General features: G+C 42.4%; 1 protein-coding gene across 1 annotated transcript; it reads right to left on the bottom strand.

Moving 5' to 3' along the window:
- Window positions 1-28,466: 28,466 nt before the first annotated feature.
- GYPA (glycophorin A (MNS blood group)) lies at window positions 28,467-78,572 on the bottom strand. Its single transcript, XM_061384098.1, has 8 exons — window positions 77,515-78,572; window positions 73,679-73,744; window positions 71,023-71,088; window positions 50,324-50,389; window positions 35,039-35,077; window positions 33,948-34,033; window positions 32,467-32,521; window positions 28,467-28,697 (listed from the first exon to the last, which is right to left on the bottom strand). Exons 1-8 carry the CDS (start codon window positions 77,549-77,551, stop codon window positions 28,681-28,683), a joined length of 432 nt encoding a protein of 143 aa, XP_061240082.1. The 5' UTR covers window positions 77,552-78,572; the 3' UTR covers window positions 28,467-28,680.
- Between the last annotated feature and the right edge of the window lie 65,607 nt (window positions 78,573-144,179).

The raw sequence follows: 144,179 nt of genomic DNA, 5'->3' as shown, positions 1-144,179 counted from the left end.
ATGTTCTCATTAGTTATCTATTCTATGCATAGTGGTGTGTTTATGTCAATCCCAAACTCCCAATTTATTCCCACTTCATTGCCTTTCCCTGTTGATGTCCACATGTTTGCTCTCTATGTCTCTCTCTATTTCTGCTTTGCAAATAGGTTCATCTATATTATTTTTCTAGATTTCACATATATGCATTAATGTATGATACTTGTTTGTTTCTTTCTGACTTGTGACCATTACTATACAAAAAAAAAAATTTACAAAAAAAATGCCATGATATCACGCCCACTTTAGGGCTGAAGACACTGAAGTTCAGACATATCTACAATGTTCCCCATTAGAGACACAAAGAGAACCCCAAGTTGTCTGAAATAAATAAAGCATTTAACTCGGCGGGGGGGAGGGAGTGGGAATTCAGACCACTAGAACTCTATCATCTACCTATATTCTAAACAGAAATTACAAAATATGTTATGATGGGGATTAAAAAATAGAAAAATGAGGGTTAAGTTTATTAAAGAATAGTGATTGACTAGATCCTGTTCTTACATCTTTCATACCCTTTAGAACTTTTAGTACTTTTGTGAGTGGGAACATGAAAATAGGAACAAGTTCTTTACATACAGAGATTCAACAGAGCACACATCCCTAATAAAGGCAACAAGTTGGTGTCCAAGTGGCTGCAGTTAAAAACGATAGTTACTCACACTTTTTATTCTTGTGGGTCTCCTACTCTCTCATCCTCCCACACACCCCCATCCATAAAAGTGTAGTTCATCAAAAGGTATTATGTGTATATGGGATACTTTTCCTCTTTTAATTTCATGTTGTCTTCTAAATAAAAGGTATAAAGATTGATCTAGAATTGTATGTGAAAAATAGAATATGGAGTTTGTAAAACTCTATGGGAAGCTTCAGTAACAGAAGAACAAAACTTTGCTGTAGCAATAGATAAGCAAGTTCTGATATATCATTGATCAGGTGAGAAAATATCTTAGGTGATCACTATGTCTGTGCTCCCTATCCCAGAGAAATATCAATAAAACAGATTTGGTTCCTCATAAGGTCATAAAACTAACTGCAAAAAAAAAAAAAAAAAACTAACTGCAGAAGTCCATCTTCCCCTTTTGCTGTTCACAGAAAAGATGTCCTCATCTGCAAGACATTTCTAGTGCCAGGATCTGGAACTTGCCAGCCCTAATATTTTCACATTAAGATATGTCATTCTGCAGGCACTCAGTGTGTTTCATTGTTTGTTTCAATTAGAAAGTAGAGTTTGGACTTCCCTGGTGGCCCAGTGGTTAAGACTCTACCTGCCAATGCAAGGGACCCAGGTTCAATCCGTGGTCCAGGAAGACTGTACGTCTCAGAGCAACTAAGTCCGTGCACCACAACTACTGAAGCCCCTGCCGTAGAGCCTGGGCTCCACAACAAGAGAGGCCATTGCAGTGAGAAGGCCATGCACCGCAACACAGAGTAGCCCCTGCTGGCCACACTAGAGAAAGCCCACGAGCAACAACCAAGACCCAGCACTAACTAAAATAAATAAATAAATTAAAATTTTAAAGCAGTTTTTAAAAAAGTAGAGTTCTCTAGAGATAGCAATGAATGTGTGCTTCCCAGCTAACTCAGAGATCACCTCCAGTTGTTGTTAACAGGATACACAAGAATGAGAAAAACATTTCCCCATACCTTACTATTGTTTAGGATAACATTGATATATTAGATTAATTCCTTTTCTTTTTTTTTTCAAGAGTGGAAAAAGAGCTGCATTCATATTTCTTACCTAAGTGCTAGTTTAAGATTAAATGAAGAATCAATACACCAGAGATTTCTTTACAGCTAATGGTCAGGAGGGATTTGTAGAAATTGGAGAATGTGTAATCACATTTTGACACAACCTTATAAATCCAGAATCAATATATTTAAATAGAGCCAGACCATTAGTTTCATTTAAAAACTTGGGCTTAGCTACATGACTTAAATGAAATTCAATGTTATATTTTGGCTCTGAAGTTGCATAATATAAACAACAGTTTCATTAAAGGAGCAAAATATCAAATCATATAATTTTACTAAGCAAGTCTTTTTGCATTAGCCTCAACATTTCCTGCATTACCACAGAAAAGCTGAAATGGGCAATGGCATCAAATTATTCAGTATTACTTGAAATCAAGCCCCCTGTTTTGAGTGCTTGAACATTCAACATGTGGTTATTGTGGAAAATGAGATCCTTTGATGTTGGTGTTTTTGTTTCATGGACCGCATAATGGTCTGTGCTTACTGATTCAATATATGGCTCTTTATCAATGTACTTTATCTACATTTTCCCTTGGCCAAAACTTCACACATATATGTAATAACTCCTGTTTGCTCAACTGGCTTTGGGGCTGACTCATCTCATCATCAGTTTGGTAGGCAACTGGCCCTTATCGCCTTCCTTGAGATTCCTTTATGCTTTCCTCAATAAGAGGTGAAACAACATGTGTTTCCTGGGAACTAGAAAATAAGAAAGTATTAGAATTGTTTCTCTAGCAAGAAAATGTTTACTCACCTACACTGATTTTTCCCAATTCATAAGACCATCTCCTCTGAGCCAGAATCCTGTCCCATTTCCACCTCTCCCTCTCAGAATTCCAGAGAATATTGGAGGTGCTGGACAGTGAAAATGACCCATTTCACTCAGATCCATATCAGGGCTCTGGTCAAGCCAGTCATCCAAGATTTCTCCAAATTACATTCTTTTAGAATAGTTCTGACTGGATTAAATATATTTTTAATGTTTTTTTAAAAAGTAATGACCTTTTTTTTGAGTGCCACCTGTTTCTGACTTAATCACTGATGATAATTTTATCACTCAGTATCAGTTCAGTTCAGTTCAGTCGCTCAGTTGTGTCCGACTCTTTGCGACCCCATGAATCGCTGCAGGCCAGGCCTCCCTGTCCATCTCCAACTCCCGGAGTTCACTCAGACTCACGTACGCGAGTCAGTGATGCCATCCAGCCATCTCATCCTCTGTCGACCACTTCTCCTCCTGCCCCCAATCCCTCCCAGCATCAGAGTCTTTTCCAATGAGTAAACTCTTTGAATGAGGTGGCCAAAGAACTGGAGTTTCAGCTTTAGCATCAATTATTCCAAAGAAATCCCACGGCTGATCTCCTTCAGAATGGACTGGTTGGATCTCCTTGCAGTCCAAGGGACTCTCAAGAGTCTTCTCCAACACAACAGTTCAAAAGCATCAATTCTTCAGCGCTCAGCTTTCTTCACAGTCCAACTCTCACATCCATACATGACCACTGAAAAACCATAGCCTTGACTAGACGAACCTTTGTTGGCAAAGTAACGTCTCTGCTTTTGAATATGCTATCTAGGTTGGTCATAACTTTCCTTCCAAGGAGTAAACGTCTTTTAATTTCATGGCTGCAATCACCATCTGCAGTGATTTTGGAGCCCAGAAAAATAAAGTCTGACACTGTTTCCACTGTTTCCCCATCTATTTCCCATGAAGTGATGGGACTGGATGCCATGATCTTCGTTTTCTGAATGTTGAGCTTTAAGCCAACTTTTTCACTCTCCACTTTCACTTTCCTCAAGAGGCTTTTTAGTTCCTCTTCACTTTCTGCCATAAGGGTGGTGTCATCTGCATATCTGAGGTTATTGATATTTCTCCCGGCAATCTTGATTTCAGCTTGTGCTTCTTCCAGCCCAGCATTTCTCATGATGTACTCTGCATATAAGTTAAATAAGCAGGGTGACAATATACAGCCTTAATGTGCTCTCTTTCCTATTTGGAACCAGTCTGTTGTTCCATGTCCAGTTCTAACTGTTGCTTCCTGACCTGCATACAGATTTCTCAAGAGGCAGGTCAGGTGCTCTGGTATTCCCATCTCTTTCAGAATTTTCCACAGTTTATTGTGATCCACACAGTCAAAGGCTTTGGCATAGTCCATAAAGCAGAAATAGATGTTTTTCTGGAACTCTCTTGCTTTTTCCATGATCCAGCAGATGTTGGCAATTTGGTCTCTGGTTCCTCTGCCTTTTCTAAAACCAACTTGAACATCTGGAAGTTCACAGTTCACGTATAACTGAAGCCTGGCTTGGAGAATTTTGAGCATTACTTTACTAGCATGTGAGATGAGTGCAATTGTGCAGTAGTTTGAGCATTCTTTGGCATTGCCTTTCTTTGGGATTGGAATGAAAACTGACCTTTTCCAGTCCTGTGACCACTGCTGAGTTTTCTAAATTTGCTGGCATATTGAGTGCAGCAGTTTCACAGCATCATCTTTCAGGATTTTAAATAGCTGAACTGGAATTCACTGAGTATAACTAATTATAATTCTTAAGGATAGGAAAGCTGAGCGATATATGGCAGAAGCTCTAGATTAGGAAATTTGGGATCTCCCACCACTCTTACAAGTTAGGTGCTGAGTTTCTGTAGTTAATTATCTTAACTTCTCTGTGCCTCATACTCTCATTGGTAAATGGAGAATGATGATAACTACTCCAATTGCTACATACAATTCCTCTGAGGATTAAATGAGATAAGAGGCTACAGAGTTATTGGAAAACTACAAGACATTGTGTAAAAATAACAAATTACTTTCATTAACCTCAGAGACATAACCTACCAAAAGTTTTAAGCCAATGGTAACTAAAGAAAAAACATGCTATTGAGAAGCAGCTATGTATTTCTCATTTACTACATTATAGTTTATAATTCTGGAGAAGGAAATGGCAACCCAATCCAGCATTCTTGCCTGGAAAATCCCATGGACAGAGGAGCCAGGCAGCCTATAGACCATGTGGTCACAGAGTTAAACATAACTGAGTAACTGAGCACACAATTTATGGTTTAAATATGTTTTTCTATGTGGGTTGGATATGCAAAAGAAAAAATTGCTTCTTCATCAACCATGTCTTTCCTTGGGTTAAAAGCATCATGAACTATTCAAATGACGTCCAACTTAACTTCAGCCTCCTCTTTGTCCCACACCCTCCATATCTGGCCAATCAAGTCATCGGGTCCTCTTGACTCTGTTCCTAGGAGGTCTTTACCTCCTTGCCTCACACCCACTGAAACTCTCCATGTCGTCAGGCCTGTTTTCGCTGCAAGTGGCTTGAGGAAGAAATGGAAGAACTGATTTATATAGCCAAAAATTTCAGAAGGAAAACCAGCTTCTATATTTGAATTCAGGAGATCAACTGATATTGTTCCGACCCTATTGCCTCCACCAGAGGGCTCCATCTACTACACTGTCACTCACACGCCCTACACTTACAGGGGCAAGAAGGCCACCAGGAACTCGGGTTTATTCCCCCAGATGAAACAGTACCTCTCCCAGTCATTTTTCTTTTTTGCCACACTGCATGGCTTGTGGAATCTCACTTTCCCAACCAGGGACTGAACCCAGATTGTGGCTGTAAAAACCCAGAATCCTAACCACTAGACCACCAGGGAACTTCTCCCATGAACTTTCATACAAGTCCAGCCTGAACTTGTATCAAAGTTGGCCAATCTGGATCACATGCCTGCCACACCCACCCACATCCAAATATCAGGCCCAGGGACTATGTCAGCTCTACTTTCAATCACATGGACTGGCCGTGTACAAGAAGTGGCTTTCCATATAATCAGAATGATGAAATAATCAGAGAAGAAGGAGCGCAGAGGCTGGTCAAACAAAACATATGCCCATTATACTCCCTAGGGGCTTCCCAGGTGGCACTAGTGGTAGAGAACCCAGCTGCCAATGCAAGAGACATAAGAGACATGGGTTCAATCCCTGGGTCAGGAAGATCCCTTGGAGTAGGAAATGGCAACCCACTTCTGTATTCTTGCCCAGAGAATCCTGTGGAAAGAGGAGCCTGGCGGGCTACAGTCCATGGGGTTGCAAAGAGCCAGACACGACTGAAGCAACTTAGCACGCAACCTAGGGCTTCATAATCTACTATCCACAACCAGATTTAATAAAACTGACCTAAGGCTACTCTTTGATAATACCAATTTTAAAAGTTTTTTCAAATATTAAATTATGTTAATTTTTTAATCAAAGGAATTAAAAGAAGCCACATACATGTATTATCCCAAAAGTTATCTAACCAGGCTGTGTCCATGTATATATTACTACAAAACCACAGTCCTGGTTGCATTGCTTCCTTGTGCTTCCTCTTCTCAGGTTCCCAATCAATTTCTCCTTCAGTGTTGTAAAACCCTAATGCAAATTCTTTTTTTCTTTTCAAGTGTGTACACATCATTTTTTCCTTCTGTGGTCAAGACTATGCAAAAATCCAGACAATTACTTTCCTTTAAAACTGATCAGACACTATACACTACTATAGACACTATATACTACTATTTGGTTTAAGCTAACCCATCTGTTTGTTTTGTTTTTACTGTTTTAATGCCTCAGGCTCTTTCTTTTTGATGCAAGATTGTATTTTCTCATATTTATGAGTTTATCTGTTCTAAAGTATTAAATGAATTTGAACAAATGCACCCATGTTATGTTAAAATTCCCTCATTTTTCTTTGCTTCCTATGGTGAGAATCTTTTATACCCTGTCTTACAACCTCTAGGCTTACCATTTTCCTTCAGTGATTGTTACACTAACTTTTCTCTCACTTTCTTCCCTGGCGTTTCTGCTCTTCCTCAGTGTAGGGGGTGACTGCAGGAACATTTCAGCCATTCTGACTTATATGAAAATATGAAACAGTGAGAATTTAATCCCCTTTGGCTCAATACTTCATTCATGAAGAAAGAGCCAGTGGACAAATATTCCCCTCTTGCACACTGTGGACAAGCCATCTTGAAACATTTTACATGGTTCCCCATAGAGACCCCAGTGGAACTGAACCCCTGTTGCCTATACCAGTAACCCAATTTAGCTCATTCCCTTGAATTTTCTTTCCTCTCCCTATTTAACTCTTTGCAGTGTTCCCCCACCAATTTCCCAGTATCCTCGTCTCCCCATAATCTACCTGTATCCACCTAAACAGTGCTCTTAATCTGGGGGCTATGGGAGTATCCAACTAAGATAATCCATGATTACAGTTCTTATCCCTCCTAACAAATATGAACCTTTTGATGCCAGAAATTATATTTTCTTCATCCTTAAAACTCTGACACTTAATACATTATTTGGAATAGAGCAAATATTTAATAAATATTTGTTTCAACAGTTGAATGACTATGACCACTCTTAAATTGGAAATCAGGAACTTTCACTTTTACCTTTAATGAAAGTTGCTTGTTGCACACTATCCCTCATGCCAAGAACAATAAGAAAGCCAACTAAAAAAAATTTTTTTAAGCAATTTGTTTAAAGGCTGGAACACTGCTGAGGCAACCAACACTTAACGGGTCAAGATCCCAGTGAATAGAGAGGTGCAGAAAGGTAAGATGAATTCTGAATGTTGCTTGCCTCTCAGGGCCTCTGCCAATTATAAATTTCAAAAGATAGGTTTAGAATCTTTAGCCATCTCTAAAAATGTAGATGGGCTTCCCAGGTAGCACGGTGGTAAAGAATCTGCCTGCCAAGGCAGGAGACTTAAGAGACACAGGATCCATCCCTGGGTCAGGAAGCTTTCCTGGAGGAGGAAATGGCAACCCACTTCAGTATTCTTGCCTGGAAAATTCCTTGGACAGAGAAGCCTGGCAGGCTACCATCCAAGGGGTTGCAGAAGAGTCAGGTACCACTCAGTACACACACACACACACACACACACACACACACACACAAGTAGATAACCTAAGCAAGAATTTTTGTAATCTCACAAGGCTCAGTAAATAAAAATCAAGTTTGGTGCTGACAAGGCAGCCAAGATTTGAGAGTATAGACTGAAGGGAAGAGAGGTGTAAAAGGTGAGCATGACAGTTGGTTTTCCTTGTCAAGACATTTTCTGAACTGAGCTAATTAGGGCAAGAAGCTAAGAGGCTAAACATAAAGCCACTGCAAATCAATTCAGATTTTTACAAAATCTTTTAGTGTTGAGAAGACAAAACTGGAGACCATGATCCATCAAGGGAGAGGCACTATAGTGACCACTTAACACACTCTTTCAAAACCACCAGTGCTGCTGCTGCTGCTAAGTCGCTTCAGTCGTGTCTGACTCTGTGTGACCCCATAGACAGCAGCCCGCTAGGCTTCCCTGACCCTGGGATTCTCCAGGCAAGAACACTGGAGTGGGTTGCCATTTCCTTCTCCAATGCATGAAAGTGAAAAGTGAAAGTGAAGTCACTCAGTCGTGTCCGACCCTCAGTGACCCCATGGACTTCAGCCTACCAGGCTCGTCCGTCCATGGGATTTTCCAGGCAAGAGTACTGGAGTGGGGTGCCATTGCCTTCTCCTCAAAACCACCAGGAAGGTGGTTAAATCTTAAGGAAACTGAAACCCAGATTTTGGTTCACTTGATTAGGTTGATTTGCCTCCACTAGACATACTGAGCAGAGGATACAGTAAACTCTCTGGAAAGAGATAACACAATCCAGATCACCTCCAATTTTCATATGCAATGCCTGGTAGTTAATAAAAGTATGCTGAGTAAGCAAAACAAAACAACAATGCAGTAACAAAGAGGAACTGAGAGAAACAATAGACAATAGGAAAAGAATCTGAGATGATCCAGATAAATTTTCTTCCCTCTGGGGTTTGCAAATATCCCAAATGGTGACCTAGAGTCAGACCCAGGTAGAAATTGGGAGTTCATACCTTGTATCATACCACCATTGCAACCTCTTGAAAACAAGCCAAGAATGTATTGGCAGATGGCCATTGTCATATTGTTAGTTGCAGGCTTTATGTTTTTTCAAGCTATTGTAAATCAGTGTCTAATAGCTGACAAGCCAACAACACAAGAGCAAACTGCCCAGGAAATATAATTTAAGAAAGGACATTGAAATAGTTATCATTGTTGTTTTGTCAGTAAGTCATATCCAACTCTTTTGTGACCCTATGGACTGTAGCCTGCCAGGACAGAGTCCATGGGATTTCCCAGACAAGAATACTGGAGTGTGCTGGGGTCCAGCCCCGGTGGATCCAGGGCATTCGAAGCGGGGACAGCGTCGGCCAGGATCAGGAAACAATTGCTTAATTAAACGTTAATTAAGGATATAAAGAGTAATAGAATAAGGATAGCTCAGTGAGAAAATTTAGTGGAGAAAAGAGGCTGAATAATTCAGCCAGAAGGTGAGAGAAAGAACGACATGGGGAGATCAAGCTTCGGTGAACAAGGCCCACACTTTATTTTCCAAAGTAATTTTTATACCTTAAGTTATGCATAGAGGATAATGGGGGAAGGGGTAGAGTCATGTAGTAAGCCAGGCTTTCTTCCTGCAAACTTATCATATGCAAAAGTTTAGGTGATTTGCATCATCTTCTGGCCCAGAGGCCTGTTAACATTTTAAGACCCTTTCTTCAGAAAACTTATTTTTCTCTAAAGGTACCCTCAGGCGCCACCCTCCAAAGCATTAGGTAAAGTTGCATTCCTGCAGGGCAAAGATGTGGTGGGCTATAACAAGAAAAAGAATTAACTCAAGGGTCCAAGGTTACAAACAGTAAAGCTACTACTTACACCAATTATATTAATCAATACACTGCCAGGGACACAGCAGGTAAGGGATATGGAAACTTAGCAGCAAATATTGGCCCAACAAGTGAAAAACCCTTCACCAATACAATTTCTAATCAATCTTTTAACTGCTCAAAGGAATCTGTATTTAGACAGTTTAAAACATCTCATGCCTCTCACAGTTGGGAGGCTCTGAACAATCACATGTGGCCAGAAAAACCTATTCAGGCAGGCTAGAGGACTTCCAAAAGAGTTTGTAGGTTGAAACACTATCACATCCAGGAACTTTATTAACTGGAGCTGTAAGTTAACTCTTTTTTCAGAGAGAGGTAGTGGGGGGCAGCCCCCCATAAAGTCAGAGGTGTAGGTGAGAGCACAAAGCAGAAAATAGGCAGACTCTGGTTTTGGGGGTAGATGCTCGAGAATTTCCAGGGGGACTCCTGAGGCTCGATCCCGCCTTCGAGTATGCCGAGCCTCCTTCCTCATGACCTTTGCCATGGGCGGAGTTCCTCACGCTGGCTCCCGGCAGGAGTGGGTTGCCATTTCCTCCTCCAAGGGATCTTCCCAGCCCAGGGATCAAACCCATATCTCCTTCATTGGCAGGCAGATTCTTTACCACTGAGTCACCAGGGAAGTCAGTTAAGACGTTCCAGATTCAAATGGCGGACAGCTGTTGAAAGAGAGCCCTGAGGCAAGGCACTTTTAAAATATATATCTTGGAAGACAGAAAGATGGACTCTGAAAAGTTTAATTTGTTGATCACTCCTGACCTGAAACGTTGTCTCTCATGCATGAAAACAGCTCCAAGCCCTGCCGTTGATGCTCCACACACCATATTCTTCTTTTTTTCTTTTTTTTTTTAGTAATCAAATATCTTCATTTACCAAGTATAACACCTGGCTTACAATTACTGGCAACACTACAGCTCAGAAAGACAGACTGCTCTTCTGAACTTAGCTTGAAAACCTCACTTTGATCTCTATAGCCAGAGGCAATAGTTAATAAGTTTCAAACACTTCAGACTCCAGAGACTCTAGTTTTCCTCTTTCTTATTGAGAAAAGCAAGTATAGATAAATATAAAAATCCTACCATGGAAATAGTTACATTTCTGGCTCATAATACTTAAAAACACTTAATAATGATAATAATGCTTGGGCTTCTCTGGTGGCTGAGTGGTAAAGAATCTCCCTGCTAGTGTAGGAGACATAGGTTTAATCTCTGAGCCGGGAAGATCCCACATGCCTCAGAGCAACTAAGCCCGTGGACCACAACTACCGAGCCTCTGCTCTAGCCCTGGAGCCGCAACTACTGAACCCACACGCCACAACTACTGAAGCCCGCTTGCCCTAGCGCCTGTGTTCCAAAACAAGAGAAGTCACTGCAGTGAGAAATCCACACACGGCAACGAAAGTAGCCCCTGATCACTGCAACTAAAGAAAAGCCCACCCAGCGATGAAGACCCAGCACAACCAAAATAAAATAAATAAATTAAATTATTAAAAAAATAATAATGCTTAAAGAAACGCAGGAGCTGTCCAAGGAGTGGGCGCAGGAGGGCCTAGAGGAGCTAGCCCACGTTGCAGGTCAGGAAGGGTGGTGGTGAGGAGATACCCCTCGTCCAAGGTAAGGAGCAATAGCTGTGCTTTGCTGGAGTAGCCGTGAAGAGATACCCCACGCCCAAGGTAAGAGAAACCCAAGTAAGACAGTAGGTGTTACAAGAGGGCATCAGAGGGCAAGCACACTGAAACCATACTCACAGAAAACTAGTCAATATAATCACATTAAGACCACAGCCTTGTCTAACTCAATGAAACTAAGCCATGCCCACAGGGCAACCCAAGATGGGCGGGTCATGGTGGAGAGATCTGACAGATGGTGGTCCACTGGAGAAGGGAATGGCAAACTACTTCAGTATTCTTGCCTTGAGAACCCCATAAACAGTATGAAAAGGCAAAATGATAGGATACTGAAAGAGGAACTCCCCAGGTCAGTAGGGGCCCAATATGCTATTGGAGATCAGTGGAGAAATAACTCCAGAAAGAATGAAGGGATGGAGCCAAAGCAAAAACAATACCCAGCTGTGGATGTGACTGGTGATAGAAGCAAGGTCCGATGCTGTAAAGAGCAATGTTGCATAGGAACCTGGAATGTCAGGTCCATGAATCAAGGCAAATTGGAAGTGGTCAAACAAGAGATGGCAAGGTTGAATGTCGACATTCTAGGAATCAGCAAACTGAAATGAACTGGAATGGGTGAATTTAACTCAGATGACCATTATATCTACTACTTTGGGCAGGAATCCCTCAGAAGAAATGGAGTAGCCATCATGGTCAACAAGAGAGTCCGAAATGCAGTACTTGGATACAATCTCAAAAATGACAGAATGATCTCTGTTCGTTTCCAAGGCAAACCATTCAATATCACAGTAATCCAAGTCTATGCCCCAACCACTAATGTTGAAGAAGCTGAAGTTGAACGGTTCTATGAAAACCTACAAGACCTTTTAGAACTAACACCCAAAAAAGATGTCCTTTTCATTATAGATGACTGGAATGCAAAAGTAGGAAGTCAAGAAACACCTGGAGTAACAGGCAAATTTGGCCTTGGAATACAAAATGAAGCAGGGCAAAGACTAATGACGTTTTTCCAAGAAAATGCACAAGTCATAACAAACACCCTCTTCCAACAACACAAGAGAAGACTCTATACATGGACATCACCAGATGGTCAACAACGAAATCAGATTGATTATATTCTTTGTAGCCAAAGATGGAGAAGCTCTATACAGTCAGCAAAAATAAGACCAGAAGCTGACTGTGGCTCAGACCATGAACTCCTTATTGCCAAATTCAGACTTAAATTGAAGAAAATAGGGAAAACCACCAGACCATTCAGGTATGACCTAAATCAAATCCCTTAAGATTATACAGTGGAAGTGAGAAATAGATTTAAGGGCTTAGATCTGACAGATAGAGTGCCTGATGAACTATGGACTGAGGTTCGTGACATTGTACAGGAGACAGAGATCAAGACCATTCCCATGGAAAAGAAATGCAAAATGGCTGTCTGGGGAGGCCTTACAAATAGCTGTGAAAAGAAGAGAAGTGAAAAGCAAAGGAGAAAAGAAAAGATATAAACATCTGAATGCAGAGTTCCAAAGAATAGCAAGGAGAGATAAGAAAGCCTTCTTTAGTGATCAATGCAAAGAAATAGAGGAAAACAACAGAATGGGAAAGACTAGAGATCTCTTCAAGAAAACCAAAGATACTAAAGGAACATTTCATGCAAAGATGGGCTTGATAAAGGACGGAAATGTTATGGACCTAACAGAAGCAGAAGATGTTAAGAAGAGATGGCAAGAATACACAGAAGAACTGTACAAAAAAGATCTTCACGACCCAGATAATCACGATGATGTGATCACTGACCTAGAGCCAGACATCCTGGAATGTGAAGTCAAGTGGGCCTTAGAAAGCATCACTACAAACAAAGCTAGTGGAGGTGATGGAATTCCAGTTGAGCTATTCCAAATCCTGAAAGATGATGCTGTGGAAGAGCTGCACTCAATATGCCAGCAAATTTAGAAAACTCAGCAGTGGCCACAGGACTGGAAAAGGTCAGTTTTCATTCCAATCCCAAAGAAAGGCAATGCCAAAGAATGCTCAAACTACCGCACAATTGCACTCATCTCACATGCTAGTAAAGTAATGCTCAAAATTCTCCAAGCCAGGCTTCAGCAATATGTGAACCATGAACTTCCTGATGTTCAAGCTGGTTTTAGAAAAGGCAGAGGAACCAGAGATCAAATTGCCAACATCCGCTGGATCATGGAAAAAGCAAGAGAGTTCCAGAAAAACATCTATTTCTGCTTTATTGACTACGCCAAAGTGTTTGACTGTGTGGATCACAATAAACTGTGGGAAATTCTTCAGGAGATGGGAATACCAGACCACCTGGCCTGCCTCTTGAGAAATCTGTATGCAGGTCAGAAAGCAACAGTTAGAACTAGACATGGAACAACAGACTGGTTCCAAATAGGAAAAGGAGTACGTCAAGGCTGTATATTGTCACCCCGTTTATTTAACTTATATGCAGAGTACATAGTGAGAAACGCTGGGCTGGAAGAAACACAAGCTGGAATCAAGATTGCTGGGAGAAATGTCAATAACCTCAGATATGCAGATGACACCACCCTTATGGCAGAAAGTGAAGAGGAACTCAAAAGCCTCTTGATGAAAGTAAAAGTGGAGAGTGAAAAAGTTAGCTTAAAGCTCAACATTCAGAAAACGAAGATCATGGCATCCAGTCCCATCACTTCATGGGAAATAGATGGGGAAACAGTGTCAGACTTTATTTTTCTGGGCTCCAAAATCACTGCAGATGTTGATTGCAGCCATGAAATTAAAAGACGCTTACTCCTTGGAAGGAAAGTTATGAGCAACCTAGATAGCATATTCAAAAGCAGAGACATTACTTTGCCAACAAAGGTTCGTCTAGTCAAGGCTATGGTTTTTCAGTGGTCATGTATGGATGTGAGAGTTGGACTGTGAAGAAGGCTGAGCGCCGAAGAATTGATGCTTTTGAACTGTGGTGTTGGAGAAGACTCTTGAGAGTCCCTTGGACTGCAAGGAGATGCAACCAGTCCATTCTGAAGGAGATCAGCCCTGGGATTTCTTTGGAAGGAATGATGCTAAAGCTGAAACTCCAGTACTTTGGCCACCTCATGCGAAGAGTTGACTCATGGGAAAAGATTCTGATGCTGGGAGGGATTGGGGGCAAGAGAAGGGGACGACAGAGGATGATATGGCTGAATGGCATCACTGACTCTATGGACGTGGGTATGAGCGAACTCCCGCAGTTGGTGATGGACAGGGAGGCCTGGCGTGCTGTGATTCATGGAGTTGCACAGTGTCAGACACGACTGAGCAACTGATCTGATCTGAAAGAAACACAGAGAGTCACAAAGACTGCTTTCTTGGCAATAATTCAGCCAGTGAAACAACATGGACTCATTATTTATTATAATCCTCCCAACTTCCTTTTCCTCTCAATAAGGTTCTCCTTTCCTTGCTCTTTGGGGACTTGCACATGACTTACTGTAGTTCAATTCAGTTCAGTTCAGTCACTCAGTCATGTCCAACTCTGTGCAACCCCATGAACTGCAGCATGCCAGGCTGCCCTGTCCATCACCAACTCCGGGAATCCATCCAAACCCATGTCCATTGAGTCAGTGATGCCATCCAGCCATCTCACTCTCTGGTGTCCCCTTCTCCTCCTGCCTTCAATCTTTCCCAGCATCAGGGTCTTTTCCAATGAGTCAACTCTCTGCATGAGGTGGCCAAAGTATTAGAGTTTCAGCTTTAGTGTCAGTCCTTCCAATGAACACCCAGGCCTGATCTTTAGGATGAACTGGTTGGATCTCCTTGCAGTCCAAGGGACTCTCAAGAGTCTTCTCCAACACCACAGTTCAAAAGCATCAATTCTTCGGTACTCAGCTTACCTCATAGTCCAACTCTCACATCCATACATGACCACTGGAAAACCATAGCCTTGACTAGATGGACCTTTGTTGACAAAGTAATGTCTCTGCTTTTCAATATGCTGTCTAAGTTGGTCATAACTTTCCTTCCAAGGAATAAGCGTCTTTTAATTTCATGGCTGCAATCACCATCTGCAGTGATTTTGGAGCCCCCCAAAATAAAGTCAGCCACTGTTTCCAGTTGTATATGTTGTTTATTAATTTGGAGCATTGATAATATTCAAAACATTTAATCACTTGGACCACATAGTACCAACTAATTAGAATGATTACTGGCTGACATAACAGTGCAGGCCAGCTAAATATCAGCCCTGATTTTAGGCAAACTTAGTAAAATTAGTGAAACAATAAGGGTTTATATGCTATCTTTCCCCCTAAACCTTTAACATAAATGCTTACAATGGTAAGGATGCGTATTCTTTAATTGGTCATATTGAGAAATGTTCTAATACCAATCCTGCAAACCAATGGGGCATTTCTGGTCTGAGGGCAAGGTGTCCATGGACTGCACACCGTGGTTTAATGTGAATTAATTGACAACATTTAGTAGTAAGGTGGCTCAGATGGTAAAACGTCTGCCTACAATGCGGGAGACCCGGGTTCAATCCCTGGGTCGGGAAGATCTCCTGGAGAAGGAAATGGCAACCCACTCCAGTATTCTTGCCTGGAAAATCTCATAGATGGAGGAGCCTGGTAGGCTACAGTCCGTGGGGTCACAAAGAGTTGGACACGACTAAGCGACTTCACTTTCACTTTCACTTTCAGACTTCACATAGGCTTCCCAGGTGGCGCCTGTGGTAAAGAACCGTCCTGCCAATGCTGGATAAGTAAAGAGAATGAGGGTTTGATCTTGCTTTGGGAAGATCCCCTGGAGGAGGGCATGACAACCTACACCAGTATTCTTGCCTGAAGAATCCCATGGACAGAGGAGCCTGGCAAGCTACAGACCATGGGGTCACACAGGGTTGAACATGACTGAAGCGACTTAGCACGCAGGCAGACTTCACATAAAAGATTTTGGTTTCCCTTGAAATATCAAAGATCTATGAGTAAACGACCCCACAATGCCTCATGACAACAATGACCAGCAGCTGCTGCCTTCAGAAAAGACACGTGGATGAAGTTGCCACCAGCCCTGTTTCACACTTTTAAAGACCCTGCTTTGCCTATGGACGCTTGAGCTTGGAAGCTGTTTAGAGTTCAGTTAGCCAAACGACAGAGAGCAGCCTCACGCTTCCTGTGAGTTTAAATTACCTAACTAGAGTTTCTCAAGCCTCTGTTATCATCCAAAAAGCAAATAAATGGTTGGCATAAGTAAGATCAGTTTTAAATATAAAAAAGTGACTTGGAAATGAATACAAATGGTATGAACACACTGTCCACAGAAAAAAAAGTAGAATAGAGAATATTTTACCACTTTAGGAAAGAATAGTGCTTCTTGTGTCATTTCCTTACGATTTACCGTAATGCCTCTTTACAAGGTATTATTATTCCAAACATCTTGCACTTAAATTGCAGCAAGAATTGGATTTCAGATGAACAATTTCATGTCTCCTAAAATTTCAATAAAAACCCAGGCTTGCTTTATCTTGCTAATAAAGACCTTGGTTTCGCTGTCGTTAACTGAAGTGTAAGAGACACAAAGCACCTCATGTGCTCTGTATCTTTTTGTGTCTCAGAAACACATTCATAAAATCATCAGACTATAATCCAAACTATTTCACTTGACAATAAGTATAAAATACTTCCAAATCTAGCTGCTTAATAACAGTCAATTAGTATTAATCAAGGAACCCACGGAAGAGGAATGTAAAGACCAGTCAAAACTTAGTTGGTTCAAATAAAACTCACTCCCTTTTCCCTGCTAGGTTGGTATGTTAGGAGAATGTGGCTATATGGTATATTTGTAAAAAAAAAAAGAAGGTTTGTTTTTCCTTTATATTCTCTTAGAATGATGAAGGAATATGAGCTAAATAAAATCAGAAGGATTTTTATCTTTTACCTAAACTCCAGGGATTTCTTTCTTTATTTTGTGGTGCTATCACTCACCACCAAACATCCAAGCTAAAAATCTAGACATCGTCCTGATTCCTTTCTTTCCTTCTTCACTCCATCCAATATTCTATTATTTCTAAAACACAGTCTCTTTTCCCCACCATTGCTGCTTCTCTGATGCAAATTCTCCCACTGTGGTAACTTGTTCTCACCTTCCAATCTCTTCTCTTTAAATGGATCCCTACAAGGCAACCAGATAACTTAAAATAAAAGTCACACCATGGCACTACTCCACGTAAAACTCATTGATGATTCCCCATCCAAAGCCCTCACTAATTTTAGATTGCATTAATGAAATCCAAGACCTAGAATATAGGCAGGGGATGCACCATTCTGTTCCTTATTAAAAGATCATCCCCAGATATGGGAAAACCAGAAAGAAGCCAGAATCACCAATAACCACATAGCGTTTTCATATAAAGTAGAGATGTTTTATGTGGAAGTAAAAAATCTATGGGTGAACTGAGCAATCTAGAAATAACTGTAAGATTGTAGATTTGTTCTACAAGGCTGAAGACATGGATCTAAGATCTATATATATATTAGAGAATCAAACTTTGCCTATTACAAGAAACAGCTTTTAATGCTCTAAATTGAACAGGATTAAGCAAAGAAAGTGGTACATTTCCCACCACTGAAAGTATTCAAACATAGATTTGACATTTACCTTGACTGATCATAGTATTATACAAGCTGTCGAAGCCTCCAATAATTCAAATTAGTCATTTAATGTGAACTTAAAAGTCCTTCAAATTCCAATATGCTATGATTATTTTTCCAAAATTATAAAGTATAAAACACTTTTCCATTAAAAGACTTAATGTTTAAAATACTGGCAACCACTGGCTTACCTATAATAAAACAATTTCTCTCTAATCCCTTTTGGCCAATCACACGCACCTTCCAATTACCTGCCTCAACATTTTTAACTCTCTTTTTTCCTTTTTATTTTTTTTTTGTTCAAGTATAGTTGACATACAATATTATATTAGTCTCAGGTATATGTCATAGTGATTTGACATTTATATACAGTCTAGTAACCATCTGTCACGATATAAACTTATCAAAATATTATTGACTATGTTCCCTAGGATGTATATTACATTCCATCTTTTATGGACATGTCTTTGAGCAAACTCTAGGAGATAGTGGTGGAGCAGGAAATGGAAACCAACTCCAGTATTCTTGCCTGGAAAATACCATGGACAGAGGAGTCTAGTGAACTACAGTCCATAGGGTCGCAAAGAATTGGGCACGACTTAGCGACTGAACAACAATAACAGCAATAGTCATTTTATAACTGGAAGTTTGTATCTCTTAATCACCTTCACATATTTTGCCTAATTCCCAAATCTCCTCTGTCTGACTTATCTCACTTAGCATAATACCCTCTAGGTGCATCCAGCTTGTTGCAAATGGCAAGATTTTATTCTTCTTTATGGCTTATATTCCATTATATATGCATATGTATGAGTAATTTTAAAGGGCTATTGAGTAAGTATCACCAAATAATATTCTGAAGTTGAATGTGTGGGATCTTCCTACCTCACTATCTTGATCCAAACTCCTCAGTTTTAACATTCTTAGCTAAAGTAAGTAAGATCTCCTTGATTTAGACAAAACTCTATGATATAACTAAAACCCACAAGTTTCTCACAGAAATCAGTGGGCAGCACCATCACCCAAGAAGTGCCAATCTCAGAGCATTACCCCTCCAAGTCCTTCAGAGGTATCTTTGCACACTAACAGATAATAAAAAATTTTTAATATTTTATTTTTTAACTCAATTTTAAAGCTTCTGATGAAATAAAAAATTCCTATGAATATTCCTCCCTCTACTACCCAGAGTTTATACACCCAGAGCCTGAAGGAGGGGGAAAAGCCATGTAGGAAAAAAAAAAATAAAACAAATTCTCCATAAATAATTCTGTAAAGTAGCTTATGTGGTATAATTTTAATTATTGTGGATGACAAGTTTTATTACTCTCATAGTAAGAAACAAGTTTCCAGAACTAAAACTCTCTTCTTGGAAGAAATTAGGTCTTAAGTTTCCCATATGTCTCCTTTCAAGGAAAATTGGGAAAAGCTAAATAAATGCAATATAATTATGGCAAGGGGAGATGATATCCTATCATTTTTCTCCTGCTATTCAAGCCTCTTCCTCTTGCCAAGTTCAGAGGTACTGAGCATATAAGATTTCTGGCCACTGCCTGGAAAAAACATGACCAAGGGCTATCCTGAAATCTTGAAATTCCCAACTGTGGATTCACAACTGTGAAGCTAGGAGTCAGAATTCTCCCTTGAGGATTCTCCAAGCATCTAAAAGAAGCAGGCCTGTGTCAAGTGAGGTTTCTGAAGGCCAGGGAAAGGTTACAAGATGGTGGCCAACCTATAAGCCAAGGATTCTGGCTCCTATTCTAATGTGGCAACGCTAATCAGAGGAAAACCCAGTGGAAATGCAGAAGGGACAGATTTGGGGACTGTAAGTCATTCAGTCATGTCTGACTCTGCAACCCCATGGACTATACAGTCCTTGGAATTCTCCCGGCCAGAATACTGGAGTGGGTAGCCTTTCCCTTCTCCAGGGGATCTTCCCACCCCAGGGATCGAACCCAGGTCTCCCACAGTAAAAGAGGTTTGGTAATAGTAACTCAGACTCTTCCACAGCTTGCCCTTTCCTGGCCACATGCCACGTGTCCAAAGTGGGAGAATCTGTGCCTATTCTCAGTCTGAACCTTGGCAGGCAAGGGGTGGAGGAAGGGAGGTTGATGAGTCTTCTGGAGCCTTCACTTCAGAAATTCGAATAGAGGAAAGTTTCTTCCCACTACACCTAAAGATGAAATATCAGTAAACCACCTTCAGTGTTTTTTCCAATTGGATTCTAATGGAATGTTAATATCAGGCAAAATCAGAAAGAAAATCTCACTGATCGTACAGACAGTCCCTTGAATCTTCCATGCAAAATAATTTGCACCCCTTCTGGAAATGACTAGGTATGTTTGGAACTGTATGTCTCATTTTGTGGTCATTCTAACAGCAATAACAATATTCTGTGGGATATTACAGTGTTCACCAAAATGGTATAATAATTATGCCAGTCAGTTATAAGTGAATTACCCTGGTAGGAACCCTGGGAATTGAAGACTTGTAATCACTGACCTAGAGCCAGACATCCTGGAATGTGAAGTCAAGTGGGCCTTAGAAAGCATCACTACGAACAAAGCTAGTGGAGGTGATGGAATTCCAGTTGAGCTATTTCAAATCCTGAAAGATGATGCTATGAAAGTGCTGCACTCAATATGCCAGCAAATTTGCAAAACTCAGCAGTGGCCACAGGACTGGAAAAGGTCAGTTTTCATTCCAATCCCAAAGAAAGGCAATGCCAAAGAATGCTCAAACTACCACACAATTGCACTCATCTCACATGCTAGTAAAGTAATGCTCAAAATTCTCCAAGCCAGGCTTCAGCAATATGTGAACCGTGAACTTCCTGATGTTCAAGCTGGTTTTAGAAAAGGCAGAGGAACCAGAGATCAAATTGCCAACATCCGCTGGATCATGGAAAAAGCAAGAGAGTTCCAGAAAAACATCTATTTCTGCTTTATTGACTATGCCAAAGCCTTTGACTGTGTGGATCACAATAAACTGTCCTACCCTGGTAGGACCCTGGGAATAGAAGACCACTAAACAATCTTTCGAGCCTCCCTGGTAACTCAGTCAGTAAAGAATCTACCTGCAATTCAGGAAACTGGTGTTCGAACCCTGGGTTGGGAAGATTCCCCTGGAGAAGGGAATGGCAACCCACTCCAGTATTCTTGCCTGGGAAGACCGTTGGACAGAGGAGCTTGGTGGGCTACAGTCCATGGGGTCACAAGAGTCAGACATGACTTAGTGACTAAACCACCACCAATCTTTCCTAGCTGCCCACACAAGAGCTCTTTCACTCAGAATGGAGGGTAAATCTGAGTACCTTTCTCAGGACCTTTGGAAGAAATTGTGCCTGGAAATCTGAAAATTAAAAAAAGCAAGCCAAAAAACCTTCTGATTGTATCATTTGTTTTTAAATACTGATAATCTGGGGAGTTAAAAAAATACCAGTCTCCAAGGCACATTTTCCCTGTAGTAGGTGATATTTATTGCCAAGCCTGGTTTTCTTCCTGCTAATAAGTCACTTAACCCTTCTTCCCATAGCTCACAGCTTGTAGCAGTCATGATTTTAAACCATTGATTTTTTCATTGTAGATGGACTTTTGTGATTATTTAAAATTAGGTGATATTATGATCTATTTTCTTTTTTTTAATTTAATTTAATTTTTAAAATTTTATTATTTAACTTTACAATATTTTATTGGTTTTGCCATATATCAACATGAATCTGCCACAGGTATACACGTGTTCCCCATCCTGAACCCACCTCCCTCCCCATACCATCCCTCTGGGTTGTCCCAGTGCACCAGCCCCAGGCATCCAGTATCGTGCATCGAACCTGGACTGGCGCTTCGTTTCATATATGATATTATACACGTTTCAGTGCTATTCTCCCAAATCATCCCACCCTCTCCCTCTCCCACAGAGTCCAAAAGACTGTTCTATGCATCAGTGTCTTTTTTGCTGTCTCGTATACAGGGTTATTGTTACCATCATTCTAAATTCCATATATATGCATTAGTATACTGTATTTATGTTTTTCTTTCTGGCTTACTTCACTCTGTATAACAGGCTCCAGTTTCATCCAGCTCATTAGAACTGATTCAAATGTATTCTTTTTAATGGCTGAGTAATACTCCCTTGTGTATATGTACCACAGCTTTCTTTATCCATTCATCTGCTGATGGACATCTAGGTTGCTTCCATGTCATGGCTATTATAAACAGTGTTGCGATGAACATTGGGGTACACGTGTCTCTTTCCCTTCTGGTTTCCTCAGTGTGTATGCCCAGCAGTGGGATTGCTGGGTCATGAGGCAGTTCTATCTCCAGTTTTTTAAGGAATCTCCACACTGTTCTCCATAGTGGCTGTACTAGTTTGCGTTCCCACCAACAGTGTAAGAGGGTTCCCTTTTCTCCACACCCTCTCCAGCATTTATTGCTTGTAGACTTTTGGATCACAGCCATTCTGACTGGCGTGAAATGGTACCTCATAGTGGTTTTGATTTGCATTTCTCTGATAATGAGTAATGTTGAGCATCTTTTCATGTGTTTGTTAGCCATCTGTATGTCTTCTTTGGAGAAATGTCTATTTAGTTCTTTGGCCCATTTTTTGATTGGGTCATTTATTTTTTCTGGAATTGAGCTGTAGGAGTTGCTTGTATATTTTTGAGATTAGTTGTTTGTCAGTTGTTTCATTTGCTATTATTTTCTCCCATTCTGAAGGCTGTCTTTTCACCTTGCTTATAGTTTCCTTTGTTGTGCAGAAGCTTTTAAGTTTAATTAGGTCCCATTTGTTTATTTTTGCTTTTATTTCCAATATTCTGGGAGGTGGGTCATAGAGGATCCTGCTGTGATGTATGTCGGAGAGTGTTTTGCCTATGTTCTCCTCTAGGAGTTTTATAGTTTCTGGTCTTACATGGAGATGTTTAATCCATTTTGAGTTTATTTTTGTGTATGGTGTTAGAAAGTGTTATAGTTTCATTCTTTTACAAGTGGTTGACCAGTTTTCCCAGCACCACTTGTTAAAGAGATTGTCTTTCATCCATTGTAAATTCTTGCCACCTTTGTCAAAGATAAGGTGTCCATAGGTACATGGGTTTACCTCTGGGCTCTCTCTTTTGTTCCATTGATCAATATTTCTGTCTTTGTGCCAGTACCATACTGTCTTGATGACTGTGGCTTTGTAGTAGAGCCTGAAGTCAGGCAGGTTGATTCCTCCAGTTCCATTTTACTTTCTCAAGATTGCTTTGGCTATTCAAGGTTTTTTGTATTTCCATACAAATTGTGAAATTATTTGTTCTAGCTCTGTGAAGAATACCATTGGTAGCTTGATAGGGATTGCATTGAATCTATAAATTGCTTTGGGTAGTATACTCATTTTCACTATATTGATTCTTCCAATCCATGAATAAGGCAATGGCACCGTACTCCAGTACTCTTGCCTGGAAAATCCCATGGATGGAGGAGTCTGGAAGGCTGCAGTCCATGGGGTTGCTGAAGGTCGGACACAACTGAGCGACTTTAATTTCACTTTTCACTTTCATGCATTGGAGAAGGAAATGGCAACCCACTCCAGTGTTATTGCCTGGAGAATCCCAGGGACAGGGGAGCCTGGTGGGCAGCCGTCTGTGGGGTCGCACAGAGTTGGACATGACTGAAGTGACTTAGCAGGGGGAAAGGGCAATATAGTGTTGACGGAGTGGGAGATACTAACTATTGGGTGCAAGCTAAGCTACAGGGACATATTGTACAACATGAGGAATAAAGCCAATATTTTATAACTGTAAATGGACTGTACAAAAACTAAGAAGTTTTGATTTTTAGTTGATTTTGATTACCACTGCAGTAATCAAACTTTCCATTCTGATTTTGAATTGATGTTTGTATTCCTTCCACCTTCCTAGCATTAGGAAAGAGATGGTCATCTTCCTCCTCCCATCCTACCCAGAGCTTTCACTCCTCTTCCTGCATCTTGACATGTGAAACTTCTGATCCCTCCCCCTTGCATTGGAACAGAGTAAGGGAAAAACAGGTAAGAGAATGGGAAATTTTTGACTACACCAATATCTTCACAGTGGCCCCGCATTCTACTCTTGGCAGAGATTTTTCATTTGAATCTTTCTCTTGTAGGTGCTTTTGCAGGATATGCAACTTTCCCATCACTGGGGACCTCTCACTTCCCATTCTCTAGGCATTTCTAAATCCATCTCTACCAATTGATTGCTTCCATCTTGTTCAGCCCTTAGTTGTCTGGCTGCACTTCTATTTTCTATTAAAACCTGTTCCTTCCTCTATGAAGCCATCTCTGCTATAACCAACACCACCCCTCCCCCAACCTATCCCATATAAAGCCCACAGGAAAGCCTTCTTCTCATTGCACCTCCCCTGCCAACTTGAGAAATGCTTTCACACCTGCATCACTACCATTCCTGGCTGCACCATCAGGCAGCAATAGAGCATCTGCTGTTTAGATTTCTCAAGTGAGAATCGACTTCTATAATGTTCAGAAGACACAAGCACCCCCTTGGTGCTGGCCACACTATAGACTTCATTTTGAGTAAATCTCAAGACATTTTGCAAGGTAACTATTCTCATCCTCACATTGCAGACCAGGAAACAGAAAATATGTGAATAAATAAGCAAAGCTTTAAACGCTGGCATCAAGATCGATTCTCTTTCCACGTCATGCTGTGTGATATCTTTATGATATTACTATGCATAATGCCATTTTAAATATTAAGAAAAGGGCTCAGCCCCAACCCAGCTCAGGGTTAGGCACTTGTGAAGGGTGAAAGGCAGGAGGAGACGTGGGTTCTCCTCCCGAGGAAGAGATCCACCCAGGAGACAGTTTGAGCAAACAGTTGGGGCCTGGCGGCTGTGATTTACACAGACCTTAAAATTTAAAAAAAAAATAAATAAATAAATATTAAGAAAAGTGTCATGAAATAAGAAACAAGTTTTGGGAAGCCATGGAGGAATTATGAAATGAATGAAAGTCCCATCTTTCAATGACACTCAGTTAAGGAGGGAGAGAAGTGAAGTTGCTCGGTCGTGTCCGACTCTTTGCGACCCCATTAACTGTAGCCTGCCAGGCTCCTCTGTCTATGGGATTTCCCAGGCAAGAATACTAGAATGGGTTGCCATTTGCTTCTCCAGGGAATTTTCCCAACTCAGGGATTGAACTCGGGTCTTCTGCATTGCAGGCAGACTCCTTACTGGCTGAGCCCTGAAGGAAGTCCATTAATGAGGGGATGGAATTCAAATCATAGGACAAGCAACACATGAGAATTTAGATGTCTTGTTTAAAGCTAGTGGTGTAAAGTCCTTTTTGAGTTTCCAGTGGACATTCCAGCTAAATAGAGCTAAAGGCACAAACACATTCAGTTCAGTTCATTTCAGGGGCTCAGTCGTGTCCGACTCTTTGCCACCCCATGAATCGCAGCACGCCAGGCCTTCTGTCCATCACCAACTCCCAGAGTTCACTCAGACTCATGTCCATCGAGTCAGTGATGCCATCCAGCCATCTCATCCTCTGTCATCCCCTTCTCCTCCGCCCCCAATCCCTCCCAGCATCAGACTCTTTTCCAATGAGTCAACTCTTCGCATGAGGCAGCCAAAGAACTGGAGTTTCAGTTTTAGCATCATTCCTTCCAAAGAAATCACAGGACTGATCTCCTTCAGAATGGACTGGTTGGATCTCCTTGCAGTCCAAGGGACTCTCAAGAGTCTTCTCCAACACCACAGTTCAAAAGCATCAATTCTTCGGCGCTCAGCCTTCTTCACAGTCCAACTCTCACATCCATACATGACCACTGAAAAACTATAGCCTTGACTAGATGGACCTTTGTTGGCAAAGTAATGTCTCTGCTTTTGAATATGCTGTCTAGGTTGGTCATAACTTTCCTTCCAAGGAGTAAGCGTCTTTTAATTTCATGGCTACAATCACTATCTCCAGTGATTTTGGAGCCCCAAAAATAAAGTCTGCCACTGTTTCTACTGTTTCCCCATCTATTTCCCATGAAGTGATGGGACCGGATGCCATGATCTTCGTTTTCTGAATGTTGAGCTTTAAGCCAACTTTTTCACTCTCCTCTTTCACTTTCATCAAGAGGCTTTTTAGTTCCTCTTCACTTTATGCCATAAGGGTGGTGTCATCTGCATATCTGAGGTTATTTATATTTCTCCTGGCAATCTTGATTCCAGCTTGTGCTTCTTCCAGCCCAGCATTTCTCATGATGTACTCTGCATATAAGTTAAATAAGCAGGGTGACAATATATAGCCTTGATGTACTCCTTTTCCTATTTGGAACCAGTCTGTTGTTCCATGTCCAGTTTTAACTGTTGCTTCCTGACCTGCATACAATTTCTCAAGAGTCAGGTCAGGTGACCACTGGGTTAACATAGTAAGAAGTCTATACATAACACTGGGTAGATTTTTGTACTAATTTTTGCCTAAGTGCTCTTAGGATTTGCTTGTGTGAAATTTGCAGCATTTGATAAGACAAATGCTTAGAATAAATCAGAAGACTCTTCCTCAGTTACTATTACGGGTACACTACAATACCCCTTTCACCACATCATCCTTGCCTCTCCATGTTCTGCCTTCCAGCATCTCGCCCGTTCTCCATTCATTTTCTGTCCACTGTAGACCCTTTGCTCACACCTATACAAGCAAACACCCAGGCCTGAAGGATAATATTTTCTAATCAGCTTCACTCACACCCCATGGCTCTAGTCCCAAAGTTTAAGAAATTCCAAGTTCGCCATTTATAGGGTCATATTAACTTTGTAGGTAAGATTTCTTTACTATAATCTTATGATGACTTGATTATAAAAATATGAAGAGTCAAGTTTGTGGGAAGTTTCTTCCCACAAACATTAAATTTAAATATGAAAAATTCATCAATAGAAGTACAGAGAAATTGAGGAAAAGTTCAAGGTTAAAGTAATTCCTATTTTAATTTTTCTCTGGACTCTTGCTCTGGTATACATGGCAGGGCCATCTGATGTCTTATTGTGTCTGACTTGTAAATTGCTTTAGAGACAAGTTTAGCTGAATGTTCTCTCTTGGTTAAACATTTTGTTTTTATTGAAAAGAATAGAACTCCGGGAGTTGGTGATGGACAGGGAGGCCTGGCGTGCTGCGATTCATGGGGTCGCAAAGAGTTGAACACGACTGAGTGACTGAACTGAACTGAACTGAAAGTTGTACTGATGCTTGGGCCATTCACTTGATTAATTTAACACAATAATATTGTTGTAACTACTTTCACAATATATATCAACAGAAATACATTGTTCTTATTCTTTATTTTTCTATAATCGATTTAGTACAACCAACACTCTCTGAACATGCAAGTAGGTTAAAAATTAGATTTTTTAACATATAAAAAAGTAAGTCTAAGTTGCCAAGCTCAAATATGTACATAATACTATTTCCTTAATTATCATGCAATAATGAAAAGCCATATGGATGTTTAAATGGAATATCACAAGAATACACAATGTTTTTACATTGCTTTTCAAGTTTTACTACAAATGAGTGATAAGTGTACAGTCACAAAACCTTAGTCTCCAGGATTCAGAAATTTCTTTTAAGTTATTTAAACCAATTTCCAAAACTTTATTAAAAATAGAAACTAGGACTGGACAGATTAAAGCATTTAATTGAGAATACAGGGTAACCTTTTTATATATTCAACTACATGTCAAATTTGCATATCTTATTGCATCTATCAGAGAAGGCAATGGCACCCCACTCCAGTACTCTTGCCTGGAAAATCCCATGGATGGAGGAGCCTGGTGGGCTACAGTCTATGGGGCCGCTAGGAGTCAGACACCACTGAACGACTTCACTTTCACTTTTCGCTTTCCTGCATTGGAGAAGGAAATGGCAACCCACTCCAGTGTTATTGCCTGGAGAATCCCAGGGACAGGGGAACCTGGTGGGCTGCCCTCTATGGGGTCGCACAGAGTCGGACACGACTGAAGCGACGTAGCAGCATTGCATTTATAGAGTTATTCAGAAGTTTCTTTTTGTAAGCAAAGTCATTAAGTCTTTTTCTCAGGATACTCTGCCCACTGACATAATTAAATATTCCAGTGGAACACAGTTCATGTCTGTGCCCTGAATGAGTTAACACTTAAGACTTTCAGACAAGTTATCATAAATGAGTCATTTATACATGCGTACTATCCCACTTCTTTAATAGGAAAAAACTTTTGTGTTGATGTATGCATCAAAGGATGAATGTGCATGCCATTTTATATATTTATATCTATTCCACTTCTTTATCTATGTATATGTACATATGTGTATGTATGTATATAGGTATGTATGAAAGGCATTTCTAAGCACAAGATTTATTAGTATGATTAAAACATCATCTTTAATGTAACACATACCTTGCCTGTTCAGCAATGAAGGAAATAATAACATTTTGCTCTCCTTTTAATTTATTCAAAATAACGAAAATAGACTCAGAAGTTTAGAATGAGAAGAAAGCTTAGATTTTATCTAGATATTACAAATCTGTTCATTTGAAAGCATAATCATTAAAATGCCAAAGAATAGAATGTCAGTCTTAAAGAATTGTGGACGAAGCCAACTAAAGTTTTGAATAAGAATTCTAAGTCATTTAATTATAAAAATTATGTTAACATACAAAAGCAAGCATTAAAGAAAACAGTTGTCACTGGACTCATTATAATGAAATTTTTATCCTGAAATTGTACAACTTGGGAAGGTATACAACATATAGGTTTTTTGACATGTTCATTTTTCACTTGACCAAAATGTACATGTTTATTTTTTACATGATTGAAGTCTTGTCTTTGAGTTCTTCCAAAACTTGATTTGGTGAACCGACTCTCATCGATTACTGTGGCAGATCTTCTAGATAAAAAACAAAACGGTGGTATTAAACACAATTATATTTAAATACAGTGGGAAATCAATTCATAAAATAAATTTCAGGATTCTATATTCTTACAGAGTTGTCCTTGAATACAACTGTTAGGAAATGAAAGGAATTTCTTTTCAGATTATCTCTATTAGAGTTCTGTGTAGTGAAACAGAATTTCTTAGAAAATCTATTCTAAAAGCCTTAGAACTTAAGGAACAAACATAACTGCTCTTGTCCTAACTTCTGCAGAGACGAGAAACTAATAGAGAACTTGTGAAGGGGTGGAATAGAGTGTATGTAAATGATACATACAGTATCATGTATGTATCGTGAAAGCAGTAAATGATAAGTGGGTGGAATTACACATACGTGTTTGAATTTAAGACAAGGTTCCTAGTTTGTAATCTCTTTCAGAAGTAACTGGTTTTTCTTAGACATAAGCACGGGCAAGGCTGTACAGAAACTCACTGCTAAATTCCTCTCTGATTCTACCATGTGAAAGAAGGGCCGGCCTCCCACACCAAGTGTGATATCCCCCTTTCCTTAGCTAGTAGGTTGGATTTATGTTACTTCCAGAAACTGTGTGAAACAGATGGGCTAAAACTTTGCTGTTATGGAAGCAGAGCATTTCCCACAGTCTCCTTTGATTGGGGAATTACAGGAATGGTGCACCCCCAAATTCTGCCATAGCAAATGGACTGATAGAAGTCACATGTGGCCATCACTGTGGGCAGTTAACTCAGATTGACTTATTCTCATTTCCCACCAACCATTAATCCTGTGCAAGTTCAAGGAGGTAAAAGCAATTCATTCTTTATACCCCAACGTCTCTTGTTCTTGTTGAGATGGCATGACCACTCCCAGCTCTTATTGCCTTTGACTTGTGAGTTACTTTAGAGCAGTATTCTACAAAAATAGGGCTAACCCACTTTCTGGAATCTTGTGTGTTTTCCTAAATTTCCTATGAAGTGGGGTCTGATTTGATAACCCATTTTGTTAGAGCAGGCAGATAGCTAGAAATGAGCAGACAAAGGGTGGCACAGGCCAAATGGCAGGAAACCCCACATCTTGTAAACAAAGCAGGTCCTTGGGCAGACAGAAAACAGGAAACCTCTGGACTGATAAGAACCCATACATTTGGGGCTAACAAGTGTCCTGGAGGCAGACAAAGAAAGGTAGCGAAAGGCGGAATCTCCAGTGTCCAAATGTACCTTTTGCTCATTATGTTCTCATTACAATAAAATCAGCCTTGCAGGTAAGTAGTTTCCATCATGTACTGATGCTGTGACACTTCTGATCAAGACTGAATAAAGACAAAGATCCCTTCTCTCCTTAGAAAGGTGGAGTTGGGGTGAAAATCAGGAATTATCACTACAAACCTCTCCCCTCCCAATGAACATTCTGCCCACTCATTTTTACACTCCATATAACCAGCTTGCTAAAGGAATTCAGAGAAGCTACCCCCCTGAATATACTCACACTCCCCCGAGAACATCCTATTACTTATTAATAAACCCTTTATTTTCTTGACTTATGTGCCTCGTCTATTAATGCTTTCTGCCAAGAATCTACTCTCTGGTAACGATTTCACTAACTTACTATGACACATTTAATAACTTCATTTGCACAAATAAGGAAAGGTGAATTGAACCTAAAATATGATTCATCTCACTTTCCACTGCATTTATGTGTATTTGAGACATAAATGAAGAACTGAGGCATTAATCTTGCTAATGAGGAAATGCACACAGTTCCTTGACTACACCATATTCTGTCTTCTTTTATGCTTTTGCTCAAGCTGGACTGTTGTCTAGAACTGACTTTCCCCTAGAAATGTCTATCCAGCCTTTAAGGCTGACCTCTGGTGATTTCATCTGCAGAAGCCTTTGCTATTAATACCTGCCCCAGACTTTTTAGATGCTAATGCCTCTGCTACCTTAAACCTGTTCCCTACAATGACCACAGTCAGTTTCCAATAGATGCTCAGCTTCTAGAGGACAGAGACTCCTATTGGTATATCTAATAAGTGTGTAGGTGCCCAAACCACAGTGAGCATTTGGAAATTGTCTGTTGCACTTAAACTAACAAGGATATTTTAATGAACTTTGATGAATTAAATTGTCCCAAATTTTTGTGAGCTATTGCATGGAAAGGCTCAAGTTTATATGAAAAAAAAAAAGCAGACAAAACATTAAACACTAAAATTGTCACCAAAATAAATCAATAGTTAAAAGCATATGGAAATTTAGGTAACTAAACATTAAGTCTTGACTAGTAATTGCTCCATTTTAAAAACATCTTCAAACATTTTTTTTGAAACAATGCAGAATATAGGTAAAAGAAATAACACATATTTGTCCGAACTGCAAATCCTATAATGAAGTAACCTTAGTTTAAAAAAGTGAATCTGCTACAGGACTCAAAACATTTGCTGTTCTAGGTATCTGTACATTGAGTCTTATTAATCCTGGTAGCTGAGAATGACATGTACACTATTCACCCTACTAAGCATGAAACTCCCAGGACTAAATAATTATATACTGATCATCTTTAATCTTTAAGAACCTACAAGATAATGTGATGAAGCTAGTTCTGCATATAGGTTATATGGCTGCAGTAGAGAGTTGAAACTTTCTGTTTTTTATGACCCCAAAATCTAAAAAACCTAGCAAGTCCTTTGAAGATAGGTGCTAGGTCTAGGGTTAAATATTGGAATCTGGAAATTTACAGCCCCTAAAATCTGTCATGATTTTTGATAATTTTGAGAAAAACTTCAATTTTGTAGAAAGCAGAATCAGTTCCCTTTTGCTTGAGCATTTAAAGCCCATTCTACAGCGACTTGTGTTTGGTGATTATCTCCCCAAACAGATGTCAAAGTTTAATGTTAATAGAACCATATACTCAATTAGTGAAATTATGTAACAGGCCATAATTAATAAAATTGGTTAGGTATTAAAACACATAGTAGAAGCAGCAACTACTACTCAGCCTTTAGGAATTACTCTCATGCTGGTAATGGATGCTCCAGGCTTGTTAGAGTTTACATTTTTTTTTTCCTGCAAGAAAGTACTAATATCTGGATACTTTTAAATATAAAAATCTCACACTTTTTTAAGGTTGTCTGTTTTTGGAAAACACTATTTAAGTCAATACTATTCTGGGTGAACAAGATACTCCTGCTATTTTTGCCATGTTTATGTATCCCCTTTCCACCTGAGAGTGGAAATGATAAGGGAGCCTAGTGACTGGCCACTTGTGCAGAGGTCATTGAGTGTGGAGGCTGCAGTATTTATAACAGCTACTAGGCATTGGGTGCTTACTCTGGCCAAGAACTGCTCTAGGCACTCTACTACTTATGGTAGTTCATTCGATCCTCATGAAACTCTGTGAGATGAACACCATCATTATCCCCATGTTGAATTATCAGCCCACTCACTATTATTATCTCCATAAGAATAGCTGGCTTAGGGTTACACAGCTGCTAAGTGGTGGAATACGGATTCAAACCAAGGTCTGGCTCCAGATTTGGGGCTATTGAACTAGCCCCCTACAGGTTCTCCTATACTCAACTTTGCAGTTTGGAAAATAAAAAGTACACAAAAGAACTTGGTTTTTGCTTTATGTGCAGTATTTGTTTTACTTTTTTTAAAAAGATAATTTATACCTAAGGGAAAATTTCATTATATTGAAGAGTATAAAAGTAAGTCATTAATTTATGTTCCTTCCAAAAAGGCAAAAGGCAATAAAAATAGCACCAACCTATTTCTTCTGGTTGTTCAGAAGTTTTAGGAGTACTTGTTCGTTCTCGATATCTCTATGAATAAAAGGCAGAAGAACGTTAATGCCACAATTTTATAAACTTAGACACAGTAAGAAAAATAGATTAAAAGCACATTTTTTGGTTAAAGTTTGTTTTCTTTCAATTAAAATTCACGTTGTAGAGTTCTTTTGTGGAAAAAGCTATTATTTCATAGATAACCTACAAACTTTGCTTTAAAGTTTTATTTCTAAATAATATTTGTTATTTCCATAGGTGAACTATTACCCCAAACATTGACTGCGTCATAGTTCCCTGCTGTAATGAAAAGCTGAATTGATAACCATGACCCAATTCTACTATATTCGTATGCAAGATGTTCTCTGAATTTTGCCAACCAAGTATGTCATTGTCTTTTTCAGATTTAGATCATCAGCCAAGAGAGAAGACAACTAAATTTGTCATCTGTGCCCAAAGACCAGGGCATGACTTTGTCTCCAACATTTAAACTGCAAACAAGAGGAGTTATCTCCCATTCAAGTCTTTACAAAATCTCTCGTATTAGAGCAGATTCTCTCATTACTTTACTTTTATTAAGAAAATATTATTTAGAGAAGATAAATTGTCATGGAGTAATGCTAAACAATCATAGATTTGAATGATTATCAAAGTCACCTAACAAAAATAGTTAAAATAGAAAAGGGCAAGGGAACTCTATGTAGATTTACTATCAATCTTGTTGTTATAGCCCTAACATTGCAGTTTTGTGAGCTCTCGAAAACAAGCATTTTATAAAGAATATATACATATATAGAATGGCTGTGGTATGGAGATCACAAAGATAAAAATAGAGGGTGAATGCGAACTCAATTGCACCACTCTTTTGTGACTAGGCACTTAATGACCTAGGATTATAATTCCAAATTACTAGCATTATAATCACACACACAAATGTTGTGTCTGAACTACCTTAAACAGGAGGTTATATAGCAAAGGTGATGTTCTTTGGAATGCTGTCATACAGACTCAAAAGTATCTTTAGTGATGAAAAACATCATTCATGGCTGAAAAGTCATAGGTGGAATTTGACAAATCTGTCCCAAGAAATAGAATAGAAAAGCAAATATTTTCAGCATTAATAAATATATCATGTTATTTTAAAGATTTTTCATATGCAAATTAAACTAGATACTATAATTAGACATTTGACTTTCATCCACATCCATCAAAATATACTAAACCAAGTTAGAAGCCTTGGAGGATGTTTCATTGGAAAACAGGTAGATTGGTATTTGGGGATTCTTCATAGGCAAATGCAAATAAAAAATTCTACTAGAGTAACTCAGTGACTTCTCTGTGTCCAGTTGAAAAAGATGGAGTTTCATGCAGTTTTGTTTTCCTTTTGAATTTAGTTAGAGCCACAGAGTTAAACCCTCCTGGAGTTATTTACACCAGCACTTAAAAATTAAAACTGAGTCCTCACCCTTCGCAGTAGCAAAATAAGGCCGGCACTTCCGACGATAATTCCAACGATACCAGCAATCACCGCAAAAATAATGCTTACCATTACTATAGGAGAAAAACAGAGGAGCAAATTATAAAAGTGTGAAGTAAATGACCACACAGCATTTGTAAAATAAAGCAGGTAAAATCAGGGTAATATCGCTTTGTCTTTTTATAGGGGAAAGTGATAGTCCACAAACACAGTGTTGGGAAGGTAGCTCCAAAGTGGTAGCACAGAGTTTAAAAACAAATCTGGACTAAGACAGGAAGGATCTGTATTTATTCTGGATGTACCCACGGTTGGCTAGAAAGCTGAAGATATATAACTTAAAATAAAAATGATGATCAGATTATATACTGCTGTTTCTAAAATTTTTAAGGAAATTGGAAATGCCTATTTTGATTCTGAAAAGAACATAATTTGTTTTTACAATTTGTGTGACTGAAATAAGTAACACTCTTGTTTTTAAAATTAGCTAGTGGTTACCAGTGGGGAGAGGGAAGAGGGAAAGGCAATATGGGGATAAGAGAGTAAGAGGTACAAGCTGTCATGTGTAAAACGAGCTGCAAGGATATATTATTGTACAGCAGGGCTTCCATGCTGCCTCAGACAGTAAAGAATCTGCCTATAGTGCGGGAGACCTGGGTTTGATGTCTGAGTTGGGAAGATCCTCCGTAGAAGGGAATGGCAACCCACTGCAGTATTCTGGCCTGGAGAAGCCCATGGACAGAGGAACCTGGCGCGCTACAGTCCATGGTGTCATAGAGAGTCGGACACGAATGTACAACTAAGCACAGCACGTATATTGTAGAGCACACAGGGAATGTAGCCATATTTTATAACAACTATACATGGAGTGTCACTTCTAAAAGTGTGAATCATTATATTCTACACCTAGAACAAATAATAATGTACAGTAACTATACTTCGATTAAATTTTTTTAAAGCAAAATCAGAAAGAAAATAAACTTAAAAAATAAAATTGATGCTTCTAGTTCCAAGGCATTTAAAACTCGCACTACATAATGTTAAATGGAATGATCATCATTCTTTGTCAAATATTAACATACCTGGCTGTGAGAATTTATGTTGAAGTACTATCCTTGGTCCTAAAAAGAAAATATTTGAAAATACGGTCAGAAAACATATGGCATATTTAAAAAATACTCTTTTGGAATTAGACTGTCTAGTGGATTTTTGTTATTCCTTAAATGTGTTTAAAGAACTACACGGTTCAACTTTCAACAGTGAGTAAGTAAAATATATGAGGTAATGTGTCAGCCTCAACATTAACAATCCAATATCTACTTTCAGCTACCCAACAAGTTTCCATTCATCAGGAATTAGTAAACTCCCTCATGCACTAAAGGGAAGGATATGAGAAACTATTGGAAGAACCATCTATGGACTTCCACAACAAGCAGTGCATTTTTAAAAAATGTAAAAATGGTGATCAGAAAGAGATATTGAGCTGTAATCCCACATGAACATCAGTCCAATCCTCAAAAAGAGCTGGACATGACTGAATGTAAGCTCAGTCATGTTGCTATCCATTTTCCACCATCAGAATCCAAATCCTTACTTTGCCTTAGCTGAGTTTTTGCCAGCAGTCTCACTGGATTCCTTTCTGCAAACGTTCCTAATACAGTTGCCTTAAATGGTATGGACCTAACAGAAGCAGAAGATATTAAGAGAGGTGGCAAGAATACACAGAAGAACTATACAAAAAAGATCTTCATGACCCAGATAATCACGATGGTGTGATCACTCAACTAGAGCCAGACATCCTGGAATGTGAAGTCAAGTGGGCCTTAGGAAGCATCACTACAAACAAAGCTAGTGGAGGTGATGGAATTCCAGTTGAGCTATTTCAAATCCTAAAAGATGATGCTGTGAAAGTGCTTCACTCAATATGCCAGCAAATTCAGAGAACTCAGCAGTGGCCACAGGACTGGAAAAAGTCAGTTTTCATTCCAGTCCCAAAGAAAGACAATGCCAAAGAATGCTCAAACAACTGCACAATGAGAGGAGAGTGAAAAAGTTGGCTTAAAGCTCAACATTCAGAAAATGAAGATCATGGCATCTGGTCCCATCACTTCATGGCAAATAGATGGGGAAACAGAGGAAACATGGCTGACTTTATTTTTCTGGGCTCCAAAATCACTGCAGATGGTGACTGCAGCCATGAAATTAAAAGACGCTTACTCCTTGGAAGGAAAGTTATGACCAACCTAGATAGCATATTAAAAAGCAGAGACGTTATTTTGCCAACAAAGGTCCATCTAGTCAAGGCTATGGTTTTTCCAGTGGTCATGTATGAATGTGAGAGTTGGACTATAAAGAGGGATGAGTGCTGAAGAATTGATTCTTTTGAACTGTGGTATTGGAGAAGACTCTTGAGAGTTACTTGGACTGCAAGGAGATCCAACCAGTCCATCCTAAGGGAAATTGGTCCTGGGTTTTCATTGGAAGGATTGATGTTGAAGCTGAAACTCCAGTATTTTGGCCACCTGATGTGAAGAGCTAACTCATTTGAAAAGACCCTGATTATGGGAAAGATTGATGGCAGGAGGAGAAGATGACAGAGGATGAGATGGTTGGATGGCATCACCGACTCAATGGACATGAGTTTGGGTAGATTTCAGGAGTTGGTGATGGACAGGGAGGCCTGGCATGCTGCACTTCATGGGGTCGCCAAGAGTCAGACATAACTGAGAAACTGAACTGAATTGAACTGAACACACACTAATAAAGTAAAGCTCAAAATTCTCTAAACCAGGCTTCAATAGTAAGTGAACTGTGAACTTCCAGATGTTCAAGCTGATTTTAGAAAAGACAGAGGAATCAGAGATCAAATTGCCAACATCCGTTGGCTCATAGATAAAGCAAGAGAGTTCGAGAAAAACATCTATTTCTGGTTTATTGACTATGCCAAAGTCTTTGACTGTGTGGATCACAATAAACTGTGGAAAATTCTTCAGGAGATGGGAATACCAGACCACCTGGCCGCCTCTTGAGAAATCTGTATGCAGGTCAGGAAGCAACAGTTAGAACTGGAGATGGAACAACAGACTGGTTCCAAATAGGAAAAGGAGTACGTAAGGCTGCATTCTGTCACCCTGCTATTTGACTTCTATGCAGAATACATCATGAGAAATGCTGGGCTGGATGAAGCATAAGCTGGAATCAAGATTGCCAGGAGAGATATCAATAACCTCAGATACGCAGATGACACCACCCTTATGGCAGAAAGTGAAGAGGAACTAAAGAGCATTTTGATGAAAGTGAAAGAGGAGAATGAAAAAGTTAGCTTAAAACTCAATATTCAGAAAACAAAGATCATGGCATCTGGTCCCATCACTTCATGGCAAATGGATGGGGAAATAGTGGAAACAATAGCAGACATTATTTTTTGGGCTCCAAAATCACTCAGATGGTGAATGTAGCCATGAAATTAAAAGACATTTATTCCTTGGATGAAAAGTTATGACCAACTTAGACATCATATTAAAAAGCAGAGACATTACTTTGTCAACAAAGGTCTGTCTAGTCAAGGCCATGGTTTTTCTAGTAGTCATGTATGGAATTGAGAGTTGGACTATAAAGAAAGCTGAGTGCCGAAGAATTGATGCTTTTGAAGTGTGGTGTTGGAGAAGACTCTTGAGAGTCCCATGGACAGCAAGGAGATCCAACCAGTCTATCCTAAAGGAGATCAGTCCTGAATATTCATTGGAAGGAATGATGTTGAAGCTGAAACTCCAGTATTTTCACCACTTGATGCGAAGAGCTGACTCATTTGAAAAGACACTGATGCTGGGAAATATTGAGGGTGGGAGGAGAAGGATATAACAGAGGATGAGATGGTTGGATAGCATCACCAACTCGATGGGCATGAGTTTGGGTGAACTCTGGGAGATCGTGATAGACAGGGAGGCCTGGTGTTTTGCAGTCCATGGGGTCACAAAGAGTCGGACATGCCTGAGCAACTGAACTGAACTGAACTGAATGCTCTGCTAGAGTTAATCCCCCCTGACCAGTCCACAAGAGTATTTCTTTTTCTGCTGTCACCTGATGCAATTTTACATCATTTCTTGAATTTACTACTAATAACATACTGCACACATTACATGACCTTGTCAAAGACATGATTGCAGTGGGTCATTTTTTCGCCGCTCACTGTTTACAGGATTCATGGCATGTGCGCTGTGTGTGTCTGCAGTGGACCCATGAATGTTTTCTGGTTTGACACTATCATGTTGGCTTAACACTGAAATCACTTTGAAAAGTAGATTATTTAACTGGACCCAGAAGTCCAGTAATTGATTCTAAGCACTTAGCTTAATTTTCGTCTCTTGGTCTCTGTCCTTCTGAAAACCCATTGCTTCCCTTTTTCTCAGTGTTTCCATTGCTAATGATCCAAGAGCTATGCTAAGTCTTCTGTGAGGCTTTACTTTAAATCCAAAGTACCCTGCCAAAATCCCACCTACAAAAGACCTTCTTATTTTCTGCTTTCAACCTGCTCTTTCAAAGTCATCTTCTTCTCCATAGAAGAATAATCAGAGAGACAGTGAATGCCACCTGATCATCCTTATCTCAGGACCCAGATGGCTTATACTTTACTGGGCACGTATGATGTATTGGGCTCTCAGTCAAGCAATTTTCACACATTTTTAAAATTTAATCCTTAGAGTAACACTGTGAGATAGGTAAAATGAGCCCCATTTAAAAAATAAGATGACGGAGACCCTTTGGAGAACTCGGGGTTCAATCTACTCAGGGTCAGCACCTGAGACAGGGCCAAGCTCAGGGCTGAGTCCAGCCAGGTTTGACCATAAGCCCCCCTCTCACCACTGCACTACTGGGTCCCTTTTACCTGGCCTACCATTTCATGCTCACATTCATCATTTATGTGTTTTGCTAGAAGCTTTAATTTCTTTAATCTAGAGTATTATTCCTGTGCAACATTCCAGAAGCGAGAATTCCTCTAGAGGAGAGAGATTTTGTCTATTTTGCTTCCATTTCTAGGTCTTTGTCAGTTTCCCTGCAGTAGACAGTCCCATTAAGTAGAGCTGCCTCATGACAATGACTCCAGAGAAAAACTGTTTTAAAATACGAACAAATCTCCTGGTGGTGTATCAACAATAGGCCCATCAATGAGTGACTCTGTACTAGGAATGGCACTGGTCGAAGAAAACTCAGCTGTACAAAAGAGAAGTTGAGAAAGGGATTAAGGTTGAGGCAATGAGCAGACCACAGAGCACATCACACAAGACAAATTCATCCCACATCTCTCCCAGTGGCAGCTCCAGAATTTTCATGTGGCAGGGCCTTACAGGTGAAGAAAGTGAGCCTTGATTTCCCCATCTGTAAAATGATAATACTTACTTCAAAACGTCATTGAGAGGACTAAGTTAGTTTAATATATAATTTGTGTGCCTTCACACACACACATCAGTTAGTATAGTGTGTACTTAGTCGCTCAGTCGTGCCCGACTGTGACTCGTGGACTGTAGGGTGTGATAAATGACTAGTATCTCTAAGGTATCCTTCATCATTCAGATGCAAAGCTGTAAAGTCTAATGTAAAAACACGTGCTTTTCTCAACTGAAATTTAGTTGATTCACTATAATTCAAAAGTAATCCAGTTATACATACACACACATATATATGCAATTTTCAGGTTCTTTTCCATTAAAGTTATTACTAAATATTGCATATAGTCTCCTGTGCTATACAATAGGTCCTTGTTATTTATGTATTTTACATATAGTAGTGTGCATCTGTTAAGACCAAGTGTTTTTAAACAATAACTAGATCATAGGAATGTTGAGGTTCAGCACCTATTGAGATTAAAATTATGGAAAGAAAGATTTTCATTAGGAATCAATGAAGGTATATAAAAATAAAAAAGAATAGCTAATGAACAAAAATGTTCTCTGTTAGTTAATGTTACATCTTCCTTTACAACTTTCAATTCAGTGCAATTCATTCACATTTAGGGCACACATTTATAAATCATGTGGATACCAATGAGCTTTTCTGAAACAAGCTTCCCTGGGCTCCTAGATCCCAGGCCTGGCACATTTTGAATCTCTTGCACACTAGAACAGGGCTCCGTACATAGCGGGTATTCAGTGAAATACTAGCTGTTGTAAATGTTTGGCCAATTTCCTTTCTTTTTTAAAAAGATCTTCTCATTTTCATGAGATATAATTCACATACAGCAACGAATTGTTTGACCAGGTTCTTACAGAGAGACAGGGAGGTCAGTGTCTGGATCGTGCCTAAAATGAATGTACTGATGAATGAAACAAGCCACATGCAAAGGGGCATGCACGGAATGAGTGTAAGAATAGTGGAAACCTGCCTCCACAGCGGACTGACACAATATTTTGGATGTTTCAATAACAAGCACACAATTTTACAACTAGAAGAAAAAAAAATCCCAAAGTAAAAAACAAAAAAATAAAACCACACCAAATTTAAAGTTTTTAAGTAGTGCATGCGTGCTAAGTCACTTCATTTGTGTCTGACTGTTTGCGACCCTACGGACTGCAGCCCATCAGGCTTCTCCGTCCATGGGATTCTTCAGGCAAGAATACTGGAATGGCTTGCCATTTCCTCCTCCAGGGGATCTTCCTGACCCAGGAATCGAACCTGCATGTCTGGTCTCTTGCACTGGCAGGCGAGTTCTTTGCCACCAGTGCCACCTGGGTAGCTAAAATTTACCTGAAGCCATCTAGAGTTTTCATTGAGTGCAAAGATTGCGCTACCCCAGGCTTTCTGCCTGTCTGAGTCCGGAGTTTCAGTGGTTAGTTAGGGAGGTGTGCTCAGTCTATGGGTCGGTGCCCCTCCTCTTTATGAACACCTACAAGACCCTGCCTGCCCCAGCCCCTGCCTGCCTCCCCATCAGTGCTTGCAACTTCACGCTCCCTTGGAGTCCAGGCATCTGGACAGCTCTTGGTTCCTCAGATGCAGCATACTCTTCTCCAAGCCCACACTTTGTACCTCGTCTTCTCTTTGCCTGAAATATCCTCCCGTGGTCCCCTTCTTGGCTGGCTATCCACTTCTCAGGTCCCAGTTCAAGGCCATTTTTATTAGGAGGTCTTCTCTGACCTCCCCTACTTCGGTTTTGGCTAAAAACTCCACAAGATCCCAGTGCTTGGCATAGTGTGTTAAAGCTAAATGAAATCTTATGATTGACTGTTTAGAATCCATATGTGTTTCATAGGCCTTGATGGTGTGGATGAAAAAAATTGCCCGCCGTATCAGTGAACAAAGGATGTTGCAGAAACCATGCTTTCAGCCATTGCTGGCACCGCAGACTGTAGACCTTGAGGGGATTCAGGCCACTGGCTCTAGATGGTTAAGGTGTATATCAAAGGAATGACTGTAGTAAGCCTGGACTCTTGCATCTTCCCATAGAGGGAAAAGTGCTAAATTTATTAACTTGAGATGTCTGGCTTTCTTTAATTAAAAGTAATCCTTTGACATTCTGACTACTTGACTTCTGTTGTAAAACTCATATAAATCCTCCCTTACTTCTTCGATGCAGTCCCTCAGAGCTATCTAAGAGGCTTTTTCTGGGCCTAAGTCCTCAGAAATTCCGCCAAATAAAACATAATTCTCAACTGTAAAGTTGTGCATCTTTTTCAGCCAACAATGGTTCCTGGGCCCCTTAGACACTTACTCACTTGTGTGTTCCTTTACACGAATGTTTAGGCATGTCTCTTTTGTACTAGGGATACAATGAAATAATAAATAATTCATGGTTTTTCCATTAAGGAAATCCCAGCTTAGGAAAGAGACAAAATTTTAATTTAAGTGTAATTAAGTATTTTAGGGGGATGGTGAAATGGTGGCACAGGAAACAGTGGTCAGTTCTATTCGCAAAAGGAGGAAATGGAAAGACCTCATGGAGGGGTTCTCTGAACTCACCTTGAAGGTGGTCTAGGGTTTCACCAGGTCGACTCTGTGGACATTTAGGTACAGAGTCAGTGGTGTCAGAGATGCCCCAGCACTCAAGACACCCTCGTGGGATGCAGGAACCACAAAAATCTATGTGGCTGCACCAGAGGGTGTGAGAAGCAGAGAAGGCAGTGATGTGCCGGGTGTTGTGGACCAGGGCATGAAATTTCACTGCCTAAGGCAGCTGGAAAGATGAAGTGTTTGAACCAGACTTTCATTTGGGGAAGATCACTGTCTATGGCACGAAGGAAGATGTAGGAAAAAGAAAGAACAAGCCAAACAACCATGCCCAGAGCTCTTCATAAGAGGATCCCATCTTGTGTTCAGTAGTGGTCAAGATAAGTCATTTTGCAAATAGGCCGCTCCTCCTTACAGAGGGTCCTTATCACTTGTCAGCACAGCCTTTGGTAGGGAAGGCCTGTGGACTAAGACCTTAAAGGGAGAGAAAATTGCAACAAGTTGTAAAAAGAATATGCTGAAGAGCCGACGGTAAGATCTCACACCTCTAAAAACTGGTACTTTCAAGCCTCTAATTTTAAGCAAAGTCAGAGAAGAGGAACATGGTTTTCGCCAGGGATAATCAGTTCTGTGTAACTTTTTTGCTATCCAAATAAGAAAATGCTTAGGGAGAGACAGCTCATTAAAATTAATTTTAACTTTAGCAAAACAATTTTAACAGTCTAGCCTGAACCTTTTATGGGCTGGATTCGAGGAAGCATTTCTTTCCTACTTTTTTTTTTCCCCTCTTTTGCTCTAGGCCCTTCCCTTTCTGTTATTTGTTGTTCAGTCGCTCAGCTCAGTTGCGTCTCTGTCCTCTGTGCTCAGACTCTGTGCGACCCCATGGATTGCGGCACTCCAGGCTTCCCTGTCCTTCACTGTCTCCAGGAGTTTGCTCAAACTCATGTTCATTGAGTCAGTGATGCCACCCGACCATCTCATCCTCTGCTGCCCACTTCTTCCGCCTTCTATCTTTCCCAGCATCAGGGTCTTTTCCTGTTTGCCTTATTCGTTGACTCAAAGTCAATCTCAATTTTGTCCTAATTAATTCAGAATATACTTTTACATTTTACCTTCAAGTCCCTTGGAACAGTTAATCTAACTTGCTTACTTTGTAGATAATAAATTTGAAAATTAAATGATTGGCTCAGTTTAACAAAGTAGGTAAGGAACAAAATTGAGACTGAATTCTGCTGTTTTCCAATAATATTCCAACTTCCCAGATCTCCACCTGGTTGAGGTCTTGTCAGCAGGATTTCTCAATGTTTTAGCATATTAGCTGGTGAACATTGGGATGTACTGTACACAGAAAAATGACAACTAAATTCCTTGAGATTGCCAGATACCCTAAGGGCTAGAATTGATAGAATAATCACGTAGTCTTCATTTTGATGATTTGTTCACACCAATTTATTGTATTACTTCCTTTATACCTCTTAGACTTCCATGTCCTCTTGTTAGAGCCTCTAAGAAAAACTGTTTTCTGCTCTAGCAATATTGACCTGAGGGTCTTTTCCTTCATCATTTTACTTCTTTTTCAGGAACATATCCAGACTATACCTGAAAAATTCCACTCTGTCTCCAAGAGAAGCACTTTTACCTCAAGGCATAATGGAAGATGTGTCCAGTGTCACACTACCTAAGGAACACATGGGTCTTGGACCAACAGGGCCCAGTTCCTGAGCTTCACTGGGCTCCGAAGACTTACTCTGAAGCCTCACCCTCCGCCTGCTTGCACTGAGTCACTGGCTGAAACTTGAAGGATGGATAGAATTTTAGGTGGAAATGTGGACAAGGGCGAATTAAGGTGAAGAAGTGACCTTAAAATGGGCTAAAATATGAAGAAAGAGAACACAGTGTGCATTTACGTGGGCGTTAGAGGGCAGCCAGTAGCAAAGATGGCAAACCTCTCAGACTGACACGAGTTTCATGTTCAAGTGGCAAATTAGTGCAAACGGGAATAAAAGGGTAGGTTTAGCAAGGCCTCAAACTCCTAGTTTAAAAAAATTTTATAGTGCCCAAATACTAAAATGACATTTGCTCTGGCACTTTGCACAAAGTATGTATTTGTTACTTGGACTGAATCACTTAATTTTAGGTTTCAGAGGCAGGAATGAATAAATGAACATACAACCCAGAATATTAAATATTCCAAATTTTTGTGGTCATATCATCTCATACTTGCATAACATCTGAATTGTTCCAGAATATTCACCTCTTTTGTCTCGTATTGTCATGGCTCTGACCTCACAGTTGTTCAGAAAAACTCTACCAGCCTGAGATGTCTGGGTATTGCGGGAGGGAGCACGACAGGTCCCCTGTTCCCAGTGTGCGGGAGAGGTGGGTGACTTGTGAGTTAGAGACACAGTTGGGCATGGAGATCTAGTCTCCCAGCTCTCTGCACTATGCTCTAACCGCTAGGCACACAGCTTTCCCAAACAACTGACTTTCTAACATGGAATGTCATTAGAAAGAATATAAAATGCAATGTTGGACGAATACCCTGTAGTTTTGCTCTCTGCCCAAACTTCCAGCTGCTGAGCTCCTGTCATGAAGTGATAAAGTCATCTCATGCAGTCCTTGGTTTTAGCTTGGTTCCCTCCTGCCTTGCAACTGATAGAAGTCTTATCTCAGCAAAGCAAACTCTTACAAGGATACACCCCAACTATGAAAGGCCTTCAATAATTTCCAAGTCAGAAAGTGACATTTTCTAAGTGTTAGACTTTTCTGGCACTGGGATGACCAGGAAAACTGATCAGTAATGTATTTGTGAAAGTTCTGAACAGCTTATTTGTGGTAAAACTGGGAAAAACTCACATTTGCTGGCTTCCAACTCAATGCCTTTTCTTCCAGACCTTATTATTTTTTTACAGAATGGACAGGACTCTTCCTTATTCCAAAAGATATTTGAAGAAAGCTATTGCCATGAAGCAATATTTTAAAAGAAATACTCAGTTTTGCCCTTGAACCAAAGGGTTGACAACATCAATCTGATCAAGTTGTGATAATACAGTTAGATGTCCCTTTTGTCTGCTGTTGTTCACTTTTATTTTTTTGGAGACATTTAGTAAGTCAAAGTAGCTAGTTACAATTTAGAAAAATTGAACTTTCTAAAGGATAAAAAGTTGATGGGATGACATTTGCACTTAGTGTTTTGAATAGCCCTCGAAATTTTGTGTGAAGTCTCTGGTTAATGACTCTTAGAGAGCATGTCCATTGGTGCAATCAGTGGGCCAGATTCAAATGCAATGACCCAGTTTCTGCTCACCTACAGAGTGGCCTGCTTGGACAGTTCCCAGCAGCCAATGGGTCACAACTCTGCCTTCCCCAGCTTGGTAGAGAACAGCTCCTCACTAAGTCTGCCCTGAAGCTGTTATTGCCTAGGAGGACAGTGGTTTCCCTGACGGAACTTCATAGCTTGGCTCTGTCAGGCTATGTCCTGCCCAGATTCTAGTCACTCTCGCTGTTCCGAACTATTACTGAACCAGCCAGTGAGAGAGAAAAACCAGCCTATAATCCCAGCCACTGTGCATTCTTTAGCCTGAACAGATAGAAAGCAAGGGATATTTCTGTTCATTGCCCCAGGGAGAAAGGAGATCAGGATTCTAGTCCTGGCTTTGCCACCAAGGGGTGGGAGACCTGAGTGAGTCACTGAATTTTCTAAGCCTCCGTGTCTCACTTATAAAATGAGAGTAAAGGGCAGGGGTCCCCAGACTCTGGGATCTTACATCTAATGATCTGAGGTGGGGCTAATGTAATAATAATAATAATAGAAATTAAGTGCACAATAAATGTCATGCAATTGAATCATCCCAAAACCACCCCTCCCACTCCTGGTCTATGGAAAATTGTCCATGAAACTGGTTCCCAGTGCCAAAAAGGTTGGGGACTGCTGCCTAAGGTACCTGATTATTCCAAAATCATAGACATTCACATGTCTGAGACAGTAATATTCATAACAAACAAATTGTGTATTAACTACATTCTAGGCATTTTCTCTTCAAAACAATTACCTGAGAGTATATTATTATGTATTAATTTATTATGTGTAGAGGAAAAAAAAAAACAAAGATCAGAAATATCGCCTAACTTGCCTAAGATCATGAAGCTGATAAACGGTGGAGGTGGAGTTTCCATTCCCACCTATTTGACTGCAGAACTGTCTGCCAAGTTCTGCCATGATCTATGCAAAATAAAAAGGTTGAGAGCACCAAATAAGTGTCATTAAAAGAAGATGAAACTCTCACCAAGTTATGTAACTAACTCTCAAGTAAGCCATCCCTTCTAGCAAATCAGGGCTAACTGAAAAGATGCAAAACCAATTACTTCTGTTGTGCAGAAGCTGAGGGTGGGAGTGTTAGTCCCTTAACATAGAGGTAGAATGATATCCAGTGTCATATCCAGCTTATGGAAGGATAGATATTTCTGGTTGGTAACAATTTATAACCTGAAATCTCATTGTTTTTCTTGCTAAATATCTTCCAGTCCAGTTACTCTTGCTTAACCACGAATCCTCAGAATTAAAGAAGATTACACGTAGATATCTTCATGATTAGATATGGCAGCTTTATTTTAAGATATGGGCATTTGTGTAGCTAAACTCCCTAAACATATTAGATATGGGATTAAAGAAGTTAGACTGGATGAGAAAAATTCTAATTAAAAAATGAAAGTTCTCACAGCACTGATACTTCTCATGCCTGGCTGGACAATAATGAATGGGAAAATAGAAACTAGATCAGTATGCTCACTCTTGATGCTGTGTATTAGAACTATCTGTGTACTCAGACATTGGAGTCTAATGCACTGCCTGCAGCAAGAATATTGCTCCAGACTAGATAAACATGTAGAAACTTCAGTTTCCTAATCGTTAGGATCTTTTCTTACATTTTCAAAGGTTCTAATATCAGTAGTCCCCAATCTTTCAGGCACCAGGGACCGGTTTCATGGAAGACAATTTTCCCGTGGACGAACGTTGGGAGAAGAGGGTTTTGGGATGAATCACCCACATTACACTCATTGTGCACGTTGTTTCTGTTATGACTACACTGAGATTAACCTCTACTAATGATAGTCTCCGTTTGCACTGCAGATCGTCAGGCGTTAGATTCTCATAAGGAGCACACACCTGGTACCTTCCATGTGCAGTTCACAGCAGGGTCCATGCTCCTGTGAGAATCTAAAGCTGCTGCTGATCTGATAGGAGGTGGAGCTCAGGTGGCGATGTGAGGGGTGGGGGTGGCTGTACATACAGATGATGCTTTGCTCACTCCTGCTATGTGGCCCGGTTCCTGACAAGGGTTAGGGACCCCTGTCTTACATCACCCTTATCTTGTGTTGAATAGATTTATAAAGCAATTGGATATTAGCCTGATTTGCTTCAGAAGAGTTGGATATGACTTAGTGACTGAGCGACTTAGCGACTTAGCGACTGAGACTGTGTCTCCTGGTCAGACACAATGCCATTGCCATGGCCCACCTTCCCAGTTGCCTTCAACAGGTGCAGTATGTTCACCTTTTGTGCTTTGGATTTATTTTCTTTCCTTTTGACTTTTAAATATCATCATGACTGAGAAATAAGTAGCAATATCAAAGGAAGAGCCCTAGAGAAAAAGATCACTTAGCCCAGATAAAAATAGCAAAAGGTTACCATCATAGTCATAAAATTAGGGCACATTAGCTGTATTAAAAGGAAAAGACAGACTAGGAGCCTTTACACAGGCTTCACTTTAGCAAAAGCATGAGTAGAACATTAAGTGACAATGTTGCAAGAGTACAGAAGAGCCAGGACTTCCCTGACAGTTCAGTGGTTAAGACTCTTCACTTTCAATGCAGGAGGCGTGAGTTTGACCCTTGGTCTAGGATTTATGTTCCCACATGCCAAATGGTGCAACCAAAAAGAAAAAAAAAAGTGTAAAAAAGAACAAAGAATAAGATAGGGCCAAACTCGGAACATCAATGTGGATGATGAATAAGCAGTTTCATGTGTGGATGAAATGCACAGACTCTAGAGCCTGAATGGCTGGTTTCAAGCTAATGTCACTAGTTATTAGCTGAGACCTTGGGCAGCAGACTTAACCACTCTATACTTTTGGTTCATAATTTACAAAACAAGGATAATAATTGTCAATCATGTCAACCATTGTCAACCACTCCCATCGCTCACATCGGCACCTGAGATCCACCTCCTGTCAGACCAGCAATAACTGTCTACATGATTCATTTACTGGCTAGCTAAATGAATTAAGTATACACAGATATAATTATATAAAGGTTTACACAAATAGAAAAATTGGTCTTAAAATTCATATGGAACTTGTAGGGACCCCAAGTAGCCAAAATCATCTTGAAAAAGTACAGAGCTGGATGACTTACATTGCATCATTTCAAAACTTACTACAAAGCAATGGTAGTCAGAACAGCATGGTGCTGCCCTAAGGATCAATGGAATAGAATTGAGAGTCTAGAAATTAACTCCTATATCTGTGGTAACTGGCTTTCATCAAGGGTATTAAGACCATTAAATGAGGAAAGAAGAGTCTGATCAAAATATCAAGGAAGACAAGACTCTAGACACGCTGAGGTCGGAACTCTCCTTCACTATGTACTGGAGGTTGGTATGGTGCTTGGGAACCAAGAAAAGAATGTACAGTGTTTTGTGGCTTGGGGCTTTTAGTATATTTGGAGTCATTTGCTTTTCTGAGACAGAAAACATTGCCCGACTCCCAAGGTGTGGTAGAATTCTCTCCATCAAGAAGGCTTCCTAAGATTCTATATGCTGCCACTGTCCCACGACTCTTAGCAAGTAGAGTGTGGCAGCCGGGGACTTGTGGGTGAGTTACTGTATCATAGAAGAAACAAGTCCTACAAGAAAACAGAAAATGGGCCTTTTCCAAAGAAGACGTATATATGGCCAACAGACACATGAAAAGATGTTCAACACAGAGAAATGCAAATCAAAGCCACCGTGAAATATTACCTTACATCTGTCAGAATGACTATCAAAGAATTCTACAAAAGTTGGCGAGGATGTGGAGAAAACAGAATCATTGTATACTGCTGGTGAGAATGGTAATTGGTGAAGCCATAATGTAAAATACTATGGAAATTTCTCCAAAAATTAAAAATAGAGCCAGCATAGGATCCAGCAATTCCATTCCTCAGTATATATGCAAAGAAAATGAAAACACTAACTCCAAAAAAATATGAACCCCAATGTTCACAGCAGCATCGTTTACAATAGCCAAGGTATGAAAGCAAGTGAAGAGTCCATCAACAGATGAGAGGATAGAGATGTATAACACACACCCACACACCCACACCCACCCCCCACACACACACAGACACATAGACACACACACACAGACACACACACAGACACACACACACACACACAGACACACATAGACACACACACACAGACACACAAACACACACTCAGACACACACACACACAGAAGAATATTATTCAGCTGCAAAAAAGAATGAAACTCTGCCATTTGCAACAACATGGATGGGCCTAAAAGGTGTTATACTTAGTGAAATAAGTCAGAGGAAGACAAATATTTTATATCACTTATATGCGGAATCCAAAAAATAACATAAATGACTATAATGAAACAGAAATAGATTCCCAGATACAGAGAAGAAACTAGTGGTTACCAGTAGGAAGTGGGGGGCGGGGAGGGCAAAATAGGGATAAGGGATTAAGAGGTATGAACTATTATGTATAATATAAATTAGCTAAAAGGATATATTGTAGAGAACAAGGAGTATAGTCAATATTGCACAAAATTCTAAATGCAGCATAATCAATAAAAATTTTGAATCACTATGTTGTACACTTGACTACTATACAACACTGTAAATCAACTGTATTTCAATTAAAAGAAACAGAAAATGGGAAAATATTAACCCTGGGTTACCTCATATGTCTACTGTCAGTTCTTGCTCTTCTCTCTATCAGATCCCGGAAATCAGTTTCCGTATCCATCACAACCAAGTTTCTTTGAGCAGTAAATAAGGACATGAAATGAGCATGCAGATATCTAGGTTTGTCTCTGTTAGTGTTTGTCACTGTTGCTTAACGACAGACACAGCTTAGAAAGCACAGGTTGTATGTGTTTGGCTTAATTTGAAAAAATTTAAACCTTTTTCTAATTATATTTTATGATTCATTTCACAGAGAATTTAGAAAGCATTAAAAAGCAGAAAAAAGTTACCCCAATTCCAATACCAAGAGTTAACCCTGAAATGTTTCTTTTTAGTGTTGTTGCTTTAATTTGACTCGTGTGTCATAAAAAACCACACAGATAGGTGCTTATTAAATACACAGATATGATACTAATGGCTGGAAATCTATTACCTGCCTGCTTTGGTTGGTAACTTACCTGGCAAATGAGTAGGGTCACTTATCCCTGGAGTCTGTGTTGCAACAGGTTTTGTGAAAATATAACCTATAAAGACATTTGGGAAAATTATCTAAAATGTGCTTCCCCAATAGGTTCGTAGATGTTTTCAGTCATCCTCTAGACACCAAAGTACAGAGAAATTCATCACAATGATGTTAAATCCAACTTCCCAATTTGAAACCAGTGCAAGTTGATTTTGAGATACTGTGCCTCCTTCCCCGTCTTAGAAATCTTTCTCCAGGGGTGCAGGGTGAGAGTGTTCATTTCTTTCTAAAAACCCAACTTCACACCAATCTAGAGATTTAAAGATTTGGAAACTAGCCTATGAATCATCTCAGGCTGACCTTTGAGGCATCACTGAAGTTTAGAGATGAAAAGGATTTTGATGCCATCTAGTCTGTGTTTTATTGGATAGGCAGGACAAAAATGAGACCCATGCGAGTCAATCAGTTCTCCACACTTAAACTGGTCTGCAACAAAATTCTGATCATTTGTTGTTTCTGCAACTACTATTAACTGAGAGCCTAGTACATGCCTGGCAGGCTTCCCTGGTGGCTCAGATGGTAAAGAATCTGCCTGCAACACAGGAGACGTGGGTTCGATCCCTGGGTCAGGAAGATGTCATGGAGAAGGGAATGGCAACCTATTCCAGTATTCTTGGCTTGAATATTTCATGGACAGAGGAGTCTGATATGCTACAGTCCATGGGATCACATGGATGAAACTGAGAGACTAAGCACATATGTAAGCCTAGCAGAGTGGGGGAGACAAAAATGAAGACACAGATTTGGCTTTTAAGAAATTTAGAGTGCTGTGTCCCTGAATCCCAGTTCAGAACTCAGTCCTGTAACAGTTAAATTGAGAGAAACGTTCTCTTCCTAGATTACTGAAGGAAAAGGAGAAGCCTTGCTTCTTTGCTGAGTCATTCTAACGGGGTGCCTGCAGGTGTGTGTGGTGAGATGCACACAGATCACCAAGGCCTATGGACCCAGAGCTCTCTCCAAGTGCTGTTTAGCATCAGGACCCTATACTCAAATCAGAGCTTTGGCTTTTCCTTGAACACACTCTGCCTTCTTCTGCCTCCGAATTGTCTTCCTTCATCTCCCTTCTACCTCCACCACCCTCCCCAGATTTTGCAAGTTTGGCTTCTTCTCATTGTTCAACTTTCATCAGAAACATCACCAACTCAGAGAAAAAGATCCTGCTGTCCCTCTCTATATTGGCCCTCTGCATTATGTCCACCACCTTCCCTGGTTTATTTCTGGGTGCTATTTTTCACTCTGTTTTATTTCAATACTTGTTCTGCTGAATGTCTTTGTTCCCTCCCTCTCCCTGCCCCCACCTGCCCTGAACATGAACTCAGGAGCTCATTCGTGGCACTGTCGTGGCCTTGGTATAGGGTACCTCATGCATAATTACTGAATGCACAAATGAGGGAAGGAATTGAGGGACTGGGAATCAAATCATAGAAAAGAAAATTACTCTCCACAGGAGGATGACCTCTGATACACTTAGAAATACTGGCTTTATCCTTTAGATTACTGGAGAAAGCAAACAAACTCTTTTTCCCCCTTATTTCCTCACACTTTTCATGTTCTCTTCATTAATGAGTAAGGGTGGCGGCAATCATTTCCAATACCTTCCTATTATTCTCTAAAGTAGTCACATCAAGAGAGTTTCTTTGGAGGATTCCTGAAATGCTAAGCTGATGACAGCCTTGGCACTGGATACCAAGGCAGTCTTTGGAGTCACTTAAACTTGCTGACCTCATGAAGTCTCATTAAGGCTTTAACTCACTCTGCCTGAGCATTTGTAGCATGAATTTCTTTCTTTTCCAGGAGTCCTTTCCAAAATCATGTCCCTCCACTTCCCCAAATGGGTAAGGTGTCTACTTCGGGACAGTAACCCCACTCTGCCCTCTGGAACCACACCGTGAATAGCCCTGGTCTCCTCTCTGTGAAACCTTTATATATATTTGAATATATTTAAATATTATGTCATATTTCTGGCATGTATTTCCTTTTCCTCAAGCTAACTGTTTTTATTCTTTGTTATTTACAAAAATTCGAGTAACTCTGTGCGTGAATGCTAACTCACTTCAGTTGTGTTCAACTCTGCAACCGTATGGACTGAAGCCCACTAGGCTCCTCTGTCCATGGGATTCTCCAGACGAGGATCCTGGAGTGGGTTGCCACGCCTTCCTCCAGGGGAATCTTCCCGACCCAGAGATCAAACCCGTGTCTCTCAAGTCTCTTGCTTTGGCATGAGGATTCTTTACCACTAGTGCCACCAGCGTGGGTGCTAAGTCGCTTCAGTCGAGTCCGACTCTTTGCGACACTGTGGACTGTAGCTAGCCAGGCTTCTCTGTCCATGGGATTCTCCAGGCCAGAATACTGGAGTGGGCTCCCATTTCCTTCTCCAGGAAGATAACTCTGCTAGTCTTCTGTTCCCTGGAATTGCCCCCTTCTCCTTCACTTCTCAGAAGTCACCATCCTATACCCAGGTTTGTTTCCTAGGTTATAATTGTTAGCATAGCTAAATACCTCTTCACTACTGCCAGACGCTGGAGTAAGGATATTACAGTAATGACTTTATTTAGTCCTTAGGTGACTACTCGTTGACAGCAGTAGGCAGGTACCAATATTGCCTGTATTTCTCAGATAAGAACACTGAGGCTGAGGGAGGGAAAGTAACTTGCCTTAATGCTCCCTGGCTTTCAGATGTGAAGCCAGGTTTGAAACTTTCATATCTGTGCTTTAACCATTACACACTTTATCCCCTAGTGCAGGGTCAGGCGAAAAGTTTCTTCAGATATTTTCATAACATGAATGAGTGAATTTTTTAGCCAACCTAATATCTAAGAAATTCCTGAATCCCTCCTCCAATTCCTAGAGTGCTCAGGTGATTCTTGAGACTCTATGTAACTCAAATTACAACCACGTCTGAGGGGGCTAAACACATTTCAAATAATTGCCTGCTCCTTATCTAGGTGCTGGGCACTAGTATTTCTGACACATAAACGCTGTATTTGAGAACTTTTAATCCTAACACTCTCAGGAAGAGGCCAAAAATAATGCTAATTTGATACTACTTCATAATATGCCTATGTTACTTTTTATTTTAATGAACTGATTTCCATTTCTGTCCAAACCACACATTCCCTCAGCCAATAAGAGTTCTTTCTTTCTTTCTTTTTTTTCCCCTGTATCACATCTCAGTAATGGACCACAAAATGGAAAATAACGGCGCCCCCACGGCCGCGCCATGGATTCAGGGTTCATACTTGTGGCTTGTAATTTTTTGGCAGGTGAAGGAGGAAATTATAATTTTGGGGAAAACTTTTTGAAAAATAAGGAATATAGACCCACCATCACCTTCATTAATGACTCTAATTTAGAAGTTAAACTCATGAAAATGCCAATAAAGCAACACATTCTTTCACACAAACTTGTTTTTCAGAGTATTTGATTGCATTGTTTCCAGGGTGCCTAGGCTTATACTTGAACAGTATACCTCTCATCCAGCCATGGGTAACTTCCCCACTTTACCAACCCACTCACAATTAAAAAATCCATCCACCAGACTGGGCTGGGGTCCTGGTGGCTCAGGGGCAAAGAATCTACCTGCCAGTGCAGGAGATGTGGGATCTGCTAGTGCAGATCCCTGGGGCGGGATGATCCCCTGGAGAAGGAAATGGCAACCCACTCCAGTATTCCTGCCTGGGAAATCCCATGGACAGAGGAGCCTGGTGGGCTACAGTCCATAGGGTCACAAAAGAGTCAGATGTGACTGAGCGACTAAACAACAAGACTGGGATCTGAATACTACTCATTCAGTTATTCAGTTAAGTCAAATAGGACTAAAATGAGATAGTTTTTCTTGTAGCTATAATCCTATGTCCCATAAAACAGTATCCTGCTAAAAAAAAAAAATCCACCTACCTGACAATAGTAATACAAAGATCATTTTTCGGTCCATCCTGAGGTCATAAGCTGGCTTCCCAAGGTCAGTGCAAGAAAACCGCCAAGGATGACTGATGTGACATCTGTGGCCTCAGCCTACACATTGTTATCTTTCAGGCTCACATTCTCTAGGCATCAGTTGATAGGCTGGGTGGCATTTTTAAATGATGCAAAGTTGCACACCATCTGTCCATGAAGATATGTGGGTATCTGTTTAACCAGGACTATTAAAGCCATCAGTCAAGTCTCCACTTCAGGGAAGTGCATACATGTTAAAATTACTTTGCATAAACTCAGTGGGCAGTTCAAGGTAATAGCAGTCAGGAGCCACCCGATTAGACAAATGAGAATGAGACTGTGAAGGCCTGAAATTGGGCTTCCCGATGGCTCAGCTGGTAAAGAATCTGCCTGCAATGCAGGAGACCCCAGTTGGATTCCTGGGTTGGGAAGATCTCCTGGAGAAGGGATAGGCTACCCACTCCAGTATTCTTGGGCTTCCCTGGGGGCTCAGATGGTAAAGAATCCTCCCACAATGCCAGAGACTTGGGTTCAATCCCTGGGTTGGGAAGATCCCCTAGAGGAGGGCATGGCAACCCACTCCAGTATTCTTGCCTGGAGAATGCCATGGGCAGAGGAGCCTGGTGGGCTACAGTCCATGAGGTCACAAAGAGTTGGACACGACTGAGTGACTAAATACACCCATGCAGGCCTGAGACTAAGGCCTGAATCAGGGTGAGGTAGCCAGGAAAATTGTTTTAATGTGGAGAGTCTTATGGGTCACAGAGAAAATGGCTTCTTACATGAAATAAGTGTTTGAGAACTGGAATTATTATTAGAGTACTCTGAGGTTTGAAAAACTCTCTAGATCATGGCAAGTCATACAGCAACATAATAATATGAGATGCAAGAAATTTTTAATTCACAATAGAATTTGAACAGAATAGTTAGGGCCCACACCGAACCAGTGTGGTGATTTCTCTCCAAACACGCCTCATTACGGAGGCATAGGGTGGATAATTAGGAGATTGGAATTGACATATATAAAATACATAACGAATGGGAACCTACAGGATAGCTCAGAGAACTCTAGTCAATGCTCTAAATGGGAAGGAAAATACAAAAAAGGGGTTATATGTATATGTTTAGCAGATTCACTTTACTGTATAGTGGAGACTGACACAATGCTATGAAACAATTATGTGGTGATGGTCAAGTCACTTAGTTGTGGTCGATATTTTGTGACCGTATGGACGTAGCCCACCAGGCTCCTCTGTTCATGGGATTATCCCAGCAAGAAGACTGGAATGGGTTGCCATTTCCTCCTCCTATAGTTGATTCATTTTAGTGGAGACTAGCAGCCATGAAATTAAAAGATGCTTACTCCTTGGAAGGAAAGTTATGACCAACCTAGATAGCATATTCAAAAGCAGAGACATTACTTCGCCAACAAAGGTCTGTCTAGTCAAGGCTATGGTTTTTCCAATGGTCATATATCGATATGAGAGTTTGACTATGAAGGAAGCTGAGCACTGAAGAATTGATGCTTTTGAACCGTGGTGTTGGAGAAGACTCTTGAGAGTCCCTTGGACTGCAAGGAGATCCAACCAGTCCATCCTAAAGGAAATCTGTCCTGGGTATTCATTGGAAGGACTGATGCTAAAGCTGAAACTCCAGTACTTTGGCCACCTCATGCGAAGAGTTGACTCATTGGAAAAGACTCTGATGCTGAGAGGGATTTGGGGCAGGAGGAGAAGGGGACAACAGAGGATGAGATGGCTGGGTGGCATCACAGACTTGATGGACGTGAGTTTGAGTGAACTCCAGGAGTTGGTGATGGACAGGGAGGCCTAGCGTGCTGCAATTTATGGGGTCTCAAAGAGTCGGACACGACTAAGTGAATGAACTGAACTGAGCTGTACACAATATTATTAAAAAAATCACAGTCTGATAAAAATTAATTTTAAAAAATCTAAGCCATTTTAGATATGTGTTGATCTCAAATACAAAAGACTTTGTGCTAGCAAAAAAAAAAAAAAAAGGATGCATAAATGAATGAATGATGAGACAATAAATGTGAACAGTCAAAATCAAAAAGGACGACCCAAAAAATTCATTGCAAAGCAGATTAAAATGAGACGTATGGTCATTCAAAGAACAGAAGATCAGATTTACAAGGAGGTGGAACAGCAACAACATGAACTAGATCTGAAACAGCCCCAAAGAAGGTGTTTGGATACTCTATCACAAGTGGCTTACTTCCTCTAAGCATTGTAGAAGCCCTTCCTGCTTGACTCAGAAAATAAATTTGCTAAGTCAGCAACTTGTTAAATAGAGTCTGTGTCTGGTTTTACCCACATATTTTTATTTTTATTTCTGGCTGTGCTGGGTCTTCGTTACTGTGTGGGCTTTTCTCTGGTTGTGGAGAGTGGGGGATACTCTCTCACTGTGGTGCTTGGACTTCCCATTGCAGAGACTTCCTTTGTGAAGCGTGGGCTCTAGGGCACACGGGCTTCAGTAGTTGTGGCTCCTGGGCTCTACAGCACAGGCTCAATAGCTGTGGCAAGCAGGCTTAGTTGTTCCATGGCATGTGGGATCTTCCCAGATCAGGGATCAAACCTGTGCCTTCTGCACTGGCAGGAGGATTTTTTCCCACTGAGCTACCAGGGAAGTCCCACAAATGGTTTTTTTTTAATATAAATTATTTATTTTAATTGGAGGCTAATTACTCCTCAATATTGTATTGGTTTTGCCATACATCAACATGAATCTGCCACGGATGTACACGTGTTCCCTATCGTGAACCCCCCCTCCCACCTCCTTCCCCATACCATCCCTCTGGGTCATCCCAGTGCACCAGCCCCAAGCACCCTGTATCATGCATTGAACCTGGACTGGCGATTCATTTCACATAGGATAATATACATGTTTCAATGCCATTCTCCCAATTCATCCCCCTCTCTCCCGCTCCACAGAGTCCAAAAGACTGTTCTATACATCTGTATCTCTTTTGCTGTCTCGCATACAGGGTTATCGCCACATGTGGTTTTAAAGAAAACTATCTATGAAACTGATATTTGAAGCTTCAGGAAAAGGAGCCACCGCAAACAATATATTTAGTGGGGAAAAGATGGAGATAGATATCCATTGACATCCAAGCTCCCTGAAACTGGGGGATAAAGGAAGTGTTGAGATGCAGACATGGAGGAGGCTGAGGGGCACAAAGGGGCTCCTGAGGACCAGTGTGAAGTCCAAAGCCCCAGAATCCTGGAGCCCCTCTGAAGGCCCCACCAATGCACGTGAGACAACTGCAGCAAGGTTTACAATAAATCCGCATAACCAACCTTCAGCAAAACAGTAACTTGCTTAAATTCACTGTTTGCTGCTGGGGTAATACCAGGTTGGGCTGCAGAACTTTTTCTCAACAGATAACCAAGTCAAAGAGACCTGAGGGGGAATTAATAGGAGCAATAAAGATTATTTCAGATAGACTACATTTTGAAGAGGAGAGCAATTAACATGAGCCTTAAAATGATTATTTTCTTTTGAAAATGGGTATATAAATGAGCAACTATCCCCACAAGAGACTAGTAAGCAGCTATTAAAATCATGTTTTCAAAATAGTTGATATGGAGACTTAGGATAAAAGAGAGAAGTGGAAAACAGCCACCTCAAAAACTGTATACACAGAAATAAAATCCTGCTTGATTCTTTTCTGCTTGATGCTATGTGCGAAGTATATGACCACACAGCATTTGTAACATAAAGCAGGCAAAATCAGGGTAATATCACTTTGTCTTTTTACAGGGGAAAGTAGAGTTCAGTTCAGTCGCTCAGTTGTGTCCAACTCTTTGGGATCCCACGAACTGCAGCACGCAAGGCCTCCATGTCCATCACCAACTCCCAGAGTCCACCCAAACCCATGTCCATTGAGTCGATGATGCCACCCAACCATCTCATCCTCTATCGTCCCCTACTCCTCCTGCCCTCAATCTTTCCCAGCATCAGGGTCTTTTCACATGAGTCAGTTCTTCTCATTAGGTGGCCAAAGTATTGGAGTTTCAGCTTCAACGTCAGTCCTTCCAATGAATATTCACGACTCATCTCCTTTAGGATGGACTGGTTGGGTTTCCTTGCAGTCCAGGGGACTCTCAAGAGTCTTCTCCAACATCATAGTTCAAAAGCATCAATTCTTTGGCGCTCAGCTTTCTTCACAGTCCAACTCTCACATCCATACATGACCACTGGAAAAACCATAGCCTTGTCCAAACAGAAGCAGAAGATATTAAGAAGAGGAGGCAAGAATACACAGAAGAACTATACAAAAAAGATCTTCATGACCCAGATAATCACGATGGTGTGATCACTCACCTACAGCCAGATGTCCTGGAATGTGAAGTCAAGTGGGCCTTAGGAAGCATCGCTACAAACAAAGCTAGTGGAGGTGATGGAATTCCAGTTGAGCTATTTCAAATCCTAAAAGAGGATGCTGTGAAAGTGCTGCACTCAACATGCCAGCAAATTTGGAAAACTCAGCAGTGGCCACAGGACTGGAAAAGGTCAGTTTTCATTCCAATCCCAAAGAAAGGCAATGCCAAAGAATGCTCAAACTACCACACAATTGCACTCACCTCACATGCTAGCAAAGTAATGCTCAAAATTCTCCAAGCCAGGCTTCAACAGTACCGTGAACTTTTAGATGTTCAAGCTGGTTTTAGAAAAGGCAGAGGACTCAGAGATCAAATTGCCAATGTCCGCTTGATCATCAAAAAAGCAAGAGAGCTTCAGAAATACATCTATTTCTGGTTTATTGACTATGCCAAAGCCTTTGACTGTGTGGATCACAATAAACTCTGGAAAATTCTTCAGGAGATGGGAATACCAGACCACCTGGCCTGCCTCTTGAGAAATCTGTATGCAGGTCAGGAAGCAACAGTTAAAACTGGACATGGAACAACTAACTGCTTCCAAATAGGAAAAGGAGTACCTCAAGGCTGTATATTGCCATCCTGCTTATTTAACTTCTATGCAGAGTACATCATGACAAATGCTGGCCTGGTAGAAGCACAAGCTGGAATAGATTGCCAGGAGAGATATCAAGAACCTCAGATATGCAGATGACACCACCCTTATGGCAGAAAGTGAAGAACAACTAAAAAGTCTCTTGATGAAAGTGAAAGAGGAGAGTGAAAATGTTGGCTTAAAGCTCAATTCAGAAAACTAAGATCATGGCATCTGGTCCCATCACTTCATGGCAAATAGATGGGGAAACAGTGGCAGACTTTATTTTGTGGGGTTCCAAAATCACTGCAGATGGTGACTGCAGCCATGAAATTAAGAGAGGCTTACTCTTTGGAAATGTATGACCAAACTAGATAGCATATTCAAAAGCAGAGACATTACTTTGCCAACAAAGGTCCGTCTAGTCAAGGCTACGGTTTTTCCAGTAGTCACGTATGGATGTGAGAGTTGGACTAATGAAAGCCTAGCACCAAAGAATTGATGCTTTTGAACTGTGGTGTTGGAGAAGTCTCTTGAGAGTGCCTTGGACTGCAAGGAGATCCAACCAGTCCATCCTAAAGGAGATCAGTCCTGGGTATTCATTGGAAGGACTGATGTTGAAGCTGAAACTCCAGTAGTTTAGCCACCTGATGCTAAGAACTGATGCATTTGAAAAGAACCTGATGTTGGGAAAGATGAGGGTTGGAGGAGTGGGGATGACAGAGGATGAGGTGATTGGATGGCATCACCCACTCAATGGACATGAGTGAGTAAACTCCAGGAGACGGTGATGGACAGGGAGGCCTTGCATGTAGCGATGTGTGGTTTCACAAAGAGTCAACTGAGCATGACTGGACAGGACTGAGCAACTGAACTGAACTGAAACTGAATGCTCTGCTAGAGTTAATCCCCCCTTACCAGTCCACAAGAGTATTTCTTTTTCTGCTGTCTCCCGATGCCATTTTATGTCATTTCTTGAATTTACTACTAATAACATACTGCACACATTACATGACCTTGTCAAAGACATGATTACAGTGGGTCATTCTTTCGCCGCTCACTGTTTACAGGATTCATGGCATGTGTGCTGTGTGTGTCTGCAGTGGACCCATGAATGTTTCTGGTTTGACACTATCATGTGGGCTTAACACTGAAATCACTTTGAAAAGTAGATTATTTAACTGGACCCAGAAGTTAGTAATTGATTCTAAGCACTTAGCCTAATTTTCCTCTCTTGTTCTCTGTCCTTCTGAAAACCCATTGCTTCCCTTTTTCTCAGTGTTTCCACTAGCTAACAATCCAAGAGCTATGCTAAGTCTTCTGTGAGGCTTTACTTTAAATCCAGAGGACCCTGCCGAAATCCCACCTACAAAAGACCTTCTTCTTTTCTGCTTTCAACCTGCTCTTTCTAAGTCATCTTCTTCCCCATAGAAGAGTAATCAGAGAGAGAGTGAATGCCACCTGATCATCCTTATCTCAGGACCCAGATGGATTATACTTAATTGGGCACATATGATGCATTGGGCTCTCAGTCAAGCAATTTTACACACATTTTCTTATTTAATCCTTAGAGAAACACTGTGAGATAGGTGTAATGAGCCGCATTTTAAAATTAAGATGACAATGACCTTTTGGAGAACTCAGGGTTCAATCCACTCAGGGTCAGCACCTGGGACAGGGCCAAGCTCAGGGCTGAGTCCAGCCAGGTTTGACCGTAAGCCCCTCTCACCACTGCACTACTGGATCCCTTTTACCTGGCCTACCATTTCATGCTCACATTCATCATTTATGTGTTTTTCTAGAATGCTTTAATTTCTTTAATCTACAGTATTATTCTTGTGCGACATTCCAGAAGCAAGAGTTCCTCTAGAGGAGAGAGACTTTGTCTATTTTGCTTCCATTTCTTGGTCTTTGTCAGTTTCCCTGCAGTAGTCAGTCCCATTAAGTAGAGCTGCATCATAACAGTGACTCCAGAGAAAAACTGTTTTAAAACATCAACAAACCTCGTGGTGGTGTAGAAACAGCAGGCCCATTATTGCGTGACTTTGTACTTTGAATGGCCCTGGTCGAAGAAAACTCAGCTGTACAAAAGAGAAGTTGAGAAAGGGATTAAGGTTGAGGGAATGAGCGGACCAGAGAGCACATCACAAAAGACAAATTCATCCCTCATCTCTCCCAGTGGCAGCTCCAGAATTTTCATGTGGCACGGCCTTACAGGGAAGAAGGTGAGCCTTGATTTCCCCATCTGTAAAATGATAATACTTACTTCAAAATGTCGTTGAGAGGACTAAGTTACTTTAATATATAATTTGTGTGCCTTCACACACACACACATCAGTTAGTGCAGTGTGTAGTTAGTCACTCAGTTGTGTCCGACTCTTTGTGACTCGTGGAATGTAGCACATGAGGCTCTTCTGTCCATGGGATTTTCCAGGCAAGATTACTGGAGTGAGTTGCCATTTCCTTGTCCAGGGAATCTTCTCAACCCAGGGTCTGAATTTGCATCTCCTGCACTGCAGGCGGATTCTTGACCACTGAGCCACCAGGGAAGTCCCCAGTTAGTATAGTACAGGCATGTACATTCAAACCGGCTATTATTATTGTCCTTATAAATGGGGACTTGAAGCTCCTTTTGCATAGCATTTTACATAACTTTATAAATTGTCCATGTAAAAAAAGATGAAGACTCATGACAATTATACAAAGACTAATGTTCTGCTCCATGCCCCCCTGCCTCCATCTCTCAGATACAACCCTACTTCCCCAGTAAAAATGAAGACAAAGACACCATTAAATTTAGTTTTCTTCTAGCTAGAGAGTGGGTGAGGCAATACAAAAATCATCCATCATCCCACCACCCAATAATAGACATTTAATCATCTTGGTATACAGCTATCTTAACTTTTAGCTATTGTGTCTAAATATGGAATAATTGTGTTTAAATATATATAAATATGTAAATAGCATTTTAAAATATATATATTCTCTGAGCATATGCCCAATATTTTGAATCCGCCTCTATTAAAAGATTTTTAATTGCTGCATACTGTGCCATTGTATGAATATTGTACTTTCTCAGTCTCTGAGCATTTATGGTGTTTTTACTCTTATGACATTTGACACCATTCTCTGATAAACATTAGTGCACTAAACTTTGTGATGTATCTCTGCTCATTCTTTTAGGACATTGTAGTAAAGGAACTAGTACTCAAGTGTGATGCTGTAGGGGTGGAACGACCTCACTTCTCAGGACAGCATCACCTTGGCTCCTCAGCTAAATGTGCATGGATTCCTGGAGAATCCATAAAGAACTGAAAGTGTCGTTGGCACTTCTGCTCAGTCTATCTAAGGACAGATTTCCAAGGCTTTCCTCTTTCTACCAGCTGCCAGCTACTCAGTTCACCCTCAAATATTTCAGACAAGATTCATTGCCCCTAAACTAAAATATCTTCTCCCCTCTTATAAACCCTATTTCCACCTTGTTCCTTGACTTGTCCTACTACCTGATTCATTGTTGTGGTTGTTGAGTGGCTCAGTTGTGTTCAACTCTTCTGCAGCCCCATGGACTCTAGCCTGCCAGGCTCCTCTGCCCATGGAATTTCCCAAGTAAGAATACTGGAGTGGGTTGCCATTTCCTTCTCCAGGGAATCTTCTCAACCCAGGGTCTGAAATTGCATCTCCTGATTGCAGGCGGATTCTTGACCACTGAGCCACCTGCGAAGCCCCGCCTAATTCATTACATGTATATAAACAATTGTCACACAAATTAGGTATATGGTGTGACAAATGACTAGTGTCTCTAAGTTATCCTTCATCATTCAGATGCAAAGCTGTAAAATCTAATTTAAGGACAAGTGCTTTTTTCAATTGAAATATAGTTGATTTATTATAATTCAAAAATAATTCAGTTATACACACACACATATATGTAATTTTCAGGTTCTTTTCCATTACAGTTATTACTAAATATTGCATATAGTCTCCTGTGCTGTACGACAGGTCCTTGTTGTTGATGTATTTTACATATAGTATTGCATCTGTTAAGACCAAGCTTTTTTAAACAGTAGCTAGATTATAGGAATTTGAGGTTCAGCAACTATTGAGATTAAAATTATGGAAAGAAAGATTTTCTTCAGGAATCAATGAAAGTATGTAAAAATAAAGAATAGCCAATGAACAAAAATGATCTGTCTCTCTAGTTCAGTGCAATTCATTCACATTTAGGGCACACATGTATAACCCCTGTGGATACCAGTGAGCTTTTCTGAAACAAGCTTCCCTGGGCTCCTAGATCCCAAGCCTGGCACATTTTGGATCTCTTCCACACTAGAACAGGGCTCCGTACATAGCGGATATTCAGGGAAATACTAGCTGTTGTAAATGTTTGGCCAATTTCCTTTCTTTTTTAAAAAGATCTTCTCATTTTCTTGAGATATAGTTGACATACAGCAACGAATTGCTTGACCAGGTTCTTATGGAGAGACAGGGAGGTGAGTGTCTGGATCGCGCCGAAAATGAATGTACTGATGAATGAAACAAGCCACATGCAAAGGGGCATGCACACAATGAGTGTAAGAATAGTGGAAACCTGCCTCCACAGCAGACTGACACAATAGTTTTGATGTTTCAATAACAAGCACACAGTTTTACAACTAGAAGAAAAAAAAAATCCCAAAGTGAAAAACAAAAAAATAAAACCACACCAAATTTAAAGTTTTTAAGAAGTGCATGCGTGCTAAGTCACTTCAGTTGTGTCCGACTGTTTGCGACCCTACAGACTGCAGCCCATCAGGCTTCTCCATCCATGAGATCTTCAGGCAAGAATACTGGAATGGCTTGCCATTTCCTCCTCCAGGGGATCTTCCTGACCCAGGAATCGACCTGCATCTCTGGTCTCTTGCATTGGCAGGCGAGTTCTTTGCCACTAGTGCCACCTGGGTAGCTAAAAGTGTACCTGAAGCCATCTAGAGTTTTCACTGAGTGCAAAGATTGCGCTACCCCAGGCTTTCTGCCTTTCTGAGTCTGGAGTTTCAGTGGTTAGTTAGGGAGGTGTGCTCAGTCTATGGGTCGGTGCCCCTCCTCTTTATGAACACCTACAAGCCCCTGCCTGCCCCAGCCCCTGCCTGCCTCCCCATCAGTGCTTGCAGCTTCACTCTCCTTTGGGGTCCAGGCATCTGGACAGCTCTTGGTTCCTCAGATGCAGCACACTCTTCTCCAAGCCCACACTTTGTACCTCGTCTTCTCTTTGCCTGAAATATCCTCCCGTGGTCCCCTTCTTGGCTGGCTATCCACTTCTCAGGTCCCAGTTCAAGGCCATTTTTATTAGGAGGTCTTCTCTGACCTCCTCTGACCTCTACTTCAGTTTAGGCTAAAAACTCCACAAGATCCCAGTGCTTGGCATAGTGTGTTAAAGCTAAATGAAACCTTATGGTTGACTGTTTAGAATCCAGGTGTGTTTCATAGGCCTTGATGGTGTGGAGGAAAAAAATTGCCCGCTGTATCAGTGAACAAAGGATGTTGCAGACACCACGTTTTCAGCCATTGCTGCCACCACAGACTGTAGACCCTAAGGGGATTCAGGGTGCAGAGAAGCAGGCTACTGGCTCTAGATGGTTAAGGTGTATATCAAAGGAATGACTGTAGTTAAGCCCGGACTCTTGTATCTTCCCATAGAGGGAAAAGTGCTAAATTTATTAACTTGAGATGTCTGGCTTTCTTTAATTAAAAGTAATCTTCTGACTTTCTGACTACTTGACTTCTGCCTAAGGTACTTCATTATTCTGATATCATAGACATTAGCATTTCTGAGACAGTAATATTCATAACAAACACATTGTGTATTAACTATATTCTAGACATTTTCTCTTCAAAACAATTACCTGAGAGTATACTATCACGTATTATTATGTGCAGAGGAATTAAACAATCATCAGAAACATTGCCGAACTTGCCTAAGATCATTAAGCTGATAAATGGTGGAGGTGAAGTTTGAATTCCCACCTATTTGACTGCAGAACTGTCTGACAAGCTCTGTCAAAATCTATGTAAAATAAAAAGGTTGAGAGTACCAAATGTCATTGAAAGATGAAATTCTCACCAAATGATGCAACTAACTCTCAAGTAAGCCTTCCCTTCTAGCAAATCAGGGCTAACTGAAAAAGATGCAAAAATAATAATTTATGTTGTGCAGAAGCAGAGGATGCGAAGGTTATTCCCTTAACATACAGGAGTAGAATGACCTCCAGTGTCAGATCCAGCTTATGGAAGGACAGGTATTTCTGGTTGGTAACAATTTATAACCTGAAATCTCATTTTTTTTCCTGCTAAGCATCTTTCTGTCCTGTTACTCTTGCTTACCATGAATCTTCAGAACTAAAGAAGCTTTCACATACTTTAGATGTGCCCGCTTTATTTTAAGATATTGGCATTTGAGTAGCTAAACTCCCTATACACATTAGATGTGGGATTAAGGAAGTTAGACTGGATGAGAAAAATTCTAATTAAAAAAGGAAAACATTATCCCAAACTTCTCACAGCACTGATACTTCTCATGCCTGGCTAGACAATAATGAATGGGAAAACAGAAACTGGATCAGTATGCTCACTCTTGATGCTGTGTATTAGAATCATCTGTGTACTCAGACATTGGAGTCTAATGCACTGCCTGCAGCAAGAATATTGCTCCAGACTAGATAAACATGTAGAAACTTCAGTTTCCTATCGTTAGGATCTTTTCTTCCATTTTCAAAGGTCCTAACATCAGTAGTCCCCAATCTTTCGGGCACCAGGGACCAGTTTCATGGAAGACAATTTTCCCGTGGACAAGGGTCGGGAGAAGACGGTTTTGGGATGAATCACCCACGTTACATTTTGTGCACGTTGTTTCTATTGTGACTACACTGAGATTAACCTCTACTAATGATAGTCTCCGTTTGCACCGCAGATCGTCAGGCGTTAGGTTCTCATAAGGAGCACACACCTGGTACCTTCCATGTGCAGATCACAGCAGGGTCCATGCTCCTGTGAGAATCTAAAGCTGCTGCTGATCTGACAGGAGGTGGAGCTCAGGTGGCGATGTGAGCGATTGGGGTGGCTGTACATACAGATGATGCTGTGCTCACTCCTGCTATGTGGCCCAGTTCCTGACAAGGGTTGGGGACCCCTGTCTTACATCACCCTTATCTTGTGTTGAGTAGATTTATAGAGCAATTGGATATTAGCCTGATTTGCTTGAGAAGAGTTGGATATGACTTAGTGACTGAGCGACTTAGCGACTGAGACTGTGTCTCCTGGTCAGACACATGCCATTGCCATGGCCCACCTTCCCAGTTGCCTTCAACAGGTGCACTATGTTCACCTTCTGTGCTCTGGATTTATTTTCTTTCCTTTTGACTTTTAAATATCATCATGACTGAGAAATAAGTAGCAATATCAAAGGGAGAGCCCTAGAGAAAAAGATCACTTAGCCAGATAAAAGTGAGCAAAAGGTTACCATCACAGTCATAAAATTAGGGTTCATTCAGTGCAGTGCAGTTCAGTCCCTCAATCATGTCCAACTCTTTGCAACCCCATGAATTGCAGCACACCAGGCCTCCCTGTCCATCACCAACTCCTGGAGTTCACCCAAACCCACGTCCATCGAGTTGGTGATGCCATCCAGCCATCTCATCCTCTGTCGTCCCCTTCTCCTCCTGCCCGCAATCCCTCCCAGCATCAGAGTCTTTTCCAATGAGTCAACTCTTTGCATGAGGTGGCCAAAGTACTGGAGTTTCAGCTTTAGCATCAGTCCTTCCAAAGAACACCCAGGACTGATCTACTTCAGAATGCACTGGTTGGATCTCCTTGCAGTCCAAGGGACTCTCAAGAGTCTTCTCCAACACCACAGTTCAAAAGCATCAATTCTTTGACGCTCAGCTTTCTTCACAGTCCAACTCTCACATCCATACATGACCACTGGAAAAACCATAGCCTTAAGTAGATGGACCTTTGTTGGCAAAGTAATGTCTCTGCTTTTTAATATGGCATCTAGGTTGGTCATAACTTTCCTTCCAAGGAGAAAGCGTCTTTTAATTTCATGGCTGCAGTCACCATCTCAGTGATAAAAGAAGACAGACTACGAGCCTTTACTACAGGATTCACTTTAGGGAAAGCATGAGTAGAACATTAAGTGACAATGTTGCAAGAGTATGGAAGAGCCAGGACTTCCCTGACAGTTCAGTGGTTAAGACTCTTCACTTTCAATGCAGGAGGTGTGAGTTTGACCCTTGGTCTAGGAATTAGGATTCCACATGCCAAATGGTGCAACGAAAAAAGAAAAAAAAAAAAAGGAAGAAAAGAATAAGATAGGGCCAAGCTCAGAACATCAATGTGGATGATCAATAAGCAGTTTCATATGTGGATTAAATGTACAGACTCTAGAGCATGAATGCCTGGTTTCAAACTAATTTCACTAGTTATTAGCTGAGACCCTGGGCAGCAGACTTAACCACTCTCTACTTTTGTTTCATAATATATAAAATGAGGATAATAATTGTCAATCATGTAGAATTACTGGCTAGTTAAATGAATTAAGTATACACAGATATACTTATATAAAGGTTTACACAAATAGAAAAATTGGTCTTACAACTCATATGTAGGGACCCCAAATAGCCAAAATCATCTTGAAAAAGTACAGAGCTGGATGACTTACATTTCATCATTTCAAAACTTACTACAAAGCAATGGTAGTCAAAACAGTACGGTACTGCCCTAAGGATCAATGGAATAGAATTAGGAGTCTAGAAATTAACTCCTATATCTGTGGTAACTGGCTTTCATCAAGGGTGTTAAGACCATTACGTGAGGAAAGAATAGTCTGGTCAAAATATCAAGGAAGACAAGGCTCTAGACATGCTGAGGTTGGAACTCTCCTCCTTCACTATGTACTGGAGGTTGGTATGGTGCTTGGGAACCAAGAAAAGAATGTACAGTGTTTTGTGGCTTGGGGCTTTTAGTACTTTTGGAGTCAATTACTTTTCTGAGACTGACATGGTCAGAACATTGCCCGACTCCCAAGATGCGGTAGAAGTCTCTCCGTGAGTAAGGCTTCCTAAGATTCTATACGCTGGCACTTTCCTGCTACTCTTAGAAAGTAGAGTGTGGCAGCCAGGGACTTGTGGGTGAGTTACTGTATCATAGAAGAAACAAGTCCTACAAGAAAACAGAAAATGGGCCTTTTCCAAAGAAGACATATATATGGCCAACAGACACATGAAAAGATGTTCAACACAGCTAATCATCAGAGAAATGCAAATCAAAGCCACAGTGAGATATCACTGCACATTTGTCATGTCAGAATGACTATCAAAGAAATCTACAAAAGTTGGCATGGATGTGGAGAAAACAGAATCCTTGTATGCTGCTGGTGAGAATGGTAATTGGTGCAGCCATAATGGAAAATACTATGAAAATTGCTCCAAAAATTAAAAGTAGAGCTACCATAGGATCCAGCAATTCCATTCCTCAGTATATGCGCAGAGAAAATGAAAACACTATCTCCCAAAAATATATGAACCGCAATGTTCATAGCAGCATTGTTTACAATAGCCAAGGTATGAAAGTAAGCGAAGAGTCCATCAACAGATGAGAGGATAGAGAAGATGTATAACGCACACCCACACACACACAAACAGACACACACAGACACACACACACAGACACACACACACATAGACACACACACACACACATAGACACAGACACACACAGACACACAAAGACACACACACACACAGACACACACACAAATAGACACACACACAGACACACACAGACACATACACAGACACACACAGACACACACACACAGACACACACAGATACACACACAGACACACACACAAATAGACACACGCACAGACACACACAGACACACACAGACACACACCGACATTCACACACACAAACACACACACAGACACATACAGACACACACAGACACACAAACACACACAGAGAGACACAGACACACACAGACACACAAACACACACACACAGACACACACACAGACACACACACAGACACAGAAACACTCACACACAGACACAGACACATACACAGACACAGACACACACACACACAGACACACAAACACACAGACACAGACACACACACAGACACAGACACACACACACACAAAGACACACAGACACACACACACAGACACATACACTCACAGACACACACACACACAGAGACACACACACATACAGAGACACACAGACACACAGACACACACAAACACACACACAGGAATATTATTCAGCTGCAAAAAAGAATGAAACTCTGCCATTTGCAACAACATGGATGGGTCTAAAAGGTGTTATACTTAGTGAAATAAGTCAGAGGAAGACAAATATTTTATATCACTTATATGTGGAATCCAAAAAACAACATAAATGACTATAACAAAACAGAAATAGATTCCCAGATACAGAGAAGAAACTAGTGGTTACCAGTAGGAAGTGGGGGGTGGGAAGGGCAAAGGAGAGGTAAGGGATTAAGAGGTATGAACTATTATGTATAAAATAAATAATCTAGAAGAATATATTGTAGAGAACAAGGAATATAGTCAATAAATTTCATAAAACTTTTAATGCAGCATAATCAATAAAAATACTGAATCACTATGCTGCACACTTGAAACTAATATAACACTGTAAATCAATTATATTTCAACTAAGAGAAACCGAAAATGGGAAAATATTAACCTTGGGTTTTCTCATATGTCTACTGTCAATTCTTGCTCTTTTCTCTATCAGATCCCTAGAATCAGTTTCAGTATATGTCACAACCAAGTTTATTTGAGCAGTAAATAAGGACAATGAAATGAGTATGCTGATATCTAGGTTTTTCTCTATTAATGTTTAGTGGCATTGCTTAATGATAGAGACAGCTTAGAAAGCACAGGTTGTATATGTTTGCTTTAACTTGAAAAATTGTAAAACTTTTCCTAATTATGTTGTATGATTCTTTTCCAGAGAATTTAGAAAGTATTAAAAAGCATTACTTTGCCAACAACGGTCCATCTAGTCAAGGTTATGGTTTTTCCAGTAGTATGAATACTGGATGTGAGAGTTGGACTCTGAAGGAAGCTGAGCACCGAAGAATTGATGGTTTTGAACTGCGGTGTTGGAGAAGACTCTTGAGAGTCCATTGGACTGCAAGGAGATCGAACCAGTCCATCCTAAAGGAGATCAGTCTTGGGTGTTCACTGGAAGGACTGATCCTGAAGCTGAAACTCCAATACTTTGGCCACCTCATGCGAAGAGTTGACTCACTGGAAAAGACCCTGATGCTGGGAAGGATTGGGGGCAGGAGGACAAGGGGACGACAGAGGATGAGATGGCTGGTTGGCGTCACCGACTTGATGGATGTGAGTCTGGGTAGGCTCCAAGAGTTGGTGATGGACAGGGAGGCCTGGCGTGCTGCAATTCATGGGGTCGCAAAGAGTTGAACACAACTGAATGACTGAATTGAACTGGACTGAAATAGCAGAAAAAAATTACCCCAATTCCAAGAGCCAGAGGTAACCTGGCAATGTTTCTTTTCAGTGTTGCTGCTTTAATTTGACTCATGTATCATAGAATATCACACAGATAGGTGCTTATTAAATACACAGATATGATGCTAATGGCTGGAAATCTATTACCCATCTCCTTTGGTTGGTAACTTACCTGGTGAATCCCAAGTGACAGTGGTCTCTGTACGCTGTGTTGCAACAGGTTCTCTGGAAGTATAACCTATAAAGACATTTGGGAAAATTATGTAAAATGTGCTTCTCCAGTAGGATCATAGATGTTATCAGTCATCATCTAAAGACCAAAGTCCAAAGAAATTCATCACAAGAATGTGAAATCCAACTTCCCAATTTGAAACCAGTGCAAGTTGATTTTGAGATAACGTGCCTCCTTCCCCGTCTTAGAAATCCTTCTCCAGGGGTTCAGAGTGAGAGTGTTCATTTCTTTCTAAAAACCCAGCTTCACACTAACCTAGAGATTTAGAGATTTGGAAACTAGCCTATGGATCATCTCAGGCTGACCTTTGAGGCATCACTGAAGTTTAGACATGAAAAGGATTTTGATGCCATCTAGTCTGTGTTTTATTTGATAGGCAGGAAGAAAATGAGACCCATGCGAGTCAATCAGTTCTCCACACTTAAACTGGTCTGCAACAAACTTCTGATCATTTGTTGTTTCTGCAACTATTATGAGCTGAGTGCCTACTACATGCCTAGCAGGCTTCCCTGGTGGCTCAGATGGTAAAGAATCTGCCTGCAATACAGGAGATGCAGGTTCGATCCCTGGGTCAGGAAGATGTCATGGAGAAGCGCAACCTACTCCAGTATTCTTGGCTGGAATATTCCATGGACAGAGGAGTCTGGTATCCTACAGTCCATGGGATCACATGGATGAAACTGAGAGACTACACACATACGTAAGCCTAGCAGAGTGGGGGAGACAAAAATGAAGACACAGATTTGGCTTTTAAGAAATTTAGAGTGCTGTGTCCCTGAATCCCAGTTCAGATCTCAGTCCTGTAACAATTAAATTGAGAGAAACGTTCTCTTCCTAGATTACTGAAGGAAAAGGAGAAGCCCTGCTTCTTTGCTGAGTCATTCTAACCGTGTGCCTGCAAGGCGTGTGTGGTGAGATGCACACAGATCACCAAGGCCTATGGACCCAGAGCTCTCTCCAAGTGCTGTTTAGCATCAGGACCCTATACTCAAATCAGAGCTTTGGCTTTTCCTCGAACACACTCTGCCTTCTTCTGCCTCCGAATTGTCTTCCTTCATCTCCCTTCTACCTCCACCACCCTCCCCAGATTTTGCAAGTTTGGCTTCTTCTCATTGTTCAACTTTCATCAGAAATGTCACAAACTCAAAGAAAAAGGTCCTGCTACCCTTCTCTATGTTGGCCTTCTGCAGTATGTCCATCACCTTCCCTGGTTTATTTCTGGGTGCTATTTTTCACCCTTTTATTTCAATACTTGTTCTGCTGAATGCCTCTGTTCCCTCCCTCTTCCTGCCCCCACCCGCCCTGAACATGAACTCAGGAGCTCATTCGTGGCACTGTCGTGGCCTTGGGGTAACTCATGCATAATTCCTGAAGGCACAAATGAGTGAAGGAATTCAGGGATTGGGAATCAAATCATTCAGAAAAAATTCCTTTCCTCCAGGGGAATCTTCCCGACCCAGGGATCAAACCCGTGTCTCTCACGTCTCTTGCTTTGGCATGAGGATTCTTTACCACTAGTGCCACCAGCGTGGGTGCTAAGTCGCTTCAGTCGAGTCCGACTCTTTGCGACACTGTGGACTGTAGCTAGCCGGGCTTCTCTGTCCATGGGATTCTCCAGGCCAGAATACTGGAGTGGGCTCCCATTTCCTTCCCCAGGAAGATAACTCTGCTAGTCTTCTGTTGCCTGGAATTGCCCCCTTCTCCTTCACTTCTCAGAAGTCACCATCCTATACCCAGGTTTGTTTCCTAGGTTATAATTGTTAGCATAGCTAAATACCTCTTCACTACTGCCAGACGCTGGAGTAAGGACATTACGGGAATGACTTTGTTTAGTCCTTAGGCGACTACTCGTTGACAGCAGTAGGCAGGTACCAATATTGCCTGTATTTCTCAGATAAGAACAGTGAGGCTGAGGGAGGGAAAGGAACTTGCCTTAATGCGCCCTGGTTTTCAGATGTGAAGCCAGGTTTGAAACTTTCCTATCTGTGCTTTAACCATTACACACTTTATCCCCTAGTGCAGGGTCAGGCGAAAAGTTTGTTCCGATATTTCCATGACATCTTATGAACGAAGGAATTTTTTAGCCAACCGTCCAACCAGTCCATTCTCAAGGAGATCAGCCCTGGGATTTCTTTGGAAGGAATGATGCTAAAGCTGAAACTCCAGTACTTTGGCCACCTCATGTGAAGAGTTGACTCATTGGAAAAGACTCTGATGCTGGGAGGGATTGGGGGCAGGAGGACAAGGGGACGACAGAGGATGAGATGGCTGGATGGCATCACTGACTCGATGGATGTGAGTCTGGGTGAACTCCGGGAGTTGGTGATGGACAGGGAGGCCTGGCATGCTGCAATTCATGGGGTCGCAAAGAGTTGGACACAACTGAATGACTGAACTGAACTGAACTGAAATAGCAGAAAAAAATTACCCCAATTCCAAGAGCCAGAGTTAACCTGGCAATGTTTCTTTTCAGTGTTGTTGCTTTAATTTGACTCATGTATCATAGAATATCACACAGATAGGTGCTTATTAAATACACAGATATGATGCTAATGGCTGGAAATCTATTACCCATCTCCTTTGGTTGGTAACTTACCTGGTGAATCCCACGTGACAGTGGTCTCTGTACGCTGTGTTGCAACAGGTTCTCTGGAAGTATAACCTATAAAGACATTTGGGAAAATTATGTAAAATGTGCTTCCCCAGTAGGATCATAGATGTTATCAGTCATCATCTAAAGACCAAAGTACAAAGAAATTCACCACAAGAATGTGAAATCCAACTTCCCAATTTGAAACCAGTGCAAGTTGATTTTGAGATACCGTGCCTCCTTCCCCGTCTTAGAAATCCTTCTCCAGGGGTTCAGAGTGAGAGTGTTCATTTCTTTCTAAAAACCCAGCTTCACACTAACCTAGAGATTTAGAGATTTGGAAACTAGCCTATGGATCATCTCAGGCTGACCTTTGAGGCATCACTGAAGTTTAGACATGAAAAGGATTTTGATGCCATCTAGTCTGTGTTTTATTTGATAGGCAGGAAGAAAATGAGACCCATGCGAGTCAATCAGTTCTCCACACTTAAACTGGTCTGCAACAAACTTCTGATCATTTGTTGTTTCTGCAACTATTATTAGCTGAGTGCCTACTACATGCCTAGCAGGCTTCCCTGGTGGCTCAGATGGTAAAGAATCTGCCTGCAATACAGGAGATGCAGGTTCGATCCCTGGGTCAGGAAGATGTCATGGAGAAGCGCAACCTACTCCAGTATTCTTGGCTGGAATATTCCATGGACAGAGGAGTCTGGTATGCTACAGTCCATGGGATCACATGGATGAAACTGAGAGACTACACACATACGTAAGCCTAGCAGAGTGGGGGAGACAAAAATGAAGACACAGATTTGGCTTTTAAGAAATTTAGAGTGCTGTGTCCCTGAATCCCAGTTCAGATCTCAGTCCTGTAACAATTAAATTGAGAGAAACGTTCTCTTCCTAGATTACTGAAGGAAAAGGAGAAGCGTTGCTTCTTTGCTGAGTCATTCTAACGGTGTGCCTGCAGGGCGTGTGTGGTGAGATGCACACAGATCACCAAGGCCTATGGACCCAGAGCTCTCTCCAAGTGCTGTTTAGCATCAGGACCCTATACTCAAATCAGAGCTTTGGCTTTTCCTTGAACACACTCTGCCTTCTTCTGCCTCCGAATTGTCTTCCTTCATCTCCCTTCTACCTCCACCACCCTCCCCAGATTTTGCAAGTTTGGCTTCTTCTCATTGTTCAACTTTGATCAGAAATGTCACAAACTCAAAGAAAAAGGTCCTGCTACCCTTCTCTATGTTGGCCTTCTGCAGTATGTCCATCACCTTCCCTGGTTTATTTCTGGGTGCTATTTTTCACCCTTTTATTTCAATACTTGTTCTGCTGAATGCCTCTGTTCCCTCCCTCTTCCTGCCCCCACCCGCCCTGAACATGAACTCAGGAGCTCATTCGTGGCACTGTCGTGGCCTTGGGGTAACTCATGCATAATTCCTGAAGGCACAAATGAGTGAAGGAATTCAGGGATTGGGAATCAAATCATTCAGAAAAAATTCCTTTCCTCCAGGGGAATCTTCCCGACCCAGGGATCAAACCCGTGTCTCTCACGTCTCTTGCTTTGGCATGAGGATTCTTTACCACTAGTGCCACCAGCGTGGGTGCTAAGTCGCTTCAGTCGAGTCCGACTCTTTGCGACACTGTGGACTGTAGCTAGCCGGGCTTCTCTGTCCACGGGATTCTCCAGGCCAGAATACTGGAGTGGGCTCCCATTTCCTTCCCCAGGAAGATAACTCTGCTAGTCTTCTGTTGCCTGGAATTTCCCCCTTCTCCTTCACTTCTCAGAAGTCACCATCCTATACCCAGGTTTGTTTCCTAGGTTATAATTGTTAGCATAGCTAAATACCTCTTCACTACTGCCAGACGCTGGAGTAAGGACATTACGGTAATGACTTTGTTTAGTCCTTAGGCGACTACTCGTTGACAGCAGTAGGCAGGTACCAATATTGCCTGTATTTCTCAGATCAGAACAGTGAGGCTGAGGGAGGGAAAGGAACTTGCCTTAATGCACCCTGGTTTTCAGATGTGAAGCCAGGTTTGAAACTTTCCTATCTGTGCTTTAACCATTACACACTTTATCCCCTAGTGCAAGGTCAGGCGAAAAGTTTGTTCCGATATTTCCATGACATCTTATGAACGAAGGAATTTTTTAGCCAACCGTCCAACCAGTCCATTCTCAAGGAGATCAGCCCTGGGATTTCTTTGGAAGGAATGATGCTAAAGCTGAAACTCCAATACTTTGGCCACCTCATGTGAAGAGTTGACTCATTGGAAAAGACTCTGATGCTGGGAGGGATTGGGGGCAGCAGAAGAAGGAGATGACAGAGGATGAGATGGCTGGATGGCATCACTGACTCGATGGATGTGAGTCTGGGTGAACTCCGGGAGTTGGTGATGGACAGGGAGGCCTGGCGTGCTGCAATTCATGGGGTCGCAAAGAGTCGGTCACGACTGAGTGACTGAACTGAACTGAACTGAATATCTAAGAAATTCCTGAATCCCTCCTCCAATTCCTAGAGTGCTCAGTTGATTCTTGAGACTCTCTGTAACTCAAATTACAACCATGTCTGAGGGGGCTAAACACATTTCAAGTAATTGCCTGCTCCTTATCTAGGTGCTGGGCACTAGTATTTCTGACACATAAACGCTGTATTTGAGAAGAACTTTTAATCCTAACACTCTCAGGAAGAGGCCAAAAATAATGCTAATTTGATACTACTTCATAATGTGCCTATGTTACTTTTTATTTTAAGGAATTGATTTCCATTTCTGCCTAAACCACATAATCCTTCAGCCAATAAGAGTTCTTTCTTTCTTTCTCTTCCCTGTATCACTTCTCAGTAATGGACCACGAAGGAGAAAATAACAACCCCCGCCACTGCCATCGCCTGGATTCAGGGTTCACATGTGGCTTTTAATTCTTTCACAGGAGAAAGAGGAAATCATAACTTTTGGTGAAACTTTTTAAAAAATAAGGAACATAGACTCACCATCAACTTCATTAATGACTCTTTACTTTAGAAGTTAAACTCATGAAAATGCCAGAAAAGCAACACATTCTTTCACACAGACTTGTGTTTCAGAGTGTTTGATTACATTGTTTCAAGGCTGCCTAGGCTTACAATTGAACAGCATCCCTCTCACTTGATCCAGCCATGGGTAACTTCACCACCTTACCAACCCACTCTCAATAAGAAATCCATCCACCTCACTGGGCTGGGGTCCTGGTGGCTCAGTGGCAAAGAATCTACCTGCCAGTGCAGGAGATGTGGGTTTTATCCCTGGGGCAGGATGATCCCCTGGAGAAGGAAATGGCAACCCACTCCAGTACTCCTGCCTGAGAAATTCCATGGACAGAGGAGCTGGTAGGCTACAGTCAATAGGGTCACAAAAGAGTCAGATGCAACTGACTAAACAACGAGACTGGGATCTGAATACTACTCATTCAGTTATTCAGTTAAGTCAAATAGGACTAAAATGAGATAGTTTTTCTTCTATCTATAGTCCTATGTCCCATATAACAGCTTCTGCTGCTGCTGCTAAGTCCCTTCAGTCGTGTCTGACTCTATGCGACCCCATAGACGGCAGCCCACCAGGCTCCCCCGTCCCTGGGATTCTCCAGGCAAGAACACTGGAGTGGGTTGCCATTTCCTTCTCCCAATGCATGAAAGTGAAAAGGGAAAGTGAAGTCGCTCAGTCGTGTCTGACCCTCAGCAACTCCATGGACTGCAGCCTACCAGGCCCCTCCGTCCATGGGATTTTCCAGGCAAGAGTACTGGAGTGGGGTGCCATTGCCTTCTCTGCCCATATAACAGAATCCTGCTTTAAAAAAAAATTCCACCTACCTGACAGTAGTAATACAAAAATCATTTTTCGGTCCATCCTGAGATCATAAGCTGGCTTCCCAATGTCAGTGCAAGAAAACCGCCAAGGATGACTGACGTGACATCTGTGGCCTCAGCCTACACATTGTTATCTTTCAGGCTCACATTCTCTAGGCATCAGTTGATAGGCTAGGTGGCATTTTTAAATGATGCCAAACTGTACATTGTCTGTCCATAAAGATATGTGGGTATCTGCCTAATAAAGGATTATTAAAGCCTTCAGTTGAGTCTCCACTTCAGGGAACTGGCAAATACCTGTTAAAATTACTTTGCATAAACTCAGTGAGCAGTTCAAGGTAATAGCAGTCGGCAGCTACCCGATTGGACAAATGAGAATTAGACTGTGAAGGCCTAAAATTGGGCTTCCCAATGACTCAGCTGGTAAAGAATCTGCCTGCAATGCAGGAGACCCTGGTTGGATTCCTGGGTTGGGAAGTTCCCCTAGAGAAGGGATAGGCTACCCACTCCAGTATTCTTGGGCTTCCCTGGGGGCTCAGATGGTAAAGAATCCTCCCACAATGCCAGAGACTTGGGTTCGATCCCTGGGTTGGGAAGATCCCCTGGAGGCGGGCATGGCAACCCACTCCAGTATTCTTGCCTGGAGAATCCCATGGGCAGAGGAGACTGGTGGGCTACAGTCCATGAGGTCACAAAGAGTTGGACATGATTGAGTGACTAAATACACACATGCAGGCCTGAGACTAAGGCCTGAATTAGGCTGAGGTAGCCAGGAAAATTGTTTTAATGTGGAGATTCTTATGGGTCACAGAGAAAATGGCTTCTTACATGAAATAAGTGTTTGAGAACTGGAATTACTATTAGAGTACTCTGAGGTTTGAAAAACTCTCTAGATCATGGCAAGTCATGGAGCAACATAATAATATGAGATGCAAGAAATCTTTAATTCACAATGGAATTTGAATGGAATAGCTAGGGCCCACACCGAACCAGTGTGGTGATTTCTATCCAAACGCGCCTCATTACGGAGGCATAGAGTGGATAATTAGGAGATTGGAATTGACATATATAAAATACATAACGAATGGGAACCTACAGGATAGCTCAGAAACTCTAGTCAATGCTCTAAATGGGAAGGAAAATACAAAAAAGGGGATATATGTATATGTTTAGCAGATTCACTTTACTGTATAGTGGAGACTGACACAACGCTATGAAACAATTATGTGGTGATGGTCAAGTCACTTAGCTGTGGTAGATATTTTGTGACAATATGGACGTAGCCCACCAGGCTCCTCTGTTCATGGGATTATCCCAGCAAGAAGACTGGAATGGGTTGCCATTTCCTCCTCCTATAGTTGATTCATTTTAGTGGAGACTAGCAGCCATGAAATTAAAAGATGCTTACTCCTTGGAAGGAAAGTTATGACCAACCTAGATAGCATATTCAAAAGCAGAGACATTACTTCGCCAACAAAGGTCTGTCTAGTCAAGGCTATGGTTTTTCCAGTGGTCATGTATCGATGTGAGAGTTGGACTGTGAAGGAAGCTGAGCACCGAAGAATTGATGCTTTTGAATTGTGGTGTTGGAGAAGACTCTTGAGAGTCCCTTGGACTGCAAGGAGATCCAACCAGTCCATCCTAAAGGAAATCTGTCCTGGGTATTCATTGGAAGGACTGATGCTGAAGCTGAAACTCCAATACTTTGGCCACCTCATGTGAAGAGTTGACTCACTGGAAAAGACCTTGATGCTGGGAGGGATTTGGGGCAGGAGGAGAAGGGGACGACAGAGGATGAGATGGCTGGATGGCATCACTGACTCGATGGATGTGAGTCTGGGTGAACTCCGGGAGTTGGTGATGGACAGGGAGGCCTGGCGTGCTGCAATTCATGGGGTCTCAAAGAGTCGGACACGACTAAGTGAATGAACTGAACTGAACTGTACACAATATTATTAAAAAAATCACAGTCTGGTAAAAATTAATTTTAAAAAATAAGCCATTTTAGATATGTGTTGATCTCAAATACAAAAGACTTTGTGCTAGCAAAAAAAAAAAGGATGCATAAATGAATGAATGATGAGACAATAAATGCAAACAGTTAAAATCAAAAAGGACGACCCAAAAAATTCGTTGCAAAGCAGATTAAAATGAGACGTATGGTCATTCAAAGAACAGAAGATCAGATTTACAAGGAGGTGGAACAGCAACAACATGAACTAGATCTGAAACAGCCCCAAAGAAGGTGTTTGGATACTCTATCACAAATGGCTTACTTCCTCTAAGCATTGTAGAAGCCCTTCCTGCTTGACTCAGAAAATAAATTTGCTAAGTCAGCAACTTGTTAAATAGAGTCTGTGTCTGGTTTTACCCACATATTTTTATTTTTATTTCTGGCTGTGCTGGGTCTTCGTTACTGTGTGGGCTTTTCTCTGGTTGTGGAGAGTGGGGGCTACTCTCTAGCAATGGTTCTTGGACTTCCCGTTGCAGAGACTTTCCTTGTTGTGAAGCATGGGCCATAGGGCACACGGGCTTCGGTAGTTGTGGCTCCTGGGCTCTACAGCACAGGCTCAATAGCTGTGGCAAGCAGGCTTAGTTGTTCCATGGCATGTGGGATCTTCCCAGATCAGGGATCAAACCTGTGCCTTCTGCACTGGCAGGAGGATTTTTTCCCACTGAGCTACCAGGGAAGTCCCACAAATGGTTTTTTTTTAATATAAATTATTTATTTTAATTGGAGGCTAATTACTCCTCAATATTGTATTGGTTTTGCCATACATCAACATGAATCTGCCACGGATGTACACGTGTTCCCTATCGTGAACCCCCCTCCCACCTCCCTCCCCATACCATTCCTCTGGGTCATCCCAGTGCACCAGCCCTGAGCACCCTGTATCATGCATCAAACCTGGACTGGTGATTCATTTCACATATGATAATATACATGTTTCAATGCCATCCTCCCAAATCATCCCCCTCTCTCCCTCTCCACAGAGTCCAAAAGACTGTTCTATACATCTGTATCTCTTTTGCTGTCTCGCATACAGGGTTATCGCCACATGTGGTTTTAAAGAAAACTATCTATGAAACTGATATTTGAAGCTTCAGGAAAGGGAGCCACCGCGAACAATATATTTACTGGGGAAAAGATGGAGATAGATATCCATTGACATCCAAGCTCCCTGAAACTGGGGGATAAAGGAAGTGTTGAGATGCAGACATGGAGGAGGCTAAGGGGCACAAAGGGGCTCCTGAGGACCAGTGCGAAGTCCAAAAGCCCCAGAATCCTGGAGCCCCTCTGAAGGCCCCACCAATGCACGTGAGACAACTGCAGCAAGGTTTACAATAAATCCGCATAACCAACCTTCAGCCAGCCAGTAACTTGCTTAAATTCACTGTTTGCTGCCAGGGTAATACCAGGTTGGGCTGCAGAACTTTTTCTCAACAGATAACCAAGTCAAAGAGACCTGAGGGGGAATTAATAGGAGCAATAAAGATTATTTCAGATAGACTACATTTTGAAGAGCAGAGCAATTAACATGAGCCTTAAAATGATTATTTTCTTTTGAAAATGGGTATATAAATGAGCAACTATCCCCACAAGAGACTAGTAAGCAGCTATTAAAATCATGCTTTCAAAATAGTTGATATGGAGACTTAGGATAAAATAGAGAAGTGGAAAACAGCCACCTCAAAAACTGTATACACAGAAATAAAATCCTGCTTGATTCTTTTCTGCTTGATGCTATGTGCCAAGTATATGACCACACAGCATTTGTAACATAAAGCAGGCAAAATCAGGGTAATATCACGTTATCATTTTACAGGGGAAAGTAGAGTTCAGTTCAGTCACTCAGTTGTGTCCAACTCTGCGATCCCATGAACTGCAGCACGCAAGGCCTCCATGTCCATCACCAACTCCCAGAGTCCACCCAAACCCATGTCCATTGAGCCGATGATGCCACCCAACCATCTCATCCTCTATCGTCCCCTACTCCTCCTGCCCTCAATCTTTCCCAGCATCAGGGTCTTTTCACATGAGTCAGTTCTTCTCATTAGGTGGCCAAAGTATTGGAGTTTCAGCTTCAACGTCAGTCCTTCCAATGAATATTCACGACTGATCTCCTTTAGGATGGACTGGTTGGATCTCCTTGCAGTCCAGGGGACTCTCAAGAGTCTTCTCCAACATCATAGTTCAAAAGCATCAATTCTTTGGCGCTCAGCTTTCTTCACAGTCCAACTCTCACATCCATACATGACTACTGGAAAACCATAGCCTTGTCCAAACAGATCTTTGTTGGCAAAGTAATGTCTCTGATTTTTAATGTGCTGTCTAGGTTGGTCAAAACTTTCCTTCCAAGGAGTAAGGATCTTTTAATTTCATTGCTGCAATCACCATCTGCAGTGATTTTGGAGCCCAGAAAAATAGAGTTAGCCACTGTTTCCACTGTTTCCCCATCTATCTGCCATGAAGTGATGGGACCAGATGCTATGATCTTAGTTTTCTGAATGTTGAGCTTTAAGCCAACTTTTTCACTCTCCTCTTTCACTTTCATCAAGAGGCTCTTTAGTTCTTCACTTTCTGCCATAAGGGTGGTGTCATCTGCATACCTGAGGTTATTGATATTTCTCCTGGCAATCTTAATTCCAGCTTGTGCTTCCTCCAGCCCAGTGTTTCTCATGATATACTCTGCATATAAGTTAAATCAGCAGTATGACGATATACGGACAACTAACCAATCTGATCCAATGGACCACAGCCTCGTCTAACTCAATGAAACTAAGCCATGCCATGTGGGACCACCGAAGACGGACGGGTCATGGTGGAGAGGTCTGACAGAGTGTGGTCCACTGGAGAAGGGAGTGGCAAATCACTTAGTATTCTTGCCGAGAGAACCCTATGAACAGGGGAAGGTGATAGTCCTCCAATACAGTGTTGGGAAGGTAGCTCCAAATGGTAACACAGAGTCCAGCTAAAGATATATAACTTAAAATAAAAATGATGATCAGATTATATACTGCTGTTTCTAAAATGTTTAAGGTAATTGAAATGTCTATTTTGATTCTGAAAGGAGCATATTAGCTAGTGGTTACCAGTGGGGAGAGGGAAGAGGGAATGGCAATATGGGGATAGGAGAATAAGAGGTACAAGCTGTCATGTATAAAATGAGCTGCAAGGATATATTATTCTACAGGGCTTCCCTGCGGGCTCAGACAGTAAAGAATCTGCCTATAGTGCAGGAGACCTGGGTTTGATCTCTGAGTCGGGAAGATCCTCCGTAGAAGGGAATGGCAACCCAGTGCAGTATTCTGGCCTGGAGAAGCCCATGGACAGAGGAACCTGGCGGGCTACAGTCCATGGTGTCATAGAGAGTCGGACACGACTGAACAACTAAGTACAGCACATATATTGTACAGCACACAGGGAATGTAGCCATATTTTATAACAACTATAAATGGAGTATAACTTTTAAAAGTTGTGAATCATTATATTGTACACCTAGAACAAATAATAATGCACAGTAAATATACTTCAATTAAATTGTTTTTATCAGAAAGAAAATCAAAATCAGAAAGAAAAGAAAACAAAATTGATGGTTCTAGTTCCAAGGCATTTAAAACTCACAAAACAAAATTTTAAATGGAATGATCATCATTCTTTGTCAAATATTAATATACCTGATAGTGACAAACCATGTTGATGTTCTGTGTATAGTCCCAAAAAGATAATATTTCAAAATAAGTTCAAAAACATGCAGCATGTTTAAGAAACACCACTTTGGAACTACACTGTCTGGTGCGTGTTTGTTATTCCTAAACTGTGTTTAAAGAACTACACAGTTCAACTTTCAACAGTGAGTAAGTAAAATATATGAGGTAATGTGTCAGTCTCAACATTAACAATCCCAATATCTACTTTCAGCTACCTAACAATTCCAATCACCAGGAATTAGCAGACCACCTAATGCACTAAAGGGAAGGATATGAGAAACTATTGGAAGAACCATCTGTGGACTTCCATAAGAAGCAGTGCATTGTAAAAAAAAAATGTAAAAATGGTGATCAGAAAGAGATATTGAGCTGTTATCCCACATGAACATCAGTCCAATCCTCAAAAAGAGCTGGACATGACTGAATGTAAGCTCAGTCATGTTGCTATCCATTTTCCACCATCAGAATCCAAACCCTTACTTTGCCTCAGCTGAGTTTTTGCCAGCAGTCTCACTGGATTCCTTTCTGCAAACATTCCTAATATAGTTGCCTTAAATGGTATGGACCTAACAGAAGCAGAAGATATTAAGAAGAGGAGGCAAGAATACACAGAAGAACTATACAAAAAAGATCTTCATGACCCAGATAATCACGATGGTGTCATCACTCACCTACAGCCAGATGTCCTGGAATGTGAAGTCAAGTGGGCCTTAGGAAGCATCGCTACAAACAAAGCTAGTGGAGGTGATGGAATTCCAGTTGAGCTATTTCAAATCCTAAAAGAGGATGCTGTGAAAGTGCTGCACTCAACATGCCAGCAAATTTGGAAAACTCAGCAGTGGCCACAGGACTGGAAAACTTCGGTTTTCATTCCAATCCCAAAGAAAGGCAATGCCAAAGAATGCTCAAACTACCACACAATTGCACTCACCTCACATGCTAGCAAAGTAATGCTCAAAATTCTCCAAGCCAGGCTTCAACAGTACCGTGAACTTTTAGATGTTCAAGCTGGTTTTAGAAAGGCAGAGGACTCAGAGATCAAATTGCCAATGTCCGCTTGATCATCAAAAAAGCAAGAGAGCTTCAGAAATACATCTATTTCTGGTTTATTGACTATGCCAAAGCCTTTGACTGTGTGGATCACAATAAACTCTGGAAAATTCTTCAGGAGATGGGAATACCAGACCACCTGGCCTGCCTCTTGAGAAATCTGTATGCAGGTCAGGAAGCAACAGTTAAAACTGGACATGGAACAACTAACTGCTTCCAAATAGGAAAAGGAGTACCTCAAGGCTGTATATTGCCATCCTGCTTATTTAACTTCTATGCAGAGTACATCATGACAAATGCTGGCCTGGTAGAAGCACAAGCTGGAATAGATTGCCAGGAGAGATATCAAGAACCTCAGATATGCAGATGACACCACCCTTATGGCAGAAAGTGAAGAACAACTAAAAAGTCTCTTGATGAAAGTGAAAGAGGAGAGTGAAAATGTTGGCTTAAAGCTCAATTCAGAAAACTAAGATCATGGCATCTGGTCCCATCACTTCATGGCAAATAGATGGGGAAACAGTGGCAGACTTTATTTTGTGGGGTTCCAAAATCACTGCAGATGGTGACTGCAGCCATGAAATTAAAAGAGGCTTACTCTTTGGAAATGTATGACCAAACTAGATAGCATATTCAAAAGCAGAGACATTACTTTGCCAACAAAGGTCCGTCTAGTCAAGGCTACGGTTTTTCCAGTAGTAATGTATGGATGTGAGAGTTGGACTGTGAAGAAAGCTGAGCGCCAAAGAATTGATGCTTTTGAACTGTGGTGTTGGAGAAGACTCTTGAGAGTGCCTTGGACTGCAAGGAGATCCAACCAGTCCATCCTAAAGGGGATCAGTCCTGGGTGTTCATTGGAAGGACTGATGTTGAAGCTGAAACTCCAGTAGTTTAGCCACCTGATGCTAAGAACTGATGCATTTGAAAAGAACCTGATGTTGGGAAAGATGAGGGTTGGAGGAGTGGGGATGACAGAGGATGAGGTGACTGGATGGCATCACCCACTCAATGGACATGAGTGAGTAAACTCCAGGAGATGGTGATGGACAGGGAGGCCTTGCATGTAGCGATGTGTGGTTTCACAAAGAGTCAACTGAGCATGACTGGACATGACTGAGCAACTGAACTGAACTGAAACTGAATGCTCTGCTAGAGTTAATCCCCCCTTACCAGTCCACAAGAGTATTTCTTTTTCTGCTGTCTCCCGATGCCATTTTATGTCATTTCTTGAATTTACTACTAATAACATACTGCACACATTACATGACCTTGTCAAAGATGTGATTACAGTGGGTCATTCTTTTGCCGCTCACTGTTTACAGGATTCATGGCATGTGTGCTGTGTGTGTCTGCAGTGGACCCATGAATGTTTCTGGTTTGACACTATCATGTGGGCTTCACACTGAAATCACTTTGAAAAGTAGATTATTTAACTGGACCCAGAAGTTAGTAATTGATTCTAAGCACTTAGCCTAATTTTCCTCTCTTGGTCTCTGTCCTTCTGAAAACCCATTGCTTCCCTTTTTCTCAGTGTTTCCACTAGCTAACAATCCAAGAGCTATGCTAAGTCTTCTGTGAGGCTTTACTTTAAATCCAGAGGACCCTGCCGAAATCCCACCTACAAGATGACAAGAAGTCATCTTCTTCCCCATAGAAGAGTAATCAGAGAGAGAGTGAATGCCACCTGATCATTCTTATCTCAGGACCCAGATGGATTATACTTAACTGGGCACGTATGATGTATTGGGCTCTCAGTCAAGCAATTTTACACACATTTTCTTATTTAATCCTTAGAGAAACACTGTGAGATAGGTGTAATGAGCCGCATTTTAAAATTAAGATGACAATGACCTTTTGGAGAACTCAGGGTTCAATCTACTCAGGTCAGCACCTGGGACAGGGCCAAGCTCAGGGCTGAGTCCAGCCAGGTTTGACCATAAGCCCCTCTCACCACTGCACTACTGGATCCCTTTTACCTGGCCTACCATTTCATGCTCACATTCATCATTTATGTGTTTTTCTAGAATGCTTTAATTTCTTTAATCTACAGTATTATTCTTGTGCAACATTCCAGAAGCAAGAGTTCCTCTAGAGGAGAGAGACTTTGTCTATTTTGCTTCCATTTCTTGGTCTTTGTCAGTTTCCCTGCAGTAGTCAGTCCCATTAAGTAGAGCTGCATCATAACAGTGACTCCAGAGAAAAACTGTTTTAAAACATCAACAAACCTCATGGTGGTGTAGAAACAGCAGGCCCAATATTGCGTGACTTTGTACTTGGAATGGCCCTGGTTGAAGAAGGCTCAGTTGTACAAAAGAGAAGTTGAGAAAGGGATTAAGGTTGAAGGAATGAGCGGACCAGAGAGCACATCACAAAAGACAAATTCATCCCACATCTCTCCCAGTGGGAGCTCCAGAATTTTCATGTGGCACGGCCTTACAGGGAAGAAGGTGAGCCTTGATTTCCCCATCTGTAAAATGATAATACTTACTTCAAAATGTCGTTGAGAGGACTAAGTTAGTTTAATATTTAATTTGTGTGCCTTCACACACACACACATCAGTTAGTATAGTGTGTAGTTAGTCACTCAGTTGTGTCTGACTCTTTGTGACTCGTGGAATGTAGCGCATGAGGCTCTTCTGTCCATGGGATTTTCCAGGCAAGATTACTGGAGTGAGTTGCCATTTCCTTGTCCAGGGAATCTTCTCAACCCAGGGTCTGAATTTGCATCTCCTGCACTGCAGGCGGATTCTTGACCACTGAGCCACCAGGGAAGTCCCCAGTTAGTATAGTACAGGCATGTACATTCAAACCAGCTATTATTATTGTCCTTATAAATGGGGACTTGAAGCTCCTTTTGCATAGCATTTTACATAACTTTATAAATTGTCCATGTAAAAAAAGATGAAGACTCATGACAATTATACAAAGACTAATGTTCTGCTCCATGCCCCCCTGCCTCCATCTCTCAGATACAATCCTACTTCCCCAGTAAAAATGAAGACAAAGACACCATTAAATTTAGTTTCCTTCTAGCTAGAGAGTGGGTGAGGCAATACAAAAATCCTCCATCATCCCACCACCCAATAATAGACATTTAATCATCTTGGTATATAGCTATCTAAACTTTTAGCTATTGTGTCTAAATATGGAATAATTGTGTTTAAATATATATAAATATGTAAATAGCATTTTAAAATATATATATTCTCTGAGCATATGCCCAATATTTTGAATCCGCCTCTATTAAAAGATTTTTAATTGCTGCATACTGTGCCATTGTATGAATATTGTACTTTCTCAGTCTCTGAGCATTTATGGTGTTTTTACTCTTATGACATTTGACACCATTCTCTGATAAACATTAGTGCACTAAACTTTGTGATGTATCTCTGCTCATTCTTTTAGGACATTGTAGTAAAGGAACTAGTACTCAAGTGTGATGCTGTAGGGGTGGAACGACCTCACTTCTCAGGACAGCATCACCTTGGCTCCTCAGCTAAATGTGACTGGATTCCTGGAGAATCCATAAAGAACTGAAAGTGTCGTTGGCACTTCTGCTCAGTCTATCTAAGGACAGATTTCCAAGGCTTTCCTCTTTCTACCAGCTGCCAGCTACTCAGTTCCCCCTCAAATATTTCAGACAAGATTCATTGCCCCTAAACTAAAATATCTTCTCCCCTCTTATAAACCCTATTTCCACCTTGTTCCTTGACTTGTCCTACTACCTGATTCATTGTTGTGGTTGTTGAGTGGCTCAGTTGTGTTCAACTCTTCTGCAGCCCCATGGACTCTAGCCTGCCAGGCTCCTCTGCCCATGGAATTTCCCAATTAAGAATACTGGAGTGGGTTGCCATTTCCTTCTCCAGGGAATCTTCTCAACCCAGGGTCTGAAATTGCATCTCCTGATTGCAGGCGGATTCTTGACCACTGAGCCACCTGCGAAGCCCCGCCTAATTCATTACATGTATATAAACAATTGTCACACAAATTAGGTATATGGTGTGACAAATGACTAGTGTCTCTAAGTTATCCTTCATCATTCAGATGCAAAGCTGTAAAATCTAATTTAAGGACAAGTGCTTTTCTCAATTGAAATATAGTTGAGTTATTATAATTCAAAAATAATTCAGTTATACACACACACACACATATATGTAATTTTCAGGTTCTTTTCCATTACAGTTATTACTAAATATTGCATATAGTCTCCTGTGCTATACGACAGGTCCTTGTTGTTGATGTATTTTACATATAGTATTGCATCTGCTAAGACCAAGCTTTTTTAAACAGTAGCTAGATTATAGGAATTTGAGGTTCAGCAACTATTGAGATTAAAATTATGGAAAGAAAGATTTTCTTCAGGAATCAATGAAAGTATGTAAAAATAAAGAATAGCCAATGAACAAAAATGATCTGTCTCTCTAGTTCAGTGCAATTCATTCACATTTAGGGCACACATGTATAACCCCTGTGGATACCAGTGAGCTTTTCTGAAACAAGCTTCCCTGGGCTCCTAGATCCCAAGCCTGGCACATTTTGGATCGCTTCCACGCTAGAACAGGGCCCCGTACATAGCGGATATTCAGTGAAATACTAGCTGTTGTTAATGTTTGGCCAATTTCCTTTCTTTTTTAAAAAGATCTTCTCATTTTCTTGAGATATAGTTGACATACAGCAACGAATTGCTTGACCAGGTTCTTATGGAGAGACAGGGAGGTGAGTGTCTGGATCGCGCCGAAAATGAATGTACTGATGAATGAAACAAGCCACATGCAAAGGGGCATGCACACAATGAGTGTAAGAATAGTGGAAACCTGCCTCCACAGCAGACTGACACAATAGTTTTGATGTTTCAATAACAAGCACACAGTTTTACAACTAGAAGAAAAAAAAAAAATCCCAAAGTGAAAAACAAAAAAATAAAACCACACCAAATTTAAAGTTTTTAAGAAGTGCATGCATGCTAAGTCACTTCAGTTGTGTCCGACTGTTTGCGACCCTACAGACTGCAGCCCATCAGGCTTCTCCATCCATGAGATCTTCAGGCAAGAATACTGGAATGGCTTGCCATTTCCTCCTCCAGGGGATCTTCCTGACCCAGGAATCGACCTGCATCTCTGGTCTCTTGCATTGGCAGGCGAGTTCTTTGCCACTAGTGCCACCTGGGTAGCTAAAAGTGTACCTGAAGCCATCTAGAGTTTTCACTGAGTGCAAAGATTGCGTTACCCCAGGCTTTCTGCCTTTCTGAGTCCGGAGTTTCAGTAGTTAGTTAGGGAGGTGTGCTCAGTCTATGGGTCGGTGCCCCTCCTCTTTATGAACACCTACAAGCCCCTGCCTGCCCCAGCCCCTGCCTGCCTCCCCATCAGTGCTTGCAGCTTCACTCTCCTTTGGGGTCCAGGCATCTGGACAGCTCTTGGTTCCTCAGATGCAGCATACTCTTCTCCAAGCCCCCACTTTGTACCTCGTCTTCTCTTTGCCTGAAATATCCTCCCGTGGTCCCCTTCTTGGCTGGCTATCCACTTCTCAGGTCCCAGTTCAAGGCCATTTTTATTAGGAGGTCTTCTCTGACCTCCTCTGACCTCTACTTCGGTTTAGGCTAAAAACTCCACAAGATCCCAGTGCTTGGCATAGTGTGTTAAAGCTAAATGAAATCTTATGGTTGACTGTTTAGAATCCAGGTGTGTTTCATAGGCCTTGATGGTGTGGAGGAAAAAAATTGCCCGCCGTATCAGTGAGCAAAGGATGTTGCAGACACCACGTTTTCAGCCATTGCTGCCACCACAGACTATAGACCCTAAGGGGATTCAGGATGCAGAGAAGCAGGCTACTGGCTCTAGATGGTTAAGGTGTATATCAAAGGAATGACTGTAGTTAAGCCCGGACTCTTGTATCTTCCCATAGAGGGAAAAGTGCTAAATTTATTAACTTGAGATGTCTGGCTTTCTTTAATTAAAAGTAATCTTCTGACTTTCTGACTACTTGACTTCTGCCTAAGGTACTTCATTATTCTGATATCATAGACATTAGCATTTCTGAGACAGTAATATTCATAACAAACACATTGTGTATTAACTATATTCTAGACATTTTCTCTTCAAAACAATTACCTGAGAGTATACTATCACGTATTATTATGTGCAGAGGAATTAAACAATCATCAGAAACATTGCCGAACTTGCCTAAGATCATTAAGCTGATAAATGGTGGAGGTGAAGTTTGAATTCCCACCTATTTGACTGCAGAACTGTCTGCCAAGCTCTGTCATAATCTATGTAAAATAAAAAGGTTGAGAGTACCAAATGTCATTGAAAGATGAAATTCTCACCAAATGATGCAACCAACTCTCAAGTAAGCCTTCCCTTCTAGCAAATCAGGGCTAACTGAAAAAGATGCAAAAATAATAATTTATGTTGTGCAGAAGCAGAGGATGTGAAGGTTATTCCCTTAACATACAGGAGTAGAATGACCTCCAGTGTCAGATCCAGCATATGGAAGGACAGGTATTTCTGGTTGGTAACAATTTATAACCTGAAATCTCATTTTTTTTCCTGCTAAGCATCTTTCTGTCCTGTTACTCTTGCTTACCATGAATCTTCAGAACTAAAGAAGCTTTCACATACTTTAGATGTGCCAGCTTTATTTTAAGATATTGGCATTTGAGTAGCTAAACTCCCTATACACATTAGATGTGGGATTAAGGAAGTTAGACTGGATGAGAAAAATTCTAATTAAAAAAGGAAAACATTATCCCAAACTTCTCACAGCACTGATACTTCTCATGCCTGGCTGGACAATAATGAATGGGAAAACAGAAACTAGATCAGTATGCTCACTCTTGATGCTGTGTATTAGAATCATCTGTGTACTCAGACATTGGAGTCTAATGCACTGCCTGCAGCAAGAATACTGGTCCAGACTAGATAAACATGTAGAAACTTCAGTTTCCTATCGTTAGGATCTTTTCTTCCATTTTCAAAGGTCCTAACATCAGTAGTCCCCAATCTTTCGGGCACCAGGGACCAGTTTCATGGAAGACAATTTTCCCGTGGACAAGGGTCGGGAGAAGACGGTTTTGGGATGAATCACCCACGTTACATTTTGTGCACGTTGTTTCTATTGTGACTACACTGAGATTAACCTCTACTAATGATAGTCTCCGTTTGCACTACAGATCGTCAGGCGTTAGGTTCTCATAAGGAGCACACACCTGGTACCTTCCATGTGCAGATCACAGCAGGGTCCATGCTCTGCTAAAGAATCTAAAGCTGCTGCTGATCTGACAGGAGGTGGAGCTCAGGTGGCGATGTGAGCGATTGGGGTGGCTGTACATACAGATGATGCTGTGCTCACTCCTGCTATGTGGCCCGGTTCCTGACAAGGGTTGGGGACCCCTGTCTTACATCACCCTTATCTTGTGTTGAGTAGATTTATGAAGCAATTGGATATTAGCCTGATTTGCTTGAGAAGAGTTGGATATGACTTAGTGACTGAGCGACTTAGCGACTGAGACTGTGTCTCCTGGTCAAACACATGCCATTGCCATGGCCCACCTTCCCAGTTGCCTTCAACAGGTGCACTATGTTCACCTTCTGTGCTCTGGATTTATTTTCTTTCCTTTTGACTTTTAAATATCATCATGACTGAGAAATAAGTAGCAATATCAAAGGGAGAGCCCTAGAGAAAAAGATCACTTAGCCAGATAAAAATGAGCAAAAGGTTACCATCACAGTCATAAAATTAGGGTTCATTCAGTGCAGTGCAGTTCAGTCCCTCAATCATGTCCAACTCTTTGCAACCCCATGAATTGCAGCACACCAGGCCTCCCTGTCCATCACCAACTCCTGGAGTTCACCCAAACCCACGTCCATCGAGTTGGTGATGCCATCCAGCCATCTCATCCTCTGTCGTCCCCTTCTCCTCCTGCCCGCAATCCCTCCCAGCATCAGAGTCTTTTCCAATGAGTCAACTCTTTGCATGAGGTGGCCAAAGTACTGGAGTTTCAGCTTTAGCATCAGTCCTTCCAAAGAACACCCAGGACTGATCTACTTCAGAATGCACTGGTTGGATCTCCTTGCAGTCCAAGGGACTCTCAAGAGTCTTCTCCAACACCACAGTTCAAAAGCATCAATTCTTTGACGCTCAGCTTTCTTCACAGTCCAACTCTCACGTCCATACATGACCACTGGAAAAACCATAGACTTAACTAGACGGACCTTTGCTGGCAACGTAATGTCTCTGCTTTTTAATATGGCATCTAGGTTGGTCATAACTTTCCTTCCAAGGAGAAAGCGTCTTTTAATTTCATGGCTGCAGTCACCATCTCAGTGATAAAAGAAGACAGACTACGAGCCTTTACTACAGGATTCACTTTAGGGAAAGCATGAGTAGAACATTAAGTGACAATGTTGCAAGAGTATGGAAGAGCCAGGACTTCCCTGACAGTTCAGTGGTTAAGACTCTTCACTTTCAATGCAGGAGGTGTGAGTTTGACCCTTGGTCTAGGAATTAGGATTCCACATGCCAAATGGTGCAACGAAAAAGAAAAAAAAAAAAAAAGGAAGAAAAGAATAAGATAGGGCCAAGCTCAGAACATCAATGTGGATGATGAATAAGCAGTTTCATATGTGGATTAAATGTACAGACTCTAGAGCATGAATGCCTGGTTTCAAACTAATTTCACTAGTTATTAGCTGAGACCCTGGGCAGCAGACTTAACCACTCTCTACTTTTGTTTCATAATATATAAAATGAGGATAATAATTGTCAATCATGTAGAATTACTGGCTAGTTAAATGAATTAAGTATACACAGATATACTTATATAAAGGTTTACACAAATAGAAAAATTGGTCTTACAACTCATATGTAGGGACCCCAAATAGCGAAAATCATCTTGAAAAAGTACAGAGCTGGATGACTTACATTTCATCATTTCAAAACTTACTACAAAGCAATGGTAATCAAAACAGTATGGTGCTGCCCTAAGGATCAATGGAATAGAATTGGGAGTCTAGAAATTAACTCCTATATCTGTGGTAACTGGCTTTCATCAAGGGTGTTAAGACCATTACATGAGGAAAGAATAGTCTGGTCAAAATATCAAGGAAGACAAGGCTCTAGACATGCTGAGGTCAGAACTCTCCTTCTTCACTATGTACTGGAGGTTGGTATGGTGCTTGGGAACCAAGAAAAGAATGTACAGTGTTTTGTGGCTTGGGGCTTTTAGTATTTTTGGAGTCAATTACTGTTCTGAGACTGACATGGTCAGAACATTGCCTGACTCCCAAGATGCGGTAGAAGTCTCTCCGTGAGTAAGGCTTCCTAAGATTCTATACGCTGGCACTTTCCTGCTACTCTTAGAAAGTAGAGTGTGGCAGCCAGGGACTTGTGGGTGAGTTACTGTATCATAGAAGAAACAAGTCCTACAAGAAATCAGAAAATGGGCCTTTTCCAAAGAAGACATATATATGGCCAACAGACACATGAAAAGATGTTCAACACGGCTAATCATCAGAGAAATGCAAATCAAAGCCACAGTGAGATATCACTGCACATCTGTCATGTCAGAATGACTATCAAAGAAATCTACAAAAGTTGGCGTGGATGTGGAGAAAACAGAATCCTTGTATGCTGCTGGTGAGAATGGTAATTGGTGCAGCCATAATGGAAAATACTATGAAAATTGCTCCAAAAATTAAAAGTAGAGCTACCATAGGATCCAGCAATTCCATTCCTCAGTATATGCGCAGAGAAAATGAAAACACTATCTCCCAAAAATATATGAACCGCAATGTTCATAGCAGCATTGTTTACAATAGCCAAGGTATGAAAGTAAGCGAAGAGTCCACCAACAGATGAGAGGATAGAGAAGATGTATAACACACACCCACACACACACAAACAGACACACACAGACACACACACACAGACACACACACACATAGACACACACACACACATAGACACAGACACACACAGACACACAAAGACACACACACACACACAGACACACACACAGACACACACAGACACGCACAGACATTCACACACACAAACACACACACAGACACATACAGACACACACAGACACACAAACACACACAGAGAGACACAGACACACACAGACACACAAACACACACACACAGACACACACACAGACACACACACAGACACACAAACACTCACACACAGACACAGACACATACACAGACACAGACACACACACACAGACACACAAACACAGACACACACAAACACAGACACACACACACACATACCCACACACACACAAACAGACACACACAGACACACACACACAGACACACACAAACACAGACACACACGCACACAGACACACACACACACACACATAGACACAGTCACACACAGACACATACACAGACACACACAGACACACAAAGACACACACACACAGACACACACAGATACACACAAGACACACACACAAATAGACACACACACAGACACACACAGACATTCACAAACACAAACACACACAGAGACACATACAGACACACACAGACACACAAACACACACAGAGAGACACAGACACACACAGACACACAAACACACACACACACAGACACACACACAGACACACACACACACAGACACACAAACACACAGAAACAGACACACACACACAGACACAGACACACACAGACACATACACTCACAGACACACACACACACACACAGAGACACACACACATACAGAGACACACAGACACACACAAACACACACACAGGAATATTATTCAGCTGCAAAAAAGAATGAAACTCTGCCATTTGCAACAACATGGATGGGTCTAAAAGGTGTTATACTTAGTGAAATAAGTCAGAGGAAGACAAATATTTTATATCACTTATATGTGGAATCCAAAAAATAACATAAATGACTATAACAAAACAGAAATAGATTCCCAGATACAGAGAAGAAACTAGTGGTTACCAGTAGGAAGTGGGGGGCGGGAAGGGCAAAGGAGAGGTAAGGGATTAAGAGGTATGAACTATTATGTATAAAATAAATAATCTAGAAGAATATATTGTAGAGAACAAGGAATATAGTCAATAAATTTCATAAAATTTTAATGCAGCATAATCAATAAAAATACTGAATCACTATGCTGCACACTTGAAACTAATATAACACTGTAAATCAATTATATTTCAACTAAGAGAAACCGAAAATGGGAAAATATTAACCTTGGGTTTTCTCATATGTCTACTGTCAATTCTTGCTCTTTTCTCTATCAGATCCCTAGAATCAGTTTCAGTATATGTCACAACCAAGTTTATTTGAGCAGTAAATAAGGACAATGAAATGAGTATGCTGATATCTAGGTTTTTCTCTATTAATGTTTAGTGGCATTGCTTAATGATAGAGACAGCTTAGAAAGCACAGGTGTTATATGTTTGCTTTAACTTGAAAAATTGTAAAACTTTTCCTAATTATGTTGTATGATTCATTTCCAGAGAATTTAGAAAGTATGAAAAAGCATTACTTTGCCAACAAAGGTCCATCTAGTCAAGGTTATGGTTTTTCCAGTAGTATGAATACTGGATGTGAGAGTTGGACTGTGACGGAAGCTGAGCACCGAAGAATTGATGGTTTTGAACTGCGGTGTTGGAGAAGACTCTTGAGAGTCCATTGGACTGCAAGGAGATCCAACCAGTCCATCCTAAAGGAGATCAGTCTTGGGTGTTCACTGGAAGGACTGATCCTGAAGCTGAAACTCCAATACTTTGGGCACCTCATGTGAAGAGTTGACTCATTGGAAAAGACTCTGATGCTGGGAGGGCTTGGGGGCAGGAGAAGAAGGGGACGACAGAGGATGAGATGGCTGGATGGCATCACTGACTCGATGGATGTGAGTCTGGGTGAACTCCGGGAGTTGGTGATGGACAGGGAGGCCTGGCGTGCTGCAATTCATGGGGTCGCAAAGAGTTGGACACAACTGAATGACTGAACTGAACTGAACTGAAATAGCAGAAAAAAATTACCCCAATTCCAAGAACCAGAGTTAACCTGGCAAAGTTTCTTTTCAGTGTTGTTGCTTTAATTTGACTCATGTATCATAGAATATCACACAGATAGGTGCTTATTAAATACACAGATATGATGCTAATGGCTGGAAATCTATTACCCATCTCCTTTGGTTGGTAACTTATCTGGTGAATCCCAAGTGACAGCGGTCTCTGTACGCTGTGTTGCAACAGGTTCTCTGGATCTATAAACTATAAAGACATTTGGGAAAATTATCTAAAATGTGCTTCCCCAGTAGGATCATAGATGTTATCAGTCATCATCTAAAGACCAAAGTACAAAGAAATTCATGACAAGAATGTGAAATCCAACTTCCCAATTTGAAACCAGTGCAAGTTGATTTTGAGATACTCTGCCTCCTTCCCCCTCTTAGAAATCCTTCTCCAGGGGTTCAGAGTGAGAGTGTTCATTTCTTTCTAAAAACCCAGCTTCACACTAACCTAGAGATTTAGAGATTTGGAAACTAGCCTATGGATCATCTCAGGCTGACCTTTGAGGCATCACTGAAGTTTAGAGATGAAAAGGATTTTGATGCCATCTAGTCTGTGTTTTATTTGATAGGCAGGACGAAACTGAGACCCATGTGAGTCAATCAGTTCTCCACACTTAAACTGGTCTGCAACAAAATTCTGATCATTTGTTGTTTCTGCAACTATTATTAGCTGAGTGCCTACTACATGCCTAGCAGGCTTCCCTGGTGGCTCAGATGGTAAAGAATCTGCCTGCAATACAGGAGATGCAGGTTCGATCCCTGGGTCAGGAAGATGTCATGGAGAAGCGCAACCTACTCCAGTATTCTTGGCTGGAATATTCCATGGACAGAGGAGTCTAGTATGCTACAGTCCATGGGATTACCTGGATGAAACTGAGAGACTACACACATATATAAGCCTAGCAGAGTGGGGGAGACAAAAATGAAGACACAGATTTGGCTTTTAAGAAATTTAGAGTGCTGTGTCCCTGAATCCCAGTTCAGATCTCAGTCCTGTAACAATTAAATTGAGAGAAACGTTCTCTTCCTAGATTACTGAAGGAAAAGGAGAAGCCTTGCTTCTTTGCTGAGTCATTCTAACGGTGTGCCTGCAAGGCGTGTGTGGTGAGATGCACACAGATCTCCAAGGCCTATGGACCCAGAGCTCTCTCCAAGTGCTGTTTAGCATCAGGACCCTATACTCAAATCAGAGCTTTGGCTTTTCCTCGAACACACTCTGCCTTCTTCTGCCTCAGAATTGTCTTCCTTCATCTCCCTTCTACCTCCACCACCCTCCCCAGATTTTGCAAGTTTGGCTTCTTCTCATTGTTCAACTTTCATCAGAAAGGTCACAAACTCAAAGAAAAAGGTCCTGCTACCCTTCTCTATGTTGGCCTTCTGCAGTATGTCCATCACCTTCCCTGGTTTATTTCTGGGTGCTATTTTTCACTCTTGTATTTCAATACTTGTTCTGCTGAATGCCTCTGTTCCCTCCCTCTCCCTGCCCCCACCCGCCCTGAACATGAACTCTGGAGCTCATTCGTGGCACTGTCATGGCCTTGGGGTACCTCATGCATAATTCCTGAAGGCACAAATGAGTGAAGGAATTCAGGGATTGGGAATCAAATCATTTAGAAAAAATTCCTTTCCTCCAGGGGAATCTTCCCGACCCAGGGATCAAACCCGTGTCTCTCAGGTCTCTTGCTTTGGCATGAGGATTCTTTACCACTAGTGCCACCAGCGTGGGTGCTAAGTCGCTTCAGTCGAGTCCGACTCTTTGCGACACTGTGGACTGTAGCTAGCCGGGCTTCTCTGTCCATGGGATTCTCCAGGCCAGAATACTGGAGTGGGCTCCCGTTTCCTTCTCCAGGAAGATAACTCTGCTAGTCTTCTGTTTCCTGGAATTGCCCCATTCTCCTTCACTTCTCAGAAGTCACCATCCTATACCCAGGTTTGTTTCCTAGGTTATAATTGTTAGCATAGCTAAATACCTCTTTACTACTGCCAGACGCTGGAGTAAGGACATTACGGTAATGACTTTGTTTAGTGCTTAGGCGACTACTCGTTGACAGCAGTAGGCAGGTACCAATATTGCCTGTATTTCTCAGATAAGAACAGTGAGGCTGAGGGAGGGAAAGGAACTTGCCTTAATGCGCCCTGGTTTTCAGATGTGAAGCCAGGTTTGAAACTTTCCTATCTGTGCTTTAACCATTACACACTTTATCCCCTAGTGCAGGGTCAGGCGAAAAGTTTGTTCCGATATTTCCATGACATCTTATGAACGAAGGAATTTTTTAGCCAACCGTCCAACCAGTCCATTCTCAAGGAGATCAGCCCTGGGATTTCTTTGGAAGGAATGATGCTAAAGCTGAAACTCCAGTACTTTGGCCACCTCATGTGAAGAGTTGACTCATTGGAAAAGACTCTGATGCTGGGAGGGATTGGGGGCAGGAGGACAAGGGGACGACAGAGGATGAGATGGCTGGATGGCATCACTGACTCGATGGATGTGAGTCTGGGTGAACTCCGGGAGTTGGTGATGGACAGGGAGGCCTGGCGTGCTGCAATTCATGGGGTCGCAAAGAGTTGGACACAACTGAATGACTGAACTGAACTGAACTGAAATAGCAGAAAAAAATTACCCCAATTCTAAGAGCCAGAGTTAACCTGGCAATGTTTCTTTTCAGTGTTGTTGCTTTAATTTGACTCATGTATCATAGAATATCACACAGATAGGTGCTTATTAAATACACAGATATGATGCTAATGGCTGGAAATCTATTACCCATCTACTTTGGTTGGTAACTTACCTGGTGAATCCCAAGTGACAGCGGTCTCTGTACGCTGTGTTGCAACAGGTTCTCTGGATGTATAAACTATAAAGACATTTGGGAAAATTATCTAAAATGTGCTTCCCCAGTAGGATCATAGATGTTATCAGTCATCATCTAAAGACCAAAGTACAAAGAAATTCATCACAAGAATGTGAAATCCAACTTCCCAATTTGAAACCAGTGCAAGTTGATTTTGAGATACTCTGCCTCCTTCCCCCTCTTAGAAATCCTTCTCCAGGGGTTCAGAGTGAGAGTGTTCATTTCTTTCTAAAAACCCAGCTTCACACTAACCTAGAGATTTAGAGATTTGGAAACTAGCCTATGGATCATCTCAGGCTGACCTTTGAGGCATCACTGAAGTTTAGAGATGAAAAGGATTTAGATGCCATCTAGTCTGTGTTTTATTTGATAGGCAGGACGAAACTGAGACCCATGCGAGTCAATCAGTTCTCCACACTTAAACTGGTCTGCAACAAAATTCTGATCATTTGTTGTTTCTGCAACTATTATTTGCTGAGTGCCTACTACATGCCTAGCAGGCTTCCCTGGTGGCTCAGATGGTAAAAAATCTGCCTGCAATACAGGAGATGCAGGTTCGATCCCTGGGTCAGGAAGATGTCATGGAGAAGCGCAACCTACTCCAGTATTCTTGGCTGGAATATTCCATGGACAGAGGAGTCTGGTATGCTACAGTCCATGGGATTACCTGGATGAAACTGAGAGACTACACACATATGTAAGCCTAGCAGAGTGGGGGAGACAAAAATGAAGACACAGATTTGGCTTTTAAGAAATTTAGAGTGCTGTGTCCCTGAATCCCAGTTCAGATCTCAGTCCTGTAACAATTAAATTGAGAGAAACGTTCTCTTCCTAGATTACTGAAGGAAAAGGAGAAGCCTTGCTTCTTTGCTGAGTCATTCTAACTGTGTGCCTGCAAGGCGTGTGTGGTGAGATGCACACAGATCTCCAAGGCCTATGGACCCAGAGCTCTCTCCAAGTGCTGTTTAGCATCAGGACCCTATACTCAAATCAGAGCTTTGGCTTTTCCTCGAACACACTCTGCCTTCTTCTGCCTCAGAATTGTCTTCCTTCATCTCCCTTCTACCTCCACCACCCTCCCCAGATTTTGCAAGTTTGGCTTCTTCTCATTGTTCAACTTTCATCAGAAAGGTCACAAACTCAAAGAAAAAGGTCCTGCTACCCTTCTCTATGTTGGCCTTCTGCAGTATGTCCATCACCTTCCCTGGTTTATTTCTGGGTGCTATTTTTCACTCTTGTATTTCAATACTTGTTCTGCTGAATGCCTCTGTTCCCTCCCTCTCCCTGCCCCCACCCGCTCTGAACATGAACTCTGGAGCTCATTCGTGGCACTGTCGTGGCCTTGGGGTACCTCATGCATAATTCCTGAAGGCACAAATGAGTGAAGGAATTCAGGGATTGGGAATCAAATCATTTAGAAAAAACTCCTTTCCTCCAGGGGAATCTTCCCGACCCAGGGATCAAACCCGTGTCTCTCAGGTCTCTTGCTTTGGCATGAGGATTCTTTACCACTAGTGCCACCAGCGTGGGTGCTAAGTCGCTTCAGTCGAGTCCGACTCTTTGCGACACTGTGGACTGTAGCTAGCCAGGCTTCTCTGTCCATGGGATTCTCCAGGCCAGAATACTGGAGTGGGCTCCCGTTTCCTTCTCCAGGAAGATAACTCTGCTAGTCTTCTGTTTCCTGGAATTGCCCCCATTCTCCTTCACTTCTCAGAAGTCACCATCCTATACCCAGGTTTGTTTCCTAGGTTATAATTGTTAGCATAGCTAAATACCTCTTCACTACTGCCAGACGCTGGAGTAAGGACATTACGGTAATGACTTTGTTTAGTCCTTAGGCGACTACTCGTCGACAGCAGTAGGCAGGTACCAATATTGCCTGTATTTCTCAGATAAGAACAGTGAGGCTGAGGGAGGGAAAGGAACTTGCCTTAATGCGCCCTGGTTTTCAGATGTGAAGCCAGGTTTGAAACTTTCATATCTGTGCTTTAACCATTACACACTTTATCCCCTAGTGCAGGGTCAGGCGAAAAGTTTGTTCCGATATTTCCATGACATCTTATGAACGAAGGAATTTTTTAGCCAACCGTCCAACCAGTCCATTCTCAAGGAGATCAGCCCTGGGATTTCTTTGGAAGGAATGATGCTAAAACTGAAACTCCAGTACTTTGGCCACCTCATGTGAAGAGTTGACTCATTGGAAAAGACTCTGATGCTGGGAGGGATTGGGGGCAGGAGAAGAAGGGGACGACAGAGGATGAGATGGCTGGATGGCATCACTGACTCGATGGATGTGAGTCTGGGTGAACTCCGGGAGTTGGTGATGGACAGGGAGGCCTGGCGTGCTGCAATTCATGGGGTCGCAAAGAGTTGGACACAACTGAATGACTGAACTGAACTGAACTGAAATAGCAGAAAAAAATTACCCCAATTCCAAGAGCCAGAGGTAACCTGGCAATGTTTCTTTTCAGTGTTGCTGCTTTAATTTGACTCATGTATCATAGAATATCACACAGATAGGTGCTTATTAAATACACAGATATGATGCTAATGGCTGGAAATCTATTACCCATCTCCTTTGGTTGGTAACTTACCTGGTGAATCCCAAGTGACAGCGGTCTCTGTACGCTGTGTTGCAACAGGTTCTCTGGAAGTATAAACTATAAAGACATTTGGGAAAATTATCTAAAATGTGCTTCCCCAGTAGGATCATAGATGTTATCAGTCATCATCTAAAGACCAAAGTACAAAGAAATTCATCACAAGAATGTGAAATCCAACTTCCCAATGTGAAACCAGTGCAAGTTGATTTTGAGATACTGTGCCTCCTTCCCCGTCTTAGAAATCCTTCTCCAGGGGTTCCGAGTGAGAGTGTTCATTACTTTCTAAAAACTCAGCTTCACACTAAACTAGAGATTTAGAGATTTGGAAATTAGCCTATGGATCATCTCAGGCTGACCTTTGAGGCATCACTGAAGTTTAGAGATGAAAAGGATTTTGATGCCATCTAGTCTGTGTTTTATTTGATAGGCAGGACGAAACTGAGACCCATGTGTGTCAATCAGTTCTCCACACTTAAACTGGTCTGCAACAAAATTCTGATCATTTGTTGTTTCTGCAACTATTATTAGCTGAGTGCCTACTACATGCCTAGCAGGCTTCCCTGGTGGCTCAGATGGTAAAGAATCTGCCTGCCATACAGGAGATGCAGGTTCGATCCCTGGGTCAGGAAGATGTCATGGAGAAGCGCAACCTACTCCAGTATTCTTGGCTGGAATATTCCATGGACAGAGGAGTCTGGTATGCTACAGTCCATGGGATTACCTGGATGAAACTGAGAGACTACACACATATGTAAGCCTAGCAGAGTGGGGGAGACAAAAATGAAGACACAGATTTGGCTTTCAAGAAATTTAGAGTGCTGTGTCCCTGAATCCCAGTTCAGAACTCAGTCCTGTAACAATTAAATTGAGAGAAACGTTCTCTTCCTAGATTACTGAAGGAAAAGGAGAAGCCTTGCTTCTTTGCTGAGTCATTCTAACGGTGTGCCTGCAAGGCGTGTGTGGTGAGATGCACACAGATCTCCAAGGCCTATGGACCCAGAGCTCTCTCCAAGTGCTGTTTAGCATCAGGACCCTATACTCAAATCAGAGCTTTGGCTTTTCCTCGAACACACTCTGCCTTCTTCTGCCTCCGAATTGTCTTCCTTCATCTCCCTTCTACCTCCACCACCCTCCACAGATTTTGCAAGTTTGGCTTCTTCTCATTGTTCAACTTTCATCAGAAAGGTCACAAACTCAAAGAAAAAGGTCCTGCTACCCTTCTCTATGTTGGCCTTCTGCAGTATGTCCATCACCTTCCCTGGTTTATTTCTGGGTGCTATTTTTCACTCTTGTATTTCAATACTTGTTCTGCTGAATGCCTCTGTTCCCTCCCTCTCCCTGCCCCCACCCGCCCTGAACATGAACTCTGGAGCTCATTCGTGGCACTGTCATGGCCTTGGGGTACCTCATGCATAATTCCTGAAGGCACAAATGAGTGAAGGAATTCAGGGATTGAGAATCAAATCATTTAGAAAAAATTCCTTTCCTCCAGGGGAATCTTCCCGACCCAGGGATCAAACCCGTGTCTCTCACGTCTCTTGCTTTGGCATGAGGATTCTTTACCACTAGTGCCACCAGCGTGGGTGCTAAGTCGCTTCAGTCGAGTCCGACTCTTTGCGACACTGTGGACTGTAGCTAGCCGGGCTTCTCTGTCCATGGGATTCTCCAGGCCAGAATACTGGAGTGGGCTCCCGTTTCCTTCTCCAGGAAGATAACTCTGCTAGTCTTCTGTTTCCTGGAATTGCCCCATTCTCCTTCACTTCTCAGAAGTCACCATCCTATACCCAGGTTTGTTTCCTAGGTTATAATTGTTAGCATAGCTAAATACCTCGTCACTACTGCCAGACGCTGGAGTAAGGACATTACGGTAATGACTTTGTTTAGTCCTTAGGCGACTACTCGTTGACAGCAGTAGGCAGGTACCAATATTGCCTGTATTTCTCAGATAAGAACAGTGAGGCTGAGGGAGGGAAAGGAACTTGCCTTAATGCGCCCTGGTTTTCAGATGTGAAGCCAGGTTTGAAACTTTCATATCTGTGCTTTAACCATTACACACTTTATCCCCTAGTGCAGGGTCAGGCGAAAAGTTTGTTCCGATATTTCCATGACATCTTATGAACGAAGGAATTTTTTAGCCAACCGTCCAACCAGTCCATTCTCAAGGAGATCAGCCCTGGGATTTCTTTGGAAGGAATGATGCTAAAACTGAAACTCCAGTACTTTGGCCACCTCATGTGAAGAGTTGACTCATTGGAAAAGACTCTGATGCTGGGAGGGATTGGGGGCAGGAGAAGAAGGGGACGACAGAGGATGAGATGGCTGGATGGCATCACTGACTCGATGGATGTGAGTCTGGGTGAACTCCGGGAGTTGGTGATGGACAGGGAGGCCTGGCGTGCTGCAATTCATGGGGTCGCAAAGAGTTGGACACAACTGAATGACTGAACTGAACTGAACTGAAATAGCAGAAAAAAATTACCCCAATTCCAAGAGCCAGAGGTAACCTGGCAATGTTTCTTTTCAGTGTTGCTGCTTTAATTTGACTCATGTATCATAGAATATCACACAGATAGGTGCTTATTAAATACACAGATATGATGCTAATGGCTGGAAATCTATTACCCATCTCCTTTGGTTGGTAACTTACCTGGTGAATCCCAAGTGACAGCGGTCTCTGTACGCTGTGTTGCAACAGGTTCTCTGGAAGTATAAACTATAAAGACATTTGGGAAAATTATCTAAAATGTGCTTCCCCAGTAGGATCATAGATGTTATCAGTCATCATCTAAAGACCAAAGTACAAAGTAATTCATCACAAGAATGTGAAATCCAACTTCCCAATGTGAAACCAGTGCAAGTTGATTTTGAGATACTGTGCCTCCTTCCCCGTCTTAGAAATCCTTCTCCAGGGGTTCAGAGTGAGAGTGTTCATTTCTTTCTAAAAACCCAGCTTCACACTAACCTAGAGATTTAGAGATTTGGAAACTAGCCTATGGATCATCTCAGGCTGACCTTTGAGGCATCACTGAAGTTTAGAGATGAAAAGGATTTTGATGCCATCTAGTCTGTGTTTTATTTGATAGGCAGGACGAAACTGAGACCCATGTGTGTCAATAAGTTCTCCACACTTAAACTGGTCTGCAACAAAATTCTGATCATTTGTTGTTTCTGCAACTATTATTAGCTGAGTGCCTACTACATGCCTAGCAGGCTTCCCTGGTGGCTCAGATGGTAAAGAATCTGCCTGCCATACAGGAGATGCAGGTTCGATCCCTGGGTCAGGAAGATGTCATGGAGAAGCGCAACCTACTCCAGTATTCTTGGCTGGAATATTCCATGGACAGAGGAGTCTGGTATGCTACAGTCCATGGGATTACCTGGATGAAACTGAGAGACTACACACATATATAAGCCTAGCAGAGTGGGGGAGACAAAAATGAAGACACAGATTTGGCTTTCAAGAAATTTAGAGTGCTGTGTCCCTGAATCCCAGTTCAGAACTCAGTCCTGTAACAATTAAATTGAGAGGAACGTTCTCTTCCTAGATTACTGAAGGAAAAGGAGAAGCCTTGCTTCTTTGCTGAGTCATTCTAACGGTGTGCCTGCAAGGCGTGTGTGGTGAGATGCACACAGATCTCCAAGGCCTATGGACCCAGAGCTCTCTCCAAGTGCTGTTTAGCATCAGGACCCTATACTCAAATCAGAGCTTTGGCTTTTCCTCGAACACACTCTGCCTTCTTCTGCCTCAGAATTGTCTTCCTTCATCTCCCTTCTACCTCCACCACCCTCCCCAGATTTTGCAAGTTTGGCTTCTTCTCATTGTTCAACTTTCATCAGAAAGGTCACAAACTCAAAGAAAAAGGTCCTGCTACCCTTCTCTATGTTGGCCTTCTGCAGTATGTCCATCACCTTCCCTGGTTTATTTCTGGGTGCTATTTTTCACTCTTGTATTTCAATACTTGTTCTGCTGAATGCCTCTGTTCCCTCCCTCTCCCTGCCCCCACCCGCCCTGAACATGAACTCTGGAGCTCATTCGTGGCACTGTCATGGCCTTGGGGTACCTCATGCATAATTCTTGAAGGCACAAATGAGTGAAGGAATTCAGGGATTGGGAATCAAATCATTTAGAAAAAACTCCTTTCCTCCAGGGGAATCTTCCCGACCCAGGGATCAAACCCGTGTCTCTCAGGTCTCTTGCTTTGGCATGAGGATTCTTTACCACTAGTGCCACCAGCGTGGGTGCTAAGTCGCTTCAGTCGAGTCCGACTCTTTGCGACACTGTGGACTGTAGCTAGCCAGGCTTCTCTGTCCATGGGATTCTCCAGGCCAGAATACTGGAGTGGGCTCCCGTTTCCTTCTCCAGGAAGATAACTCTGCTAGTCTTCTGTTTCCTGGAATTGCCCCCATTCTCCTTCACTTCTCAGAAGTCACCATCCTATACCCAGGTTTGTTTCCTAGGTTATAATTGTTAGCATAGCTAAATACCTCTTCACTACTGCCAGACGCTGGAGTAAGGACATTACGGTAATGACTTTGTTTAGTCCTTAGGCGACTACTCGTCGACAGCAGTAGGCAGGTACCAATATTGCCTGTATTTCTCAGATAAGAACAGTGAGGCTGAGGGAGGGAAAGGAACTTGCCTTAATGCACCCTGGTTTTCAGATGTGAAGCCAGGTTTGAAACTTTCATATCTGTGCTTTAACCATTACACACTTTATCCCCTAGTGCAGGGTCAGGCGAAAAGTTTGTTCCGATATTTCCATGACATCTTATGAACGAAGGAATTTTTTAGCCAACCGTCCAACCAGTCCATTCTCAAGGAGATCAGCCCTGGGATTTCTTTGGAAGGAATGATGCTAAAACTGAAACTCCAGTACTTTGGCCACCTCATGTGAAGAGTTGACTCATTGGAAAAGACTCTGATGCTGGGAGGGATTGGGGGCAGGAGAAGAAGGGGACGACAGAGGATGAGATGGCTGGATGGCATCACTGACTCGATGGATGTGAGTCTGGGTGAACTCCGGGAGTTGGTGATGGACAGGGAGGCCTGGCGTGCTGCAATTCATGGGGTCGCAAAGAGTTGGACACAACTGAATGACTGAACTGAACTGAACTGAAATAGCAGAAAAAAATTACCCCAATTCCAAGAGCCAGAGGTAACCTGGCAATGTTTCTTTTCAGTGTTGCTGCTTTAATTTGACTCATGTATCATAGAATATCACACAGATAGGTGCTTATTAAATACACAGATATGATGCTAATGGCTGGAAATCTATTACCCATCTCCTTTGGTTGGTAACTTACCTGGTGAATCCCAAGTGACAGCGGTCTCTGTTCGCTGTGTTGCAACAGGTTCTCTGGAAGTATAAACTATAAAGACATTTGGGAAAATTATCTAAAATGTGCCTCCCCAGTAGGATCATAGATGTTATCAGTCATCATCTAAAGACCAAAGTACAAAGAAATTCATCACAAGAATGTGAAATCCAACTTCCCAATGTGAAACCAGTGCAAGTTGATTTCGAGATACTGTGCCTCCTTCCCCGTCTTAGAAATCCTTCTCCAGGGGTTCAGAGTGAGACTGTTCATTTCTTTCTAAAAACCCAGCTTCACACTAACCTAGAGATTTAGAGATTTGGAAACTAGCCTATGGATCATCTCAGGCTGACCTTTGAGGCATCACTGAAGTTTAGACATGAAAAGGATTTAGATGCCATCTAGCCTGTGTTTTATTTGATAGGCAGGACGAAAATGAGACCCATGCGAGTCAATCAGTTCTCCACACTTAAACTGGTCTGCAACAAAATTCTGATCATTTGTTGTTTCTGCAACTATTATTAGCTGAGTGCCTACTACATGCCTAGCAGGCTTCCCTGGTGGCTCAGATGGTAAAGAATCTGCCTGCAATACAGGAGATGCAGGTTCGATCCCTGGGTCAGGAAGATGTCATGGAGAAGCGCAACCTACTCCAGTATTCTTGGCTGGAATATTCCATGGACAGAGGAGTCTGGTATGCTACAGTCCATGGGATTACCTGGATGAAACTGAGAGACTACACACATATATAAGCCTAGCAGAGTGGGGGAGACAAAAATGAAGACACAGATTTGGCTTTTAAGAAATTTAGAGTGCTGTGTCCCTGAATCCCAGTTCAGAACTCAGTCCTGTAACAATTAAATTGAGAGGAACGTTCTCTTCCTAGATTACTGAAGGAAAAGGAGAAGCCTTGCTTCTTTGCTGAGTCATTCTAACGGTGTGCCTGCAAGGTGTGTGTGGTGAGATGCACACAGATCTCCAAGGCCTATGGACCCAGAGCTCTCTCCAAGTGCTGTTTAGCATCAGGACCCTATACTCAAATCAGAGCTTTGGCTTTTCCTCGAACACACTCTGCCTTCTTCTGCCTCAGAATTGTCTTCCTTCATCTCCCTTCTACCTCCACCACCCTCCCCAGATTTTGCAAGTTTGGCTTCTTCTCATTGTTCAGCTTTCATCAGAAAGGTCTCAAACTCAAAGAAAAAGGTCCTGCTACCCTTCTCTATGTTGGCCTTCTGCAGTATGTCCATCACCTTCCCTGGTTTATTTCTGGGTGCTATTTGTCACTCTTGTATTTCAATACTTGTTCTGCTGAATGCCTCTGTTCCCTCCCTCTCCCGAACCGCCCTGAACATGAACTCAGGAGCTCATTCGTGGCACTGTCGTGGCCTTGGGGTACCTCATGCATAATTCCTGAAGGCACAAATGAGTGAAGGAATTCAGGGATTGGGAATCAAATCATTTAGAAAAAATTCCTTTCCTCCAGGGGAATCTTCCCGACCCAGGGATCAAACCCGTGTCTCTCACGTCTCTTGCTTTGGCATGAGGATTCTTTACCACTAGTGCCACCAGCGTGGGTGCTAAGTCGCTTCAGTCGAGTCCGACTCTTTGCGACACTGTGGACTGTAGCTAGCCAGGCTTCTCTGTCCATGGGATTCTCCAGGCCAGAATACTGGAGTGGGCTCCCGTTTCCTTCTCCAGGAAGATAACTCTGCTAGTCTTCTGTTTCCTGGAATTGCCCCATTCTCCTTCACTTCTCAGAAGTCACCATCCTATACCCAGGTTTGTTTCCTAGGTTATAATTGTTAGCATAGCTAAATACCTCGTCACTACTGCCAGACGCTGGAGTAAGGACATTACGGTAATGACTTTGTTTAGTCCTTAGGCGACTACTCGTTGACAGCAGTAGGCAGGTACCAATATTGCCTGTATTTCTCAGATAAGAACAGTGAGGCTGAGGGAGGGAAAGGAACTTGCCTTAATGCGCCCTGGTTTTCAGATGTGAAGCCAGGTTTGAAACTTTCATATCTGTGCTTTAACCATTACACACTTTATCCCCTAGTGCAGGGTCAGGCGAAAAGTTTGTTCCGATATTTCCATGACATCTTATGAACGAAGGAATTTTTTAGCCAACCGTCCAACCAGTCCATTCTCAAGGAGATCAGCCCTGGGATTTCTTTGGAAGGAATGATGCTAAAACTGAAACTCCAGTACTTTGGCCACCTCATGTGAAGAGTTGACTCATTGGAAAAGACTCTGATGCTGGGAGGGATTGGGGGCAGGAGAAGAAGGGGACGACAGAGGATGAGATGGCTGGATGGCATCACTGACTCGATGGATGTGAGTCTGGGTGAACTCCGGGAGTTGGTGATGGACAGGGAGGCCTGGCGTGCTGCAATTCATGGGGTCGCAAAGAGTTGGACACAACTGAATGACTGAACTGAACTGAACTGAAATAGCAGAAAAAAATTACCCCAATTCCAAGAGCCAGAGGTAACCTGGCAATGTTTCTTTTCAGTGTTGCTGCTTTAATTTGACTCATGTATCATAGAATATCACACAGATAGGTGCTTATTAAATACACAGATATGATGCTAATGGCTGGAAATCTATTACCCATCTCCTTTGGTTGGTAACTTACCTGGTGAATCCCAAGTGACAGCGGTCTCTGTACGCTGTGTTGCAACAGGTTCTCTGGAAGTATAAACTATAAAGACATTTGGGAAAATTATCTAAAATGTGCTTCCCCAGTAGGATCATAGATGTTATCAGTCATCATCTAAAGACCAAAGTACAAAGTAATTCATCACAAGAATGTGAAATCCAACTTCCCAATGTGAAACCAGTGCAAGTTGATTTTGAGATACTGTGCCTCCTTCCCCGTCTTAGAAATCCTTCTCCAGGGGTTCAGAGTGAGAGTGTTCATTTCTTTCTAAAAACCCAGCTTCACACTAACCTAGAGATTTAGAGATTTGGAAACTAGCCTATGGATCATCTCAGGCTGACCTTTGAGGCATCACTGAAGTTTAGAGATGAAAAGGATTTTGATGCCATCTAGTCTGTGTTTTATTTGATAGGCAGGACGAAACTGAGACCCATGTGTGTCAATAAGTTCTCCACACTTAAACTGGTCTGCAACAAAATTCTGATCATTTGTTGTTTCTGCAACTATTATTAGCTGAGTGCCTACTACATGCCTAGCAGGCTTCCCTGGTGGCTCAGATGGTAAAGAATCTGCCTGCCATACAGGAGATGCAGGTTCGATCCCTGGGTCAGGAAGATGTCATGGAGAAGCGCAACCTACTCCAGTATTCTTGGCTGGAATATTCCATGGACAGAGGAGTCTGGTATGCTACAGTCCATGGGATTACCTGGATGAAACTGAGAGACTACACACATATATAAGCCTAGCAGAGTGGGGGAGACAAAAATGAAGACACAGATTTGGCTTTCAAGAAATTTAGAGTGCTGTGTCCCTGAATCCCAGTTCAGAACTCAGTCCTGTAACAATTAAATTGAGAGAAACGTTCTCTTCCTAGATTACTGAAGGAAAAGGAGAAGCCTTGCTTCTTTGCTGAGTCATTCTAACGGTGTGCCTGCAAGGCGTGTGTGGTGAGATGCACACAGATCTCCAAGGCCTATGGACCCAGAGCTCTCTCCAAGTGCTGTTTAGCATCAGGACCCTATACTCAAATCAGAGCTTTGGCTTTTCCTCGAACACACTCTGCCTTCTTCTGCCTCAGAATTGTCTTCCTTCATCTCCCTTCTACCTCCACCACCCTCCACAGATTTTGCAAGTTTGGCTTCTTCTCATTGTTCAACTTTCATCAGAAAGGTCACAAACTCAAAGAAAAAGGTCCTGCTACCCTTCTCTATGTTGGCCTTCTGCAGTATGTCCATCACCTTCCCTGGTTTATTTCTGGGTGCTATTTTTCACTCTTGTATTTCAATACTTGTTCTGCTGAATGCCTCTGTTCCCTCCCTCTCCCTGCCCCCACCCGCCCTGAACATGAACTCTGGAGCTCATTCGTGGCACTGTCATGGCCTTGGGGTACCTCATGCATAATTCTTGAAGGCACAAATGAGTGAAGGAATTCAGGGATTGGGAATCAAATCATTTAGAAAAAACTCCTTTCCTCCAGGGGAATCTTCCCGACCCAGGGATCAAACCCGTGTCTCTCAGGTCTCTTGCTTTGGCATGAGGATTCTTTACCACTAGTGCCACCAGCGTGGGTGCTAAGTCGCTTCAGTCGAGTCCGACTCTTTGCGACACTGTGGACTGTAGCTAGCCAGGCTTCTCTGTCCATGGGATTCTCCAGGCCAGAATACTGGAGTGGGCTCCCGTTTCCTTCTCCAGGAAGATAACTCTGCTAGTCTTCTGTTTCCTGGAATTGCCCCATTCTCCTTCACTTCTCAGAAGTCACCATCCTATACCCAGGTTTGTTTCCTAGGTTATAATTGTTAGCATAGCTAAATACCTCTTCACTACTGCCAGACGCTGGAGTAAGGACATAACGGTAATGACTTTGTTTAGTCCTTAGGCGACTACTCGTTGACAGCAGTAGGCAGGTACCAATATTGCCTGTATTTCTCAGATAAGAACAGTGAGGCTGAGGGAGGGAAAGGAACTTGCCTTAATGCGCCCTGGTTTTCAGATGTGAAGCCAGGTTTGAAACTTTCATATCTGTGCTTTAACCATTACACACTTTATCCCCTAGTGCAGGGTCAGGCGAAAAGTTTGTTCCGATATTTCCATGACATCTTATGAACGAAGGAATTTTTTAGCCAACCGTCCAACCAGTCCATTCTCAAGGAGATCAGCCCTGGGATTTCTTTGGAAGGAATGATGCTAAAACTGAAACTCCAGTACTTTGGCCACCTCATGTGAAGAGTTGACTCATTGGAAAAGACTCTGATGCTGGGAGGGATTGGGGGCAGGAGAAGAAGGGGACGACAGAGGATGAGATGGCTGGATGGCATCACTGACTCGATGGATGTGAGTCTGGGTGAACTCCGGGAGTTGGTGATGGACAGGGAGGCCTGGCGTGCTGCAATTCATGGGGTCGCAAAGAGTTGGACACAACTGAATGACTGAACTGAACTGAACTGAAATAGCAGAAAAAAATTACCCCAATTCCAAGAGCCAGAGGTAACCTGGCAATGTTTCTTTTCAGTGTTGTTGCTTTAATTTGACTCATGTATCATAGAATATCACACAGATAGGTGCTTATTAAATACACAGATATGATGCTAACGGCTGGAAATCTATTACCCATCTCCTTTGGTTGGTAACTTACCTGGTGAATCCCAAGTGACAGCGGTCTCTGTACGCTGTGTTGCAGCAGGTTCTCTGGATGTATAAACTATAAAGACATTTGGGAAAATTATGTAAAATGTGCTTCCCCAGTAGGATCATAGATGTTATCAGTCATCATCTAAAGACCAAAGTACAAAGAAATTCATCACAAGAATGTGAAATCCAACATCCCAATTTGAAACCAGTGCAAGTTGATTTTGATATACTCTGCCTCCTTCCCCCTCTTAGAAATCCTTCTCCAGGGGTTCAGAGTGAGAGTGTTCATTTCTTTCTAAAAACCCAGCTTCACACTAACCTAGAGATTTAGAGATTTGGAAAGTAGCCTATGGATCATCTCAGGCTGACCTTTGAGGCATCACTGAACTTTAGAGATGAAAAGGATTTTGATGCCATCTAGTCTGTGTTTTATTTGATAGGCAGGACGAAACTGAGACCCATGCGAGTCAATCAGTTCTCCACACTTAAACTGGTCTGCAACAAAATTCTGATCATTTGTTGTTTCTGCAACTATTATTTGCTGAGTGCCTACTACATGCCTACCAGGCTTCCCTGGTGGCTCAGATGGTAAAAAATCTGCCTGCAATACAGGAGATGCAGGTTCGATCCCTGGGTCAGGAAGATGTCATGGAGAAGCGCAACCTACTCCAGTATTCTTGGCTGGAATATTCCATGGACAGAGGAGTCTGGTATGCTACAGTCCATGGGATTACCTGGATGAAACTGAGAGACTACACACATATGTAAGCCTAGCAGAGTGGGGGAGACAAAAATGAAGACACAGATTTGGCTTTTAAGAAATTTAGAGTGCTGTGTCCCTGAATCCCAGTTCAGAACTCAGTCCTGTAACAATTAAATTGAGAGGAACGTTCTCTTCCTAGATTACTGAAGGAAAAGGAGAAGCCTTGCTTCTTTGCTGAGTCATTCTAACGGTGTGCCTGCAAGGCGTGTGTGGTGAGATGCACACAGATCTCCAAGGCCTATGGACCCAGAGCTCTCTCCAAGTGCTGTTTAGCATCAGGACCCTATACTCAAATCAGAGCTTTGGCTTTTCCTCGAACACACTCTGCCTTCTTCTGCCTCAGAATTGTCTTCCTTCATCTCCCTTCTACCTCCACCACCCTCCCCAGATTTTGCAAGTTTGGCTTCTTCTCATTGTTCAACTTTCATCAGAAAGGTCACAAACTCAAAGAAAAAGGTCCTGCTACCCTTCTCTATGTTGGCCTTCTGCAGTATGTCCATCACCTTCCCTGGTTTATTTCTGGGTGCTATTTTTCACTCTTGTATTTCAATACTTGTTCTGCTGAATGCCTCTGTTCCCTCCCTCTCCCTGCCCCCACCCGCCCTGAACATGAACTCTGGAGCTCATTCGTGGCACTGTCATGGCCTTGGGGTACCTCATGCATAATTCCTGAAGGCACAAATGAGTGAAGGAATTCAGGGATTGAGAATCAAATCATTTAGAAAAAATTCCTTTCCTCCAGGGGAATCTTCCCGACCCAGGGATCAAACCCGTGTCTCTCACGTCTCTTGCTTTGGCATGAGGATTCTTTACCACTAGTGCCACCAGCGTGGGTGCTAAGTCGCTTCAGTCGAGTCCGACTCTTTGCGACACTGTGGACTGTAGCTAGCCAGGCTTCTCTGTCCATGGGATTCTCCAGGCCAGAATACTGGAGTGGGCTCCCGTTTCCTTCTCCAGGAAGATAACTCTGCTAGTCTTCTGTTTCCTGGAATTGCCCCCATTCTCCTTCACTTCTCAGAAGTCACCATCCTATACCCAGGTTTGTTTCCTAGGTTATAATTGTTAGCATAGCTAAATACCTCTTCACTATTGCCAGACGCTGGAGTAAGGACATTACGGTAATGACTTTGTTTAGTCCTTAGGCGACTACTCGTCGACAGCAGTAGGCAGGTACCAATATTGCCTGTATTTCTCAGATAAGAACAGTGAGGCTGAGGGAGGGAAAGGAACTTGCCTTAATGCGCCCTGGTTTTCAGATGTGAAGCCAGGTTTGAAACTTTCATATCTGTGCTTTAACCATTACACACTTTATCCCCTAGTGCAGGGTCAGGCGAAAAGTTTGTTCCGATATTTCCATGACATCTTATGAACGAAGGAATTTTTTAGCCAACCGTCCAACCAGTCCATTCTCAAGGAGATCAGCCCTGGGATTTCTTTGGAAGGAATGATGCTAAAACTGAAACTCCAGTACTTTGGCCACCTCATGTGAAGAGTTGACTCATTGGAAAAGACTCTGATGCTGGGAGGGATTGGGGGCAGGAGAAGAAGGGGACGACAGAGGATGAGATGGCTGGATGGCATCACTGACTCGATGGATGTGAGTCTGGGTGAACTCCGGGAGTTGGTGATGGACAGGGAGGCCTGGCGTGCTGCAATTCATGGGGTCGCAAAGAGTTGGACACAACTGAATGACTGAACTGAACTGAACTGAAATAGCAGAAAAAAATTACCCCAATTCCAAGAGCCAGAGGTAACCTGGCAATGTTTCTTTTCAGTGTTGCTGCTTTAATTTGACTCATGTATCATAGAATATCACACAGATAGGTGCTTATTAAATACACAGATATGATGCTAATGGCTGGAAATCTATTACCCATCTCCTTTGGTTGGTAACTTACCTGGTGAATCCCAAGTGACAGCGGTCTCTGTACGCTGTGTTGCAACAGGTTCTCTGGAAGTATAAACTATAAAGACATTTGGGAAAATTATCTAAAATGTGCTTCCCCAGTAGGATCATAGATGTTATCAGTCATCATCTAAAGACCAAAGTACAAAGTAATTCATCACAAGAATGTGAAATCCAACTTCCCAATGTGAAACCAGTGCAAGTTGATTTTGAGATACTGTGCCTCCTTCCCCGTCTTAGAAATCCTTCTCCAGGGGTTCAGAGTGAGAGTGTTCATTTCTTTCTAAAAACCCAGCTTCACACTAACCTAGAGATTTAGAGATTTGGAAACTAGCCTATGGATCATCTCAGGCTGACCTTTGAGGCATCACTGAAGTTTAGAGATGAAAAGGATTTTGATGCCATCTAGTCTGTGTTTTATTTGATAGGCAGGACGAAACTGAGACCCATGCGAGTCAATCAGTTCTCCACACTTAAACTGGTTTTCAACAAAATTCTGATCATTTGTTGTTTCTGCAACTATTATTTGCTGAGTGCCTACTACATGCCTAGCAGGCTTCCCTGGTGGCTCAGATGGTAAAGAATCTGCCTGCCATACAGGAGATGCAGGTTCGATCCCTGGGTCAGGAAGATGTCATGGAGAAGCGCAACCTACTCCAGTATTCTTGGCTGGAATATTCCATGGACAGAGGAGTCTGGTATGCTACAGTCCATGGGATTACCTGGATGAAACTGAGAGACTACACACATATATAAGCCTAGCAGAGTGGGGGAGACAAAAATGAAGACACAGATTTGGCTTTCAAGAAATTTAGAGTGCTGTGTCCCTGAATCCCAGTTCAGAACTCAGTCCTGTAACAATTAAATTGAGAGAAACGTTCTCTTCCTAGATTACTGAAGGAAAAGGAGAAGCCTTGCTTCTTTGCTGAGTCATTCTAACGGTGTGCCTGCAAGGCGTGTGTGGTGAGATGCACACAGATCTCCAAGGCCTATGGACCCAGAGCTCTCTCCAAGTGCTGTTTAGCATCAGGACCCTATACTCAAATCAGAGCTTTGGCTTTTCCTCGAACACACTCTGCCTTCTTCTGCCTCAGAATTGTCTTCCTTCATCTCCCTTCTACCTCCACCACCCTCCCCAGATTTTGCAAGTTTGGCTTCTTCTCATTGTTCAACTTTCATCAGAAAGGTCACAAACTCAAAGAAAAAGGTCCTGCTACCCTTCTCTATGTTGGCCTTCTGCAGTATGTCCATCACCTTCCCTGGTTTATTTCTGGGTGCTATTTTTCACTCTTGTATTTCAATACTTGTTCTGCTGAATGCCTCTGTTCCCTCCCTCTCCCTGCCCCCACCCGACCTGAACATGAACTCTGGAGCTCATTCGTGGCACTGTCATGGCCTTGGGGTACCTCATGCATAATTCCTGAAGGCACAAATGAGTGAAGGAATTCAGGGATTGAGAATCAAATCATTTAGAAAAAATTCCTTTCCTCCAGGGGAATCTTCCCGACCCAGAGATCAAACCCGTGTCTCTCACGTCTCTTGCTTTGGCATGAGGATTCTTTACCACTAGTGCCACCAGCGTGGGTGCTAAGTCGCTTCAGTCGAGTCCGACTCTTTGCGACACTGTGGACTGTAGCTAGCCGGGCTTCTCTGTCCATGGGATTCTCCAGGGCAGAATACTGGAGTGGGCTCCCGTTTCCTTCTCCAGGAAGATAACTCTGCTAGTCTTCTGTTTCCTGGAATTGCCCCATTCTCCTTCACTTCTCAGAAGTCACCATCCTATACCCAGGTTTGTTTCCTAGGTTATAATTGTTAGCATAGCTAAATACCTCGTCACTACTGCCAGACGCTGGAGTAAGGACATTACGGTAATGACTTTGTTTAGTCCTTAGGCGACTACTCGTTGACAGCAGTAGGCAGGTACCAATATTGCCTGTATTTCTCAGATAAGAACAGTGAGGCTGAGGGAGGGAAAGGAACTTGCCTTAATGCGCCCTGGTTTTCAGATGTGAAGCCAGGTTTGAAACTTTCATATCTGTGCTTTAACCATTACACACTTTATCCCCTAGTGCAGGGTCAGGCGAAAAGTTTGTTCCGATATTTCCATGACATCTTATGAACGAAGGAATTTTTTAGCCAACCGTCCAACCAGTCCATTCTCAAGGAGATCAGCCCTGGGATTTCTTTGGAAGGAATGATGCTAAAACTGAAACTCCAGTACTTTGGCCACCTCATGTGAAGAGTTGACTCATTGGAAAAGACTCTGATGCTGGGAGGGATTGGGGGCAGGAGAAGAAGGGGACGACAGAGGATGAGATGGCTGGATGGCATCACTGACTCGATGGATGTGAGTCTGGGTGAACTCCGGGAGTTGGTGATGGACAGGGAGGCCTGGCGTGCTGCAATTCATGGGGTCGCAAAGAGTTGGACACAACTGAATGACTGAACTGAACTGAACTGAAATAGCAGAAAAAAATTACCCCAATTCCAAGAGCCAGAGGTAACCTGGCAATGTTTCTTTTCAGTGTTGCTGCTTTAATTTGACTCATGTATCATAGAATATCACACAGATAGGTGCTTATTAAATACACAGATATGATGCTAATGGCTGGAAATCTATTACCCATCTCCTTTGGTTGGTAACTTACCTGGTGAATCCCAAGTGACAGCGGTCTCTGTACGCTGTGTTGCAACAGGTTCTCTGGAAGTATAAACTATAAAGACATTTGGGAAAATTATCTAAAATGTGCTTCCCCAGTAGGATCATAGATGTTATCAGTCATCATCTAAAGACCAAAGTACAAAGAAATTCATCACAAGAATGTGAAATCCAACTTCCCAATGTGAAACCAGTGCAAGTTGATTTCGAGATACTGTGCCTCCTTCCCCGTCTTAGAAATCCTTCTCCAGGGGTTCAGAGTGAGAGTGTTCATTTCTTTCTAAAAACCCAGCTTCACACTAACCTAGAGATTTAGAGATTTGGAAACTAGCCTATGGATCATCTCAGGCTGACCTTTGAGGCATCACTGAAGTTTAGAGATGAAAAGGATTTAGATGCCATCTAGTCTGTGTTTTATTTGATAGGCAGGACGAAAATGAGACCCATGCGAGTCAATCAGTTCTCCACACTTAAACTGGTCTGCAACAAAATTCTGATCATTTGTTGTTTCTGCAACTATTATTAGCTGAGTGCCTACTACATGCCTAGCAGGCTTCCCTGGTGGCTCAGATGGTAAAGAATCTGCCTGCAATACAGGAGATGCAGGTTCGATCCCTGGGTCAGGAAGATGTCATGGAGAAGCGCAACCTACTCCAGTATTCTTGGCTGGAATATTCCATGGACAGAGGAGTCTGGTATGCTACAGTCCATGGGATTACCTGGATGAAACTGAGAGACTACACACATATGTAAGCCTAGCAGAGTGGGGGAGACAAAAATGAAGACACAGATTTGGCTTTTAAGAAATTTAGAGTGCTGTGTCCCTGAATCCCAGTTCAGAACTCAGTCCTGTAACAATTAAATTGAGAGGAACGTTCTCTTCCTAGATTACTGAAGGAAAAGGAGAAGCCTTGCTTCTTTGCTGAGTCATTCTAACGGTGTGCCTGCAAGGCGTGTGTGGTGAGATGCACACAGATCTCCAAGGCCTATGGACCCAGAGCTCTCTCCAAGTGCTGTTTAGCATCAGGACCCTATACTCAAATCAGAGCTTTGGCTTTTCCTCGAACACACTCTGCCTTCTTCTGCCTCAGAATTGTCTTCCTTCATCTCCCTTCTACCTCCACCACCCTCCCCAGATTTTGCAAGTTTGGCTTCTTCTCATTGTTCAACTTTCATCAGAAAGGTCACAAACTCAAAGAAAAAGGTCCTGCTACCCTTCTCTATGTTGGCCTTCTGCAGTATGTCCATCACCTTCCCTGGTTTATTTCTGGGTGCTATTTTTCACTCTTGTATTTCAATACTTGTTCTGCTGAATGCCTCTGTTCCCTCCCTCTCCCTGCCCCCACCCTCCCTGAACATGAACTCAGGAGCTCACTCGTGGCACTGTCGTGGCCTTGGGGTGCCTCATGCATAATTCCTGAAGGCACAAATGAGTGAAGGAATTCAGGGATTGGGAATCAAATCATTTAGAAAAAACTCCTTTCCTCCAGGGGAATCTTCCCGACCCAGGGATCAAACCCGTGTCTCTCAGGTCTCTTGCTTTGGCATGAGGATTCTTTACCACTAGTGCCACCAGCGTGGGTGCTAAGTCGCTTCAGTCGAGTCCGACTCTTTGCGACACTGTGGACTGTAGCTAGCCGGGCTTCTCTGTCCATGGGATTCTCCAAGCCAGAATACTGGAGTGGGCTCCCGTTTCCTTCTCCAGGAAGATAACTCTGCTAGTCTTCTATTTCCTGGAATTGCCCCCTTCTCCTTCACTTCTCAGAAGTCACCATCCTATACCCATGTTTGTTTTCTAGGTTATAATTGTTAGCATAGCTAAATACCTCTTCACTACCACCGGACGCTGGAGTAAGGACATTACGGTAATGACTTTGTTTAGTCCTTAGGCGACTACTTGTCCACAGCAGTAGGCAGGTACCAATATTGCCTGTATTTCTCAGATAAGAACAGTGAGGCTGAGGGAGGGAAAGGAACTTGCCTTAATGCGCCCTGGTTTTCAGATGTGAAGCCAGGTTTGAAACTTTCATATCTGTGCTTTAACCATTACACACTTTATCCCCTAGTGCAGGGTCAGGCGAAAAGTTTGTTCCGATATTTCCATGACATCTTATGAACGAAGGAACTTTTTAGCCAACCGTCCAACCAGTCCATTCTCAAGGAGATCAGCCCTGGGATTTCTTTGGAAGGAATGATGCTAAAGCTGAAACTCCAGTACTTTGGCCACCTCATGTGAAGACTTGACTCATTGGAAAAGACTCTGATGCTGGGAGGGATTGGGGGCAGGAGAAGAAGGGGACGACAGAGGATGAGATGGCTGGATGGCATCACTGACTCGATGGATGTGAGTCTGGGTGAACTCCGAGAGTTGGTGATGGACAGGGAGGCCTGGCGTGCTGCAATTCATGGGTCGCAAAGAGTTGGACACAACTGAATGACTGAAATGAACTGAACTGAAATTACAGAAAAAAATTACCCCAATTCCAAGAACCAGAGTTAACCTGGCAATGTTTCTTTTCAGTGTTGCTGCTTTAATTTGACTCATGTATCATAGAATATCACACAGATAGGTGCTTATTAAATACACAGATATGATGCTAATGGCTGGAAATCTATTACCCATCTCCTTTGGTTGGTAACTTACCTGGTGAGTCCAAAGTGACAGCGACCTCTGTACGCCGTGTTGCAACAGGTTCTCTGGAAATATAACCTATAAAGACATTTGGGAAAATTATCTAAAATGTGCTTCCCCAGTAGGATCATAGATTTTATCAGTCATCATCTAAAGACCAAAGTACAAAGAAATTCATCACAAGAATGTGAAATCCAACTTCCCAATGTGAAACCAGTGCAAGTTGATTTTGAGATACTGTGCCTCCTTCCCCGTCTTAGAAATCCTTCTCCAGGGGTTCAGAGTGAGAGTGTTCATTTCTTTCTAGAAACCCAGCTTCACACTAACCTAGAGATTTAGAGATCTGGAAACTAGCCTATGGATCATCTCAGGCTGACCTTTGAGGCATCACTGAAGTTTAGAGATGAAAAGGATTTTGATGCCATCTAGTCTGTGTTTTATTTGATAGGCAGGACGAAACTGAGACCCATGCGAGTCAATCAGTTCTCCACACTTAAACTGGTCTGCAACAAAATTCTGATCATTTGTTGTTTCTGCAACTATTATTAGCTGAGTGCCTACTACATGCCTAGCAGGCTTCCCTGGTGGCTCAGATGGTAAAGAATCTGCCTGCAATACAGGAGATGCAGGTTCGATCCCTGGGTCAGGAAGATGTCATGGAGAAGCGCAACCTACTCCAGTATTCTTGGCTGGAATATTCCATGGACAGAGGAGTCTGGTATGCTACAGTCCATGGGATCACATGGATGAAACTGAGAGACTACACACATATGTAAGCCTAGCAGAGTGGGGGAGACAAAAATGAAGACACAGATTTGGCTTTTAAGAAATTTAGAGTGCTGTGTCCCTGAATCCCAGTTCAGAACTCAGTCCTATAACAATTAAATTGAGAGAAACATTCTCTTCCTAGATTACTGAAGGAAAAGGAGAAGCCTTGCTTCTTTGCTGAGTCATTCTAACGGTGTGCCTGCAAGGTGTGAGTGGTGAGATGCACACAGATCACCAAGGCCTATGGACCCAGAGCTCTCTCCAAGTGCTGTTTACAATCAAGACCCTATACTCAAATCAGAGCTTTGGCTTTTCCTTGAACACACTCTGCCTTCTTCTGCCTCTGAATTGTCTTCCTTCATCTCCCTTCTACCACCACAACCCTCCCCAGATTTTGCAAGTTTGGCTTCTTCTCATTGTTCAACTTTCATCAGAAATGTCACAAACTCAAAGAAAAAGGTCCTGCTACCCTTCTCTATGTTGGCCTTCTGCAGTATGTCCATCACCTTCCCTGGTTTATTTCTGGGTGCTATTTTTCCCCCTTGTATTTCAATACTTGTTCTGCTGAATGCCTCTGTTCCCTCCCTCTCCCTGCCCCCACCCGCCCTGAACATGAACTCAGGAGCTCATTCGTGGCACTGTCGTGGCCTTGGGGTACCTCATGCATAATTCCTGAAGGCACAAATGAGTGAAGGAATTCAGGGATTGGGAATCAAATCATTCAGAAAAAATTCCTTTCAGCCAGGGGAATCTTCCCGACCCAGGGATCAAACCCGTGTCTCTCAGGTCTCTTGCTTTGGCATGAGGATTCTTTACCACTTGTGTCACCAGCGTGGGTGCTAAGACGCTTCAGTCAAGTCCGACTCTTTGCGACACTGTGGACTGTAGCTAGCCAGGCTTCTCTGTCCATGGGATTCTCCAGGCCAGAATACTGGAGTGGGCTCCCATCTCCTTCTCCAGGAAGATAACTCTGCTAGTCTTCTGTTTCCTGGAATTTCCCCCTTCTCCTTCACTTCTCAGAAGTCACCATCCTATACCCAGGTTTGTTTCCTAGGTTATAATTGTTAGCATAGCTAAATACCTCTTCACTACCACCAGACGCTGGAGTAAGGACATAACGGTAATGACTTTGTTTAGTCCTTAGGCGACTACTCGTTGACAGCAGTAGGCAGGTACCAATATTGCCTGTATTTCTCAGATAAGAACCGGGAGGCTGATGGAGGGAAAGTAACTTGCCTTAATGCTCCCTGGCTTTCAGATGTGAAGCCAGGTTTGAAACTTTCCTATCTGTGCTTTAACCATTACACACTTTATCCCCTAGTGCAGGGTCAGGCGAAAAGTTTGTTCCGATATTTCCATGACCTCTTATGAACGAAGGAATTTTTTAGCCAACCGTCCAACCAGTCCATTCTCAAGGAGATCAGCCCTGGGATTTCTTTGGAAGAAATGATGCTAAAGCTGAAACTCCAGTACTTTGGCCACCTCATGTGAAGAGTTGACTCATTGGAAAGACTCTGATGCTGGGAGGGACTGGGGGCAGGAGAAGAAGGGGACGACAGAGGATGAGATGGCTGGATGGCATCACTGACTCGATGGATGTGAGTCTGGGTGAACTCCGGGAGTTGGTGATGGACAGGAAGGCCTGGCGTGCTGCAATTCATGGCGTCACAAAGAGTCGGTCACGACTGAGTGACTGAACTGAACTGAACTGAATATCTAAGAAATTCCTGAATCCCTCCTCCAATTCCTAGAGTGCTCTTTGATTCTTGAGACTCTCTGTAACTCAAATTACAACCATGTCTGAGGGGGCTAAACACATTTCAAGTAATTGCCTGCTCCTTATCTAGGTGCTGGGCACTAGTATTTCTGACACATAAACGCTGTATTTGAGAAGAACTTTTAATCCTAACACTCTCAGGAAGAGGCCAAAAATAATGCTAATTTGATACTACTTCATAATGTGCCTATGTTACTTTTTATTTTAATGAATTGATTTCCATTTCTGCCTAAACCACATAATCCTTCAGCCAATAAGAGTTCTTTCTTTCTTTCTTTTCCCTGTATCACTTCTCAGTAATGGACCACGAAGTAGAAAATAACAACCCCCGCCACTGCCATCGCCTGGATTCAGGGTTCACATGTGGCTTTTAATTCTTTGACAGGAGAAAGAGGAAATCATAACTTTTGGTGAAACTTTTTTAAAAATAAGGAACATAAACTCACCATCACCTTCATTAATGACTCTTTAATTTAGAAGTTAAACTCATGAAAATGCCAGAAAAGCAACACATTCTTTCACACAGACTTGTTTTTCAGAGTATTTGATTACATTGTTTCAAGGCTGCCTGGGCTTACAATTGAACAGCATCCCTCTCACTTGATCCAGCCATGGGTAACTTCACCACCTTACCAACCCACTCTCAATAAAAAATCCATCCACCACACTGGGCTGGGGTCCTGGTGGCTCAGTGGCAAAGAATCTACCTGCCAGTGCAGGAGATGTGGGTTTTATCCCTGGGGCAGGATGATCCCCTGGAGAAGGAAATGGCAACCCACTCCAGTACTCCTGCCTGAGAAATTCCATGGACAGAGGAGCTGGTAGGCTACAGTCAATAGGGTCACAAAAGAGTCAGATGCAACTGACTAAACAACAAGACTGGGATCTGAATACTACTCATTCAGTTATTCAGTTAAGTCAAACTGGACTAAAATGAGATAGTTTTTCTTCTATCTATAGTCCTATGTCCCATATAACAGCTTCTGCTGCTGCTGCTAAGTCCCTTCAGTCGTGTCTGACTCTATGCGACCCCATAGACGGCAGCCCACCAGGCTCCCCTGTCCCTGGGATTCTCCAGGCAAGAACACTGGAGTGGGTTGCCATTTCCTTCTCCCAATGCATGAAAGTGAAAAGGGAAAGTGAAGTCGCTCAGTCGTGTCTGACCCTCAGCGACTCCATGGACTGCAGCCTACCAGGCCCCTCTGTCCATGGGATTTTCCAGGCAAGAGTACTGGAGTGGGGTGCCATTGCCTTCTCTGCCCATATAACAGAATCCTGCTTTAAAAAAAAAATTCCACCTACCTGACAGTAGTAATACAAAAATCATTTTTTGGTCCATCCTGAGATCATAAGCTGCTTCCCAATGTCAGTGCAAGAAAACCGCCAAGGATGACTGATGTGACATCTGTGGCCTCAGCCTACACATTGTTATCTTTCAGGCTCACATTCTCTAGGCATCAGTTGATAGGCTGGGTGGCATTTTTAAATGATGCCAAATTGTACATTGTCTGTCCATAAAGATATGTGGGTATCTGCCTAATAAAGGATTATTAAAGCCTTCAGTTGAGTCTCCACTTCAGGGAACTGGCAAATACCTGTTAAAATTACTTTGCATAAACTCAGCGAGCAGTTCAAGGTAATAGCAGTCGGCAGCTACCCGATTGGACAAATGAGAATTAGACTGTGAAGGCCTAAAATTGGGCTTCCCAATGACTCAGCTGGTAAAGAATCTGCCTGCAATGCAGGAGACCCTGGTTGGATTCCTGGGGTGGGAAGTTCCCCTAGAGAAGGGATAGGCGACCCACTCCACTATTCTTGGGCTTCCCTGGGGGCTCAGATGGTAAAGAATCCTCCCACAATGCCAGAGACTTGGGTTCGATCCCTGGGTTGGGAAGATCCCCTGGAGGAAGGCATGGCAACCCACTCCAGTATTCTTGCCTGGAGAATCCCATGGGCAGAGGAGACTGGTGGGCTACAGTCCATTTGGCCACAAAGAGTTGGACACGACTGAGCAACTAAGCATACACACGCAGGCCTGAGACTAAGGGCCTGAATCAAGCTGAGGTCACAGGAAAATTCTGTTTTAATGTGGAGATTCTTGTGGGTCACAAAGAAAATGGCTTCTTACATGAAATAAGTGTTTGAGAACTGGAATTACTATTAGAGTGCTCTGAGGTTTGAAAAACTCTCTAGATCATGGCAAGTCATACAGCAACATAATAATATGAGATGCAAGAAATCTTTAATTCACAATGGAATTTGAATGGAATAGCTAGGGCCCACACCGAACCAGTGTGGTGATTTCTATCCAAACGCGCCTCATTACGGAGGCATAGAGTGGATAATTAGGAGATTGGAATTGACATATATAAAATACATAACGAATGGGAACCTACAGGATAGCTCAGAGAACTCTAGTCAATGCTCTAAATGGGAAGGAAAATACAAAAAAGGGGATATATGTATATGTTTAGCAGATTCACTTTACTGTATAGTGGAGACTGACACAATGCTATGAAACAATTATGTGGTGATGGTCAAGTCACTTAGCTGTGGTAGATATTTTGTGACAATATGGACGTAGCCCACCAGGCTCCTCTGTTCATGGGATTATCCCAGCAAGAAGACTGGAATGGGTTGCCATTTCCTCCTCCTATAGTTGATTCATTTTAGTGGAGACTAGCAGCCATGAAATTAAAAGATGCTTACTCCTTGGAAGGAAAGTTATGACCAACCTAGATAGCATATTCAAAAGCAGAGACATTACTTCGCCAACAAAGGTCTGTCTAGTCAAGGCTATGGTTTTTCCAATGGTCATGTATCGATGTGAGAGTTCGACTATGAAGGAAGCTGAGCACCGAAGAATTGATGCTTTTGAATTGTGGTGTTGGAGAAGACTCTTGAGAGTCTCTTGGACTGCAAGGAGATCCAACCAGTCCATCCTAAAGGAAATCTGTCCTGGGTATTCATTGGAAGGACTGATGCTGAAGCTGAAACTCCAATACTTGGGCCACCTCATGCGAAGAGTTGACTCACTGGAAAAGGCCTTGATGTGGGAAGGATTGGGGGCAGGAGGAGAAGGGGACGACAGAGGATGAGATGGCTGGATGGCATCACTGACTCGATGGATGTGAGTCTGGGTGAACTCCGGGAGTTGGTGATGGACAGGGAGGCCTGGCGTGCTGCAATTCATGGGGTCGCAAAGAGTTGGACACAACTGAATGACTGAACTGAACTGAACTGAAATAGCAGAAAAAAATTACCCCAATTCCAAGAGCCAGAGGTAACCTGGCAATGTTTCTTTTCAGTGTTGTTGCTTTAATTTGACTCATGTATCATAGAATATCACACAGATAGGTGCTTATTAAATACACAGATATGATGCTAATGGCTGGAAATCTATTACCCATCTCCTTTGGTTGGTAACTTACCTGGTGAATCCCAAGTGACAGCGGTCTCTGTACGCTGTTTTGCAACAGGTTCTCTGGAAGTATAACCTATAAAGACATTTGGGAAAATTATCTAAAATGTGCTTCCCCAGTAGGATCATAGATGTTATCAGTCATCATCTAAAGACCAAAGTACAAAGAAATTCATCACAAGAATGTGAAATCCAACTTCCCAATTTGAAACCAGTGCAAGTTGATTTTGAGATACTGTGCCTCCTTCCCCGTCTTAGAAATCCTTCTCCAGGGGTTCAGAGTGAGAGTGTTCATTTCTTTCTAGAAACCCAGCTTCACACTAACCTAGAGATTTAGAGATCTGGAAACTAGCCTATGGATCATCTCAGGCTGACCTTTGAGGCATCACTGAAGTTTAGAGATGAAAAGGATTTTGATGCCATCTAGTCTGTGTTTTATTTGATAGGCAGGACGAAAATGAGACCCATGCGAGTCAATCAGTTCTCCACACTTAAACTGGTCTGCAACAAAATTCTGATCATTTGTTGTTTCTGCAACTAGTATTAGCTGAGTGCCTACTACATGCCTAGCAGGCTTCCCTGGTGGCTCAGATGGTAAAGAATCTGCCTGCAATACAGGAGATGCAGGTTCGATCCCTGGGTCAGGAAGATGTCATGGAGAAGCGCAACCTACTCCAGTATTCTTGGCTGGAATATTCCATGGACAGAGGAGTCTGGTATGCTACAGTCCGTGGGATCACATGGATGAAACTGAGAGACTACACACATATGTAAGCCTAGCAGAGTGGGGGAGACAAAAATGAAGACACAGATTTGGCTTTTAAGAAATTTAGAGTGCTGTGTCCCGGAATCCCAGTTCAGAACTCAGTCCTGTAACAATTAAATTGAGAGGAACGTTCTCTTCCTAGATTGCTGAAGGAAAAGGAGAAGCCTTGCTTCTTTGCTGAGTCATCTAACGGTGTGCCTGCAAGGCATGTGTGGTGAGATGCACACAGATCTCCAAGGCCTATGGACCCAGAGCTCTCTCCAAGTGCTGTTTAGCATCACGACCTTATACTCAAATCAGAGCTTTGGCTTTTCCTTGAACACACTCTGCCTTCTCCTGCCTCAGAATTGTCTTCCTTCATCTCCCTTCTACCTCCACCACCCTCCCCAGATTTTGCAAGTTTGGCTTCTTCTCATTGTTCAACTTTCATCAGAAAGGTCACAAACTCAAAGAAAAAGGTCCTGCTACCCTTCTCTATGTTGGCCTTCTGCAGTATGTCCATCACCTTCCCTGGTTTATTTCTGGGTGCTATTTTTCACTCTTGTATTTCAATACTTGTTCTGCTGAATGCCTCTGTTCCCTCCCTCTCCCTGCCCCCACCCGCCCTGAACATGAACTCAGGATCTCATTCGTGGCACTTTCGTGGCCTTGGGGTACCTCATGCATAATTCCTGAAGGCACAAATGAGTGAAGGAATTCAGGGATTGGGAATCAAATCATTTAGAAAAAACTCCTTTCCTCCAGGGGAATCTTCCCCACCCAGAGATCAAACCCATATCTCTCACGTCTCTTGCTTTGGCATGAGGATTCTTTACCACTAGTGCCACCAGCGTGGTTGCTAAGTCGCTTCAGTCGAGTCCGACTCTTTGCGACACTGTGGACTGTAGCTAGCCAGGCTTCTCTGTCCATGGGATTCTCCAGGCCAGAATACTGGAGTGGGCTCCCATTTCCTTCTCCAGGAAGATAACTCTGCTAGTCTTCTGTTTCCTGGAATTTCCCCCTTCTCCTTCACTTCTCAGAAGTCACCATCCTATACCCAGGTTTGTTTCCTAGGTTATAATTGTTAGCATAGCTAAATACCTCTTCACTACTGCCAGACGCTGGAGTAAGGACATTACGGTAATGACTTTGTTTAGTCCTTAGGCGACTACTCGTCGACAGCAGTAGGCAGGTACCAATATTGCCTGTATTTCTCAGATAAGAACAGTGAGGCTGAGGGAGGGAAAGGAACTTGCCTTAATGCGCCCTGGCTTTCAGATGTGAAGCCAGGTTTGAAACTTTCATATCTGTGCTTTAACCATTACACACTTTATCCCCTAGTGCAGGGTCAGGCGAAAAGTTTGTTCCGATATTTCCATGACCTCTTATGAACGAAGGAATTTTTTAGCCAACCGTCCAACCAGTCCATTCTCAAGGAGATCAGCCCTGGGATTTCTTTGGAAGGAATGATGCTAAAGCTGAAACTCCAGTACTTTGGCCACCTCATGTGAAGAGTTGACTCATTGGAAAAGACTCTGATGCTGGGATGGATTGGGGGCAGGAGAAGAAGGGGACGACAGAGGATGAGATGGCTGGATGGCATCACTGACTCGATGGATGTGAGTCTGGGTGAACTCCGGGAGTTGGTGATGGACAGGGAGGCCTGGCGTGCTGCAATTCATGGGGTCGCAAAGAGTTGGACACAACTGAATGACTGAAGTGAACTGAACTGAAATAGCAGAAAAAAATTACCCCAATTCCAAGAACCAGAGTTAACCTGGCAATGTTTCTTTTCAGTGTTGTTGCTTTAATTTGACTCATGTATCATAGAATATCACACAGATAGGTGCTTATTAAATACACAGATATGATGCTAATGGCTGGAAATCTATTACCCATCTCCTTTGGTTGGTAACTTACCTGGTGAGTCCAAAGTGACAGCGGTCTCTGTACGCTGTGTTGCAACAGGTTCTCTGGAAGTATAACCTATAAAGACATTTGGGAAAATTATCTAAAATGTGCTTCCCCAGTAGGATCATAGATGTTATCAGTCATCATCTAAAGACCAAAGTACAAAGAAATTCATCACAAGAATGTGAAATCCAACTTCCCAATTTGAAACCAGTGCAAGTTGATTTTGAGATACTGTGCCTCCTTCCCCGTCTTAGAAATGCTTCTCCAGGGGTTCAGAGTGAGAGTGTTCATTTCTTTCTAGAAACCCAGCTTCACACTAACCTAGAGATTTAGAGATTTGGAAACTAGCCTATGGATCATCTCAGGCTGACCTTTGAGGCATCACTGAAGTTTAGACATGAAAAGGATTTTGATGCCATCTAGTCTGTGTTTTATTTGATAGGCAGGACGAAAATGAGACCCATGCGAGTCAATCAGTTCTCCACACTTAAACTGGTCTGCAACAAAATTCTGATCATTTGGTGTTTCTGCAACTAGTATTAGCTGAGTGCCTACTACATGCCTAGCAGGCTTCCCTGGTGGCTCAGATGGTAAAGAATCTGCCTGCAATACAGGAGATGCAGGTTCGATCCCTGGGTCAGGAAGATGTCATGGAGAAGCACAACCTACTCCAGTATTCTTGGCTGGAATATTCCATGGACAGAGGAGTCTGGTATGCTACAGTCCATGGGATCACATGGATGAAACTGAGAGACTACACACATATGTAAGCCTAGCAGAGTGGGGGAGACAAAAATGAAGACACAGATTTGGCTTTTAAGAAATTTAGAGTGCTGTGTCCCTGAATCCCAGTTCAGAACTCAGTCCTGTAACAATTAAATTGAGAGGAACGTTCTCTTCCTAGATTACTGAAGGAAAAGGAGAAGCCTTGCTTCTTTGCTGAGTCATTCTAACGGTGTGCCTGCAAGGTGTGTGTGGTGAGATGCACACAGATCACCAAGGCCTATGGACCCAGAGCTCTCTCCAAGTGCTGTTTAGCATCAGGACCCTATACTCAAATCAGAGCTTTGGCTTTTCCTTGAACACACTCTGCCTTCTTCTGCCTCCGAATTGTCTTCCTTCATCTCCCTTCTACCTCCACCACCCTCCCCAGATTTTGCAAGTTTGGCTTCTTCTCATTGTTCAACTTTCATCAGAAAGGTCACAAACTCAAAGAAAAAGGTCCTGCTACCCTTCTCTGTGTTGGCCTTCTGCAGTATGTCCATCACCTTCCCTGGTTTATTTCTGGGTGCTATTTTATACTCTTTTATTTCCATACTTGTTCTGCTGAATGCCTCTGTTCCCTCCCTCTCCCTGCCCCCACCCGCCCTGAACATGAACTCAGGAGCTCATTCGTGGCACTGTCGTGGCCTTGGGGTACCTCATGCATAATTCCTGAAGGCACAAATGAGTGAAGGAATTCAGGGATTGGGAATCAAATCATTTAGAAAAACCTCCTTTCCTCCAGGGGAATCTTCCCGACCCAGGGATCAAATCGTGTCTCTCATGTCTCTTGCTTTGGCATGAGGATTCTTTACCACTAGTGCCACCAGCGTGGGTGCTAAGTCGCTTCAGTCGAGTCCGACTCTTTGCGACACTGTGGACTGTAGCTAGCCAGGCTTCTCTGTCCATGGGATTCTCCAGGCCAGAATACTGGAGTGGGCTCCCGTTTCCTTCTCCAGGAAGATAACTCTGCTAGTCTTCTGTTTCCTGGAATTGCCCCCTTCTCCTTCACTTCTCAGAAGTCACCATCCTATACCCAGGTTTGTTTCCTAGGTTATAATTGTTAGCATAGCTAAATACCTCTTCACTACTGCCAGACGCTGGAGTAAGGACATTACGGTAATGACTTTGTTTAGTCCTTTAGGCGACTACTCGTTGACAGCACTAGGCAGGTACCAATATTGCCTGTATTTCTCAGATAAGAACAGTGAGGCTGAGGGAGGGAAAGGAACTTGCCTTAATGCGCCCTGGTTTTCAGATGTGAAGCCAGGTTTGAAACTTTCATATCTGTGCTTTAACCATTACACACTTTATCCCCTAGTGCAGGGTCAGGCGAAAAGTTTGTTCCGATATTTCCGTGACCTCTTATGAACGAAGGAATTTTTTAGCCAAGCGTCCAACCAGTCCATTCTCAAGGAGGTCAGCCTGGGATTTCTTTGGAAGGAATGATGCTAAAGCTGAAACTCCAGTACTTTGGCCACCTCATGTGAAGAGTTGACTCATTGGAAAAGACTCTGATGCTGGGAGGGATTGGGGGCAGGAGAAGAAGGGGACGACAGAGGATGAGATGGCTGGATGGCATCACTGACTCGATGGATGTGAGTCTGGGTGAACTCCGGGAGTTGGTGATGGACAGGGAGGCCTGGCGTGCTGCAATTCATGGGGTCGCAAAGAGTTGGACACAACTGAATGACTGAACTGAACTGAACTGAAATAGCAGAAAAAATTACCCCAATTCCAAGAACCAGAGGTAACCTGGCAATGTTTCTTTTCAGTGTTGTTGTTTTAATTTGACTCATGTATTATAGAATATCACACAGATAGGTGCTTATTAAATACACAGATATGATGCTAATGGCTGGAAATCTATTACCCATCTCCTTTGGTTGGTAACTTACCTGATGAATCCCAAGTGACAGCGGTTTCTGTACGCCATGTTGCAACAGGTTCTCTGGAAATATAACCTATAAAGACATTTGGGGAAATTATCTAAAATGTGCTTCCCCAGTAGGATCATAGATGTTATCAGTCATCATCTAAAGACCAAAGTACAAAGAAATTCATCACAAGAATGTGAAATCCAACTTCCCAATTTGAAACCAGTGCAAGTTGATTTTGAGATACTGTGCCTCCTTCCCCGTCTTAGAAATCCTTCTCCAGGGGTTCAGAGTGAGAGTGTTCATTTCTTTCTAAAAACCGAGCTTCACACTAACCTAGAGATTTAGAGATTTGGAGACTAGCCTATGGATCATCTCAGGCTGACCTTTGAGGCATCACTAAAGTTTAGAGATGAAAAGGATTTTGATGCCATCTAGTCTGTGTTTTATTTGATAGGCAGGACGAAAATGAGACCCATGCGAGTCAATCAGTTCTCCACACTTAAACTGGTCTGCAACAAAATTCTGATCATTTGTTGTTTTGTGCAACTAGTATTAGCTGAGTGCCTACTACATGCCTAGCAGGCTTCCCTGGTGGCTCAGATGGTAAAGAATCTGCCTGCAATACAGGAGATGCAGGTTCGATCCCTGGGTCAGGAAGATGTCATGGAGAAGCACAACCTACTCCAGTATTCTTGGCTGGAATATTCCATGGACAGAGGAGTCTGGTATGCTACAGTCCATGGGATCACATGGATGAAACTGAGAGACTACACACATATGTAAGCCTAGCAGAGTGGGGGAGACAAAAATGAAGACACAGATTTGGCTTTTAAGAAATTTAGAGTGCTGTGTCCCTGAATCCCAGTTCAGAACTCAGTCCTGTAACAAATTGAGAGAAACATTCTCTTCCTAGATTACTGAAGGAAAAGGAGAAGCCTTGCTTCTTTGCTGAGTCATTCTAACGGTGTGCCTGCAAGGTGTGTGTGGTGAGATGCACACAGATCACCAAGGCCTATGGACCCAGAGCTCTCTCCAAGTGCTGTTTAGCATCAGGACCCTATACTCAAATCAGAGCTTTGGCTTTTCCTTGAACACACTCTGCCTTCTTCTGCCTCCGAATTGTCTTCCTTCATCTCCCTTCTACCTCCACCACCCTCCCCAGATTTTGCAAGTTGGCTTCTTCTCATTGTTCAACTTTCATCAGAAAGGTCACAAACTCAAAGAAAAAGGTCCTGCTACCCTTCTCTATGTTGGCCTTCTGCAGTATGTCCATCACCTTCCCTGGTTTATTTCTGGGTGCTATTTTTCACTCTTGTATTTCAATACTTGTTCTGCTGAATGCCTCTGTTCCCTCCCTCTCCCTGCCCCCACCCGCCCTGAACATGAACTCAGGAGCTCATTCGTGGCACTGTCGTGGCCTTGGGGTACCTCATGCATAATTCCTGAAGGCACAAATGAGTGAAGGAATTCAGGGATTGGGAATCAAATCATTTAGGAAAACCTCCTTTCCTCCAGGGGAATCTTCCCGACCCAGGGATCAAACCCGTGTCTCTCACGTCTCTTGCTTTGGCATGAGGATTCTTTACCACTAGTGCCACCAGCGTGGGTGCTAAGTCGCTTCAGTCGAGTCCGACTCTTTGCGACACTGTGGACTGTAGCTAGCCAGGCTTCTCTGTCCATGGGATTCTCCAGGCCAGAATACTGGAGTGGGCTCCCATTTCCTTCTCCAGGAAGATAACTCTGCTAGTCTTCTGTTTCCTGGAATTGCCCCCTTCTCCTTCACTTCTCAGAAGTCACCATCCTATACCCAGGTTTGTTTCCTAGGTTATAATTGTTAGCATAGCTAAATACCTCTTCACTACTGCCAGACGCTGGAGTAAGGACATTACGGTAATGACTTTGTTTAGTCCTTAGGCGACTACTCGTTGACAGCAGTAGGCAGGTACCAATATTGCCTGTATTTCTCAGATAAGAACAGTGAGGCTGAGGGAGGGAAAGGAACTTGCCTTAATGCGCCCTGGTTTTCAGATGTGAAGCCAGGTTTGAAACTTTCATATCTGTGCTTTAACCATTACACACTTTATCCCCTAGTGCAGGGTCAGGCGAAAAGTTTGTTCCGATATTTCCATGACATCTTATGAACGAAGGAATTTTTTAGCCAACCGTCCAACCAGTCCATTCTCAAGGAGATCAGCCTGGGAATTCTTTGGAAGGAATGATGCTAAAACTGAAACTCCAGTACTTTGGCCACCTCATGTGAAGAGTTGACTCATTGGAAAAGACTCTGATGCTGGGAGGGATTGGGGGCAGGAGAAGAAGGGGACGACAGAGGATGAGGTGGCTGGATGGCATCACTGACTCGATGGATGTGAGTCTGGGTGAACTCCGGGAGTTGGTGATGGACAGGAAGGCCTGGCGTGCTGCAATTCATGGGGTCAAAAGAGTCGGACACGACTGAGTGACTGATCTGAACTGAACTGAATATCTAAGAAATTCCTGAATCCCTCCTCCAATTCCTAGAGTGCTCTTTGATTCTTGAGACTCTCTGTAACTCAAATTACAACCATGTCTGAGGGGGCTAAACACATTTCAAGTAATTGCCTGCTCCTTATCTAGGTGCTGGGCACTAGTATTTCTGACACATAAATGCTGTATTTGAGAAGAACTTTTAATCCTAACACTCTCAGGAAGAGGCCAAAAATAATGCTAATTTGATACTACTTCATAATGTGCCTATGTTACTTTTTATTTTAATGAATTGATTTCCATTTCTGCCTAAACCACATAATCCTTCAGCCAATAAGAGTTCTTTCTTTCTTTCTTTTCCCTGTATCACTTCTCAGTAATGGACCACGAAGTAGAAAATAACAACCCCCGCCACTGCCATCGCCTGGATTCAGGGTTCACATGTGGCTTTTAATTCTTTGACAGGAGAAAGAGGAAATCATAACTTTTGGTGAAACTTTTTAAAAAATAAGGAACATAGACTCACCATCACCTTCATTAATGACTCTTTAATTTAGAAGTTAAACTCATGAAAATGCCAGAAAAGCAACACATTCTTTCACACAGACTTGTTTTTCAGAGTGTTTGATTACATTGTTTCAAGGCTGCCAAGGCTTACAATTGAACAGCATCCCTCTCACTTGATCCAGCCATGGGTAACTTCACCACCTTACCAACCCACTCTCAATAAAAAATCCATCCACCACACTGGGCTGGGGTCCTGGTGGCTCAGTGGCAAAGAATCTACCTGCCAGTGCAGGAGATGTGGGTTTTATCCCTGGGGCAGGATGATCCCCTGGAGAAGGAAATGGCAACCCACTCCAGTACTCCTGCCTGAGAAATTCCATGGACAGAAGAGCTGGTAGGCTACAGTCAATAGGGTCACAAAAGAGTCAGATGCAACTGACTAAACAACGAGACTGGGATCTGAATACTACTCATTCAGTTATTCAGTTAAGTCAAATAGGACTAAAATGAGATAGTTTTTCTTCTATCTATAGTCCTATGTCCCATATAACAGCTTCTGCTGCTGCTGCTAAGTCCCTTCGGTCGTGTCTGACTCTATGCGACCCCATAGACGGCAGCCCACCAGGCTCCCCCGTCCCTGGGATTCTCCAGGCAAGAACACTGGAGTGGGTTGCCATTTCCTTCTCCCAATGCATGAAAGTGAAAAGGGAAAGTGAAGTCGCTCAGTCGTGTCTGACCCTCAGCGACTCCATGGACTGCAGCCTACCAGGCCCCTCCGTCCATGGGATTTTCCAGGCAAGAGTACTGGAGTGGGGTGCCATTGCCTTCTCTGCCCATATAACAGAATCCTGCTTTAAAAAAAAAATTCCACCTACCTGACAGTAGTAATACAAAAATCATTTTTCGGTCCATCCTGAGATCATAAGCTGCTTCCCAATGTCAGTGCAAGAAAACCGCCAAGGATGACTGACGTGACATCTGTGGCCTCAGCCTACACATTGTTATCTTTCAGGCTCACATTCTCTAGGCATCAGTTGATAGGCTGGGTGGCATTTTTAAATGATGCCAAACTGTACATTGTCTGTCCATAAAGATATGTGGGTATCTGCCTAATAAAGGATTATTAAAGCCTTCAGTTGAGTCTCCACTTCAGGCAACTGGCAAATACCTGTTAAAATTACTTTGCATAAACTCAGCGAGCAGTTCAAGGTAATAGCAGTCGGCAGCTACCCGATTGGACAAATGAGAATTAGACTGTGAAGGCCTAAAATTGGGCTTCCCAATGACTCAGCTGGTAAAGAATCTGCCTGCAATGCAGGAGACCCTGGTTGGATTCCTGGGTTGGGAAGTTCCCCTAGAGAAGGGATAGGCTACCCACTCCACTATTCTTGGGCTTCCCTGGGGGCTCAGATGGTAAAGAATCCTCCCACAATGCCAGAGACTTGGGTTCGATCCCTGGGTTGGGAAGATCCCCTGGAGGAGGGCATGGCAACCCACTCCAGTATTCTTGCCTGGAGAATCCCATGGGCAGAGGAGACTGGTGGGCTACAGTCCATTTGGCCACAAAGAGTTGGACACGACTGAGCAACTAAGCATACACACGCAGGCCTGAGACTAAGGGCCTGAATCAAGCTGAGGTCACCAGGAAAATTCTGTTTTAATGTGGAGATTCTTGTGGGTCACAAAGAAAATGGCTTCTTACATGAAATAAGTATGTTTGAGAACTGGAATTACTATTAGAGTGCTCTGAGGTTTGAAAAACTCTCTAGCTCATGGCAAGTCATACAGCAATGTAGTAATATATGAGACACAAGAAATCTTTAATTCACAGTAGAATTTGAATGGAACAGCTAGGGCCCACATGGAACCAGTGAGATGATTTCTCTCCAAACATGCCTTATTAAGGAGGCATAGGGTGGATAATTAGGAGATTGGAATTGATATATAATCAATGGGAACCTACTGGATACCTTGGAGAACTCTACTCAGTGCTCTAAATGGGAAGGAAAATACAAAAAAGAGGGTATATATGTACATGTATAGCTGATTCACTTTACTTTAGAGTGGAGACTAACATAATATTATGAAACAATTATGTGGTGATGGTCAAGTCACTTAGTCGTGTCCGATTCTTTGTGACCCCATGGACTTAGCCCACCAGGCTCCTCTGTTCATGGAATTATCCCAGCAAGAAGACTGGAATGGGTTGCCATTTCCTCCTCCTGTTGTTGATTCACTTTAGTGGAGACTAACACAATATTATGAAAAAAATTACACTCCAGTAAAAATTAATTATAAAAAATCTAAGCCATTTTAGACATGTGTCGATCTCAATAAAGACTTTGTGCTAGCAAAAAAAAAAAAAAAAAGGAAGCATAAATGAATGATAAGACAATAAATGTGAACACTCAAAAAAAAAAAAAAAACACTCAAAACCCCAAAAAACTCGCTGCAAAGCAGATTAAAATGAGACATATGGTCACTTAAGGAGCAGAAGATCAGTTTTACAATGAGGTGGAACAGCAACAACATGAACTAGATCTGAAACAGCCCCAAAGAAGGTGTTTGGATACTCTATCACAAATGCCTTTCTTCCTCTAAGAATTGTGGAAGTCCTTCCTGCTTGACTCAGAAAATAATTTTGCTTAGTCAGCAACTTGTTAAATAGAGTCTATGTCTATTTTTACCCGCATATTTTTATTTTTGGCTGTGCTGGGTCTTTGTTGCTGTGTGGGCTTTTCTCTGGTTGTGGAGAGTGGGGGCTACTCTCTAGCTGTGGTGCTTGGACTTCCCGTTGCAGAGACTTCCCTTGTTGTGAAGCGTGGGCTCTAGGGCACACAGGCTTCGGTAGTTCTGGCTCCTGGGCTCTACAGCACAGGCTCAATAGCTCTGGCAAGCAGGCTTAGTTGTTCCATGGCATGTGGGGTCTTCCCAAATCAGGGATCAAACCTGTGCCTTCTGCACTGGCAGGAGAATTTTTTACCACTGAGCCACCAGGGAAGTCCCACAGATGGTTTTAGAGAAGCCTATTTATGAAACTGATATTTGCAGCTTCAGGAAATGGAGCCACTGCAAACAATATATTTACTGGGGAAAAGATGGAGATAGATATCCGTTGACATCCCAAGCTCCCTGAAAGCGGGGGATAGAGGAAGTGTTGAGATGCAGACATGGAGGAGGCTCAGGGGCACAAAGGGGCCCCTGAGGACCAGTGCAAAGTCCAAAAGCCCCAGAATCCTGGAGCCCCTCTGAAGGCCCCACCGATGCACGTGAGACAACTGCAGCAAGGTTTACGATAAATCCGCATAACCAACCTTCATCAAGCCAGTAACTTGCTTAAACTCACTGTTTGCTGCCGGGGTAATACCAGGTTGGGCTGCAGAACTTTTTCTCAACAGATAACCAAGTCAAAGAGACCTGAGGGGAAATTAATATGAGCAATAAAGATTATTTCAGACATTTTGAAGAGGAGAGCAATTAATATGAGCCCTAGAATGCTTATTTCCCTTTGAAAATGGGTATATAAATTAGCTACTATCCCTACAAGAGACTATTAAGCAGCTATTAAAATCATGTTTTCAAAAACAGTTGATATGGAGACTCAGGATAAAATAGAGAAGTGGAAAACAGCCACCTCAAAAACTGTATACACAGAAATAAAATCCTGCTTGATTCTTTTCTTCCTCTGTGCTGTGTTACTTTTGCCTGGAACATGCTTATACTCTTCTCACATGTCCTACTTCTCTTCTGCTTAAGATATCAGTTTGATAGTTCCTCCTCCAGGAAGCCTTCCCTGACTTCCTACATCTGCATCGGGGTCCCAGGTCTGTACTAATACTGTACTCTGCTTCTCTCTTTTATAGAACATACCCTATTGCATTGTAATTATTTTTGTGTCCCCAGTGGACTGTTAAGTCCTAAGCAGGCATGCCCTGCCTATGGCTGTCTTATTTACCACTGAGTGTTTGGGGCACAGTTGATAATACTAGTGAATACTTGTCAAATCAGTCAATGGGAAAGTAACTAATCTCAAGGAGTCTTGAGGCACAGCAACTGTTCTTTAGGTTGGGAAGATCCCCTGGAGAAGGAAATGACAACCCACTCCAGTATTCTTGCCTGGGAATCCCATGGGCAGAGGAGCCTGGGGGGCTACAATCCATGGGGTTGCAAAGAGTCAACACGACTGAGTGACTGAGCAATCACGCGTGCATATATCGAGATAGACAGAAATCAGTCAGGAAATCAGTCCTGAATATTCATTGGAAGGACTGATGCTGAAGCTGAAACTTCAATACTTTGGCCACCTCATGCACAGTTGACTCACTGGAAAAGACCCTGATGCTGGGAAAGACTGAAGGCGAGAGGAAAAGGGGAGGACAGAGGATGAGATGGCTGGACGGCATCACCAACTCTATGGACACGAGTTTAAGCGAACTCCGGGAGTTGGTGATGGACAAGGAAGCCTGGCATGCTGCAGTCCATGGGGTCACAAAGAATTGGACATGACTGAGTGAATTGAACTGAGATATCCCCTATGTTATATCTTAGCTTCAAGTTAACTCCTGTTTGGGGATCCCTAACAAGGCAGGGAGGAGAAAAGGAAACAGCCAAAATGCAAATTCCTACCTTATTCAGTCTGAGCTGATTGGCCTTGAGAACACTTTTCTTCATGAGACCTTGTGCTTTCTTGGAGAATCACTTCATTCACTTCTTGAAGCTGCTGGAGCACTAACACACACTGGAATGTTATCATTTGTTATTCTGCACAATCCCTTTTCTTGTATCTGTAGGTCCTGTAACTTTCGTTCTAGTTCCAGAATCTGGCAGAACACACTGTAGGGCTGAGGGGCAGCCCAGAAATTGCCCTCAGTGCTGGTGACCGGGTGACATAGGAAGCCCCTACATGAACCAGAGGCCACAGGACAGGAATGGACGCTTTGCTCTTGGTCACCTGGAAGGATCAGATAGCTCCTAATGACATGGGGCGCAGGAACTGACCTGGATCAAGGATGGGTATGCAGCTTTCTGCAGTCAGACATGCTGACACTATGCGATCTGACTGGAGACAGACTAAACCTGTACAGCTCTCAGAGTAGTAACTGGAGGTGGGACCCAGCATAACACACAGTGTGGAAGCAAGACTGCATGGTGCCCTCTAGTGGTGCATATGCGTAATGGAAGGAAAAATGTGAAATCTGAAAACACAAAAAATACGACGTTAGATTATGTTTCTTCCTTTCTGGCATTTCCCCAATCTTCTTTATATTCTTATTGAGACCATGTTCAGGATCACCATCAAATCCTACCTGTGAGATATCGTGCAAAGGTGTCAGGCAAATCCACCTCTCTTTGGAGAATATCAAGTTAATACCTTTAAACCTGATCTTATCCATTTCTAAGGACTATATGTATACTCCCTTAGGCTATTTTTTCTTATTGTCATTAATCAAGGGAAAGCATGCATTATAATGCTGTATAATGTTGCAAACCAGGAAAGTGAGCTTGGATCTATTAACCTAGCTCAGACTTGTTTCCTGAGAGAGAACTATTTCTTTTTGTCAGTTCCTTATGCTCCAACTATTTCACAATTACCTTCTTCCTGAAGATGGTTGTGGGCTAGTCTGCTCTGCCTGTGCAGAAATCTGCTTTTCATGTTTTATATGGAGGCTCAGCAAAGTTGAGACATGGTGCTGGCCCTACGGGCCCCCTTGGTATCTTGTCACCTTAGGAATCTCCAGCCTGCTTTCCCAGCATGGTTTAACTTCTGTCCTTGACCTTCTTTTGTTATCTTATCATTTCAAAATTAAAATAAAACAAACACAAATTTAGACATATCTGACACTCAAAATAACCCTGTTACAGAGGCAGAATAGATATTATCATTCTCCTCTTATACGTAAGAAAACAAAAGGGTGGATAAGAAATTGAAAATATATTCCCTTAACTTGATTTGACTGTAAGTGCTTTTTGAAACATTAATTTAGTTTCCGATATTTAAAAGGAGGTATATTTTAATTTAAAGGGTTAAAGTGAAGCCGCTCAGTCATGTCCGACTCTTAGTGACCCCATGGACTGTAGCCTACCAGGCTTCTCTGTCCATGGGATTTTCCAGGCAAGAGTACTGGAGTGGGTTGCCATTTCCTTCTCCAGGGGATCTTCCCGACCCAGGGATCGAACCCAGGTCTCCCGCCTTCCAAGCAGACGTTTTACCCTCTGAGCCACCAGGGAAGCCCCAATATTTTAATTAGAACATGATAAAGAATAGATATATGAATATGTATAACTCAGTCATTTTGCTGTACACCTGAAAATAACACAACATTGGTAAATCAACTATATTGGAGTATGAAATTAAAATTTTTTTAAATAAATAGAATAAAAGCAGGTATATTTTAATGAAACATCAGGAGGGGGGTTAATTAATAATCTGGCCCCTCTGAAAGCCCAGAAGATCTGTCAGGGGTGAGGTTGCATTCCCATACAGTGATGCTGCACTGGGGCTGTCCGTTGGGACGGGTAGGCTTTCTTGAGCTAGCCAAGCCCTCTGCCTGACGCTTGCCACTGTGAACTTAGACAACCTTCTCATCAGATAAACTCTCAAAACCTCAGCATCTTACAGCAACTCAACTTCACTTCCTGCTCACAGTTTGCTTTTGTCTGTGAAGATTTCAGATTCCAGGATCCAGACTGAGAGAAAAGCCACGCATCTGGAATTCTTGTTCCAGAGGGAAAAGAAAACACGCCCCAGTGGGACAGTGGCTTTTCAGGTTTCAGCTCAGACACAGCATCCATCATTTCTGCTCACATTCTATTGGCCAAAACAAGGCACAGCCCAAAGTGACATCAACGGGGCAAGGAAGTACCCTTGCTCCAAAGGTAAATCCTGTAAATTGTAAAGCAATGGCGAGAAAATATAAAACCCTTATAGGCAGGGCAGTGAATAACTAAGAACAATGATACAATCGACCATGTTCATCTATACTCTCTGTCTTGCTCCTTTCTGCATTTGGCTGTACAAATCCAACTTAGATTGTTAGGAGACCTGTCCAAGGTCCAAAAGACACAAGATTTTAACCAGGTCGCGGTTTCCTTTCTTTACAGTTTTAATGCAAAGTGCTGTGTTTTGGAGCTGTGCTCAACCATGGCCTAGAAGTCAGGAACTCTCATTGGTGAGGAGGCAGCGAGCAACAGCTCCAGGTTGCCTCCAATCCCATCGTGTTATTCTACTGGCAGGGGTCACGCATCATCTTTCAGTTGAGGACTAATGGGTCCATTTTGTTTTGAATCCATTTAACTGTCCAATAAACGATTAGTGAGCTCTTACCAAGCGCTGGAGGTGCAACCTTCCATAATTCAAGTTCCCCTCCAGGAACTTACAGCCTACCTGCGGAACAAACAAGAAAGAAGGCTAGTGCATTATGGAGTGGCCAGCATTTATAATATGTGAGTTTGGGAGCACATGATAGAGCCTCTGAACTCAAACCTGGGGGTTGGAAAGGCTTTCCATAGCAAGCAAGGACACCTAGAGAATGAATAACCAAGTCAAGGGAGAAGCAGGCACATTCCAGGCAGAGAAAACAGCGTAAGTAATGGTCTGCACAACTGTTTGAAGTTCTAGCCACAAACGTGCACATCTGTGCTTTTCAGTGTCTAGAGGTCAATCCATACTGCCCTTTCCCTTTGTAAACAGGCATTTGGCCCTGGTTCTCTACATGAGGAAATACTGGGAATGCATAGCAATAAGAAATAAAGGACAAATATACAGCAATTTCTTACATTTTAAACAATTGTAACACACAGGTTTCACAGGTGCAATGTGATGGATACACATACACACACACATATACACACATATACATGTGTGTGTGTGTGTGTGTGTGTGTGTGTGTGTGATCACCAGTCACATCGAGATATAGAACACTTTTCAACATTCTCACTGTTTTCTTTCTTGCTCATTCTGGTCAATACCAATCCTCAGTTCAGTTCAGTTCAGTTCAGTCACTCAGTCGTGTCCGACTTTGCGACCCCATGAACCACAGCACGCCAGGTCTCCCTGTCCATCACCAACTCCCGGAGTTTACCCAAACCCATGTCCATTGGGTCAGTGATGCCATCCAGCCATCTCATCCTCTGTCGTCCCCTTCTCCTCCTGCCTGCAATCTTTCATTGAGGTAATTGCGACTGTGTCTTCTAATACTTTTGGTTGGTTTTGTCTGCTCTTGAACATCCTAAAAATTGAATGATGCATTAGAACTCTTTTGTGTCTGGATTTTTTCACCTATAACATAAAGACTGAGAGACTCACTCAGGTTGATTTTGTGTGGACAAGTAGATCTTTCTTTAGTATGGTGGTTATCCAACTGTTTCAGCACCCTGTGTTGAAAAGATGATCTTTTCCCAATGTATTGTTTCTTTACTGAAAGTAGTATGTGTTTGGAGAAGGCAATGGCACCCCACTCCAGTACTCTTGCCTGGAAAATCCCATGGATGGAGGAGCCTGGTAGGCTGCAGTCCATGGGGTCGCTGAGAGTTGGACTTCACTGAGCGGCTTCACTTTCACTTTTCACTTTCATGCATTGGAGAAGGAAATGGCAACCCACTTCAGTGTTCTTGCCTGGAGAATCCCAGGGACGGGGGAGCCTGGTGGGCTGTGGTCTATGGGGTCGCACAGAGTCGGACACGACTGAAGCGACTTAGCAGGAGCAGCAGCAGCAGTATGTGTTTTTGTCCTCTGACTGCTTTTCAGGTTTTTTCTTTGTCTTGTATTTTTCAGGAGTTTGATTATGATGTGACTGTGTGTAATTTTCTTTGGGATCTGAGTTTCTTAAATTTGTAAGTTGACATTTTTAGCAGTTTTGGAAAATCTTGACCATTACCTTTCAAATATTATCTTTCTCTCCCTTCTGAGATTTTGGTCATGCATACAGTAGACTTCTTTTTGTTTGTTTGTTTATTTTATTTTATTTTTAAACTTTACATAATTGTATTAGTTTTGCCAAATATCAAAATGAATCCACCACAGGTATACATGTGTTCCCCATCCTGAACCCTCCTCCCTCCTCCCTCCCCATACCATCCCTCTGGGTCGTCCCAGTGCACTAGCCCCAAGCATCCAGTATCGTGCATCGAACCTGGACTGGCAACTCGTTTCTTATATGATATTTTACATGTTTCAATGTCATTCTCCCAAATCTTCCCACCCTCTCCCTCTCCCACAGAGTCCATAAGACTGTTCGATACATTAGTGTCTCTTCTTCTTAACTGTTGCTCACACATATGGGTTTTCCACCCAATTCTTTTTTTTTCTTACTGTACTTCAGTTTGAATTCCATTTAATAACCTTTAATAATCCTTCATCTGTGATGTCTAGTCTGCCATCAAATTTAGTTCTATGTAGTAGTGAAAGTCTCTCAGTCACGTCTGACTCTTTGCAACCCCATGGACTGTAGCCCATCAAACTCCTCTGTCCATGGGGATTCTCCAGGCCAGAATACTGGTGTGGGTAGCCATTCCCTTCTCCAGGGGATCTTCCTGACCCAGGAATCAAACCCAGGTCTTCCACATTGCAGGCAGATTCTTTACCC

This window comes from Bos javanicus, chromosome 17, assembly GCF_032452875.1.
Source record: "Bos javanicus breed banteng chromosome 17, ARS-OSU_banteng_1.0, whole genome shotgun sequence".
In the NCBI taxonomy this organism is placed as follows: Eukaryota; Metazoa; Chordata; class Mammalia; order Artiodactyla; family Bovidae; genus Bos; species Bos javanicus.
This window is presented reverse-complemented; position numbering and strand designations above follow the sequence as displayed.

Coding starts and splice junctions, on each gene's coding strand:
- GYPA (XM_061384098.1), bottom strand. CDS start 77,551: ATGGACCGAAAAATGATTTTTGTATTACTACTGTCAG. Junction 50,390..71,022: donor TGTCACTTGGGATTCACCAG/GTAAGTTACCAA, acceptor ATGTCTTTATAG/GTTATATTTTCACAAAACCT. Junction 34,034..35,038: donor ACATAAATTCTCACAGCCAG/GTATGTTAATAT, acceptor TTTCTCCTATAG/TAATGGTAAGCATTATTTTT.